General features: G+C 36.5%; 15 protein-coding genes, 3 long non-coding RNA genes and 2 pseudogenes across 36 annotated transcripts; 9 read left to right on the top strand and 11 right to left on the bottom strand.

The window, feature by feature from the left end:
• Positions 1-16,013: 16,013 nt before the first annotated feature.
• Positions 16,014-17,356, top strand: LOC104701402 (uncharacterized). Its single transcript, XM_010417080.3, has 2 exons — positions 16,014-16,521; positions 16,946-17,356. Exons 1-2 carry the CDS (start codon positions 16,201-16,203, stop codon positions 17,093-17,095), a joined length of 471 nt encoding a protein of 156 aa, XP_010415382.2. The 5' UTR covers positions 16,014-16,200; the 3' UTR covers positions 17,096-17,356.
• Positions 17,357-23,895: 6,539 nt separating this feature from the next.
• Positions 23,896-24,572, bottom strand: LOC104701399 (putative E3 ubiquitin-protein ligase XERICO). Its single transcript, XM_087458963.1, has one exon. The coding sequence runs from the start codon at positions 24,442-24,444 to the stop codon at positions 24,049-24,051; it is 396 nt and encodes a 131-aa protein (XP_087315089.1). The 5' UTR covers positions 24,445-24,572; the 3' UTR covers positions 23,896-24,048.
• Positions 24,573-24,906: 334 nt separating this feature from the next.
• LOC104701401 (uncharacterized) lies at positions 24,907-29,669 on the bottom strand. 3 transcript variants are annotated; one of them, XM_087458962.1, is made up of 15 exons: positions 29,571-29,669; positions 27,823-27,990; positions 27,618-27,729; positions 27,376-27,525; positions 26,876-26,980; positions 26,684-26,767; positions 26,497-26,612; positions 26,296-26,397; positions 26,092-26,205; positions 25,945-26,001; positions 25,777-25,843; positions 25,608-25,661; positions 25,430-25,504; positions 25,292-25,327; positions 24,907-25,183 (listed from the first exon to the last, which is right to left on the bottom strand). In XM_087458962.1, the coding sequence occupies exons 2-15, from the start codon at positions 27,840-27,842 to the stop codon at positions 25,061-25,063; spliced, it is 1,215 nt and encodes a 404-aa protein (XP_087315088.1). In that variant the 5' UTR covers positions 27,843-27,990; positions 29,571-29,669; the 3' UTR covers positions 24,907-25,060. The 3 variants fall into 3 exon arrangements, with proteins under 3 accessions (XP_087315088.1, XP_087315086.1, XP_087315087.1); XM_087458960.1 differs by lacking the exon at positions 29,571-29,669 and adding an exon at positions 28,692-29,408; XM_087458961.1 differs by lacking the exon at positions 29,571-29,669 and adding an exon at positions 28,564-28,690.
• Positions 29,670-30,131: 462 nt separating this feature from the next.
• Positions 30,132-33,216, bottom strand: LOC104701398 (chloroplast sensor kinase, chloroplastic). Of its 2 annotated transcripts, none has more exons than XR_015562163.1 (9): positions 32,639-33,209; positions 32,386-32,547; positions 31,998-32,306; positions 31,837-31,902; positions 31,668-31,736; positions 31,486-31,578; positions 31,147-31,352; positions 30,787-31,064; positions 30,132-30,666 (listed from the first exon to the last, which is right to left on the bottom strand). XR_015562163.1 is itself a non-coding variant. In XM_010417075.3 (9 exons), the coding sequence occupies exons 1-9, from the start codon at positions 33,068-33,070 to the stop codon at positions 30,421-30,423; spliced, it is 1,857 nt and encodes a 618-aa protein (XP_010415377.1). In that variant the 5' UTR covers positions 33,071-33,216; the 3' UTR covers positions 30,132-30,420. The 2 variants fall into 2 exon arrangements, 1 of the variants encoding a protein (XP_010415377.1); XM_010417075.3 differs by having other exon boundaries at positions 30,787-31,060; positions 32,639-33,216.
• Positions 33,217-33,490: 274 nt separating this feature from the next.
• Positions 33,491-38,516, bottom strand: LOC104704719 (beta-glucosidase 23-like; annotated as a pseudogene).
• Positions 38,517-40,566: 2,050 nt separating this feature from the next.
• LOC104701396 (alpha-L-fucosidase 3) lies at positions 40,567-42,326 on the top strand. The gene is made up of 3 exons (XM_010417073.3): positions 40,567-41,113; positions 41,194-41,573; positions 41,665-42,326. Exons 1-3 carry the CDS (start codon positions 40,870-40,872, stop codon positions 42,169-42,171), a joined length of 1,131 nt encoding a protein of 376 aa, XP_010415375.2. The 5' UTR covers positions 40,567-40,869; the 3' UTR covers positions 42,172-42,326.
• Positions 42,293-44,147, bottom strand: LOC104701395 (putative protein phosphatase 2C 14). The gene is made up of 4 exons (XM_010417072.3): positions 43,632-44,147; positions 43,370-43,543; positions 43,127-43,297; positions 42,293-43,014 (listed from the first exon to the last, which is right to left on the bottom strand). The coding sequence occupies exons 1-4, from the start codon at positions 43,962-43,964 to the stop codon at positions 42,427-42,429; spliced, it is 1,266 nt and encodes a 421-aa protein (XP_010415374.1). The 5' UTR covers positions 43,965-44,147; the 3' UTR covers positions 42,293-42,426.
• Positions 44,148-47,473: 3,326 nt separating this feature from the next.
• Positions 47,474-48,475, bottom strand: LOC104701394 (sufE-like protein 2, chloroplastic). The gene has a single exon (XM_010417071.3). The coding sequence runs from the start codon at positions 48,330-48,332 to the stop codon at positions 47,544-47,546; it is 789 nt and encodes a 262-aa protein (XP_010415373.2). The 5' UTR covers positions 48,333-48,475; the 3' UTR covers positions 47,474-47,543.
• Positions 48,476-72,155: 23,680 nt separating this feature from the next.
• On the top strand, positions 72,156-73,964 carry LOC147941497 (uncharacterized). The gene has a single exon (XM_087458539.1). It carries the CDS (start codon positions 72,156-72,158, stop codon positions 73,962-73,964), a length of 1,809 nt encoding a protein of 602 aa, XP_087314665.1.
• Positions 73,965-78,458: 4,494 nt separating this feature from the next.
• LOC147941496 (uncharacterized) lies at positions 78,459-79,281 on the top strand. The gene is made up of 2 exons (XR_015560780.1): positions 78,459-78,844; positions 79,049-79,281. It is a non-coding gene; the product is annotated as an uncharacterized LOC147941496 (long non-coding RNA).
• A 3,604-nt stretch (positions 79,282-82,885) lies between these two features.
• LOC104701392 (uncharacterized) lies at positions 82,886-86,581 on the bottom strand. The gene is made up of 4 exons (XM_010417069.2): positions 85,958-86,581; positions 84,060-85,848; positions 83,764-83,979; positions 82,886-83,575 (listed from the first exon to the last, which is right to left on the bottom strand). Exons 2-4 carry the CDS (start codon positions 84,300-84,302, stop codon positions 83,255-83,257), a joined length of 780 nt encoding a protein of 259 aa, XP_010415371.1. The 5' UTR covers positions 84,303-85,848; positions 85,958-86,581; the 3' UTR covers positions 82,886-83,254.
• A 2,105-nt stretch (positions 86,582-88,686) lies between these two features.
• LOC104704717 (GDSL esterase/lipase At5g03610 pseudogene) lies at positions 88,687-89,453 on the top strand (annotated as a pseudogene). Its single transcript, XR_015561994.1, has 2 exons — positions 88,687-89,047; positions 89,135-89,453. The product of XR_015561994.1 is annotated as a GDSL esterase/lipase At5g03610 pseudogene (transcript).
• A 3,264-nt stretch (positions 89,454-92,717) lies between these two features.
• LOC147941495 (uncharacterized) lies at positions 92,718-96,432 on the bottom strand. The gene is made up of 2 exons (XM_087458538.1): positions 92,848-96,432; positions 92,718-92,747 (listed from the first exon to the last, which is right to left on the bottom strand). The coding sequence occupies exons 1-2, from the start codon at positions 96,430-96,432 to the stop codon at positions 92,718-92,720; spliced, it is 3,615 nt and encodes a 1,204-aa protein (XP_087314664.1).
• A 235-nt stretch (positions 96,433-96,667) lies between these two features.
• LOC104701391 (E3 ubiquitin-protein ligase RGLG5) lies at positions 96,668-99,867 on the top strand. Of its 4 annotated transcripts, none has more exons than XM_010417067.3 (12): positions 96,668-96,872; positions 97,342-97,623; positions 97,719-97,803; positions 97,883-98,023; positions 98,114-98,227; positions 98,316-98,413; positions 98,533-98,612; positions 98,693-98,798; positions 98,901-99,028; positions 99,115-99,283; positions 99,367-99,429; positions 99,525-99,867. In XM_010417067.3, the coding sequence occupies exons 2-12, from the start codon at positions 97,384-97,386 to the stop codon at positions 99,603-99,605; spliced, it is 1,305 nt and encodes a 434-aa protein (XP_010415369.1). In that variant the 5' UTR covers positions 96,668-96,872; positions 97,342-97,383; the 3' UTR covers positions 99,606-99,867. The 4 variants fall into 4 exon arrangements, with proteins under 4 accessions (XP_010415369.1, XP_010415370.1, XP_019083231.1 ...); XM_010417068.3 differs by having other exon boundaries at positions 97,334-97,623; XM_019227686.2 differs by lacking the exon at positions 96,668-96,872 and adding an exon at positions 96,884-96,978 and having other exon boundaries at positions 97,334-97,623.
• A 149-nt stretch (positions 99,868-100,016) lies between these two features.
• Positions 100,017-103,056, bottom strand: LOC109125642 (uncharacterized). Of its 6 annotated transcripts, XR_015562158.1 has the most exons (5): positions 102,731-102,870; positions 102,272-102,535; positions 101,385-101,818; positions 100,604-101,211; positions 100,017-100,420 (listed from the first exon to the last, which is right to left on the bottom strand). It is a non-coding gene; the product is annotated as an uncharacterized LOC109125642 (long non-coding RNA). The 6 variants fall into 6 exon arrangements; XR_015562157.1 differs by lacking the exon at positions 100,017-100,420 and having other exon boundaries at positions 100,422-101,211; XR_015562160.1 differs by lacking the exon at positions 100,017-100,420 and having other exon boundaries at positions 100,422-101,211; positions 101,385-101,483.
• LOC104701390 (protein SIEVE ELEMENT OCCLUSION C) lies at positions 100,542-103,363 on the top strand. Of its 2 annotated transcripts, XM_087458954.1 has the most exons (7): positions 100,542-100,754; positions 100,826-100,924; positions 101,010-101,447; positions 101,585-101,726; positions 101,825-101,946; positions 102,058-102,540; positions 102,614-103,363. In XM_087458954.1, exons 1-7 carry the CDS (start codon positions 100,605-100,607, stop codon positions 103,178-103,180), a joined length of 2,001 nt encoding a protein of 666 aa, XP_087315080.1. In that variant the 5' UTR covers positions 100,542-100,604; the 3' UTR covers positions 103,181-103,363. The 2 variants fall into 2 exon arrangements, with proteins under 2 accessions (XP_087315080.1, XP_087315081.1); XM_087458955.1 differs by lacking the exon at positions 100,542-100,754 and having other exon boundaries at positions 100,888-100,924; positions 101,087-101,447.
• A 13,457-nt stretch (positions 103,364-116,820) lies between these two features.
• On the top strand, positions 116,821-118,162 carry LOC104701389 (uncharacterized). Its single transcript, XM_019227684.2, has 2 exons — positions 116,821-117,160; positions 117,897-118,162. The coding sequence occupies exons 1-2, from the start codon at positions 117,056-117,058 to the stop codon at positions 117,981-117,983; spliced, it is 192 nt and encodes a 63-aa protein (XP_019083229.1). The 5' UTR covers positions 116,821-117,055; the 3' UTR covers positions 117,984-118,162.
• Positions 118,163-118,317: 155 nt separating this feature from the next.
• Positions 118,318-121,937, bottom strand: LOC104701386 (uncharacterized). Its single transcript, XM_010417063.3, has 13 exons — positions 121,258-121,937; positions 120,832-120,929; positions 120,652-120,738; positions 120,446-120,575; positions 120,287-120,356; positions 120,024-120,208; positions 119,792-119,934; positions 119,516-119,707; positions 119,340-119,430; positions 119,098-119,266; positions 118,902-119,012; positions 118,723-118,819; positions 118,318-118,631 (listed from the first exon to the last, which is right to left on the bottom strand). The coding sequence occupies exons 1-13, from the start codon at positions 121,360-121,362 to the stop codon at positions 118,568-118,570; spliced, it is 1,542 nt and encodes a 513-aa protein (XP_010415365.2). The 5' UTR covers positions 121,363-121,937; the 3' UTR covers positions 118,318-118,567.
• Positions 121,938-125,576: 3,639 nt separating this feature from the next.
• Positions 125,577-128,117, bottom strand: LOC104701385 (protein terminal ear1 homolog). The gene is made up of 5 exons (XM_010417062.3): positions 127,402-128,117; positions 126,868-127,315; positions 126,481-126,603; positions 126,256-126,397; positions 125,577-126,164 (listed from the first exon to the last, which is right to left on the bottom strand). The coding sequence occupies exons 1-5, from the start codon at positions 127,985-127,987 to the stop codon at positions 125,895-125,897; spliced, it is 1,569 nt and encodes a 522-aa protein (XP_010415364.1). The 5' UTR covers positions 127,988-128,117; the 3' UTR covers positions 125,577-125,894.
• A 7,888-nt stretch (positions 128,118-136,005) lies between these two features.
• LOC104701384 (uncharacterized) lies at positions 136,006-137,435 on the top strand. 6 transcript variants are annotated; one of them, XR_015562154.1, is made up of 5 exons: positions 136,006-136,366; positions 136,524-136,662; positions 136,755-136,805; positions 136,947-136,988; positions 137,101-137,435. It is a non-coding gene; the product is annotated as an uncharacterized LOC104701384 (long non-coding RNA). The 6 variants fall into 6 exon arrangements; XR_015562155.1 differs by having other exon boundaries at positions 136,009-136,366; positions 136,969-136,988; XR_015562152.1 differs by having other exon boundaries at positions 136,009-136,366; positions 136,755-136,841; positions 136,969-136,988.
• The last annotated feature ends 3,549 nt before the right edge of the window (positions 137,436-140,984 follow it).

The raw sequence follows: 140,984 nt of genomic DNA, 5'->3' as shown, positions 1-140,984 counted from the left end.
GTGTGTGTTGGTCGATGCAACTCCAGTTGGTGTCGGTCGATGCATGGTTGGCGTCGGTCGATGCTGAGTCCTGCTTTGTTGTTGTTTGGTTATTGATTGTTGGTTGATGGTTAGAGATGTCTCTATTGCTTGTGTGTATAGCCTAGTAGATAGGAGGATTGCCTTACTGAGTGTTTATTAAATACTCATACATCACAATTTGTGTTTACGGTGAAGGTAAAAGCAAAGTGTAATCGTGGAATCAAGGCTATGCAGAGGAGGATGTTCTAGAGGCTTGATTGTTTGCTTTGTGTCTTTGTTAGGATGGTAGAGTGGATTTTAGCAGTCTAGAACGGATGTTAGGATTGCTGGTTTATAATTTATTTTAGGTTCTGGATTGTTATTGGAATGGTGTTATGTTATTTCCTTTAATGGTTATTGGATACTGGATTCATTATTTGTTATCCGTTGTTGTTATTGTATGGGGGTAGGTTGCTAGTGAGTATGGGATCACTAGATATTAGGATTAAAAAAAAAATACGGGTCGGGTTGTTTCACTTTTTTCATCTCCAGCTCAAACTCCTACATCATCCCAACAACCTAATCAAACTTAAGCTCATCTGAATTTAACGATACATCAATAGCAGGCCTGTGCGGCTGAAACTTGTCTGGCAATCTCCTGAGAAACTTCTTCACCAACTTCTTGTCTTTATAGCGGTTTCCCAATACTACAGCTTCTTGTACAATAGCACTCAGACGACTGCTGTAATCAGCAACAAACTCACTTTCCCCCATGGATACGTTCTCGAATTCTGAGGCCATATTTTCAAGTCTCGTTCGCTTAACATTGCTTGTTCCTTCGAAAATAACTTAAAGGATATCCCATGCCACTTTTGCTGACACAAAACCGTGTACTCTATTGAACTGGGTCATTGGTAGGGCATTGAAGATAATAGACAAAGCTTGTGAATTATGCTTTCTCCTCAACTGTCCATTTCTTCCTCGTTTTAGGTATCAATTATCCTTTGTCATATTTCTCTAATGGCTCTGTCCATCCATCCTCCACGGTGAACCAAACTTCCATGTCAATTCTCTGAATGGCCTGCTTGGCTGACACCTTCCAATGTCAATAGTGCTCTGAATCCAATTTCAACGGTTTTGGTAGCACAGCAAACCCTAGTTACTTCTCTATACCTTTGTCGCAAGATCTCACCTGTTGAAAAAATATTTAAACTTTATCAGGTGTCTGCTTTGATACCAATTGTTAAGGTATAGAGATTACCAACACAAGATTATGCTTGGAAATACGCCAAACAAATGCTTTTCTACTCAATCTTATTAATCAAATGTTAATGAATACAAGATCAAATCTAAGCACTATTCTCTCCTCTATCACAACCTTGTGTATATCTAAGAGAACCATCCAACACTCACGTTCGTAGCTTCTTAACTAGCTTTGAAGTTCTACAATCTCACCCCAATGATTTTAAAGTGTTAAAGACTTTCTGCGACTAACCATAGACAATTAATTCTAAACCTCTTAGAATCCTAACAATAATATCTTCGAGTATTTTTCTATATGGTAATAATTTGCTCCCCAAGGTCCTTTATTCCTTAAACGTAGAAACAAATATTCTCCATATCTTCCCGGCTTATTTCGACCCTATCTTCAAAGTCGAATCATCACAATTCCATGACACATCACCTTGTCCAATTTTGTTCTGACACGTCAGCTCTACTTCCTTGTCTGAACTCATAGGTCTATGGTCTGATGCAGAGTCCTGTTCCATCACAGCTATCTGTTCAACACAACGATCTGTTCCAGCAGCTGCATCTTCAACTTTAACTATTAGTGGACAACAATTCGTACGAATCTAACTTGGCAAGATGTCTACTCAGTGGACAATCAACTCAGTAGATAACAAATATCAGTGGCTGGGTAAATGTGTCAAGAAACTTATGCCATAAGTGCCAAATATGGTATTTTTAATAAAACATAAAACAATATGGCACTCTTGGAAAGTTTTACAAAATATGACATATCTCGCTAAAATCCTAATAAATAATACTCCCTTTGTTTCAAAATATAAGATGTTTTACAAAAGCACGCAGATTAAGAAGTGTTTACTTTTTAAAAGTCCAACCAATCAGAAACAATATTGCATAATACAAAATATCAACTTGATCTAAAAGTTGCATAGAAACTTGAAAACATCATATATTATGAAACGAAAAAATCTTCTCTAATACATCCTATATTATGAAACGGAGGGAGTACATCTATGAAAAATTTGGTGAAAAATAATGATTATAATTTTATTATTTTAGTAGAAATAAGCTATCAAATTTCCATTAATAGAATAAAGCCAAATTTTCTATTAATATGTATGTATATGTATAACTAGAGTTTGTACTCGCGCACACGCGAGATTTAATTTAAAATATTTTCTATTAATAGAAATTCTTGAGCTCAAATATAATCATTCAAACTTTTGAGTATAGATCTATATAAACATTAAACTTACTTTACTATGTGATATACAACATATATATTGTTGAAGATAATGTTTCTTTGTTATATCTATTTGCGCGGTATTTTAGTTTAAAATTTTTATTCATGAAAATCATTGAATATAAACATAATCATTTGAAGATTAAAAGAAAAATCTATATAAACGATATACTTATTTTACTAATCTATATATAACATATATTGTCTATTATCATTAAAAAATGACTTAAGAAACCTCACTGGAAGAGTAAACAATATTGCCGACAATCTTCTGACCTTTTATCCTTAGAAGAGTTCATTCCATATTCATATCCTATGAAAACATATTTTTAAGAGTTCTAATGTCGAATGTCGATCCTAATTATAGAGATAATTTAAACATATCGATATCCCACATTAAATCAAATAAACAAAGTTTTATTAACAGTTTTAGTGCTATGTCGCTACAACGGAGTTGTTCAGGTACATCACTTACCATAGTAGAATTTCCGATCAAGTCACGAATGCTTAGATGATGAAACGGTTAAACCCGCCAATGAATATTGGTTCACTAATCCAGGTTACATATATTTCTAAAACTTCATATGTTATTTTCAGATGTTAATTTTGTGATGCAGCCTCAGCTTCGTCTTCTCAAAAAAACATAGTGTAATTTAAATATGTTTTTCTGCCAATTTTTGGGTTAAAAACATTTAATAAAATTGATAATATCTCAAGCTTGTTTTATATATATATATATATATATATTTTTTTTTTATCATGTTATAAATTTGTAGCTCCAGTTGATAATATGCCTTCTTAGATATGCTACACAAATCACATGTTACTTTTTGTAACGACTTACATATAATTTTTTATATATTTTGTGATCATTGATTTTTTTTTTAGATGGATTATTTTTTCAATTTTTTTTTTCATTGTTTTCCCAAAAAAAATGTGACCCTTACCATATCTTCGTTTTAGATCAAAACTTTTAAGTTGAGTTAAGTAATTAATATTTTTTTTAACTGAAATTTAATAATAAGTATATGTAGTTTGTGTTTCTGAGAAACTAATGTTTCGCTTTAATTTTACTTTTTTGTTTAGATTTTTATAACTACAATTGTATATAAAAAAATTCTTCTACTATGCTATAAAATCTTACTTCCATTCTAAAACTCATTTACTCATTCTAAATTTTGGAATATGATCATTTTTTGTTAAAATTGAATAATAGCATTATTACTAAAACATAATATTATTTTTACTATTTATTTTTTTCATTTATTTTACTTAGTTTATTTTATATAGTTATTATTTAAATTATTTACTAAAATAAATTTATATTATTTTTTTACTATTTTACAATTAATTTTTTTTACCATTATTAATTATAAGTAATAAATATGCAATAAATAAATATTAAATTAGTATATTTTATGTAAAAAATATATATAATATTATTTAGGTGGATAATGATGTGGAGAAAAAAGAAAAGAAAAAAGTTAACTAGCTGCCACGTTTATATTGCGTAATTTTTTTTAACAATGTCTCAAACTAACAGGAAAATATTGAAACCTTTATGTGTAAAGTCTTCATAAAGTAAACGGACCGAAGCCTAAGGCCATCCGAAAAATTCTAAGTTTAGATAACTCTTCAAACTTTGCAAGCATTAGATTCCGTTTCCATCATTACGATTAAAAAGACCATTCCACAATAGAGATGGGACTTAGATTAAACGTATCCATTATTAAAGGAATCAAATTCAATCGAATAATAAACCAACACTAACCACTTTTCGTTTTTTCATGGGCATATATACCTTAACAAATATCCTCAAAACCCATTGGCCTACCTCTTCGAAACTTCCACGTTAAGTTGTTTTTCTTCCTACTTGTATAAAATTATACATCAAAAGACATGTGTGTCTTTATATTTAATGGTATAAGGAACATTGGCAAAACCTGAAATGATCTAAAGGAAGAAAAAGGAAGAAAAGGTATCGGATTCAGCCTAATCGTTGGTCTTAGATCCTTAACATATCTTATATCTAGTCCCTCTGATTATGCAATTAGATAAATTACCATCATCACGATTGAAGAGACCATTTTAGAACAGAAATGGGACTTTTATTAAACTTAACTACATGCCTTTTCCCATATGTTTCTTTAATCTTTACTAAAGAGTCGATCAAGACACAGCCATGCGATCGAAAAATCAACAATAACTCTCGTTTAACGTTGTCTCTTTGTTCATGAGCATATATATCTTAGAAACTATCCTCTAAACCCATTGACAGCAGCATATGTAGATGGAAGAACGATAAGATGTTGTATTCTTGTTGTAAGGTAGGTTATTGACCCATTACAAAACTGGATTGTGTTGGGGAAACAACGCACAGTTGCGCAGCGGAATAAAGTTTCACTCTAACTTATGTGAACCTGTGAGGAAAATATAATAAACTTGGTAGAGCGTAAAATAAATGAGACACAAAATTATATGTGGAAAACCTCCCCAATACGAGGAATAAAAACCACGGGACCGTAGTCCACTCAAAATTTCACTATCACCAATGTATTTGAGTACAACCACGTTCTCTCCAGCGCCGTAATGGATCTGGTGGTGGATCAATATCATCGTCATCCATGTCAAGGGATTCTTCATCCTCGTTGCGGACATTCCTACGTTCCAGGACTGGTCCATCATCAACCCTCGGCTGAGGTTGCTCCAAACAGCCTATCCTATCTCCAAGCCCTCTCAACTGCTCTGTGAGGGCTCTCATTATTTGCATCATGGCGTCTTGGGGTATTTCTGCGTTTTCTCCCATAGTGAGTGTCTAGAACAGATCTGCACTTAGACAAAAACAACATATGATCAACGTACCACGGAAATTGTAAAGGAAATCCCAAAAAAATATTTTTTTTTTACGATTGACAAGCAGTATTAGACAATAAAAGCAATGAAACAAAAGCTGAAAACGAAATAATAATAAAAAAAAAAATAATGTGAGATGAACTATTACAGCAAATAATACAGAGACTCAATCAAACGACTTAAGGAAACAAACTGCAATATTTTTTTTTTTTGATTTAAGGTTTGTAAATAAAACTAAACAAGCTAGAGACAAGGCTGTGACGAACTAATATATATATATATATATATATATATATATATATATATATATATATATATATATATATATATATATATATATTGGGTTAAATAAAACAAAAACTATAAATCAAATGAGAGTAAATGGAAGAGATAAACCTGGCAAGGGAACAGCATGAAGTGTGCTCTGATACCATATGATACAAGACTCGGTGGTGAGACTTGTATCGGATAGAGATGATGGCTTCACAAGCTGGCGGTCGCTTCTCTCTTGTGAAGGAAAGATGGTCGATGATGTAGATCTGACATGATGGTGGTCGCTTCTCTCGTGTGGGATCGGTAAAAGGGAAGTGTTGGCGGAGCAAAGTACACCACAGAGATGTGATTGGTGTCTGATATAGTACACGAACTTAGCCTTGTGGAATCTCACACACAAGACAAAGAACAAGCTTATTCTCTTACGAACACTTAAAGAGAAAAAGTAAAAAAATTCAGCGTTTTATTAATATCAAAGGTGAAAAATCGTACAACTGCTGCAGGGGGACTTTATAAGGGTCCTTCAGCTAGCCCTAAGGCCGAAAATAAATGCAAAATAATGCAACAAAGGAAATCAAATAAAATCAAACACAAAATCATTGTTTTTGGAAAGTAAATAAACTAATTAAAGAAAATACTAAAGTAGACTTGATCTCTCTTGATGAGCACGCCTTCTAGCCGTTGTTGGGGTTGGTGGAACCTGCAAGGATCAAAAATATTGAATATGACTTACATGGATGCGGTCTAGGCCCAATAGACGTTCTCTGAACCACTTCTTGTACTACTCGATGAACTACTTACTTCAGGGTTCTTGTCTTGTACTTGTTTGTTGGCTTGTTTATTGAAGTAGGGGTCTTCCTGGAGTTCCTCTAGAGTATCTTGATCAGTCTCTTGATGCTCGTCCATGTCTTCTATGTCTTGGTCTTGATCTTCACTATCTTGATCGCTTTCGGAGGTGTAGCTTGTATCACACGTCTCTTGCAGCTCCAATGTCTTCTCTTGGCTTCTTGGGGTTCCTTGACCTGCCAAAAGAGGTTTCATACCTGGGGAACTAGTTTCATCAAGGCTCATTTGTGTGAAGGCTTCAGCAAGCTCTTCCTCGGCAATGTGATCATATCTGTTCTGGCGGCATGATGGTGGTACAGACTAGTTGACGTCCTTCAGCTCTAGGGAGCTTACGATGTCTTGAACGGCTAGGTTAAACCTATTCCTTAGCTGTTTAGCCTTTGATCGTGTCATAAAGCCTTCTCGTACTTCTGATATAGGATGTGGTACAGGATCTGCTTCAATGGTATGGTTGGTAGGATCGATGTCCGCATCAGTTATACCGTGTAAGGGCACACAATTAAGATGCTCAAATTATAAATAATGTCAATGGCGTTTTTCTCCTCCTCACTAGAGTATTTGTTGCACTAGTGCTAAATAATGTCAATGGCGTTTAGAAGAGAGACATGCAACTTATATATTCAGCTATATATAAGCTCTTTCTAGTGAAAAAGAGGAAAAAATGATATATCCAATCAAGAGAGAAAGATCTAAGAAACTGGATCATCTCCAACTGAGAAGAAGGTCGAATTTTATCAACATTAGGCATGCACACTAGCTAGCAAGTGAGTGTCAGGACCACTTGAGTGTTTTAACCTATTTTCGTTCTCGTCTTCTGCTAGGTAGCAAGTACACGAGAATTAAAACGGTCACTACAAGAAAACATTGAAAAATTTTGACCAAAATTTCCGACTAACAAAGGAGTCATAAACTTTTTGTCTAATTTCAATAAAATAACATATAGTTGGAAATTGGTCAAAATAGTATTAAATTTCCGACCAAGACAGATTGGTCAGAAAATAGACGGAAAACGGCGTCGGAAACACATTAAAATAACCGGTTATTTGCAAAACCTATATTTGCTCACTTTATATTTATTAAGATTTGCTAGAATTATTAATGAACTAGCTGGATGGATTTTATGATATCTGCGCAGATAAGATTAACATACTGATTTTCAATATGAATAAATATAAATCGTGAGTGCCTTGTCTCCTTAGAGATACCCCTGAATTGTAATGATAATCGTGAGTTACATGTCCTGACTCATGATAAAAGATTAGACAATAGTTAGTGTAAGATGAGCTTTGACAACTTTAAGACCATCTGATCTGACCATTCATAAACAAGAGTCTCCATATCCCATAAGTTGACAACGTTATTTAGCGTTTGGGGAGTACAAGTAAACTTGGTCCACAATATTAGACCTAAACACTTTTAGTCGGGTCCAAAGAACAAAAAAAGATTTACATAATGCCTCGTACGTCCAGATATATCCAAAATCTATACTAATAAAAAGTATAAGCTATAAGCTCGTAAAAGCGTCCACAAAGGATTTAAAACCTCCAATTATGATTAGACATGTCACTAATTAACATTTTTTAAATCTCCAGAATTTATACATTTTTAAAGATTAAAAAAAAATATTAAAAAACCACCAACAGTAATTAGTCACCTCACTAATTAACAATTTTAAAGGCGTCCACCTAAGCTTTAAAACCACCAATAGTGATTAGCCACCTCACTAATTAACATTTTTAAAAATCTCCAGAATTTATATATTATTTAGATTGTTAAAGAAAAAGAAATATTAAAAAAACCACCAATAGTGATTAGCCACCTCACTAATTAACAATTTTAAAAATCTATACTAAATAAAAGTAGGAGTTATAAGCTCCTCAAGCCGTCCACATAGGATTTAAAACAACCTATCGGGATTCGACATATCACTAATTAACATTTTATACAATTTCCAGAATTTTCTATATTAAAAATTATTTTAAACAATCTATCATCATTTGACATGTCATTCATTAACAATTTTAAAATTTCTAGACTTTTTTAAAAAAAGGAAAATTTTAAATTTATGGAAATAAAAGAACTATGCACAATATCCCACATCGGCTAACAAATTTTTAGACAATGGTTCAAAACCAGTATAAATAAGATTAATATGCTTCCAACAACGAATGAGCAAGAAAGCTTGATTTATCAGGCGTCCAAGTTTAAAAGTTTTATTCGGTTTGATCCGGTTTTTTATTTGATCAAATTACAACTTTAAAAAGTTCAAAAAAAATATTATAATATTTAAAAATTTTAATATTGAAACTTTTAAAAGTTTTTAAATATTATACTTTTTAAAATTTTAAAAGTTTAAAATATTATAAATATTGAAACTTTTTAAAAGGTTCAAATTTTATATTTCGAAACCTTTTAAAAGTTTAAAATATTATAAATATTGATGTAAAACATAAATTATTTTATTTATCTACGTTTGTGCTTTTTATAGATGAGTTGATTCAAGTTTTGGGGTTTAACGAAGAAAGATGGATGACAAACACACATGTTTTATTAGATATACATAGGCATGACCAGGGTTACGGTTGTCACGGTAACGGTTTATTAACCATCTGTTATGGTTATAAATTTTGTTTAATCATAACCATAACCGTTTAATAAACGGTTAAACTGTTACGTTTAAATACGGTTCCAGTTCAAGCGGTTACGGTGATATAAGGTTACAGTTATTTGATAATATAATACGGTTGATATTTGTGACAACCCGTCCAGTGAACCCCACTAGCCTCCCGCTAGCTGCCCCAACGAACCGTCCGTGGACCCTGCTAGCCTCCCGCTAGCCGTCCCAACGGACCCCAAGATGGAGATCAATTGGTGACAGCTTGTCCTGTGGTAAGGTTGTTAAAGGGTGGGGACCAGGGTTCGAGGAACGCCTGCGCACCAATAACCTACTCGTGGATTTGGATATCCACAGTGATGGGTTAGGATCGATGCCCTGCAGGGCCAGCTTGGGGTCCGTTAGGACGGCTAGCGGAGGGCTAGCAGGGCCCACGAACGGTTCGTTGGGGCAGCTAGCGGGGCTAGTGGGGTCCACGAGACGGGTTGTAACATAAAAATGTCAATTGGTGAAAGCTTATCCTGTGGGAAGGTTGTTAAAGGGTGGGGACCAGGGTTCAAGGAACGCCTGGTGCACCAATAACCTACTGGTGGATTTGGATATCCACGGTGATGGGTTAGGATCGATACCCTGCAGGGCCAGCTTGGGGTCCGTTTGGGCGGCTAGCGGGGGGCTAGCAGGGTCCACGGACGGTCCGTTGGGGCAGCTAGCGGGGGGCTAGCAGGGTCCACGGACGGTCCGTTGGGGCAGCTAGCGGGGGGCTAGTGGGGTCCACAAGACGGGTTGTCACAATATTATTTGATGATATAATATAATTGATACTATTTATTTATAATTAATATGTTCTTATAGTGTACTCATATTTCTATATATCATATGATTCGGATTAAATAAATAATTATTAGTATATTTTATTATGTTTTTAAAATATTATAAATCAAGTAAGGATTTTGGTTTGAGAAGTTTCTAAACGTGTGGATCTAAAACCAAATAAGTATATGGATAAAATTATCAATAATTGGATGCATGTGTTGACTATGTTGGTCTTCTTGAATTTCCCAAATTTTATGAGAAAATAAATGATTTTGTTCTTGGAGTTTGATGAGTTAACAAGTTGTGTGGTAGTTTTAAAAAAAGGTTTTTCAGTGGAAGAATGTGAAGAAGTTGACGAGAAAGAAAAAGAAAAAGAGTATAACGAGGAACCAGACGGTAAAAGTAACGATCACAATTACCACAAATTTTGACAATGAAAATGACAAGAAAGAATATGAAGAATAAGAAAACATTGAATAAAAAAACACGAAAGCATTGGTGGTAGCGATCAATTAAATATGAAAACGAGTTAATTTCATGATTATAAAATTGTTTCGTTTTTATGGACGTCCAATTAATTTTATGATTCTTTTGATCAGATTTGAATTTTTAACCCAAGTGACTTTTATATTTTTAAAAGTAAAGTTTTCACAGATCAATTGTAATTTAAAAGTTTATATAAGCTAATATTTCATAATTGTTATCAATCATATATAATTTTTACCAGAATATATCAAATAGATCCACGTTACGCGTGGGTTCAAACTCTAGTATGAATGAAAAAATTTTAACTCAAACAAAATTAAAATGAACCCGTTATAAATATTGCTATGCTAGGTTTAGTTTCCAGTTTCATTACTATGCTTCCATAAATTATTCAGCCTATTCGGCATTGGAATTTTCCAAAGTGAATGGGACTGATCTATAATTGAAAAAAATAAAAGAACATTGGAATTAGAAAGATACATGTCTATTAAACTATCATATGTACCATTGATATTAGGAATAATCTCCAGAGAATTGTGTCCATATAACTTAAATGAACACTCGACTATACTACAAGAATTGTGTCCATATATAGAAACAACTGTAAAAATTATTAAATCACTTATCAATATCAAAGAAAATTAACGAAGTTACATACATATGTATATAACGATGAGACTATATAACATGTAACATGTTTAATGGTTGTTACTTGTTAGAGTATATGTGTAGTACATAGTACATACGCGCAATTAAGATGCTGAACTTATAGATAATTTCAATGCCTTACATCTTTCTCTCTGGAAGAATCGGGAGAGTCTAACTTTTTTAATGACGACGAGAGTATGTTTCTATTGTTTCAGAACGCATGATATAATTCATCTCATTGACCAGTCGGGTCATCATCTCTTACTCTGTTCTCGTCATTGGCTTCTCCTTAAGAAAAATTAGATTTCAGAAGACACCACGTGCATTATGCTACTGTCAAATTGTTGGGAAGAAGATCCTTGTGGTTCTGTCTTGGTGTAGAAGCGGAAGCTAAGTAACAAGGGTGAGACTGGGAGAGTACTCCTCTCAGTACTAAGCAAGGTAAAGCTCTTTGGCAATTTAAATTGCCTATTTTTTGGCTTTTATTGATTTTCTTATGCAAAAACTGAATACAAAAAATGAAGACGACTTCTTTTTTAAAGGAGATGCAAGGCTTATCCTAACAAGAGATAAGCATATGAAAACCTCGAACTAATCCTAAAGATAAGGACGTAGCCTTATCGTTAAACAAAACAAAGGCTAACGAGATAAACACCAAAACCGACGAAAGTAACAAACACGTAAAAAGCCCATGAAGTGTTTGTCACGCAAAGGACTACTTGTGCTACATCATATCTCCCCAGGTGGAAAAGGATTCACCCACGAAGCCGGATCATCATTGTCACCACGATAAGGAGAAAGATGCTTGATATTAAACACGTTATGCGTCCTCAGATGGTCAGGCAGCTTAACACGATAAGCGTTAGGATTAATGCGCTCCAGAACCTCAACAGGACCAATTTTACGTGACTTAAGTTTGTTATACTCATGTAACGGTAACCTGTCCTTAGTAAGGACCACCCACACAAGTTCGCCAAGTTCAAACAGAACTTCACGCCTCTTGACTTCAGCAGCAGCTTTATACTTGGCGACAGATTCTTCCAAATTAGCATGGGCTCGCGAATGCACCGCCTGCAACTCATCAAAAAAATCAACAGCCCCACCATGGTGTCGAGTCTTGTCAGGAGCGTGGTAAGGTCTAAAGGACCACGTGGAACCAAACCGTAGACCACACGAAACGGGCTAAAACCAAGACTGCGGTTGAGAGCGTAATTGTGAGCAAACTCCGCCTAGCACAGCTTGGCATCCTCTTTATATTATCTCCAACCAAACACCGCAAAAGACTTCCCAACGACCTATTGGTTACATCCGTTTGTCCGTCAGACTGGGGATGATAGGCCATGCTCAAGTTCAGACTTGCACCCAACAGTTTCCAAAGAGAACGCCAAAAATGGCTCAAGAACCGTGTATCATGGTCGAAGACAATAGAAGTCGGTAAACCATGAAGGCGATAAATCTCACGAAAATATAACACAGCGACGCTCACCGCATCCGTCGTCTTCTTGCATCGAACAAAGTGCGCCATCTTGGAAAAATGATCAACCACCACAAAGATAGAGTCATGACCACGCTGATTACGCGGACGACCGAGGACAAAATCTGTGCTCACATCTGTCCAAGGCTGCGTTGGAATAGTGAGTGGCAAATAAAGACCTGCATTGGAAGCCCTACCTTTAGCAAGTTGACAAGTACGACAACGCTCCACATCACACCGAAGAGACGGCCAAAAATAAGACGCAACAACCAACTGCAATGTTCTGTCACAGCCAACAAGTCCTTCATGATGTAGCTCACGAATGATTTGGAGCCGTAGACTACATTCAGACACACAAAGACGAGACCCCTTGAAGAGAAAACCATCGTGGAGGGTGAAGTCATGGTTGACGCCGTGAGACACTTTACGCAAAATACGACCAAAAAAAAGATCAGTCTCGTATAAGTCAGAAAAAGAAGCGAACCCACGGACAGACGCATCCATAGTCGTAAGAAGTCCATGACGACGACTGAGAGCATCAACCACTTTATTAGTCTTGCCAGATTGATGTTTGATGGAGAACGTGAATTTTTGCAAGAAAGCAACGCAAATAGCATGACGGGAAGAGACCTTGGCCTGACTGTCCAAATGGCGAAGTGCGTCATGGTCCGTAAAAATCACGAAGTCACGGTGGATGAGGTAGTGTCGCCAATGCTTGATGGCTTGCACCACCGCATAGAATTCCACATCATATGTACTGTAGCAACTACGAGCACTAGACAATTTCTCACTATAGTAGGCGATTGGCGTACCTCGCTGACTCAGGACAGCCCCACCACCAAACTTGGACTCGTCACAGTGGACTTCAAAAGCTACCCTCTTTCATACAATTAGAATGAGAGCCATAATTGTACTAAAAGATGTATAAACCGCCGGTAGAATGATGCTAACCCATGAAAGCTTCGGACCTCCGTCTAGGTTTTAGGAACAGGCCACGATCGAACTGCATCAATCTTAGAGGTATCCACAGCCAAACCCTTATCAGACACCACATACCCGAGGAAGAGAACCTCATGAACCCCGAACTGACATTTGTGTTTAGCCCCAAACAACTGCTCTTATCATAACACAAGGAGAACATCACGAAGGTGCTGACAATGCTCTGCCAAAGACGTACTAAAAATTAAGATTTCGTCGAAGTAAATGACGACAAACTTACCAATGAAAGGGCGAAGGGATTGGTTCATGATGCGCATAAACGTACTTGGTGCGTTAGACAATCGAAATGGCATGACTAGCCACTCAAACAACCCTTCTCGTGTTTTAAACGCATTCTTCCACTCATCACGTGACCGAATATGGATTTGATGATAACCGCTCTTCAAATATATCTTTGAAAACACTTTGGGGGTTCCAATTTGATCAACTAAATCGTCAAGACGGGGAATGGGGAATCGGTACCGTATCGTGATCTTGTAGAAGCGGAAGCTAAGTAACAAGGGTGAAAGTACTCCTCTCAGTGCTAAGAACTGAATACAAAGAATGAAGACGACTTTCTTTTTTAAAGGAGATGCAAGGCTTATCCTAACAAGAGATAAGCGTATGAAAACCTCGAACTAATCCTAAAGATAAGGACGCAGTCTTATCGTTAAACAGAACAAAGGCTAACGAGATAAACACCAAAACCGACGAAAATAACAAACACGTAAAAAGCTCATGAAGTGTTTGTCACACAAAGGCCTACTTGTGCTACATCATGTCTAAAGTGAGCATTGACAATTTGACATCTATAGTTCTCCTGACCTTCATAAGCGCGCAAGTGTTCTCCATATCGCGTAATGTTGGTTACTCGTAATGAAAGATTAGACAACTGTTAGTGTAAGTGAACTTTGATTTCTTTAATTAGTCCATCTCACCATTCATATATAAGCTGATAAGGAAGTGTGTATATTCTCCATACGGCTTAACGTGACCATATTGATATTACTCAATACTCATGTGACCCACGTTACAAGCTAGCGTTTTGGGAGTACACAAGTAGAAAATGACTTTGTCCATATGACTAGGATCTAAAAGTCTAAACACTTTTAATCCAAATATGAATGTCAATCTTAAACTCAAAACAAATTTAAAAAAAAAAAAAAAAAAACGATAAAACCCGTAATAAATACAACTAGCCTAGGTTAACTTCCCACTTTCATCATTGATCTGTTTCATCAATATCCAGCCACTTTTGGAATTGGAATTTCCCATGTGAATGGGATCAATCTTTAATGAAAAAGAAGAACGGAATTAGAGCAAAATGTCTATTCAACTTTCAGGATGGTGGTGATAGAAAAAGAGGATAAAATTCAGATCATACCATGATATTAATAATTAATCGCCAAATGGAATCATATCGAACACGAATTAAGATGAAAACTAGCCTACTATAACTACAATTACTGAAACACCTGAAATATTTTAATCACCTACTATTAATTATATCAAAGAGAACTAACACAAGTAGATATATATGAAGAAACATGCTTGATAAGTTTATATGTCTTCTTTGTAAAAACTGTCTCGAGTGAAGATATTGTTGTAATAAGGCTTAGTGTGTTCCTGAAAAGGTTGGACTTGGTACACCTAATCAAAAACCCGTAGTAAATAGAACGAGACTAGGTTTAATATCCAGTTTCGTATTACACTTCAATCAATTCAGTAAATTTGGAGAACATCCAAAAGAAAAAAAATGCCAAAGAAAGAAGAAAAAATAATTATAATTTCTCAACGGAATTGGACTGATCATGCATTAAAAAGAAGAAAAATACTTAGGTTCATCTTTGGAGTGAACGCTTGTATTCACCCGTTACTCTCTCAGCCAATCAGAATCTTTTATCTAATATTGCATTTAAAAAACTAAATCAAAATTAAATTAAAACACCAAAACACATTAATGAAATAAATTCTGTATATTTTTAATTAAGAAAAGTTTAATATTGGCTTGATTTAGATTTTACAATTAAACGAAGTTATATATCGGTTTGGGTTTATAAATGAGAATTAGGATTTAGATTTTACAATAAAAACGAAATTATATGTCAGTTTGGGTTACAAATGAAGTGATTAGAGTTTAGATTTTACAATTAAAAATTAAATTATATGGCAGTTTGGGTTTACAAATGAAGTCGTTAGGTTTTAGATTTTACAATTAGAATAAAATCATATGCCGGTTTGCGTTTACAAATGAGATGGTTAGAGTTTAGATTTTATAATTAAACAAAATGATATGTCAGTTTGGGTTTACAAATGAGCTGGTTAAAATTTAGATTTTACAATTAGAACAAAATTATATATCGATTTAAGTTTATAAAATAGCGGTTTGAATTTTTAATTTTACAATGATGTATACATATTTTATTTCCTTATTTTATAAAGGGGTGAATAAAGAGGTTTATCCTAAAAAGAAGAATGAAATAAGAACAAAACATGTCTTACCCAAAATATGGAATGATGGTGGAGGAAGATAAAAGAAATGAGAATAAGATTCATATCATATATAACATGATATATTACGAATAATTTACCAATAAGGAATCAAAGACTAATAAAACGAACACTTGACTTATACAAGACTTGTGCATTTATAAACACCTGAAAGAGTTTAATCACTTATCCATATCAAAGAAAAATTAACACAAGTATACATAAAAGAGCGAAATGCTTGACAGGGTTATCGGAGGGATTACCGGAGGAATTACCGGAGGGATTGGAGGGTTAGTCGGAGGGGTGAGGGACGGATACTACGAAAAGGATAAACGGAGAGGCCGCTACGGCTATGGCTTCGAGGAGCACAGGGAGGTTGTGTCTCGTGTGCAGACCGATGGAGGCTACTCTGATCGTCATGCCCGCTACAATCACCACAAGAGGCTTCCAGCTCACCACATGCTCCCAAAATCTAACGTGGAGGAGTTCTATGAGAGCAGACAGAGCCACCACACCACTGCGTTGCCGTACCAAAGCAACAATTACCACCACAACGTAAGCGACAATCTCTATGGTGTCATGATCTTACTAATCATGCTATGACGTTTTGTTATATATTTTTTTCCAAGCTGTCTATAACTATTTAAAATTCCTGAAATATTTAGTTAAATAAAACTATTGATTCTTGATTTTTATATACACACACACACATATATATATATATATATATATATATAAACCGTTTTAAAATCATAGGCAAAGGAAACAATGGTTTGTCATTTTGACCTTCGGGCCTTAGGATTTTAAAGCTAGTTTCTGGGGAAAAAAAAAAGATAAGTGTTTTTGTCTATACTAACAAAAATAGAAAAACTAACACAAATTTTTAATCTTACGAAGAGCCTTCAAGATTGTCATCCTTAACCATTATTATTATTATTATTATTATTATAATGTGGCTAGCTCAATGATCACTGTGTAGGGAAAAATGGGTAATGGATGGCAGGGGCAGCATGAAGATGCCTACAACGACGGGTACGGCGGGATGAAGCAGCAGAACAGGCTTATGGCTCCTCAGGTTCCAACACGCCAAGTGTACATGAATCCTATTCAAGACGGCCGCTACCACTAAATGCAACGACATGGATTAAGGGACTCTAGACTACACCAAAATACTCTGCCGGCTCATATAAAAATGTTAATGATTATTTATGTATCCTCAATAATAAACGTGTAAGATGTATGTGTGTGATTGACATGTTTCAGTATCGTACCAAAACAAATAAGGGACCTTTTAACAAAAAAAATTGTTCTCTTGTTTGATGACCCTGTGATTACCAAGGAGTGTTGTTGTTTGCTGCTTATGTTTAATTAATAAAAGTGATGTTTATTATACAGGGATGCATGATTCATCCAAACATGTATGATTTCATTGCAGCATAAGACTAAATCGAAGTGACCAAAAAAAAGAAGCATAAGACTAATTTCAAGCTTAATGAGATTCTTTTTCTGGCCTTGATCAAGAGGAAGAATCGTCAATAAAGTGAAATCACAAATCTAGTACCACTTGTTTAAGAGAGACTCTTCAAACTTTGCAAGCATTAGATGCGATTTCTATCATAACGATTGGAAAGAAAAAAGGACCATTCCACAACAAAGATAGACCTTTAAATTGAACTTATCCCCATATTTGCTAAAGTTACGGTCAAAACACGCAATGTGATCCACTATTAATTTAAAGCATCTAGTTCGGTCGAAAAACCAACAGGAACTCTCGTTTACCGACAGGAATAACCAACATATATGTGATCTACTTCTCTCTCCTTGGAGTTTACTTTAGTTGTATTTTGTATCCTTTATAATTTCATGTCTGTCGTTATTCCTGTGGTAGTTGGTAAAATGATTTTGTAATCAGTAGATTAGGTTGTAATCGTTCTGTTGGTAAATATAAAATCTTAACAAACAAAAAAAAAAACTCTCATTTACCGTTTTCAGTTTGTTCATGGGCATATATACCTTTGGCAACTATGCTCTAAAACCATCGGCCCATCCTCTTCAAGTTTCCATGTTAAGTTGTTTTTCCCCCTTCTTGTTGAATATTACTAAACTATATAAAGTTATACAACAATAGACATGTGCGTCTGCGTCTATCTATATAATTAGTGGCCCAAGCCTCCAAGGAACATTTGCCAAACCTGGAATAATCTAAAGGAAGAAAAGGTATCGGATTCAGCCTAATCCTTAAAGACTCTACTACAACACATGCATATATATATAGTCCCTCTGATGATTTCAAATGTATACGGAGCAACAAGAAGAGACCAAAAAATCTTAATTCCACAAGCAACAATGGTACTCGAGAGCTTCCTTCAGCATAAAGCTCATCATCATCATCACCATCGTCACCATCATAGGAACTCGATGGTTGAGAAACCGTATCATCAAGTTATGGAGTATGAAGACTTGAACCGTGACGTTATGACGGCGTCATCACATCATATGAGGAAGGTGAAGAGTGAGAGGATAGCAAGAGATGAGGATGTTGACAAAGAAGCAGAGAATTTCATCAATTTAAAGCACAAGAAATTCAGCAACTGTATATAATCTTGTTTCTTTCATGAAGCTTAGTAATTATTCGCTTAATATATGTGATTTGTGTAATAATTGTGACATCCTTGCGCAGCGTAACCTGTGATAAACCTTGTGTCTGTTGATTCCGGAGAATAGCCAAACAAAAGGGTTGTCAATTTGTTCGTTGATTCAAGAAATGACCGAACAAAAGACAGAAGACTTGTAGATCGTTGATTCAAAGAGAATAGCCGATAAACAAGAAAAGAGGTAAGCTTAAAGCTATGAAATATTATTCAATAAAAGATATCTTTCTCAATGAAACTTGAGAAGCTATTTATACAAACGAAACAAAGAAAACCTAGGTTAAAATAAAACCGACTTAGCGTAGCTCAAACGAAACGAAAGCCCACGTAAATAAAGTAGACAAAAGTCCAACAGAAAAGAAAAGGAAAAGAAGAAGAAGATGTGCTGCATCAGGTCCCTCTGGGTATGAAAAGATTCGTCTCTGAATCTGGATCGTCGTTGTCACCAAGGAACTTGGACAGGTACTTGACATTAAACACATTGGAAGTCTTCATGTGAGCGGGCAACTGAAGACGATAAGCATTGTCATTGATGCGCTCCAACACTTCCACAGGACCAATCTTTCGAGAACGCAGCTGGTTGTATTCATGAGATGGCATGCGATCCTTAGTTAAAACGACCCACACTTTGTCACCCGGTTGAAAAACCAACTCCCGCCGCTTGACATCAGCTTTGTCTTTGTAATGCTGGGCAGAAATGTCCAAGTGATCACGAGCATGTTGATGTGTAAGCTTCAAAGCATCCACGAAGTCAACTGCACGTCCATGCAAACGTCGAGGGTCAGGAACTGCTGCCAACTCCAACGGACCTCGGGGAAGCAAGCTGTAAACAATTTCAAAAGGACTAAAATCGGAGCTTCTGTTAGTCGCATGATTATGCGCAAACTCAACTTGACACAGACGAGTTTCCCACGTACGAATATTATCACCAACGAGGCAACACAACATATTACCCAAAGCACGATTAGTCACCTCCGTCTGACCATCCGTCTGTGGATGATACGTCGTACTCATGTCAAGACTCGTATGTAATAACTTCCATAGTGACCTCCAAAAATGACTCAAAAACCGTGTATCTCTATCGGAGACAATGGAAGTAGGCAACCCGTGCAAACGATAATTCTCTTGGAAAAAAAGTTGTACGACCCGAACCGCATCTGTCGTATGCTTACACGGCATAAAATGGGCCATTTTAGAAAAACGATCCACAACCACAAAAATGGAATCATTTCCTCGTTGAGTTTGGGGGAGACCCAAAATAAAATCCATACTCACGTCTGTCCAAGGTTGCGTAGGTACCGGTAATGGAAGATACAAACCCGCATTTGAGGTCGTTCCTTTAGCAAGCTGACAAGAACGACAACGTTCGACAAATCTCTCCAAATCACGCCTCAAAGTAGGCCAAAAGTAAGATGAAGAAACAAGCTACATCGTCCTATCGCGCCCAACATGACCCTCAGCATGTAACTCCGCTATCATCTTCAAACTTAAACTATAATCCGGAACACAAAGCTGCACACCACGAAAAAGAAACCCATCTGTGATGGTATAATCAGACCTAGAACCATTCTGCACCTCCGCCAAAATGGAACTAAAGAACGGATCAGAAGCATAAAGTTCTGAGAAGGAACCAAAACCTGGAACATTCACGTGCATCGTTGTCAACAAGGAATGGCGATGACTTAAGGCGTCAGCTACACGATTCAACTTCTATGCCTTATGTCGAATGGAAAAGGTAAATTGCTGCAAATAAGCTATCCAAGAGGCATGGCGAGACGAAACCTTGACATGGCTTTCAAGATGCTTGAGCGCATCATGGTCCGTAAATGAAACAAATTCTCAATGCACAAGATAATGTCTCCAATGTTTGATAGCCTGAACCACAGCATAAAACTCAACATCATAGGTACTATAGCGACTCCTTGCTCCTGATAATTTTTCACTAAAATAAGCCACTGGTCGAGACTGCTGACTTAAAACAGCGTTGATGCCTAATTTAGATGCATCACAGTGGAGTTCAAATGGCAACTCAAAATCCGGAAGAACTAAAACAGGAGCGGTAGTTAACTTGTGCTTCACGAGATCAAATGCCGCTTGTGCCTCACTGGTCCATAAGAACTTTCCTTCCTTCATACAATCGGTTAATGGTGCCATAATAGTGCTAAAATGAGGAATGAACCGGCGGTAAAACGATGCCAAGCCATGAAAACTATGCACCTCTGTCACCGACGTCGGAATAGGCCACGATTTAACCGCCTCCACCTTACTCATGTCCATTGACTAACCCTCAGAAGAAACCACATAGCCCAAAAATAGCATCGAGTGACTCCCAGCTCACACTTTTGTTTCGCCACATAAAACGTTTCTTGACGAAGAATCAACAAAACTTGATGAAGATGATCTTGATGTGAAGTAATAGAAGAGCTGAAGATCAAGATGTCATCAAAGTAGACAACCACAAACTTACCAATGAATGGTCGCAAAGCTTGATTCATCACACGCATAAAAGTACTAGGAGCATTAGACAGACCAAACGGCATTACCAACCACTCAAACAAACTTTCTCTCGTTTTAAACGCCGTTTTCCACTCATCTCCTGGCCGAATACGGATTTGATGGTAGCCACTCTTAAGATCAAGTTTGGAAAATATGGTTGCAGTCCCTATTTGATCCAATAAGTCATCCAACTTGGGAATAGGGAAACGATAGCGGACTGTAATCTTATTAATTGCCCGACTATCCACACACATCCTCCAAGAACCATCCTTTTTTGGAATGAGGAGAGCCAGCACCACACACGGACTCAAACTTTCTCGGACATGGCCTTTCGCAATGAGGTCTTCAACCTGGCGTCGCAACTCTTCATGCCCTTGCGGACTCATACGATAATGGGGGAGATTTGGAAAAGCGGCTCCCGGAACAAGATCTATTTGGTGCTGAATATCACAAAGAGGAGGAAGCCCTTCAGGTAACTCAGCCGGGAAAACATCGAAAACTCATGTAACAAGTCTACAACCCATGGTTCTATTGGTGAAGTAGAACTTAACAAGACACATGTTGTTAACAACACTACTCCAAAACCCGTCTCTTTAAATTCTGTCTCAAACGTTGTAGGAGAGCAAAACAACACCTTATCGCCATGTGACACGACCAACTCCTTCCCAATGCCTTCCTTATCTAACGTACTTGACAATGACGTCGTAGGCACATGATTCGGGATCAACACTATGCGCCTATTCTCAAAAACAAAACTATAAACATTAGTTTTTCCATTATGTGAGACATCACGATCATACTGCCACGAACGTCCTAAAATCAAATGTCCCACGTCCATAGACACAATGTCGCAATAAAATTTATCCTTATAATGCTTGCCAATGGATAATGACACCAACGAGCGATGAGAGATGCAGATATCCGTCCCTTTATTTAACCAAGTCAGTTTGTAAGGTACCGGAAAAACTTCTTGTTGTAAACCTAGCTTCTTCACCGCCTCCTCTGAAACAACATTACGGCTGCTGCCCGAGTCAATCACAAAGCGAAAAATCTTCCCCTTAACAGTACAGGTCGACTGAAAAATGTTGGTGCAAAGCCACGGTTCCTCACACACAACAGGAGCCAAACAAACTCGAGCCACCAGCATAGCTCCCGTGTCACCCGCACTACGCTCTTCTTCCTGCTCTAAACCCTCATCACCATGCTCGACACCATCCTCATCCCACACAACTTCGTCCATCAACAAACCCCTTCGAGTCTTTTGAGGACAAGCGGTCATGAGATGTCCCGGTTCTCCACACGTAAAACACCGCAACGCGTTAGGTCGTGTCAACCGTCGCACATTCGGAGCCTCAGGTGGTGCATTGCTTGTAGATGCAACCACAGGCTCCCCTTCCTTAAGGGATGGTTGATGCTTTCCCCCTTCCATATTTCCACCCCCAAAGCTGTGAGGTTAGTTGGCCGAATTCCAGACCGTATTGGCCTTGAACTGCTGTTCAAAAGCTACAGCCCTCCGGTGAGCCTTCGCAATAGTAGTAGGATCAAACTGATTCAGAGAGATCTGAATTTGAGATTTCAACCCGCAAATAAAACGAGAAACCAACTGGATTTCACCGTTAAAGATTTTATTCCTTGTGATCAAAAAGAAAAATTCATCTGTATACTCGTCGACCGAACGAGCACCCTGTCGCAAATTCTATAACCGGTTGTACATCGTACGTTCATAGTTCTGTGGGAGAAAAGTGTGTTTGAGGTGCTTTTGCAACTTATCCCACGACTCAATCCGTGCCTTGCCTTTACGAGACCTCGTCGACTTGAGCTGCGTCCACCATGACGTTGCTCTTCCCCGAAACTTGGTGGCTACCAGGGACGTGTTTGAACTCCATCACTTCATCTACAACGGTGAGCCAATCTAACAGCTCATCCCCACGAATGCTCCCATGGAATTCTGGTAACTCGAGTTTGAAACCCAATTCCCACCTGTTATCTTCACGCTCTCGATCCCTTGTTCCACCGTGATGTCTCTGTTTTTGTTTGCGATCACAAGCAAAAGGGTTCCCGAGACTACCATCTGAACTCTCATAGTCCTCGCCTTGTTGCTGAAGCTGGTTCTGCAGAACCGTCTCTGCCAATGCTTGCATGGACTGAACGATCTTTGCCTGAATGTTCTCTTGCATAGACAGTAAGGTGTGTCGAAGCTCAGCCCAGTCGTTGAAGGATTTCTCTTCACGTCCGTCTGGTTTTTTTGAGTGGCGTGTTGGGGCTATGACCAAAGAAGCGAACAAGTTGATGCAGATCGTCTTTAGCTCTGATACCAAAATTGGCGCGGCGTAACTTGTGATAAATTTTGTGTCTCTTGATTCCGGAAAATAGCCAAAAAAAGGTTGTTAATTTATTTGTTGATTCAAGTAATGACCAAACAAAAGACGGAAAACTTGTAGATCGTTGATTCAAAGAGAATAGCCGATAAACAAGAAAAGATATAAGTTTAAAGTTCTGAAATATTATTCAATAAAAGATATCTTTTTCAACGAAACTTGAGAAGCTATTTATACAAACGAAACAAAGAAAACCCTAGATTAAAATAAAACCGACTTAGCGTAGCTCAAACGGAACGTAAAGCCCACGTAAATAAAGTAGACAAAAGCCCAACAGAAAAGAAAAGGAAAAGAAGAAGAAGATGCGCTGCATCACATCCACTTTTATTTTGTATAACAAAACCGATGTTATATGATAGCAGTTGTGACTTGTGAGTATGAATTACATAAGATCAAGACACAGCTATTCAAAGCACTTTTATTTAAGTAAAATAAAAAACTCTTCCAAAATCCACGGAGTGGAACACAACAGAATCAGAGTTTCCCAAAATAGAAACTAGAAAAAAACATTAAAAAATGGTGAAAGCCATAAAAGGAAAGTAGAGTAAGATCCATAGCTAAAGGATGGATCTACAGAGAGGACATGTGGTGTGGTTATTACCAAACCATTTATCAAGACAAGCCGTGTGAAAGTAATGCTTGCAAGAAACTAACTCACTCACTTCCTCCTCCTCTTTAAACCCACATAGACACACACAACACTCCAAAGCTTCTCTCTCCTTCATGCTTCCTTTCACACAAAGAGTATCAAAGTGTGTGATTGAGATTCTATTTCTTTCTGAATCCTCATGATCTACGCCATCCTCTATGTTCCTTGCCTCATTGGTATCAGAGCTCACCACTTGAAGAACAGACCTTACCATGTTCTTCAAGATAGACACCGAAACAACTGTGTTCATCACTAGCATTGGCACTACTCCATCAGACGCCGTCGGGTAATGAGAAAGACCCATTCTTCTTCCTAAAGATACTTTCTTTCAGTTTCTTGAATCTTCCGGAGATGAATTTGAGATCTTTCAGGAGCTTTAAAATAAAGAGCAAATGAGGAAGTTTCTTTAATCCAGCCACTACTGTCTAATAATCCTCTGGCTTTTAACTATCGGTCTAAACGCGTGGCATGACGCGTAAGGTACGAGACCAACACATGATTGTGACTGTATCACGAAAGTCTCTGACACGTGGTTCTGAGGAAATGCTTTGTGGAAAGCTTCTCAAGTTCCTGTGCGTCAGGAAACCGACACGTGTGACTCCACTGATCCATGGAAACATAACACGCCACACCATCTTTGTAACACGGCTCTTTGCCACTCACTTCAGAATTTACTTGTAGATAAAGTAAAACTCACAATGCTTAACATAGTATACACATCACATGCCACTAGTTGCACTAGTGCTGGATGTTGATACACAAGTGCTTTACTGGATCAAAACATTCATCTTTTTGATTATTCGATGGAAGGTTGTGATGGGTATATCTACTACATAAACATATACAGACTCTATATGTAAATGTAAGACACTATGTGAACTGAATCTGTCAGCGTCTTGGCTACTTAAAAACTCTCCTATTTAAATGGCTGTTGTTGTTGAGTTGGAGGAGCCTTCTACTTGTAAGGATTTGAAATAATCCTTTTCTGCGCTAGCCATTCTACTCTGGAACATTGTCCATTCCTTTTTGCATCTATCCCTCACCTGAAAAACAAATGAACATTTTGAAGTCGCTTGTTGCACAAGTTATGCGTCTTCCTCAAAACAACGCAATTCTCAGCACAAGAGAGATAAAAAAAAAAGCTTTGTTACCCCTTGCCATGGTGCTTTCCCGTCCGTCGCTTCACCCTACAGAAAGCCAAAAAGAATCAGATTTTTGTGCGCAGAGGTTAAGGTCAAACAGATAACGAAGACGCAAAAATGGACATAGAGGAGTTCTATGGGGCTTACTTGGTTGCCAAGGGAAGGAAAAGATTGATGAACGACCCACTGAGAATCTACTACTCCTATCTTCTCATGTGCAGGCTGCGTTTCGGTGTAAATTTCGTCAATTAACAAACGATATATATAATTAAAGGAAAGTTTATTTTGCGTGACAAACAGCGAACTGAAAGTGTCCAACTCTTACCTCAACACATCTTCTGAGTGCAAAGTCAAGGCCCCAACCGTGAACCAAATCATTCTGTTAAACAGTTTAGGTAAGAAGGCATATAAGGGAGACTGACAAGAAGAGAGGTTTAAAGAAAGGGGAGAGAAGAGGAATGAAAAATGAGCAAACAGATGATGAAGTAAGGAACCTGGATCACGTGCCACACGCATCGCCAGGCGTCTCTAGAAAATACAGGAGCCATGATCTCGACAAATCTGCATTTGTCAATGACACAAAAGTTCGAGACTAGTTAGTTCCCCTGTTACAGGGAAAAAAAATTAATTCGTAACAGGTAGAAAGAAATTATTCTACATACGCAGCACATGGAGGGAGATGAGGATCTGAGCACCATCCAGGTCTTTCTTCTGTTATCCTGATAAGTTTCAAATCCCAGAATTTTGTAAAAATCATTATACATAAAACAAAACATGGCCAGAATCTGAGGGGTTTGTGTTCATCATACTTGTGGACTTCCATATCTCCTCTTCTCTTTGTCATCTGCCACGTTAACCCCTGGTTTGGTTCCAAACCAGGTTGGGAAATCTCCAGGCCATGTTTCTTCACCATCTTTATGTACCTGGGAAAAGGGTAATCAAGATGATCACCACATATCAAATATAAAACAAGAAAAAGGGAAAGAACCCATGAAAGGTTTAAAACAACTTACTCTTCTGCATTAAAATGCTCTACCCCAAGGTCTTCATCCCAGATGAATATATAATCATATCGTGCTACAATATCAGGGTGCAAAAACCTCTTTGCATACCACCTATCATATTTTCAGGTGCCAAGAGAGTCAATAGTCACAAACATCACCAAAATATTTTCTATCATAAAGAATAAAGAGAGGTTGATAAGCTGTTGATACCATTTAGTCTGCTTTCGAACGCTAATGTGTATAGCAGTCTTCGACCATTCAAACTCATCCCACTCGGTTACTTGGCCGTCATAATGAAACAGGACAATAGTGAAGTTTTCTGAAAACTGTTGAGAAGATGATAAATACTTTATGACGTGAAGTCAAAACATCAAATTAACAAAGGGAATGAACCAACCTTCTTGACACAAGCATCAATATTTGCTTTCTGATTAATACCCACTGTAAATGTTGCCAGGTATCTTGGTTCACTGGTCAAATCCTGAGGAAGAAAAGAAGGTATCAAAATTACATTACTTTTATATATCAAGTAATGCAGCTACAAAAAATGGTTTTGATGATATTAGAAATGAATGGTTCAATCACACACCTCCTGCGGTAACCCCCATAGTCTGCGCAAATAGAAGTCTGATTCAGCAGCAATCATACCCGGTGGCAACATTTCAGCACCACGAGGATTTGAAGGTACCCAAATCTGCAGCAAACTCAGAAATGAAACATGAAAACATGGACAGATACGAGAACATTAATCAAGAAAACACAATAATAAAAGGTTAACAAACACATGTTCCTTTCATATCTATCTTGATAGTTTCTTTCAAGTTTGGCAATGTGAAATCTAAATGACTAAACTATGTAAGTTATATGTTAAGTTGGTACTTGGTAGTCTCATGGTACAAAGCTAATCAGATGTAAGAATCCTCAAACATATATATCACTGGGGAGACCTAAAATTTTATGTGTTTCCTTCTTGCAGAAGAATTCTAGTTGCATATTGGAATATGAATGGGTAAGGGGTAGACCAAACTTGTAAAGCTACTGTAAAGTTCCAAAAACATTCGATAAATTTATTAAGGAGTAGAAGCGTGCCTTCGATTTGTCGATTGGACTGGATGAGCTGCTATCATTATCCTTTGATGATGACCAAGCTTTATGACTTTCTGGAGTTGCAATTGTCGAACCCTTTTCCTCTACATATGACAGATCGTTTGAAGGAAGAAAGTTTGTTGGGAGACTCACCTGAAAATATAAGACCAAGAACTTGTAAAGATGAACAAGAGAACAAATCTAATCAAACACAGAAATGGGAAGAGAAGGATTGATTCTACAACCTTGGTGATTGATAATGATGGAAATGATATTCCAATCAAAAAGCCAAAAGTTACTCCGAAAAATGCTGTTGCAATGATCTTCATCCCGTCATTTGATTTCCTACTAATAGAACTATAAGAACAAGAACGAAATGGCTAATAAGGTTCTCTGCACCTCTTGAAAGAGTGACCAAATTCGTCAAAAAGAGAGAGACAAGATCATGACCTGCGTGAAAATATTCCCATATCTCCTATAGTCTTCTGAATTGTACTTCAAGAAGAGGTTTGTCACCCACTGGGGTTTCTTTCTACTGTAGTAACTTCAAGACTCAAGGCTCCTCCTGACAGTAGAGAAGCCAGGAACCTTCTTTGTGTAACACCACGAGTCCGTTATCTAGAGAGAAAAAAAAGAGGCTTTTGAATAAGTTCCAATGCCAAGAAGAAGAAGACACAAGATGGGCAAACAGATTAGGACCACCATTTAAATGGAAAAACTGGTCATCATCCATCCACACTATCTAAATGTCAAAAAAGTAAGTCATTATCGTAGAACCTACAGCTGAATACAATATAGTGCTTCTAAACCCAACCAGGGGATAGAAAAGGCTTCAATACCAAACTATTGACCAGACTATATACACCCATAAGTCAAAAACAAACTAATTAGATCATGCCCTTAGAACAAGCAATGCGATAAACAAGCAACAAATCATGTGCTTCCCCTTTGACAAAAGCCCCTCAAAACTAGGAGCTATACAATCAAACCAATCACAGAACATGAATCACAAAAAACAGAACACTTCCCTTAGATTGCAAGACACACACAAAAACAAAAACAATTAAAGCCGAGATAAAGTCAGCTCTGTATCACATTTGAATAAGAGAACACAAACTTGAAATACCAAAAACTAATCAAAAGCAGACCAAGAATACTAAAAGAGCAATGAAACAGAAGCAAAATGGTTACCAAAATGACAAAATTCACCAATCGCTTACGCTAAAATTCCACAAAAAAAATCCCATATTTCATCGATAAAATAAACAGAATAATCCTACAAGAAATAAAAGGCGTCACATTTAAAACCCAAAACGAACCTGGGATTAATCAAAAAAGGCCAAGAACCAAGTTGAAGAACACGAGATAATCGCTTCTCAACGAAACCCAAAAACCCCCTCTTCGCAAAATTCGACACACACACACACACAAAACAAAACCAACAACAACAGCACACACCCCTGTGATCGCCTTCGTCTAGAGAACACCAAAAACGTGAGAGGAAGAGAATGATTAAGAAACGCGTTTTTTTTTTCTAATCTTTAAAATCCAAAATAAAGGAATGATTTTTATTGAAACCCTTTATCGAGGTATCTTGACTTTTCCCTTTTCAAGAAATTCAGAAGAAAAGTTTAGGTTTTGGTGACCAAATAGGGAATTTTCTGGGCGTGTATTTTAGGCTCAAAGCTGCTTCTTCCTACAATTTAATTTTCAAAAAGAGAAAGAAAAAAAAAAAAATTGATGCTGGGGTTTGTGTTCGAAATCACCAAAACGACACAGTATTTGTAAAAGTGTGGCACGATATGATTGGTTTAAAAACTTGAAATGCGCGTAAAAGTAAGGCACAACAACAACAAAATTAATATAGGACCCGCCCGACACGACACAACACGCATATCCGTGGACCGTACTTGGTCGACATATAATGATGCCAATCAAAATTTCACAATTATACTGTTTAGATATTTTTCAATTTTTATATGTTAAGAATCAAACAAATCTATCAAACTCACTTTTTTGAAATCTGTTAGTTTGTCATGTTCTTTGCTGCAATCTTTTTGTATAAGAAAACAAATAAAACAAGAACAAACCAAGAAAGTTTGCGTTTTGCAATATCTATCCGGAAATCACGCAAAGATAAGGAGATGGTGGTATAAGAAAAGCAACATAACCAAGATACATTGTTGTTTACTTGTTACCTTGAAATTGTATGAGTGAAGACGTTTTGGTTGATAACTGTAATGGCATTGCTATAAATGGAGAAATGTGGATAAATATAGAGAGGTTTGGTTGGAACTGTAATGGCATTGCTATATTTTGCGGGACTTAAATAAAATTCCAATGAAAAGTTTGACTATTATGTATGATGATGGGATAAATAGAGTTGCCAAACTATAATAAGGAAAGTACCAAACTGAAGAGTCCACTTTCTTTAATAGGAGAGGTCCCCCCACTTTGATTACTTGCTTTTCGTACATTATTATGTTATCATCAATTGAATTCGTGACATGTTTTAGCAAATGAAGTTCAAAAAAATTGTGACATTGATAAAAAAAAAAAAAAATGGTGGATGGATAAAATGATGCAGTAAAAAGAAGCCAATTGAAATTGGATAATAAGTCAAATGTAATATTACTTTTGGGAGTTCCTAGTAGTATTCAAAAGGCTTTTTGATTCACTGAAAAAGGTGATATGTTCACATCATACTCAAATACAAAACACAAGATAAACAATAAGAAGAGCCATTTTCACATTCAAGATTCATAAACTGCGTTTGGTATAATAGAGCTGGTTATAATAAGCAATCTGTTCAAGTCTATGTTACAAACTCTACCTATATTGGTTACATAAGAATATAGCTATATATTTACGTTACAAAGTCCAGCACCTATGTAGGACATGACTCTTTTGGGTTATGTACATATTATGTTGTTGTTTACATACTGATCAACAAATCACAAATTGACTATACATTGGCCTCACCACACATAGGTAAGCAAAATACACTGAGGCTAAAAGATTCACAGGGCAAAGAGAAGGAAACGACATCTACCCTTCTTTGGTTTCAGATACTGCTTCGGGGAAGGGAGGAAGCCAGATTTCTACACGAGTACCCCCAGCTCCTACGGCTGCATCAGAGCTGCGAGGGGATATAACCCTGAGCACGCATCCGTAACTCTCCAGGATCTCTCGGGCTACGGTTAAACCAGCCACAAAGTTCCATGTCATATTGTCTTCAACCATGTTTTCCGACAGGAGTTCTGCTCCAAATGGTGTTAGTGAATGCATTTGCGTCTGCATTGATGTAACCAATTTATGTTAAAAAGCAATATGATTCTCATATGAAACTGGTAAGAAGACCTCAAGCTTAAATACAGGTTAAAAGCAGCAGAATATAAGTTTGGTCTTGTTTACCATATAGCGCATATCAGGACCATCATCATCAATTACTACCAGACTACCACCAGCAGGAGCACTGGTCGACAAAATTTCAACTTTCCCCCCAACATGAGTGCGCAACAGAGCACCTTCAATGAGATTGCTCAGAGCCTGCCTTAAAGCCGGTTCTTCAACAGCAACTTGCAGGGAAGCTGAGTTTTCACCTAGCTCCACCACTCTTTGCTGAGTCAGGGCTAGTGGTCTCACAGTCTCGACCATATCTAAAAGCACATTAGAAATGTCGCATGGTCTTCCTGACATAAATGAAAGAGATAAGCTCCCCCTACACTTTGTTTTGTAGCAAAGACATTCAGTTAATGGCTCGGAAGCTTGTACCTTATGCTGTGTGTTTGTACAGGTGCTAGGGGCAGAGGTGGCATAGGCATTTCAGAATCATCTGATCCAGAACCCAGGGAAAGTCGTGTACTTGGGATTTGTGACCCATCAATGGGGTCCTTTTGTTCATACTTTGATCTCCTTGTTTCATTATGTGTTTTGTTTATCTTCTTCAGGGCTTCTTCGTTGTGGCGGACTATATTAGCCTGAAATAAAGCGATTTGTAAATATACACATCGAAAAAATCAAAAAATTCTCATGCTCAACACTTCTAAGACAGATTTATAAAGACAACTCAAAAAAGAAGTACCAAAAGGGACAAAGTAAGAGAAGGTGAACCTTTGTCAAGTGAACTGCATCCTGAAGTTCTTCAAGGGTATCTTTTATTTGATCACCTTGAACTATTAAGTCTTCAACAATATCATGTGAAACCTACAAATGTACAAAACCCCAAGTCAGTCTGATAATTACAAGAATCAGGGAGAATAACAATTCCAGCCACAAATGTTAACTGTAAGGACCTGACTTCTCTTCGTGTGAGTTGAAAGCATTTTACTTAAAGTCCTAATGGTAGAGAGCGGACCACGGATCTGCCAAAACACAATAAAGAAAATGCATGATATAATCTACAAGGAGACGACATTGACATATGATCTATGTGTGCTAAGTTAACAAGTGTGTGGCTTGTACCTGCTCCACTAACTTACTCATCCTCACATTGCTTTGCCAAGATGACTGTTGAAGTAACATTGTTTTCTACACATACCCACAAAAACAAAAGATCAATAAGGGTTAAAAAGAACCCAAACACACGCAATGTCATCAACAGAAGAGACAGGAATAAGAACAACCTGATCCATGACATACGCCATAGCGAGAGTTCGCGAAATATTAATGGCGTAAGATCTCTGCTCTGCAGTGAACACCTTAACCGATGGAACTTTAACTTTAGGTGATTTTGTATTAGTTGAAGCAGGCAAAGCATAAGCTTCCTCAGGAGAAGCAAAATGCTTTAAACCATGCGGTTTCTCCTCCTCCTCCTCTTCTTCAACCTTCTCCTCCTCGGCTTCTACAGGTAACTCAGCAACCAAGAAACCGACAACAAACGGGTGTTTCACCATAGGAAACACAGCAGCTCTATGTTTATTCACAAGTTCCACCTATCATCATCATACTATGTCAACAAAAAAAAAGGATAAGTGAACTCGAGTTTAAAGGCAGAGGAAGCAGAACACATACTTGTTGACTAGAAAGTGATGCTTCAGCAGCTCGTAGACCAGCAGGGATACCAAAGTTCCCAACTAAAATCACAACATCTCCAGCATTAACACTTGGGTAACATGTGACACGACGCAGCTCTAATCGATCCATTACATAGCTACCAGCTGGTCTTACATATATCTAAACCAAAAACAAAACAAGAAAAACCCCAACTTTAATTCAAGAACACTCTGTTTTGTTCAGGTAAAGAAAATGGAGAAAGAAGACGAACCGAGAGGACTGCGTTTGGATCCACGATTTGACGAAAGAGATCTAACTGCTCGAGACAAAGACGTTGGAAATCAGGACTTGGTAAGATAATCTTAGTCTTGAGATGGTCTTTCTCAATCATCTGTGTGAACTCTACAGGAGTAGTTGAAGCTCCACGAATCGCGGAAGCTATAGCGGAGGCAGAGGCCACCATGGTATCTCCTCCGGGTTCTGAATCTTCATTGGATACAGTGTGGTTCACGTAACGTAGACCGCGTGTGAATATAGAAGACGACGACGAGGATGAGGGTGAGGATGAGGATGAGGAGGAGGAAGATGCATTGAGTAGCTTGATCGAAGGATTAGAAGGTCTAGGGTTTGGAATACAATTGGAGAAGTGTAAATTAGGGTTGGATGAGAGAAGGGTCTGAGAAGCGATTGCAGAAAGAAGCATCACTACAGAACACGACAGTGGAGTTTTTACTTTGTGGCTGAGACTGAAACTCTCGCGAGGAAGACGATGCGGATGATATTATTACACACACAAATTAATTACCAATAAAACGGCCACGTTTATCAATCTGGAACAAAAACAAATATATGTTTTTTCTTTCCTTTTAAATATATGTTTAGATCCAATTTTTTTTGATAATTTTTTGAGTAATGTTTAGATCTAAATTTTTTAGATAATTTCTGAGTAATTTCCTTTATACAATTTTTTAAAATGCTCCTATAAATATTTTACGTATTTTCAATTATACTTTTTTTTTAATTTAATGTTAAATTATATTCAAAAAAAAATAAACATTTTACAATACAAAAGTCATGTTGTTTCTCAATACTGTTTTCTTAATATATTGTTAAAAAGATTGTGCTATGAGCTTAATATGACCTTGTCGCAAACCAAATCTGAATGGTGGTGTTCTCTTCGCTTTCGATAGTACTCAACCTGTTCCATACGTTTTTGTCTATTAGCTTAACCAGTTTCAATTATACCTTTTTCAAAAATGTTTATGGCCGTTTATAGTGGTTAGACACTTAGACTCTTAAATTATGTTTATAGAACCTTTTAAAACATTCTAAACTATGTAAAATCTCCAAAACGGTATAATTTCCAATCGTTTCCAAGTCCTTAAAAAGTGTTACAAGTGAAACCCTTAATAAAAATAGTGAACTATGATTATGAGATTACAATATTATAGTAGTTTTATTGGCTTATTTTTTTCTCTTTTATCACCAACCTTTTTCTTTTCCTGCTGACCAAAAGACAGAAATCGAACAAGGGTACAAGCCACAAGGACGAAGATACAAACATACGAAAGGAGGATCGCAAACCTTAGCAAACTTACACACAACAAAACTAAAGCAAAAACATACAAACAAACCAATATTTCGAAATGTTTGGTACCAATCAATATATATCATATTCAAACTTTCGACTCAAGTTGTTAAAGCTCTTGCTTAATTGTGGATGGATCAGTCTCTTGCTTGAGGAAACTCGTATACCACTTAGCAGAGTCTTTCTCGTGACGTGTCAAATTATTTTTGTAATCAATGTAATAAAGTCCGAATCTGTTTTTGTAACCATCTTGCCACTCAAAGTTATCTACCAACGACCATATAAAATATCCTGTAACGTTCACCCCATCCGTGCTGGATTTTTTTTTTTGTAGAGGAGTTTATGTTAGATCGATTAATTCGTTTTTAAATATATTGTTTTAGTAAGAAACTATATAAGAATGTACCAAATAGCTTCTTGGAGACTCAGTAAATGCCTTTGAAGATAATATTTTCTGTTATAATCAGCAGTTCCAACTTCAACAGTATCATTCTCCTTAAGTTCTTCTCCATATCCTATAAAATTATTCAAAATTAATTTACCAAATTAGTTCTAAATTTATATATATATGGAAATATATGTAAGTGTGTGTCTATGTATTAATCATAGTTTACCATTTTCAGCTATTATAATTTTTGGGTTATTGTATTTATCTTTGACATATTTCAGAAGGCTTCTATTAGAGCATCATTATTGGTAAAATTCTTCTCTGTTTCTCAAAAAAATATATATATATATATATTTTATTTTGTAACTAATAAAAAGCTGACAGATGTAGAATCAAGGTGAGAAACGTTTCTACCCGGAACATTTATTTATTTATTTATTTAGATACATTATACATAGAGTAAATGAAAGAGAACATTAATACCTTCACATACTTGAACTATGAACAAACATATATGTATACACCTTTTTGCATTGTCTGAAAACTTGAACGGCTTCTGCGTGAGACAAAAGCAAGTTGTGGCTGACGAGGTAAGCTTCATATCCAGACCGTCCGTCCTGACAAATTTTGTTGATATATTTAGAGCATCGTCCAGGAGCTTTTTTGCCTATGTCATAACCAGCACGGCTAAACACCCATGGTTCGTTGAAAGTGATCCAATGCTTAACTTTTCCACCGTATTCGTTAAACACAAATTCCGAATATTCCCTATTTTCCTGCAATTGTTGTATTCACATGTTATAAATTATGTGTAATGGTTGTAGAGAGTATATTAAGGTTATTCAAAAATTTTATTTCGCGACAAATATATAGCGATATTCAATTCATGTCTGTTTCGAAGGACAAAGAGACAGCAAATATTACAATCACCATCTTTTCTTAAGATCTATGTATTTTCTTATTCAAAGATAATGGTGATTAAATTTTAATGCAAATTTATATTTTTATGGCTAATACAGTAATACTATGGGAATAGTCATTTTTAAGGCTAACCACTACTTTTAGTGGACTAGCCATGTCAATAATTTCTAGGTAACTTACACTATATGTTTGCTTAAAATCCGTTGTACTCGTCTTCTAAGGGTCCGAATGGAAACGACAGATTTGGTAGTGCGGAACTAATAATTTGATAGTGCGGTACGGGTCAATTGTGGTACGTGCGGGAGAAAAGTATTTGCGGGACAAGTGTGGTTTATACAAAATAAGCGGTTCCAAAAAAAAGTTTGATTGGTGAAAAACAGTATTTGCGGTATTTAAAAATATGTGAATGGTAAAATAGATAAAAGCAGTGAGAATAATATTTATTAACATAGAAACTGAATTTATTGATCATTTAAATCAATATTTATAATTTGAAATCCATAAAATCATTTAAGAAACTGAATCTATAACATTTACATCATCACTATTAATTTAGAATCCATTAATTTATTTAATAAAGGTATTTTTGTATTAGACTATCTAACAACAAATACATTGTAAACAAATGTCATCTCATAGTGTTTTTCAAAAAATTGATTATATACATTTATAAATGAGAGAGGAGAGAGAAGTAGAGAGAAGAGGTAAAGAGATAATAAAAGATTTTTTTCCATTTTTTTGCATTAATAATTGTATATTTTTAATAATTGCACTGCTTTTAATATTTTAATAATTATATTACCTGCGTTTTTCACAAATCCGCTGGGTAATACCTGTGCTTCTTTGAAAAAGCGGTTCAGAGCATTATCCAAAAGATAAAACCGCAATCTCTCTTTTTTTTTTTTTTTTAAAACGCAAATTTAGTAAAATGTATTGATTGGTGTCAAAGTGCGGTATTGTAAAAAGAAGAACTGAAAACCGCTTTTTCATTGCTTCCAATCACTACCTAAGTCTTGTGGAGTGTCGCAGTGAAAAACAGTAACAAGAGGAGTTATGCCTAATATTAAAAAAAAAAAAAAAAAAAAAAACAAGAACTGTATGAGAAACTGAATAACAAACGATAAGTTATTCTTAGTTTTTTTTGCTAAACTGTAAATATCATTAGAATAGTAATGAAATGTTTGGCTCACACAAGATAGCCTATTGCTTTTGATTCCTTGGCAAAAAGAATAAAAACAAGGAAATCAACGTTGGGAAATCACAGAAAGTGAGATTTAGACTAGCCAGAACTCCATCAGACGATAGAACCGTTTTCGATGGCTCCTAGCATGAATGATATTCCTGATGTCCTTATGAAGCATCCGGAAGATAATAGACGGTGGGATTGCTTGATTGTTGTGGTTGAGGTTGTTCCTTTGTCTCCAGGTATTGTAGATGACGGCTTGAGCAACGAATTTACGAAGAAGGGAGGGAGAACGCGCGGAGGAGGCTCTGATCCAGGACAGCAGTTCGGACCAGGAAAGAAAGGCACTTCTGGAGGGATCAAGCTTTTGGAAGACTAGCCGCCAAATTTCCTGAGAGTAGTCGCAGGACAGGAACAGATGGTCTCAGGCTTCATCGAATGAAAAACAGAAAGAACAATCCGCCGCTTGCAGGAGGCCCCATTTAAATAGACGCTGCTTTGTAGGGAGCCTGTTGAGGTGACACAGCCACATGTTGAACGCATGCTTCGGAATGGATCCACGAAACCAAATCACATCATGCCAATTTGTTTCCTCAGCTTTAGGCCTGAGGGATTCCCAGGTTAGGGAGGAGGAAAAGTCCTTGCATTTTGTTGAGTCCACTACCCAGTTGAAGACATCGTCTTCCACTGACAATGCCGGGAGCTCAATAGTGGTCAGGTACGCATGGAGTTCCAGAGCAGCATCAGATCTCGGTGATGGTAAAGACCAGCCAGACAGGTTACACGCGTCCTTCATAGTTGACAATTTCCTTTCCTAAAACCGTATTCGAGTTTATGATTAAAAATATATTTACCATTTTTAAGGAGCTCATCGATGAGGTCATGATAGAACTTGACACCAACTTTGCTCACTCCCTTTTCTTTTCTTCCGTCTGTTTAGATTTTAACAATTCCAAAGTCAGTTACATTATTATAAATTGATGTGCCAATTTCAATTGTATATATTTTAAATATGGAAGCTATAGATTTTTTTTGGAAATGATAGATTCACAAGATAGATTTATTTTAAACTCACGAGGGAATATTCTTGGCCACGCAATAGAAAGTCTGAAAGCGTCAGAGTTCAATCGTTTCATTAATTGGATATCTTCCTGCAAGTATAATTCAGCATACATGCATGGGAATGAATGGAATAAATCAGCATAACAACAAAATTAGTAACCTATATCCCGTTGTACGTAGTGTTTAAAGATTAATTCAAGTTCAGCAACAATGATCTCTTTAACGCGTCATGACGGCGAGTGAACTTACTAAACTTCTTTTAAAACGATCCGATATGAGATTCAGGTCTCAGTTTTTTTTTTGGTTACCCAAACTCAAAAAGTGTACTGTATTTAAGCAACAAGCATATACCTTGTAACGATGGTAGAAATCAACGGCCACGGTACCGTCATCTCCGTTACATCTAGCTGAAAAGGGACTAAAATTAATTAGTTATGATGATCAGATACTATTCCCCAAAAGTTAAACGAGATATTATATCTTTGTTATACCCTGGCATAGAGATCTCTAGATCTATGAGAGGAAAAAACAAAAAAACAATACTCAAAGGGAGAGACACGCACCCGGATATTTCTTGCAGTATATATCCCACATGTTGGACCTCGACAACCTTCATCTACCGCACCTTCAACCTAATGCAAACAATTATATTTATCGATGACTTATTCCAAAACCTAAAAAGGTTCCAGCTTAAAATTAAGTCCGTTTTATTTCAATAACTTTTTTTTGTTTCTAGTAACAATTTCATAGTTGAAAGTTGAAACATTAGAATTCTTAAACCTATATTGTAGGGGTACTATTAACCAAATATTACTTATTGCATGCGTGAAAAAACATGTATGAACCTGGTATGCAGCAGTGGCGGTACCAAATAGAAAGCCTTTCGGAAAACTTTTTCGACTAAGAGTGTCGGTTTTTGGGCACACGGGGCCATCTGCTGTGGTTTGAGAGCCGCCGACGGTTAAGATCAGAAGCAGTCCCAAGAGAGGAAATTTTGGCAACCCCATTTTTTAGGTTGTTTTTGTAAGCTCAAAGGAAAAATATTTGGTATTTTAGTGAAGTGAAGCAAAGCTCTTTAAATAGTTAGTACCTCAAACTCAATGTGATCATTACTAATGAAATTGGGAATACATACATAAATGTGAACGGTCTCTTATTATTATTTTAATTACCATGCTAGTCAGTTAATTTATTCATTGAAGATTGCTAAAGGTATATTTTATATAATTATATATATCTTATATATGTTTTCTGCAAGGAAAATTGAGGTATCAAAAATCAAATATAACAAAGGTGTGTGTGACTGTATTATCTTAGTAATGTCTATGGTATAATAATATTATATTTCAAGTGCAAGATATAATAAGAATTAATATTGATTACGTACTCTACTTCATTTGACAAGCATATGATTATTATTATGTAAATCTTATTATCTTACTCTAGTGAAGAGAAAAAAATTGCATTATTTGCATATATATAAATACTTCCATTCATATTATATGTTTATGTATATCATACTATATAGTGTACAATGCTTTTTTAACATGTTAATACTTAATACACTGATTAGCATCTAAATTATCTAATAGACTTATTTAAATTTTAATGCTGACAAGTGGATATAGTGCTTTCGGATTTGCCCACGTGATTTAATCGCGGTTGGTGAAAATGAAATCACTGGCTTATTTAATTAGTATGAAAAGAGATTATTGACAGTTCCTTCTAGAATTATTATTATTTGTTTGAATTTTTCCACGTTTAGCTTTAGCTGATTTTATTTAATTTTAAAGTTAATAATTCGTTTTGTAATACTACAAATTAAAAAACGTCACTCTTATCACTTCTCCACCATTTTAAGCTAAAAATAATACTACTGGACTGGATAGTAAATTGTTTTGCCAATTTTTTTTGCTGATAAGAGTAACATTTAGAAAACGTTTCTTACATGATACAAATAAGTTCGTATATTTTAGGTGATAATAGTAATAAATCTCTTGTCGCTGGGTCTCCATATATACTTTAAAATTAAATAAAATCATATTATCAACAAACAGTTTCTGAAAAAAAAATCTGAAACATTTTGTTGTACTCCACTGTAGGAGGTTGTGTTGTCTTATACTAGTTTGGCAAAAAAAAAAAAGGTTGTGTTGTCTTATAAACAAAAAAAACTTTAACTAACGTTGCGTTGGGTTAGCATGGTTTAAGTGTACAAGTTGGATCCATGGGATTCCCAGTTCGAATTTTTTGATGGGAGGGATGTTTTATGCCATGTGATAAAGGTATTAGTAAAGGTTAGTCATGGACCATGAGAAGATTAAGGCTTAGTCCTGAACCCCTCCTACCAAGTTAAGACAAAAAAAAAGGTTCTGAAATTTTGAATTGTTTTCAAATATTGTAAAGTTCTAAAGGGTCAAACATAAAGTGCTCTTTCATAGAGGCAGTTAATTAGGCGTTAACTCAATTAAAAGTTAGTTTTATTTTCATGTAAGTTTATAATTTTTATAAAATTTTCTACATACAATCTATCATATAAAGTTTATTATTTAAAAATTTAAAAATTATTTGTTTATTTTGTAAAGAACTAATAAGTTAACTTTTCAAGATTTCGCATATGATTCTTGATGAACACTAGTACACTACGCCAATGCCTGCAAAATATCGTAGGCTTTCAACATATATTGCAAAGAAGGTAAATATCGTGGGTTGTTCGATTTACATTTGACCTTAAATTTATGAAATTTTTAAACTACAACTCTGCAACCCTGACATCGTAAATTCTAACAAACATTTTTAAGTTTCGGCGAATATAATGCGTCATGATAGTCGTGACATGGAAAGTAAATTCACAAGGACTCATGCATAAAGGATTTGAGAAAAAATGTGACAGAAGACAAAACATATTTAAAAGCCAAGATATATACAACACAAAAAGAAAACTTAAATACGAAAATGGAAAGCTACTATAATAAGAAACAAATCAGATGAAGGTAAATCCTCAAAAGAAAGAGATTAACAAATCTAAAACGATATACTAACAAATCCTCAAAAGAGATTAACAAAGATATATTGTATGAGTCAAGAGGTATTTTAGTAAACAAATCTAAAACAAATTTGAGATTAACCTAAAAAATATTTTTTCATTTCAGATTTTTCGTTTTGTTTTTGCCAACCTTCCTTTTTTTCTTTAGTGCCTTGGTGGGGGTAACGTTTCTCTTCTTTCTACAATACATTCGTACCATTTTTGTTTGTTTGTTTGCATCTCCTATATAAACCCTATATATTATTTTTATTTTTTTATCTTGAGGAATAAAACTAGTCCCGTGATTGAGTTAGATCTCTTCGTCCTCTGCTTTACCAATGACTCCAATCATATCTTCTTTGTTTACTCTCTCTTTGCTTTCTTCATTCCTCTCACTATCAACATCATCAACGCATGCGCAACAATGTCATTTTCCAGCAATCTTTAACTTTGGTGACTCTAACTCCGACACCGGTGGTCTCTCCGCCGCTTTTGGCCAAGCTGGTCCTCCTCACGGCTCTTCCTTCTTTGGCTCACCCGCCGGAAGATACTGTGACGGTCGCCTCGTCATTGATTTCATAGGTAAAACCAAACTCTTTTTCTATCTATTGACTATAGCGTTTTGCGTTTTATACTGATATGGCTTTTTTCTTGAAACATAGCGGAATGTCTTGGATTGCCATATCTAAGCGCGTTTCTAGACTCGGTTGGTTCAAACTTCAGCCACGGAGCTAACTTCGCTACTGCGGGGTCTCCCATTAGAGCTCTTAACTCCACTCTACGTCAAAGTGGATTCAGCCCATTCTCACTCGATGTTCAGTTTGTTCAGTTCTACAATTTTCACAACAGATCTCAAACTGTTCGTAGTCGTGGAGGGGTTTACAAGACCATGTTGCCTGAAGCAGACAGCTTCTCACAGGCTTTGTACACGTTTGACATGGGACAGAACGATCTTACTGCAGGTTACTTCGCTAATAAAACCGTGGAACAAGTTGAAACCGAAGTTCCTGAGATCATTAGTCAGTTCAAGAATGCTATCAAGGTTTGGTCTCTCTGTTTTTGTTCTCTGCTTTTGCTTAAAGGGTAAAATATAAAAATGTGTCGTTGACTTGTTGTTTTGTTTTTGGTGATAGAATATTTATGGACAAGGAGGGAGATACTTCTGGATCCACAACACAGGACCTATTGGTTGTTTAGCGTATGTTATCGAATGGTTTCCGGTTAAAGCATCAGACTTTGATGCACACGGATGTGTCTCTTCCTTGAACCACTTAGCTCAACAGTTCAATCACGCTTTGAAACAAGCAGTGATCGAGCTAAGAGCTTCATTAGCCGAAGCTGCCATCAGTTATGTAGATGTCTACTCTGTCAAGCATGAGTTGTTTCTTCACGCTCAGGGTCATGGGTTCAAGAGATCGTTGATGTCATGTTGTGGACATGGAGGGAAGTATAACTACAACAAGGGCATTGGTTGTGGGATGAAGAAGACTGTGAAAGGTAAAGAGATCTACATTGGAAAGCCGTGCTATGAGCCTGGTAAGGCTGTCGTGTGGGATGGTGTGCACTTCACACAGGCTGCTAACAAATTCATCTTCGATAAGATCGCGCCCGGGTTGAGCATGGCTTGCCACAGGCAGTGACAACAAGAAGAAACAAGCTTTTCTTCTTTTCTATGAGTTTGTTTTAATCCATTAGAAAGGAAACAAATCTAAGAAAACGATTTGGTTGTCAGTGATATGAACTTATATATTAAGAAAGCAATAAGAAATTTTTGGTGAGATTCATCATTTATCAACAAGAATCTACATAACCATTAAAAGTTGCCAAGGGATATGATACTATAGAGACAACTCAACAAGCATATATGCATGTAAAGAGTAAGTTGGTAAGAGTCTTCAGCATTTGTAGTGATCGAGATCTATGATCACCACTGTAACATCATCCATGTTACCTTTTTTCATAGCCAGGTTAGTGAGTTCTTTGCAAGCAGCCTTGGCCCAAGAAGACTCGGAGTCCATCTTCATTCGCCTGACCGGTGTGGTCCTCCGTAACTTTGAAAGTGGACTCCCGTTTTCACAGTGGGGTGAGGGTGGTTCATTCTCTGAGTTGTTGTAGCTACTTGGGGACTTTGCACATATTGGAGACAGAACTGGTGGTGAATCGACCAGCGAAACACGACGGAGTTTCGAAGATGGGCTCACATTGACATGGCCCTGCCCCAAGTTCTCCGCCTCACTTTCTGTAGGCGTCTTCCTCTGAGCTAGAACATGCAGCACGGTGTCAACCGCATCTTGGTTACTGACCACATCCCAAAGTCCATCAGAAGCTAAGACAAGAAACTCCATATCTTGCTCCAATTTGAGTATTCTTGTTTCAGGTTCAGCAATCACCCACTTCTTCAAGTTTGCATCTCCAATGCTTCTGGAAACAGCGAGTGTCCCATTAACTCTCCAAGCCCCTCGATGAAGATCAACATAACCTCCCTACATATCAAAAACATCAGGAGAAGTATCACAAAACAACTCTCATAAGTCTCAAGACTCTCAACACACAATTCTCAGCAAAAAGTTACCAACTTCTTCTTCACAACATTACCTGACTCTCAATTCTTAACTTTTCATCATCCCTTCCAGCTTTGTGATCAGCAGTAAGAGCCTCAGCAACACCTGCCCTGCACAAAACAGCTCTACAATCTCCCAAATTCGAGACAATCATCTCCTGATCTTGTATCAAAGCAGTAACACAGCAAGCACCACTCACAACACCCTGTGTAATTGCTACCAGTGAGTTACAAAGTAGATTGAGAAGGCAAATTCAAAGATCCTTCTTTTTTGTTACCTGTTCTAAGAAATCACGATCAGTCCTCAAGTAAGCAGCTTTAAAGGCTTCAACTTTCTCATCCTTCTCCTTACAGTTCTTCTTCATCATCTCAAGAACATGTTTGTGCAAATTCTCAGCCACAAATTCAGCAGCTTTCCCACCTCCATGACCATCATAAACTCCAAAGAAACCCTTCAAAATCAATCAATTAAACACACTCAAAGATTTCAAACCTAATCATATTCAATCAAGAGAAGGAATAAAGAAGAAGGAAAGATACCTTTTTGGAGTTACCAAGCAAACAAGGAACAACTCTGTGACTATCTTCCATAAACTTCTTCTTTCCCTTCCTGGAGACAAGACCAAAACCGTTACCACCAAGAGATACGGCGTCGTTTTGGTGAGCAAAGTCTCTGAATATGGAGTACTCAGTTCGAGCCGGTTTAATGTCAGGGATATCTAACTGGGTGGGTCTCTTCCTCCTCATAGTCAAAGGCAAGACCTTTGGGATCATCAACAAAGGGGAAGAAGAACACAAGGGTGATGATGTGTTAGCCATGGGAGAAGAAAGGTTTGTCTTTTTTTTCCCAGAGGCGAGTGTAGTAGTACTCATATCGTTGTCACAGAGCAACGGCTACGAGAACTGTGTGAGCGGAAAGAAAAGTCAATTGGGTTAAAGGTTTTATAGATGATGATGCTCTTTAGGGTTTTTTTTTGGCTCAGTCAAAATTGAAGAAAAGTTCAGATTTTTTCAAACGTTTAAATCGGAGAAAACTTTGGAAAAAGGTAAAATGTAACCGAAGAATTCAGTCGTACTTACATAAATTTTTTAGGATTTATGTCCTTTTTATTTGGTTCAATGTGTATCTTTAATTAATTAATGAAATATTAACAATAAAAACAAAAACAATATATTAGCTGGATTTTGCTTTATGTATGAGTGAGTTGTAATTTACTAATACGTGTATGCACATTTTATTACCTTAAATGATTTACTATATACAATGAATATGAGTATATATATATATATATATAGTGTATGTCTTTAACAAAGAAAAATATATACGTTTATGATTCTTTATAGTTTTTACAAAAAATTAGATGACATTCCATATAATGCAATTGTTGTAATAAAACTCATAAATTTAATTATATGAGGATATATATATATATATATATATTCATATTTTATTATATAAAGCTTGATGTCAAAGTTATTCATTAACACGTGTTAAATATATTGATTAGATATTGACACGTGTCAATTTTTTTTTTTTTATGTTTCTATTTTTAAAATTTTATGTTCCTAAATCAAAAAGGAAAACTAACAAAATCAATATATTTTCAATGTATGCTAATTATATTATATGTATGTTTTCAATAAAATTTGACATGTGTAAGCAAAAACTTAATTTATTAAACATGTATATTAATCAATAAATAATGAATAACAAAGTTAAAAAGAATAACATAAGTTATTTAACATAATTTAAGTCGGATATAAGTTGTATTTGTCTTTGTAATATAAATTTTTATTGTAATTAAGTACACAAAACCTTGAAAGAATAATGAACTTAAAAAAAAATCAATACATGATGAGTATTAGTATAGTTTTACATGTTTTAATTTAAAGATTTTAATGCATGTAGTAATACGAGAAACCTTAAGAATCAAAATAGAAAAAATGAGTTTGTAGGAATGAATTTTTGGTTAATTGATGAAAATTAACAAAAGTATTACTTATGAAATTATGACATATAGAAGAATAATATTTAGGATATTTTTGGATTTCCAAATTTTTGTGGATGTTAAATGATTCTTTTACTGATTATTTTTATTGTTAAATTTAAAATGCTAACTAATATACAATTATCTCATATGATGCTCATATTGTTTTTGTTATTAAAATTTTAACTTTAATTCATGAAAAAGTGAATTATGGTTTTACGATGAAATAGATAGTTAAATGTGATTACTAAACTGAATTTATAACGATGAAGTTTGTCAACAACTGTTTATTTTTCTGTTGTATTGTTGATCTCTCGTCTGTTGTATTTTTCGATAGTTTATAATACATACATCTATTTATGTAATAATTGTATTACAATAATTCTGTGTAATGTCTTTAAAATTTACGAAAATTTGGTTTGCCAATATATGATTTAATGTTATATAAGTTGCAACTTTATATTTAAACTTGAAATATAATCATTGCATTACATTATGTTATAATATATATGATATTATTAAAGATAACAATGTTCTATTATTTACTTAGTAAAGAAACATGTTTAAGCGTAAACAAAGACATCGGAAAAAATGATATTCTAAAGCATTATACATTAATTTGTCAATCTGACTTTTTGGTTCACTGAAATTATGCATTTAATCAAATATTATTAAAAATATATACATTGTTTGATAAATTAAAATAACTCATTTTGAGTTTTCATGGATTTAAAATTAATTTTCTTTTATATTGGTTTGATCTATTTTATCTAAAAACATATACAATATCAAATCATATATAACATGTAAAATCAAAGAAAACTCAGTTTTCAAACATTCAAATCCGAAAAAGCAAAATGAAAAGAATCTTCCAAACAGTTCAATATTCATTTACTGTTAGACTTAGAATTAGATTGTTGGGAGAGATGAAATTACTTTTAGAACCTTTATACTACATCCACATGTGCCCAATTAGTGCAAATGTGGTATATATATATATATATTATTTTTTGGCAAAGACAAATGTTGTCTATATAAGCATTGATATATATATATATATATATATATATATATATAACGCATAATAAGTATTTTGAAAAATAAATATACATTATCATAGCATATATATGACTTGGTGTCTAGGAATTTTTTTTATAACCTGATTTGAAATATATTTAATAATAGTAATTTTTATATATAATTTTTTTGGCAGGGTTGTTTGGGAAATCCTTTACTTAACGCTGATGGCGAACTAATTGGTGTTCTATACGCAAGCCTTATTTCACTTCAAAACAAACGAAACAAGAGTGTTGAACAACTTGGTTGGTTCGCGTTGGCAACTCCAATGGATTCTGTTGCCCGACTTCCGCTAGGTGTCTAGTATATTAAATAATTTCTATTGCCCAATTTTCATTTTCATTGGATACCATCAATTTTTTTTGCTTCTTCTATTAATTGGTTTAAACAACAAATACTGACATATATGGTCTTTTATTACAAAATCAAGTATACTAAATACAGTGTTCAAGAAAGCGGTTTAGGCAGCCGCCTAGGCGCCGTCTAGGCGCTAGGCGCTCAGCAGACGCCTAGATGACCGCCTAACCCGTTTAAAATTACATACATTTTATTTTAACATTTATATGTTGTTATAAACATTTATAAACATTTACATGTTGTTAATATAACTTAAATAAATATATTTTTCTTACCGTTGTTTATAATTTATAAATTTTTTATTTTTATAACATATATTTTAATATAATTATATATAATGTTTTATGTTGTAAACGCTTAAACCGCATAAAAATCGTTTAAACTCCGACTAAGCGTTCTGGGCGCTAGGCGTTGAGTCACCGCCCAGATACCGCCTAGCGCTTTCTTGAATACCGACTAAATAAGAGATTTTCTGATATCTTTTTATTTTTATTTTTTTCGATTAAAACACTTCTAACCCCCCCCCCCCCCCCCCACCCCCCCAAATCAGAAAAAGGTCTTAGAAGTTAATTAAAATGTTTTAATCAGGAAAATCAAAGTATAAATGATACTCTACGAGAAAATTTGACTCGTGATTGTGTCTCTTAACCATATCGATCGTGAGGCCCATCTATGGTCCCTCGTTCATTGCCGTCATTATATTCTAAACTCAGCTCAAGATGGTATCGGAAAGTGATACTTAAATGTAAGAAAAATTGAGTACCAAATATCATGGACGATTTAGCAACCCGATACAGGGTTGGTGTTGTTGACTTTATTTACCAATACGGACGATTCTGGTTAGCCGCCAACGACTAAAATTCTTCTTACATAATGAGACTTGTGTTAGCTAGAGTATTCTTATAAAATTTGTTGCTAACCTAAGGGTCTTTATACTCAAACTTTGATTTTGCAAAGAGAGACAGAACACAAACTTTGATTTATGTTTCCATAGGGCTTTTACAAAATTCAAATAAAACACCATACACATTCATATGGTGAAATCATAGTACAAGGGGAGCAACGAAATGGAGTAATCATGATGAACCTTTGAAGATTCCATGTAACTTCCATTAACGTATTTAAATAAGAGATCATGCTTATGATGATGCGGTGGTCTCTCTCCTCCTCGGTGCGCCACGTCAGCAGCAACTAGACTCATGGTCCGTTTCTGCATACTCATCAACACGTTTTGCCACGTGTTGACTCTTGACTGTTCCTTTCCGTGAACCCCGACGTTCATCTCCGACAAGTCCTCGCTTCTCAAGCCCATCACTTCCTCTGGTTTGGCACCATCGAGGATCCAGATCAGACAAGAACAGAACCCTTTCGAGATCTCCGAATCACTGTCTGCTTTAAACCTCATCCTCCCAAACTCATCCATCTTTATCTCCAACCAAACCTGAGTCGTACACCCCGTGACTCGGTTGGCCGAGACGCGTGCCGTGTCATCTAGTGGGGCTAGATCGGCCGCGTAGTTCAAGAGACGTTTCACTCGGTCGATCGGTTCGGTTAAGGACCGGAACTCTGATACGAGGATGCGAAGCTTGTCCGAGGTTTTTGTCCCCAAGGGAGCTTCAACCGTTGCGAAAGAAAGAGCGCTTGGTGCGTTCGGACTGGAACGGAGATTAACAGAATCTCGCATGCATCTAATGGATTTAGGACAAGATCTAGGGAGTTGGTAAGAGAATCTTGGGTTCTGGGAAGCACTTTTTGGTGGTCGGGAGGAAAATATCAAAGGAGGAGAAGCAAAGACCTTGAACGATGATGAAGTGTTCATGGTCCGTAACAAGGGCAATGAAGAAAAAAAAATAGGAGAAAGTAGAAGAAGACGAGAGAGAGAGAGATATTTAATGGCAATCAGAGAGGAGAGCTCTTTCAACGCGACAGAGAGGATGATGATTAGATAGATGTATAGAGCCTTCTATGACCCGCCAAAACTATTTGCATTAATTACATTTTGTTTTTTTTTTGTTAAAAGATTGTTAATGTTATTAGATTCCTATTGTATTGGAGACACATGAAATAAAATAAATTGTAAAAAAGTAAAAAAAATTTATTAGAATCAAAACTAATTAATATATTAAAAAAATAAAATTAACAGATAAGATTTTAAAAATCTAATCAAATAAGATCTATATAACTACAAATTTTATCAAAAAACATTTTCAGCACGAATCAAAATTTTTATTCATTAGATACAAATGTTTATTCACAGATTTTCAATAAACATTTTTACAATATAAAAATTTTAATATAAACAAACTGAATTTTTAATCATAAATTTTTATAAATAATATAATAATAAAATAATTTATTTCAATTTTTTATAAAAAAATGTTCAGCTCGCAGTTTTCCGTGGGTTAGTACCTAGTTGTATGTAAAATAGTAAATTATATTAAAAATTGAAGTTTATATAAACTTATAATATAAGAATGACTACGTATATTCTTAACAAAAATTTCTACTAATTTTGAGGTCTGTAAAAACATATTTTTGCCGTTTAAACATCTACAATTTTGAATAGAATCACAAGTTTAAATTAAAATTCGTTTTCTTTATATATTCAATTATAGTTTATCTTTACTTGCCTTCCGTTTTGTTTTTGGACTAATTGAGCGATTTAGATCTTAATCAACCAAATAAAGAATTTGGACGAAATTTCAAACTTATTCTAGGATTGAAAATTTTTTATGCTATTTTTGTCAACAAAAAAAAAATGGCACCCTAGTTATTTAAAGTTTAAAGACAAAATTAAATTAGCAATCATTGGACCATCGTGAATTAATTTACTAATTCGGAATTTGCCAAGTAACCCTCCTTTTAAGATCCTAAGCGAAAAGAAGAGGTTCAGTGCATGTATAATTTGATAGAATCTGGAAATAAATATCGGCAACACAATATCACTTAAATTTGGATTGGTATATATACCAATCCATATCTTTTTGCTATTTTAACTACCAATCATTACGTTGTATATTAACTTATCCAACGTACTTGGATAATTGAGTTGGAATTTTGAGTATTTGGTAAACTAGATACAATAAAATAATTATTTTCAATGTTATCGTATAACCTAGGTGTGTTGATGATACAAACATGACCAAGTCAAAATGGAGAAGTCGATTCAAAAGAGAAATAGGATATTCAAAACCATAATTACGATATGGTTTTTTGTTTATCATAATAAGAGGCTAAATAGAAAGAGATACGATGGACAAGGATTTGAGGTAGCCACAGCACTGACCAATCGATATTGGAGGATAGAGTGGCACGTGACTGACTCGCCTCTCGCTCTTCCAACAAACGTCTTCTCTATTAAAAATAAATTATCATTTTCGGGGAAGGCAAAAGCATATTCGATTCGACGACCTCTGATTCTTGAGGAGCCCATGATGTCGGAAAAAGACTTGAGATATCATATGGTTAAATAGTGTAAAATAGTTTTCATTTCGTCATAGCTTACGGCTACACTTGATTTGATTGTATTGGGACCAAACACCACGTTTTAAACTTGTTTTCTAATTTTCTATTCCATCAAATATCTTAACCAATTCGTTTCCTATTTACACTATTAAAAAAGTATAGATGTATTATTGGTAGATCACTCTTCTTCTTCTTTTTTTTTTTTTTTTTATCAATGGTAAATCACTTAAAATAATAGATAAACTAAGATGATTCCACCATTTTGTATATGCAACGTTCCAAATTATATTATTCACTGATCACTCGTAAACAATTTATACAATATGATATGTCTACATTTTGTCTGTTTTTAGCATATATTTATCAAACATTTAGCGAGGATAACTCGTTGTTTTGTATCATTTTTCTAGTCTTTTTTATACACTTTGCATGTTCAGGTAGTTCTTGCATCATCCTTGCATACATTGTGCATTTCAGAGTATTTCAGGTATTTAGGTGACGTTGGAAACACATCCGTTCGAGCTACTCCTCACGCCGTCGTTCGAGTCACCGTTCGAGCCGTAGATCGAGTCGCCGTTCGAGTCATCGTTCGAGTCACCGTTCGAGCCGTCGATCGAGTCGCCGTTCGAGCTGCCGTTCGAGTCACCGTTCGAGCCGTCGATCGAGTCGCCGTTCGAGCCACCCTTCAAGTCACGTTCGAGTCCGTCGTCCGAGCCATTCCTACTCATACCAATCGAGCCACTTGACGCACTCCGGACTCCGTTCGAGCCACGCACTCCAGACACAACCGTTCGAGCCATTCTCAAGTCGCCAATCGAGCCACTGGTTGCACACCGACCAATCGCGCATGTCAGGAAGGCGCTCCATCTTACACACTTCAGGAGATTCCCGAACCAATGCTCTATCTTGTCGTTTTAAGTTTTAGGGATTCACATGTTTTTACTATAAATACATTTTGTTAAGTCTTTGTCCAAGACATTTTATCTTTTATCTCGTATTGTTTTCCTTAAGGTTTTACCTAGCCACCATATACATTCTCAGACTTTGTAATCCGACATCTTGGAGTTTGTTGAGTATTTGCATTTGATTTCTTTTACAAGTTGTTCATCTCATTTTTATCTATCTAAGAATGCTTGTTTCAATCTTTCCTGGGTTTGCATCCTTGATGATGATTTTCGGATCTGAGTAGTGTGGTAGTTCTTGAGGATGGGATAGATTAGGTGGAGGATCTTAGGATGTAGAGTGTTTAAGCTTTGATTTGTATGATCCCTTCTGGACTAGAGTTAGAAATACTAGTTTCTCTCTGATCAATTGGAACTAGGTCTTAGACATTTCCACACCCAAAAGGTGTTTGATGAAATGTCTGACCAACTAGTGCTAGAGACTTACGTTCCTAGCCTAAGAAATTAGTTGTCTAGGATGTTTGTTGACGTGAATGAACTTGTTTTTCATGTCATGCTTGATCATGTTTCTCTAGCGAGAGCTAGGTTTGGAAGTGGTTGAGTTTGAGTAGCTTTTGTCAAGAGATTGGATTAGATAAGAAGTGATGTTCATTGTTTAGGGATAGTTTGCTTGTGGCATGTTAAACACTTTATAGACTAGGATACTCCACCGACATCAATTACCCCCATCCTTAGGACTTCTTTCTTTCTGTTTTTTATTGCATTTCTGAGACTGTTTCGATTCTTGTTGTTTAGTTCATGCTTAGACTCGTTTCTGTTTTCATTCATTTTCGCTTCTCGTCATGCATTTTCGTTTCTAGTTTTGTAACCCATTTCCGTTTTGTATTCTGATCATTTTAGGATTGTTAGAAAAACACTCTTTTTGAATTGTCTTAACTTGTGATTTCTTGATTGCATCTTGAGTGGTAGCATCATCCCATTTGGATTGACACCTTAAGTACTACAAAGCACAAGGTTAATTGAACCTGCTAGGATAGACACGCAAAAATCTTAGTATCAATTTGGCGCCGTTGCCATTTGGGATTCGTTTTGCTACATTTGGGATTTTAAGTTTTGCAAGATTAAGTTTTGTTACACTTATCATTCTTGCTATGTCCAAAATCAAGGTGGATACAACAAAGGTTACAACCAATACAAGGCAAACCCAAATTTGTCTTACAGAAGTAACAACGTCGCTAATCCGCAAGATCAGGTGTATCCTCCACAACAACAACAGCAAGGTCAACAAAAACCTTTCGTGCCTTACAATCAGGAATTCACGCCTAAGCAACAATTCCAGCGTGGTTATCAGGCTCCCTCAGGATCCCCACCAGGATTTCCATCTCCACAGGTTCCGCCTACACAAGCTCCTGACCAAGAAATGAAGCAAACGATGCAACAAATTCTTCAGAGTCAAGCTAACGGTTCTATGGATACTGTGAAGAAGTTTGCCGACCTTAGTCAGAGGATGAAATGTTCATACAATGATCTGAACGTCAAATTTGAAGCTCTGATTTCGACGATAAGATATATGGAAGGCCAATCCGCTTCTACTTCTGCACCAAAGCCTGGCCAATTCCCAGATAAGGCTGTTCAGAATCCCAAGGAATTCGCCAATGCCATTATGCTGAGAAGTGGGAAAACATTGCCTCCCAGGCAAGGAGTACCAGACGTCACTGAGGACAGTGAGGAATTAGATGGGGAGGATTTTGTTCAAGATGAAGCTCAGATCAAGGATCCAGTCGAAGCAGTCAAAGATCCAATCGAGCCAGTGAAGCAGTCCGAACCTGAAGCAGTTAAATAACCTGTTGTTTCTGATGAACTGAGCTTAAGAAGTATTCAATCTTGAAAATGAGTCTTATGCTAGTATTGAACCCCAAAGAAGATTGAACCCTAATATGAAAGAGGTAGTAAAGAAGAAAATCCTAAAACTGCTTGATGCTGGAGTTATCTATCCTATCTCTGATAGCACTTGGGTATCTCGAGTGCATTGTGTACCTAAGAAAGGAGGAATAACTGTAATCAAAAATGAAAAAAATGAGTTAATCCCAACTAGAATCATCATAGGACATAGGATGTGCATTGATTATAGAAAGTTGAATGCTGTATCTAGGAAGAATCATTTTCCTCTGCCTTTCATTGATCAAATGTTGGAGAGACTAGCTAGTCACCCTTATTACTGTTTCCTTGATGGGTATAGTGGATTCTTCCAAATCCCTATCCACCCAAATTATCAGGAAAAGACAACCTTTACTTGTCCCTATGGCACTTTTGCCAACAGACGCATGCCAATTGGTTTGTGCAATGCTTCTGCCACCTTTCAAAGGTGCATGACATTAATTTTCTTGGATTTGATTGAGGAGTCAGTGGAAGTATTTATGGACGACTTCTCTGTATACGGTTCCACTTTCTCCTCCTGTTTGTTAAATTTGTGCAGGGTATTGACGCGATGTGAAGAGACGAACCTGGTGCTTAACTGGGAGAAGTGCCACTTCATGGTTGAAAAAGGAATCGTACTGGGACACAAGATTTCTGAGAAAGGAATTGAGGTTGACAAAGCCAAAATTGAGGTCATGGTACAGCTTCAACCGCCTAAGACAGTGAAGGACATCAGAAGTTTTCTGGGTCATGTTGGGTTTTACAGGAGATTCATCAAAGACTTCTCAAAAATTGCAATACCATTAACACGGTTGTTGTGCAAGGAGGTTTAGTTCGAATTCCATGCAACATGTCTGGAAGCCTTCAACAAGATCAAGGAGGCATTGGTTTCAGCACCCATAGTACAAGCTCCGAATTGGGATCATCCGTTTGAGATTATGTGTGATGCTTCAGACTTCGCAGTTGGAGCAGTTCTGGGACAGAGAATTGACAAGAAAATTCATGTCATCTACTACGCCAGTTGCACCTTGGACGAGACTCAAGGAAGGTATGCAACCACAGAGAAGAAACTCCTAGAGTTGTGTTTGCATTCGAAAAATTCAGGAGTTACCTTGTGGGTTCGAAGGTCATAGTGTATACCGACCATACTGCTCTAAGACACATCTATTCGAAGAAGGATACCAAACCGAGACTGTTGAGATGGATTCTGCCACTTCAGGAGTTTGAAATGGAAATAATTGACAAGAAAGGCATAGAAAACGAAGTTTCAGATCATTTGCCTAGAATGAGGATTGAGGATGTTGTTCCAATAGATGATTCGATGCCTGCGGAACAACTTCTGGTCGCCTAGGTCTGTGAGCAGATGCATGACACAGGGTTGAAAACCTCAAAATCAATTGTATGGTGATCACTTCAGACACTGCACCATGGTATGCTGATTTCGTTAACTACAAGGTTCGTGGAGAAGTTCCTGATGACATGAATCCCTACAGGAAGAAAAAGTTTTTCAGGGAGGTCAACCACTACTTCTGGGATGAGCCCTATCTGTACAAAAGAGGTTCTGATGGTCTGTTCAAAAGATGCATCACAGAAGGGGAAGTGCAGGGAGTGCTTGAACACTGTGAAACGACCCGACCCGTTTTTTTTTTTAAAATAATAAATAATAATAATAATAAATAAATACTCTACAGCTAGTGATCTCATACCCACTAGCCACCTAACCACAAACACAATCAACAACGAAAATAACCAATATCAATATCCAATAGATAACCAATAATAATCCAATAACCAACATTAATTCCAATTCATAAACTAATGATCGAAACAACATAAATCAGAGAACCAGCAATCCTAAATAACATTCTAGAACTCAATTCTAGCAACCTTACAGAAGCCAGACAACCAAGCGAACCACTAGAACATCCTCCTCTTCATTGTCTTGATTCCACGATCACACTTTGCCTTTACCTGCATCACAAACACAAATTGCAATGCATGAGTATTTTATTAACACTCAGTAAGGCAATCCTCCCATCTACTGGGCTATACACACAAGCAATAGAGATACTCTAACCATCAAACAACAATCAACAAACAAACCAGACTTTGCATCGACCGACACAAGGCTTGCATCGACCGATACCAACAGGGGCAAGCATCGACCGACACAAGGTATGCATCGGTCGACACAAGGTTCACTTGCATCGACCGATGCTTCCACTTGCATCGATCGACGCATGCTTGACAATACGCGGAAACCCTAGTTGCATCGACCGACGCCTTCACATGGCATCGACTGATGCTCTTAGGTCAAGCCGCGCCGTCCTCACACTGCATCGACCGACGCACATAGTGCATCGACCGATGCACATGCCGAGCATCGTTTTTTCCCGAAGCTTCTCGCCGGATATCCGTTCCTGCAACCAAAAGAATCGATCCCAAGCCACAAGAAAGCTTCCTAACGCCTCATACAACATTCTAACAAGCCTAACAACACATAAACAAACAGATCAGAGAATCTCCAGCTTAGATAAGCCATGGTCATGCACTTACCTTTGACAAGAAGTTTCTGAACCTTCAGCAATCATGAACACGCTCCTAGGAAGCTCCTACAACGATCCCAGCTACAGATCTCTACAGGAAACGCCTCCAAACACCAGAAATCACCAAGAACGCTCCAGAACACTCAAGAACACTTTTTCTGCCTTCTTTTCTCTCAAAAACGGCTGAACTCGTCGAATGAGACAAAAACACGACTTAAGGGTTTTCCCTAACCCAAAACGCAGCGTTTAACTTAAACTCGTCCGCAGAAAACAACCGTGCATCGGTCGATTCGCGGGTGTTACAATTCTCCCCCACCAATATAGATTCGTCCTCGAATCTTGAACAACCATCAGCCAAGGACTCCCATGCAATCGTCTCCACGACCCGCACTCCTCCAACCGAAACTACGAAAGGTCACCTCTAGGCGATAGACTTACGCTCCAGGCATTATTTTCTCTCGACTTTTGGACTTTCCTCTACTCAGAGACCTAGATCTTGAGTTTTTATTGGCTCCTCATCAGACCTAAGTATGCATGCCATAATGTTGGCTCCTCATCGGGTCTAAACCCGCATGCCATAATACATAAGGAAAATTCCAATACTCGTCTCTCGGGTTGCCACCCTACAGTGCGCCCCCGGATTGTCATCCGAAGTTGATATACCAACCATACTCCCAAGCCACAAAGTCTCAGAATATGACAGTACTAGGAGAACCTAAGTTCCCCAAGAGTCGCGAGCAAACAATTATGAACACGTCTGAGTCCTATCCCTATCCAGGTTTCCTTCCCGTGGCTCACGTAAAACATCTCAATGTCCTACCAACCACATATCCCCTCCCTGGGATACCTCATGACCACATATGGATCATCTCACTGCCACAAAGGCCGCCACAAAGGCCAAACAAATATCCTAAACAGGACCGCCACCAAGGCCAAACAAATGTCCTAAACAGGACCGCCACCAAGGCCAAACAAATGTCCTAAACAGGACCGTCACAAAGACCATCTGTCGCGAAGGACCGCCAAAACAGGCACTCTGGCTAAACAGCCCGCCACGAAGGCCACACATCTGGCTAAACAGCCCGCCACAAAGGCCACACACCTGGCTAAACATCCCGCCACAAAAGCCACACATCTGGCTAAAAAACCCGCCAAAAAGGCCACACATCTGGTTAAACAGCCCGCCACAAAGTCCACACATCTGGCTAAACAGCCCGCCACAAAGACCAAATAATGTCTCAAAAGATTGCCACTAAGGCCACACAGTGACTAAAAAGTCCGCCACTAAGGCCACACAAGCCCCTCCACGGCTTCTTCCACTAAAATGGACAAATTTTAACTCACATAAAACTTTCCATTTTTAACACTTTCCACTTTTGGAAACTCCTAATTCAGGAAACTTTCCTCCAAAATCCCGCCTCATGGAAACTTTGTACCCCAAGCAACACCTCATCTTGTTACTTAGTCGCACAACCAACCACCCCAAGCGACCAAGTAAACAAGAGAGATGGGCTGGAATACTCCATTCCCGCTCCAGCCACGGATTACAAATGGAACCAGGCTAGACAAGCTCAAGTCGCAGCTTGCTTTTCATACCACTTCTTAAACCTTGCCTTCATCCTCGCCTCAGGCTCCCAAGTCTTCTCCTCGACACCATCATAGTCCCAAAGGACTCTCATCAAAGGAATCTTCTTCTACGAAGTTCCTTGATCCACCTCTCGAGAACCCTCACTGGTCTTGCCTCCAAAGTCATGTTAGGCTGAAGATCCTCAGGAATTTTAGCTAACAACTGATCATCCTCACGTAGACACTTCCTCAACATAGAAACATGGAAAACCTTATGGAATGCACGCATAACCTCAGGTAACTCCAGTCTATAAGACACTGGTCCAACACGCTCAATCACTCTGAACGGACCCATATACCTCGGATTCAACTTAGTCAATGACCTGTTCGGACCCCGCAACATGGCCATCTTGAAGTGCACTTTGTCTCCTACCTGAAACTCAAGATCTCTCCTCTTCCTATCGGCATAACTCCTCTGCCGATCCTGAGCCTCCTTCATGTTCAGCTTGAGAACCCGAATCTTCTCTGAGGTCTCCTGAACAAAATCTGCCCCGTAAATGCTCCTCTCCCCAACCTGAGTCCAGCATAACGGTGTACAACACGGTCTCCCGTACAAAGCCTCATAAGGAGCCATCTTAATACTTGCCTGGTAACTGTTGTTGTAAGCAAACTCTACGAAGCTCAAGTGATCTGCCCAATGACCTTCCAAATCCAACATACACATCCTCAGCAAATCCTCCAGCGTCTGGATCGTCCTCTCTGACTGTCCATTTGTCTGGGGATGATAAGCTGTACTCATATGCACCTTAGTGCCCATCTCTGCCTGAAACGCTCTCCAGAACACCGAAGTGAACTTAGAATCCCTATCAGACACAATGCTCGCTGGCACCCCATGCAACCTGACTATCGCCTTCACATATTTCTTAGCCAAGACCGCTGCTCCATCAGCCTTCTTAATGGCTAGAAAATGTGCCGACTTAGTCAACCGGTCTACAATGACCCAAATAGCATCAAACGTTCTGGACACTGGCAAACCTACCACGAAGTCCATAGTAATCATATCCCACTTCCACTCTGGAATGGGAAGACTCTTCAGTAACCCTCTTGGAACCTGATGCTCAGCCTTCACTAGCTGGCACACATCGCACCTCGCGACCCAACTAGCTACATCTTTCTTCATCCCGACCCAATGATAGTACCTCTTGAGGTCACGGTACATCTTAGTCGCTCCTGGATGAATAGAAAACTTGCTCCCATGAGCCTCTCTCAGGATCTCCTGCCTCAACTCCTCATCCTTGGGCACACAAACCCGACCGTGCACCAAGATAGTACCATTAACTGAGACCTGATACTCTGAATCCACATCCTTTGAGGCATTCACCAGCCCCAAGTCCTTCTTCTGAGCCAACCGCACCCTGCTCTGAAGATCTGTGTTATCAACCGCCTCCAAACCTAACTGTTCCTGAGACACAGCACACAAACTCAACGCACCGATCTCTCCTACCAGAGACTCCATCTCCTGCTCCTGAGCCATCTACCCTCTTCCGACTCAGAGCATCTGCAACCAAGTTAGCCTTATGAGGATGATAGGCTATCTCCAAATCATAGTCTGCCACAAGCTCCATCTACCGCCTCTGCCTCAAATTCAGCTCAGGCTGAGTAAATATATACTTCAGACTCTTATGATCTGTAAACACCTGTACCTTTGCACCATAAAGATAAGATCTCCAAATCTCCAGGGCAAAAACTACAACACCCATCTCCAAGTCATAAGTAGGGTAGTTGCCCTCATGCTTCCGCAACTGCCACGAAGCGTAGGCAATCACCTTCCCATGCTGCATCAACACACACATCCCAAACCAACTCTGGATGCATCTGTATAAACCACATAGGGTTCTCCCTGCTCAGGCAAAGCCAACACTGGCGCAGTAGTCAACATCTCCTTCAGGCTTGCAAAGCCTTCCGTGCCAACTTAGTCATAGGACGTGCTCTGCTCGCAAACCCTGCACGAACCTCCTGTAGTAACCTGCCAATCCCATAAAACTCCTGATCTCTGTGGCATTCTGCGGTCTAGGCCAATCTCTTATAGCTTAAATCTTCTCCGGATCTACAGAAACTCTATCTGCAGACACAATATGACCCAGAAAACCCATCTCACACTGCCAAAAACTGCACTTGCTCAACTTAGCAAACAATCTCTGCTCCCGTAGCTTCTCCATAACTGCCCTCAAATGCACTGCATGCTCCTCATGACTCTTAGAATAAACCAGGATATCATCGATGAAAATGATGACAGATACATCCAGGAACTCCTGAAACACACTGTTCATCAATCTCATAAACGCTGCTGATGCGTTAGTCAACCCGAAAGGCATCACCACAAACTCATAATGCCCATACCTCGTCCTGAATGCAGTCTTCCTCACATCTGCCTCATCTATTGGTATCTAATGATAACCCGACGCCAGATCTACCTTGGAGAACCAAGTAGCACCCCTCAACTGATCCAACAACTCATCGATCCTCAGAAGAGGCCACTTGTTCTTCACAGTGACCCGGTTCAAACCCCTGTAATCAATACACAACCGGAAACTCCCATCCTTCTTCTTGACAAACAACACTGGTGCTCCCCACGGTGATACACTAGGACGGATGAATCCCTTACTCAACAAATCCTCTAGCTGCTTCTTCAGCTCTACCATCTCTGCTGGAGCCATTCTGTAAGGAGCATTGGATAACGACATCGTCCCTGGTTCCAGTTCAATCTTAAAAGGATCAGACCGAGATGGTGGTAACCCCTGCAACGACTGGAACACATCCTCAAACTCCTCCACAACTGGGATACCACTAACCGTAGACTTCCCCACTGACTCTGGCATAGATATGATAACCAAATAACCCTCACGGCCCTTCTTGATCATCTTCCCAGCATGGATGGCCGAAATCACGAGACTCCCCGAAGTCGGTCTAATACCCTGAAAAACCAACTTCCCTCCTGGAAGCCCAAACTCCACTCTACCCCGATAGCAATCCAAATGCACCATGTGCCGATGCAACCAATCCATCCCGAGAATCACATCATACAACTCCACTGGACTAATAAGCAAATCTGCTGGCCACGACTCTCATGCGATCTGAATATCAATTCCTCTGGCTCGTCCAATAACCCTCAGGAACTTGCCTCCTGCAACTCTGACAACTCTTGTACGGTCCCCGGGATCCCCTCTGATTCCCGCGCTCTCGGCACACTCCGGAGTAATGAAGCTATGAAAAGCTCCAGAATCAAACATAACATGGGACTTAAACCCGCCCACCAACATGGTCCCTACACAAACCTCATGTGTTGAGAACCTAACACTTTGTCACAGGAAAACATAAAATCTGAACTTACTAAGAATTCACAAAGACAAAGTACCAGAAATTATACCTGTGAACACCCCAGCACTGGTTCCACCAGTCTCTGTAGTCGTGTAAACTCGTGGCGCCTTCTCAATCCGTACCACTTGCTTCCCTCCAGGCTGCACCTGCTGCAACGCTGCCACTGCCACTGGTGCAACTTGGGACACATGGGCCTGATATGCCCTAGCTCTCTGTAGTGATAGCATACACGAGCCGCTGTCGTCGGAGCACTCCTCTTGGGACAGCTAGCAATCTTTTGATCTTTGCTTCCAACCGGAAGCAACTCGCACCACTCGGCCTCTGCGTAGCCTCCCACCTCCTCTTGGTTCCCTGCGCAGGCCTACTGCCCCTACTCGAACCACCCTGCTGCTGAGCCCTACTAGGCTGATCAGCTGGACTAACCGCCACTGACTGTGCCTAGATATCCTCCTCAATCCCTGCTGCAGTCTCAACCAGCTCTGTATGCGTAGCAGAACTCTGCCCTCCACAGTGAACCCTCAAATCATCACGTAGGGCCCTCAAAAACCTCCTGATCTGAGCCTCCTCAGACTCCATAGCCCGACCCCCATAACATAGAAGTCGACTGAACTCCAAGTCCAGCTCCCGCACTGACCGCGTCCCTTGAGACAACTGAAGGAACTGCACCTCCAACCGGTCCAATGCCTCTCTCGGAAAGTACTTGCGGCTGAACTCCCCCACGAAATCAACCCAAGTCATCTCCCGCTGCACTCTCCTAGCAGCCACTGATCTCCACCCCAACTCAGCATCACCAATCAAATGGTGGACCGCTATGTCCACCCAGAACTCCTCAGGACATCTCAGAGTATGGAAGTTACGAGACCCTTCATCTCCTTGAGCATGGACAAATAACGAATATGCCCGCCCACATCTGCAGCCACTGGCTGTCGCTCTTCCGCCACTACTGGTGGCACCACCTGAGCCTGAGCCGGTGCCACCGCCGGCAACCGCTTTAACAACTCTACTAACAAGCCCGCAAGATCAACACCAGGGACTATAACGCTAGGATTCTCACACCCGGAACCCTAGCATCACCGGCCACGGGACCATCAACACTGCCCCCTCCGGCCACACTCAAAGAATCCCCCTGGACATCCTGCGACTCGCCAACACCCTCAGCTGTCACACTCTAGTCCTCGGTCTCACTAACCACTGGGACTCTACCCCTACCACGACCACGTCCTCGTTCACGACCACGACTACGAACAGCAACAACATCCTCTCTAACCATCTGCACTACCATGAACATAAGGCTAAGCACGCAATAATACATAACACTAAAACATATACTCACCGTGGAATCACACTGTAGGTTCGAAGAGGATGTTCTAGGGACTCCATGCCACACACAATTGACTAACTCACATAATCAATCAAGACATGCAATCCCAAACATCACAACATAAACCTAGTGAACCCAAACCTAGAACCGTAAAGGCTCTGATACCAAACTGAAACGACCCGACCCGTTTCTTTTTTTTTAAATAATAAATAATAATAATAAATAAATAAATACTCTACAGCTAATGGTCCCATACCCACAAGCCAACGAACCACAAACACAATCAATAACGGAAATAACCAATATCAATATCCAATAGATAACCAATAATAATCGAATGACCAACATTAATTCCAATTCATAAACTAATGATCCAAACAACATCAACGAGAGAACCAGCAATCCTAAACAACATTCTAGGACTCAACTCTAGAAACCTAACAGAAGCCAGAAAACCAAGCGAACCACTAAAACATCCTCCTCTTCATTGCCTTGATTCCACGATCACACTTTGCCTTTACCTGCATCACAAACAAAAATTGCAATGCATGAGTATTTTTATAAACAATCAGTAAAGCAATTCTCCCATCTACTGGGCTATACACACAAGCAATAGAGATACTCTAACCATCAAGCAACAATCAACAAACAAAACAGACTCTGCATCGACCGACACAAGGCTTGCATCGACTGATACCAACAGGGGCAAGCATCGACCGACACAAGATATGCATCGGTCGACACAAGGTTCACTTGCATCGACCGATGCTTCCACTTGCATCGATCGACGCATGCTCGACAATACGCGGAAACCTTAGTTGCATCGACCGACGCCTTCACATGGCATTGACTGATGCTCCTAGGTCAAGCCGCGCCGTCCTCGCACTGCATCGACCGACGCACATAGTGCATCGACCGATGCACATGCCGAGCATCGTTTTTCCCTGAAGCTTCTCGCCGGATCTCCGTTCCTGCGACCACAAGAATCGATCCCAAGCCACAAGAAAGCATCCTAACGCCTCATACAACCTTCTAACAAGCCTAACAACACATAAACAAACAGATTAGAGAATATCCAGCTTAGATAAGTCATGGTCATGCACTTACCTTTGCCAAGAAGTTTCTGAACCTTAAACAATCATGAACACGCTCCTAGGAAGCTCCTACAACGATCCCAGCTACAGATCTCTACAGGAAACGCCTCCAAACACTAGAAATCACCAAAAACGCTCAAGAACACTCAAGAACACTTTTTCTGCCTTTTTCTCTCAAAAACGGCTGAACTCGTCGAATGAGACAAAAACACGACTTAAGGGTTTTCCCTAACCCAAAACGCAGCGTTTAACTTAAACTCGTCCGCAGAAAACAACCTTGCATCGACCGATGCACAACCTGCATCGACCGATGCAATCCCTAAACCGAGATTTCGGTTCGCGGGTGTTACACACTATCACGGTTCCACCAATGGAGGTCACTTCGCCACATTCAAGACAGCTCAGAAGGTTCTTCAAGCGGGCCTCTGGTGGCCAACCTTGTTCAAGGACGCTCACAGTTTCATCACTAAGTGTGATGCTTGTCAGAGGATGGGCAACATAACAAGGAGGAACGATATGCCCCAGAATCCGATCCTTTAAGTGGAGATATTTGATGTTTGGGGTATAGACTTCATGGGACCTTTCAACTCTCCATCAAATGGTAATGTCGATATTCTGGTGGCAGTTGATTATGTTTCTAAGTGGGTCGAAGCCATTGCCAGTCCTACCAATGATCACAAGGTTGTTCTGAAGCTGTTTAAAAGCATAATATTTTCAAGGTAAGAGATACCCAGAGCAGTGATCAGTGATGGTGGAACTCACTTCGTCAACAAGGTGTTTGAGAGTATGCTGACAGGTTGAAGTTTCAAACAAACAAATCAAGGGTATTCTGTCAAGAATTGTTGGCGTTTCAAAGACAGACTGGTCTGTCAAGTTATACGAGACTCTCTGGGCATACAGAACAGCGTTTAAGACGCCAATAGAAAGAACACCATTTCAGTTGGTCTATGGTAAAGCATGTCACCTCCCTGTTGAGGTTGAGTACAAGGCGCTCTGGCTATCAAGTTGCTGAACTTGGATATTGACACAGCTCAGGCTAAGAGAACTCTTGACATCCATGAGTTGGAAGAAATAAGATTTGATGCTTATGAGAGTTCCAAGATCTACAAGGAAAGGACAAATAATTTTCATGACAAGAAGATTATTGTGAAGGAGCTCAAGGCTGGAGATCAAGTTTTGCTTTTTAACTCCAAACTTAAGTTATTTCCTGGAAAGTTTAAGTCAAGGTGGTCTGAACCTTTTGAAGTCAAGGAAGTTCTCCCATTCGGAGCCACCACTCTTCTGAACAAGGATGGTAGTGAATTCACTGTAAATGGTCAGAGAGTCAAGAAATATTTAGCTGATCATGTCCGACAAGAGGGGTTTTCTGTACTCCTCTATGAACCCCCCAAAGCATAAAAATCTGAAAAGTCAAGCTAAGGACTTTAAACAAGCTCACTTAGGAGGAAGTCTCAAAGGTATCAATGTAAATATTTTTAGGATCCTTGTGTTTTTAATTTTAGTTTTTGGTTTTTTAGTGTGCAGGAATCTACAGAAGGGAATTTAAGCAACAAAAAAAAATGCGGTTAAAAGAGTGAGTTTAGAGTGAAGTCGAGTACTGAGTTTTACAGAAGAGAAGAAAAGTTACAGAGGAAAGTCAGAGTCAAAGAGAGACTGTTGGTCATGTGGGAATAGAAAATATATATATATATATATATATATCTAGAGAGGAATCTTCACAGTTGGGTGACCCCATTCTCCTTTTCTCTCACCCACCCACGACTTTCTCCTCTCACCCACGTGAATTGCTCTCTCCCATCAACTCACCCCTTCCTCTCTTGTTCCCTCTCATGTAACACAACAACTTTGTGTCATCTCATCTTACCACCATCACTCATTCTTCACTTTTCACCTCCCTACAAAACCATCACTCTATCATCTCTCCTTTCTCACCAATAATTCCCCACTCTCGCCGATAAAACTCCATTATCTCTTTTCCCTACTTGCTCGATTTAAAGAAGCTGACCAGAGGAACCCATCCTCTCAATCTTCTCCACTCGCCGTCTCTGCACATCACGTCAAGGTGGGGACGTGACTGTCAACCGAGAGCCACCGCACACCCACCTTGTTCGAGCCACGCTCCAAACTCGTCACCACAGCAATCCGGTCAAGCCAATCCCGTCGAGACCACCGGATCCGCCTAGCACTCGATCTCGTTCGACCCACGGTCGTCTCCCCACCGATCAAGCCGTCCGCAAAGCACCACCATTCTCACCGTCTGCACACGCACTCTCGTCACGACCCCCACTCGACCGACAGTGAAGCTCCCGCTCGAGTCACCAAGCTACGACTCAACCTGAGCAACTCAACTACCACCATCTTACGTGACTCCACCACCGGCATCACAGTGTCACTCGATCCGTTTCAACACTACCTTCTCAACTACCCCATTTGAGCTGTGCACCGTTGTCTATTGTCGAGCCAATCTCCGTTGTCACTCTCGAGCCGAACTCGCAACCTCAATCGAGCTGATTCCGTTACTCACTTGATCCAGCTTGTTTGAGCCATCACGCGTCCACTCGACCACCGGACACTCTCGCTCGAGCCACTCTTGTCACTCTCGCTCGAGCCATCTCTCCAACCGTCCATCGAGCCATTTCAGCTGAACTTCACTCAACCTAATCTCCCACTCGAACCTGTGCGACTCGATCCGGCACTTCTCGAGCCAGTCTCCTCCGCCTCCATCGAGATCCACCATGTTGTTGCATCGAGCCACATCCGTTTCAAATCGCCGTCCGAATCGAGCTGACATTACTTCTCTCGATCGAGCAAACGTTTGTGCACCACTCGAGCCGGCGTTTCTCTCTCGCTCGAGCCAACCACCGAATAGTCACGATCGACACAATCTCACTCGATTCACCTTTGATACCGACCCCGACATGCTACTCGACCGATTCATCCTCACTTTGAATTTTCGAGTTTTTACTCTCATAATTGCTATTGTTACTTGTTCACTAACGTATGGTTGTGTGGGTGGAGAACGCTCATCACCGGAGTCCATGGCAAAGCGTTTCGTGAAAATGAAAAACATGGTTGACGAGGTTGTTGGGGGATCGGAACAGGCAGCAGGGTCAAGCAGACTAGACAAACCGCTCTCTAAGAGCAAGAGTCGCGGGAAGAGACCGACACGAGCTTCAAACTAAAGAGACAAAGGTAGTCATTAATAACAGGAAGAACCTGCGTTGCGTTCAGAACATGCGCCCATGAAATCTGTACGACGGAAAGCATCTGGGACGAAGATGACTCCCAAGGAGTACTACGAGCTGTTACAACAGTTGGAGTTCAGTGGAACAAGATATTCACATGCTGAGACGATGGAGCAACTAGGGATTGCGTAGGATGTTCAGTATCTATTTAGGCGGTGCCATCTGGAGAGAATTATGAACACCTCCAAGAATGGATACAGAGAGGAGATAATTCAGTTTCTTTCTACTATGGAGATGCACTTACATTACCTTCCGCGTTCACGGCCAGTTCTACATTACATTCCGGACCATCGAAGAGATATTCGGTTTTCCCAGCGGAACAGGAACTATGCTGCAGTTTGATAGGAATGAGGTATCCGCACTCTGGGCAACGATCGGAAGCGCGCCAACATTTACTTCGTCGAAAAAAAAGGCGATGAACCTGAGAAGCCCAGTATTGCGTTACTTCCAGAAGGCGGTCGCAAATGCATTTTATGCCAAGGATATTAATGGATACATTACGTACGGCGAGCTTGAGATGATCGATCTGGCGCTAAAGGGACTCTCGTTCACTGCCATGGATTTCACCGCGCTGCAAGGTGACATGTCCAACACTTCCGTCTCGCTCTACCTTCTCAACTACATAATGTCATACAAGACTTGGGTCTCTAGACTCAACAACAACCGCACTCCTGGAGTAATGTACATGGGCGGCGTAGTGACTTGGTTTTTTGAGGCTGCAGGTGTTCCCCTACAATTTGAGCCGTACCCACCACGCTGGATAGATATAAACAACTTGCGGCAGCTACGCACTTTGGACTAGAGATTGAGGAATGGACGATTGCTATACAAGTTTGTGCATCCTGCGGTCGGTCCCTCGAGATTACTCCTCCCTTGCGTCGAGTTGACTTCAATCTTGAGGGGTGAGCATATCGAGTTCATCCCTCCCACAGACACCCTATACAATTCTAAAGCAGAGGAGCAACGTGTCGACGTCGCGGAAGCAGGAGCCGATCCGATGGAGGAAGACGCAGTTGAGTACCGTCCTGAGCAGTTCCACTCTGAGGAGTACTCAGAACCAAGAATGGCCAAAGGGGTTAGGCAGCTCATGAACGCCTCAACAAGTTTCAGCGATGGGGGAAGGCAAAAGGCAAGGCGCTCAGTAGCTTCACTAAGACCTTCACGAACTTCATGCGGAAGTTCAGCTGCTCGACATCCACCACCGCCATCCCTAGGTCTGTCCCCGAGGACACTAGACCCACGCAGGATCGTGCTTCCGCGAGCCTCGAGCGAACTCACGAACGAACACCTTCTCCAGTCCATTCTCCAGCTCGCCAATCTTCCTATGTATCCCGACAGCGTCAGCCTACACCCGTCCCTTCACGCCACTCGTCACATGAATCTAGGGAGAGAAGGAGACAAGGTCGCGTTGTTCCCGAGCCTCTTCAAGTCGTCGATCAGCGCGTCGTTCTGTAGCTCAAGCAGAACAAGAGGTTGAGCAGCGAGATGAAGCTCAGGGTGATTATCAGGGCATGAAGGAGGTTGAGCAGCAGGTCGAACATCAAGGCGATTATCCGCCTACCGAGGTGGTTGTGCTAGTAGCGGACCATGGTGAGTCCAGAGTCGACGACATGCAGTGCGATGAGCAGCCGAACACTTATCAGAACACGCAAGCGGTTGAGCAGCAAGTCGACCAACCAGCTGAGGTCACTCCCGTGGATCCCGAATACGGTGAAGGACAGAGTCAGTATCACGCACCAACTCCCTGGGCGAGCTCCGACTCCTTCTTCCTTTGTATATACCATTTCATTCCTACATTGTTTCTGTTGTGAATCTTAAATCCTCCTGCAAATTTTTCTTACACAGAAGACTGTGTAATTTAAGTTTGGGGGAGGATTTGAGATGATGTATATGATGTTGTGTTTTGTGATTCTTATTTCAATTTTTTGCATCACATCTTATTTGAGTTTGCATCCATCTGTTTGCATAGAAAAACCCAAAAAAAAAAATTGGAAAAAAAAAAATTGAAAACTTTCACAAAAACAGACTGTTCATGTAGTTTGCACTTGCATATTAGGATTGAGTCTAGTGTTATTCATATAGGGTTGTTGCATTTAGCATAGGGGGTTGATGATGATTGTAACCTTGGTAGCATGCTGAATTCAATAGGATAGGATCAAGACCCTTGTTATTAGTTCTTTGATGCTTGTTGATTGAACTTGAAATGTAAGACTGAACCAGGTTTTGAATTCTCGAAATTGCATTCTAGTCTTGATTGAAGTATGTTTTGAATTGACGTCATTCCCTATCTATCGGAACCTAATCCTGACTTGTAATTATCTTGTTATGCATTGAAGTTGAACTCATGGATACCATATACATACTTGGATTGTCTTTCCCATTTTTACCACCCTTGTCAATCCAAGTAGCTAATTTCCATTTTTGGAACAGTTCCTCGCACCCTTAACCAACTGTTCTTTCAAGCCAATTGTATTCTTGAGTGTCAGGCCTTTTCCGAGTTGAGCTTGTTAGAAAGTGTTAGGTTCTAACCCCACAAGAGTAGGATCCTGTGTAGTTCTAGTTCGCGTTCTCCGGACTAGTGGGATTAGGTGATAACTCGATTTTGGGTATTGGGTATGGATTTGTGCAGAAAAGTAAAGGGTAGAAAGTCTTAAGGAGGAGGATGTGTTTTCAAAGTTTACAAGTCTAGTAAAGGATTTGGGTTGAGCAAAGTAAAAAGAGTAATTGATTCAGGGCATGAAATAAAATGCTTAAGATGTCTAGAGTCCTTAGAAGAAAAGAAAATGAACCATAGTGATAATAAATATTTCCCAATCCGCTAGAATGAAAAGAAATGAACTCCTCCTAAGACTAAGTGTAAAGAGTTTGAGATGATGTTGCTGACGAAGGGTAGAGATAGGAACAACTTCTGGGTTAGAATGTTGGGGCTGAGTTTTCTTGTGGACCTTTGGGTAGACAGGACACTGCTCTTGTATGTATCAATTGGTTTCAACCTTTAGCCTTCTTTTAAGCTCAACACTTTTTCGTGAGAGAGCCTTGTTCTGTATTGATAAAACCACTTCCTCCTTGAACTTTCACCCTAGCCAAATGAGTTCGATGACATTGTTTAGCTTGATTCACGGTTCTCTGTTAATGAATGTTAAAGAGAGTGATTGATAGGATTGCATGTGTAGATTAAAGATCAGAATCGTTTTGATTAAGTTAAGAAATAAAGTTCTTTCACTATGCATCATAGAACTAAAAACAAGGACCTTGATTCTAACTATTTTATTCAGTATGTTTTTGGTTCTGAGACCCCATCTTCACACATCTCTTCCATACTTTGTTATTGATCGTTTGCTTGAGGGCAAGCAAAGATTAAGTTTGGGGGAGTTGATATGTCTATATTTTGTCTGTCCTTAGCATATATTTATCATGCATTTAGTGAGGATAACTGGTTGTTTTGTATCACTTTTCTAGTCTTTTTTATACACTTTGCATGTCTAGGTAGTTCTTGCATCATCCTTGCATACATTGTGCATTTCGGAGTATTTCAGGTATCTAGGTGACGTTGGAAACGCATCCGTTCGAGCCACTCCTCACGCCGTCGTTCGAGTCGCCATTCAAGTCACCGTTCGAGCTGTCAATCGAGTCGCCGTTCGAGTCACCGTACGAGCCGTCAATCGAGTCGTCGTTCGAGTCACCGTTCGAGTCACCATTCGAGCCGTCGATCGAGTCGTCGTTCGAGCCACCCTTCAATTCATGTTCGAGTCCGTCGTCCAAGCCATTCCTACTCACACCAATTGAGCCACTTGACGCACTCCAGACTCCGTTCTTCGAGCCATTCTCAAGTCGCCAATCGAGCCACTGGTTGCACACCGACCAATCGCGCATGTCAGGAAGGCGCTCCATCTTACACACTTCAGGAGATTCCCGAACCGACGCTCTATCTTGTCGTTTTAAGTTTTAAGGATTCACATGTTTTTACTATGAATACATTTTGTTAAGTCTTTGTCCAAGACATCTTATCTTTTATCTCATATTGTTTTCCTTAAGGTTTTACCTAGCCACTATATACATTCTCAGACTTTGTAATCCGACATCTTGGAGTTTGTTGAGTATTTGCATCCTTGATGATGATTTTCGGATATGAGTAGTGTGGTAGTTCTTGAGGATGGGATAGATTAGGTGGAGGATCTTAGGATGTAGAGTGTTTAAGCTTTGATTTGTATGATCCCTTCTGGACTAGAGTTAGAAATACTAGTTTCTCTCTGATCAATCGGAACTAGGTCTTAGACATTTCCACACCCAAAAGGTGTTTGATGAAATGTCTGACCAACTAGTGCCAGAGACTTACGTTCCTAGCCTAAGAGATTAGTTGTCTAGGATGTTTGTTGACGTGAATGAACTTGTTTTTCATGCCATGCTTGATCATGTTTCTCTAGCGAGAGCTAGGTTTGGAAGTGGTTGAGTTTGAGTAGCTTTAGTCAAGAGATTAGATTAGATAAGAAGTGATGTTCATTGTTTAGGGATAGTTTGCTTGTGGCATGTTAAACACTTTATAGACTAGGATACTCCACCGACATCAATTACCCCCATCCTTAGGACTTCTTTCTTTCTGATTTTTATTGCATTTCTGAGACTGTTTCGATTCTTGTTGTTTAGTTCATGCTTAGACTCATTTCTGTTTTCATTCATTTTCGCTTCTCGTCATGCATTTTCGTTTCTAGTTTTGTAACCCATTTCCGTTTTGTATTATGATCATTTTAGGATTGTTAGAAAAACACTCTTTTTTAATTGGCTTAATTTGTGATTTCTTGATTGCATCTTGAGTAGTAGCATCATCCCATTTGGATTGACATCTTAAGTACTACAACGCATAAGGTTAATTGAATCTGTTAGGATAGACACGCAAAAATCTTAGTATCACGATGTAAAAAAAAGTTGCTTGCGGTTAATGAATCGTTACAAAAGAGTGAAACCATATCGGTAATGTATTGCTTAATCACAAAACGAAGATGAAATGGAGTTGGTCTCATATAGGCATATTATATGAGCTAGTTTATCCTTCACATTTTCTTGGCATGAAATCTATTGAGAATCAGACAAATTCGCCAAATTGTGGAGTATATTGTCATAATTAAACGTATTTATATTTTTAAATGTTTTAACCTTTGGATATTTAGTGAAATTAATTAAGTGGAAGCAAAATTACAAGCCTAAGCCTAGATCTAAAACTACTTAGCAGAACCTTCTGTTATATTCTGTTTCCTTTTGATTTGTCTTGCTAGTTCGAAGTCTTAAGTTTCTAAAGTTGACAATTTTTTTTTAATAAAGTTTAATGCATAATCCTTATCAAAATAGAAGAAACATTGTAAGAAACAAAGAAAATATATTTTACAAAAAAAAAAGACAGAGAAAATAAATTGCTCATCAAAGTTTATGCAGTTTGTTCATGTTTTGGGCCTCAGACCATGTATTGAAGTCTATCGAAAGCCTTATTAATCACAATTAGATTGCACACTTGTCCATCCAATGAAAAGAAAGAGACAATGCTTGTTAAGCTCAATAAAAGAAACATATATTATTGAGTATCATGAAAAAACAGAAGAGCTAGGTGACGGTTGATGGACAAGTTGGCAATCTTTCTTATTTCCTTTATGCAGTCGACATTGCAAGGGGAGGTGATGGATGCTTTCTTCATGTTCTCCACATAGTTGACAATTTGGTTAAACTACAAGCTTCCTCTTGAATTCCTTTGTTGCAACGCGGAGAATCATGAAGAATGCTCGACCAATCTGTAAACATTTTGGTAAACATTATGGTATGGAGAATTTGAATGGCTTTGAAACAATGATAACCTAAATATGTCTTCAAATCCTAAGTAACTGTATATTAATATTAAAGGTTCCTGGTATGAAAATGTTGTTGTTGTAAGCTTGTAGTACAAGCATCTAAGAGATAAGGCCTTGTGTGTTTAGGAGAATCTAAATATACATGAGATAAGGTCAATTATATTTAGGAGGATCTAAATTATATTTTGGGAGTTATCCAATTGGGTTTTGGTTTTGTGTTTTCTCTATAAAAGGAGGTGCTAGCTTGTGGCACAACTTAGGAATTTTAGAGCTTAACGTTTTGAGTATTTTCCTTAAGATTAATAAGAGAGTTATTCTTATTAAGCACTTGTGTTATATTTTCGGTTTCTACACGTGGTATCAGAGCTTAATCAATGGCAGGAGAAGACGTAAAAGCTTTGATGGAAGGAGGAGGAGAAGACAAAAGCTTGACGACAAGTCAAGAAGAAAAGACAAGTTCATCATCAACCTCAGGATCGTTACCAACGACAGATGGAGGATCTTCCTCCATAAAGTGTCCTATGTTGAACTCGAGCAACTACACCGTATGGTCGATGAAGATGAGGATCCTACTCAGAGTTCACAAATCATGGGACCTGATCGAAAAAGGAAACATTGATGAGACGAAGAACGATCTGGCAATCACTCTAATCATACAATCTATCCCTGAAGCTCTTACTCTCCAGGTTGGAGCTTTAGAGACTGCTAAAGAAATATGGGAAGCTATAAGATCAAGACATATAGGAGCGGACATGGTTAAAGAGGCAAGACTTCAAACTTTGATGGCTGAGTTCGACCGGTTGAAGATGAAAAAAACTGAGAGGATTGATGAATTTGTTGAGAAACTGTCTGCAATTTCACCAAAATCAGCATCTTTGGGTAACGAGCTAGCAGAACCTATGATCGTCAAGAAATTCCTGTCAAGTCTTCCTCGTATAAAGTTCATTCATATTATGGCTTCTCTCGAGCAGGTACTTGACTTGAATAAGACAAGTTTTGAAAACATCGTAGGTCGGCTTAAGGCTTATGAAGAGAGAATTGGTGAAGAAGAGTTAGAACAGGATGATGATCAAGGCAAGCTCATGTTTGCTAATTCAAATTCTTTTGGAAGCTATAGAGGTCGGGGACGAGGAGGTCCCTCTTCCAGAGGAAGAGGAGGACGCAGCAGGTTTAGCTTCCAACAAAAGGACAAAGATAAAGAACAGGACTTGTCACATATCACCTGTTTTCGGTGTGATAAACAAGGTCACTATGCCTCGGACTGCCCTGATAGGTTACTCAAACTGCAGGAGATAGTTGAGAAAAAGGACGAGGAGACACACATTACTGATGAGCTGATGATGAACGAAGTAGTGTATCTTCAAGAAGATAAAGTGAAACCAATCAGTTTTGAGACTAGTACTGACAACACTAATATATGGTACTTGGATAATGGAGCAAGTAACCAAATGAGTGGTGTTAAAAGTTTCTTTTATGATCTGTGTGAGGAAGTGACAGGTAAGGTGAGATTTGGAGATGATTCTCGGGTTGATATCAAGGGAAAAGGCTCCCTACGGTTCGTATTTGAGAATGGTGAGAAGAAAATGTTGCACAATGTCTACTACATACCGGATTTGAAAAGTAACATTGTGAGTCTAGGCCAAGCCATGAAAGCAGGGTGTGAGATACGGATGAAAGAAGACAAGTTAATACTCTATGACAAGTTTGGTAAACTACTTGTCACGACAGGGAGGTCCAAGAATCGTTTATACAAAGTTCTGTTGGAAGTAGAGAACATTAAGTGTCTGCAACTAGTCTCTACAAACCAATCCTCTACTTGGCATGCGAGACTGGAGCATGTCAATACTGATACGATGAAGCTGATGATTGACAAAGATTTGGTAACTGGCATACCTAACATCAAAGTAGAAAGACAAACATGTGTGTCATGTTTGCTTGGAAAACAAACCAGGGATCCATTCCCACGTGCGACATCCTACAGAGCTACACATCCTCTCGGATTGATATATGGTGATATCTGTGGACCGATCACACCTGCAACACCAGCCCATAAAATATATGTTTTCGTGACTGTAGATGACTACTCGCGTTATATGTGGACGGTTCTTATGAGAGAAAAAAGTGAACACTTGATAAGTTCAAGAAGTTTAAAGCGATTGTTGAGCAAGAAACGAAGTGTGTGATCAAAACACTCAGAACTGATAGAGGAGGGGAGTTTACCTCAGCTGACTTCTACTCTTATTGTGAGAAGAATGGAATCATGAGACAGTTGACAGCTCCATATTCTCCTCAACAAAACGGGGTCGTTGAAAGGAGAAACAGAACACTCATGGAAATGTCGAGAAGCATCTTAAAACATATGGAGTTGCCAAATTATTTGTGGGGTGAAGCTGTGAGGCACTCGACGTATTTGATTAACAAAATTGTAACCAGGTCTCTTGTAGAGAAGACTCCTTACGAGATGCTGAGAGGAACGAAACCAAATCCTGATCACCTCAGGACGTTTGGTTGTATCGCATTCGCAAGATCAGAAGCAGTGGGAAGGAAAAAATTGGATGATAGGTCGAGAGTCTTAGTGCACCTGGGAACTGAGCCTGGCTCAAAAGCCTATCGTTTGCTCGATCCATCGAGTAACCGTATTGTTTTGAGTCGAGATGTCCGTTTTGATGAAAACAAATGATGGAGCTGGAAAAGGATCGAAACAGAGGAACTTGGTAGTTCTCTGAGTTTTTCTAGCTCATCAGGTTCTTTTGGGAACAGGGGTGTTCGACTGATCGAGCACGCAACAGAAGAAGAGGATGGTAACCCGAGAATTCCAGAAACAGAGTCTGACAATGTTCTTGGTGAACAAGAGGATACTGGTGAAGAAGATAATGATGGTAATGAGGAACAGCAGCAGTCATCGGTGAATAGACCTGCTAGACTTCGAGCAAAACCAAAGTATCTGGATGATTATGTCACTGAGGATGAAGAGCTGGAGCGTCTTTTGCTGTCTATTAACGAAGAACCCTGGGATTTCAATGAAGCGTCTAAGTCAGAAGTATGGATAATGGCGTGTGAAGATGAACTTGCATCAATTGAGAAGAACAGAACTTGGAGTCTAGTTGATTTACCATCTGGTGTTAAGCCGATTGGTTTGAAGTGGGTGTTCAAGATAAAAAGAAACTCAGATGGAAGCATAAACAAGTACAAGGCTAGATTGGTAGCAAAAGGATATGTTCAAAGGTATGGGATTGACTATGATGAGGTTTTTGCACCTGTAGCTCGCATGGAGACAATTAGATTCATCATAAGTCACTCAGCTTCATACGGTTGGGAGATACACCATTTGGATGTTAAGACAGCCTTTCTGAACGGTGAGCTGAAGGAGGAAGTGTTTGTTGGACAACCAGATGGTTTTGTGGTCAAGGGAAGTGAGAGGAAAGTATACAAGTTGCATAAGGCTCTCTATGGCTTAAAGCAAGCTCCTAGAGCATGGAATGCAAAGCTGCATATGACTCTCACAGAAATGAAGTTTCAAAATGGAGATGGAGAGCTTCTTATAGTGGTTGTTTATGTAGATGATTTGCTTGTTACAGGCTCCTCTCAGTCTGCAATTTGTGAGTTTAAACAGAAGATGTCTGCTAAATTTGAGATGAGTGATCTCGGATTACTCATATACTATCTTGGGATTGAGGTGAAACAGTTGGAAACGGGATTGTCCTGAAACAAGAGAGGTATGCGCTTAGAATCTTGGAAGAGACTGGGATGAGTGAATGCAATTCTACACAAGTTCTGATGGATATGAACTTAAAGCTGTCTAAGTCACAAGGTGAGAAAGCCGTTGCAGGACTCGAGTATCGCAAAAGCATAGGATGTCTTCGATACCTGCTGCACACACGACCGGATCTTGCTTACAATGTTCGAATTTTAAGCAAGTACATGCGGGAGCCTAAAGAGTCGCATGGAGCAAGTTTGAAGCAGGTTCTCAGGTACCTTCGAGGGACATGTTCTTTTGGTCTATTCTACGAACGTACGAACAAGGCGTGCTTTGTAGGTTACAGTGATAGCTCTTACAGTGTGGACTTGGACGATGGTAAAAGTACCACATGGCATATGTTTTACTTTGGTGATTCACTAATTACTTGGTGTTCACAAAAACAAGAGATTGTAGCTCTATCTTCTTGTGAGGCAGAGTTTATGGCCGCTACTGAAGCTGCCAAACAAGCGATATGGCTGCAGGAACTCCTTGAAGAAGTAACCGGTGAGAAGAGTGAGAGGGTGATTATCCGGGTTGACAACAGGTCAACGATTGCACTGACCAAGAACCCGATGTTCCACGGTCGTAGCAAGCACATCCACACTCGTTTTCACTTTATTCGTGAGTGTGTCGAAAAAGAGCTGGTGAGTGTTGAGCATGTTCCTAGGAGTGAGCAGAAGGCTGATATTCTGACTAAGGTCCTTGGGAGAATGAAGTTTAAAGAGATGAGAACTCTAATGGGAGTGATTGATGTGAGTGAGGATGGTCACAAGCTTAGGAGGGAGAATGTTGTTGTAAGCTTGTAGTACAAGCATCTAAGAGATAAGGCCTTGTGTGTTTAAGAGAATCTAAATATACATAAGATAAGGTCAATTATATTTAGGAGGATCTAAATTATATTTTGGAAGTTATCCAATTAGGTTTTGGTTATGTGTTTTCTCTATAAAAGGAGGTGTTAGCTTGTGGCAAAACTTAGGAGTTTTAGAGCTTAAGATTTTGAATATTTTCTTTAAAATTAATAAGAGAGTTATTCTTATTAAGCACTTGTATTATATTTTCGGTTTCTACAAATGTCACATGACTTTTAAGTTGGCCATATTAGCAGCTCCATATCTTGTGTGAGTCTTGATGAATAAGTTGGTTGTCAGTGACCACATCCGTTCTATACTTTTATTTGTTTTTCATTCCAAACTAGCTATTTTGTCCCTTGGAAAATTAATTATTACTTTGTATTAATATGCTTATCCAAAAATGGTTAGAATGTCCATTTCTGCTTTTATGGAGTCTAGCTAGGATAATTTTTAGCTTCATAGGCTTTTGTTTTTTGATAAACAAATATAAAATTTTATTTAGCTTTATATACTTTTGCTAGTAGAGATTATAGATTTCGCAGTAGTCTCCAACTTCGTTTGGCCACAAGAGCTACATTAAAGCCTATGGGAAGATTTATTCCAGGATCTCCTTATAATTTTTAGATTTTGTCATAACCCAAAGTCCAAGAGAGATTTTGTTTATCCCTTTCATCAAAGCAAACCACCAAAAATTATGAGTTGCAGTTTTTTTTTAAAAAAAAAGAAAGAAAAAGTGAGTTGTAGTTGTGATTTGTTAAATGATATATAAGGGCAATAAAACAAGACATACAATAAGATGGGCAATAAAACAGTAACTACTGTTTTGTTTAGTATTTTCTTTCATGTTAGAGATGAGTACCTTTTCCTTATAAACTCAAGCAAACCTAATTTTTTTCCAAACAACCTACTGTGCAATTTTTCATAAGGTTCTATACGCTATTTTATAATATTTTACGAAGTATTTATAGGTGTTTATCAGAGGCAGGTGTAGCCGTGTAGGCTTTAAAAAGAGTATGCCACGTATCCCACACTAAATTTATAATTTTTGTTTATGTACACTTTTACATGGTGTATTTTTCCTTTCATTATTTATTTATTCTATAAATAGTTTACCAAAAATTATGTACATTTTCTTCTAATTTTGTGTTTTTTGTCGGCATGCTTTATTGAAATGTTAATTAACTATAATTTTTTTTACATATCCATATAATAATTAGATCATGTATTAAAACAACTTTATAAAGATAAATATATTGTGTCCCATACAAAATATTTTTCTAGCTCCACAACTAATATTTATAAGATATTTATATATTTATAAAATATTACACACATACACAAAAGATACACACGTTTTGGTTTAGATCCCAGATTTGTATTGACATCTTTGATAAGGTTTGAGAGAAAGAGCATGTTTGAAAGTGGTATTGGAAAATGAGTATTTTTCAAACTCTCTTTTTATTTCAATACATAAATAAAAATAAGTATTAACGTCAAAGATTTTTCTTTTTACAGAAATACATTATAGATATATCAGCAAAGTTAAGTAATAAAAGGCCTCTTAAATAACTATGTTTGGATTATAAACATAAATATTTGTTCAAATAATACACAAAGTAAAGGGCTGCCGAAAAACACACTAAATAAATGCATTTTTTGAGCTTATAATTTTCTTTTAGTATAATATTTAGATTAATGGGCTAAAAGCCAAAAACTCTAGCTTTGAGAAAGCTTGTTACGACTCTTTTTCTCATGCTTTATTCATTGTAACCCCTTTCTCAAGAAAAGAAGAGTTATATACTAATCTTCTCCAATAATACTATTTTTTATCATACCATTATTAAAAAAAATTCTTTTAATAGAAATTGGTCTCCAGAAAAAAAGGAAAAAATGTAGGAGTCTCAGGCTAAATTATACTCCATAGTTTCTAACACCTAGATTGTCGACTAATCAGTTCATAGAGTTTAATGAATTTAGAAAATTTTCTAAAATTTTAAAATCAAATGGATTTGAAAATCATACAAATGAGACTCTAAGGTCAAACATCAAAATAATCTTTATGGTAAAACATAAGGAATAATTACAGAATATGGACTTTATTCTAGAATTCTTATTGAATCAGGTCATTCTGTCCGGACTTAGGGAAGTAGGTATTTTAATTCAATTGAAATAACGAAACTGTCCCTATTTCACATAATCTTAAAATCTCTCTTCATCTCTTCTTTCTGTTTCTCGATGCCGTGAACCAGTTTTTTTTTTTTTCAGATTTTCAATTCTACGCTTCGACAGCTGCATCTTCCCGACCGCTAGCCATGGTTAAAAAAAACCTTTTTCTGAATCTTTGTCGGCTATAAAGCTTTAGAATCTCAGGCTGTTGGATCCCGTCGCAGATCTGAACTCCAGTGATGAAAAGCTTCATCCGGCAAAAGAGATCTCGTGTTTTCCCACAACGATTCGTCCTCTTTGACTTCCAGTTACCTACTAATTTTATTCATGATTTTTTTTTTTTGACAATTTTTATTCATGATTTGTTAATCATAAAATTTGTAGATAAATTGAAAGTTTTAGTTCAATTTGTGTTTATAATTGAAGCCCTTGGGTTCTCTATACATTATCCCCTTAGAATTTAGTTTTCTTCATACGAAACATAATTTATTAAATTCATTGAATTTGTCAGATTTCTAAGATGATGTTGGTGTGTTTCGTGATGGTGTGTTAGTCGAGAGAAGAAGCAAGAAAGAGATACAGAGCAGAAGGGTAAAATTGTAAAAAAATGCTTTTTCTCGAGAGTTCGGGCAATCGTCCCCAAACTCAAATTTTTGTTAGAACAAAGCCTTTTTCTGTAAATATCCTAAAATATAAATATATCATATAAAAATAAAAATAAAAAATAAATCTTTAAGCTCTCAATTTAACTCTCTGTATATTTATGGTTTGTTTCTTTCTACTGATTGGCATGTTATCTCTGTTGGTCTTGAGTTGTAATATTTCATCATTGTTGTCATCAATTGGTTTGTTTAGATTGATAATAAGAATTATTAGGTTCTGCGGGATACTTTTTATAACTATATGTGAGGTTTTTATCTCTGCTGGTTTAATTATATGTGAGGTTTTTTATTATAGATGATAAAGACATTTTTGCCCGTGTGCTGTGTACCGGGAGACTACACTATATAAATTATATTTTGGAAAATAAAAAAATGCTTACGTTTTCTTCATTTGTATCTCTTTTGTTCTTTTTATTGTAATAGCTTCTCTACGTAGACACATGCATTTTGGAAAATAAAACATGCTTAGATATTCTTTTATTGTTAATCATTTTTTTTAAAAACATGGTGTGACTAAGAATTTCAACCTCTCTAATTTTAAGTAATATACATTTTTAAATCCAATATGAAATCACATCTATGCCTAAGTTTTTGACATTGAGTAAATGATGATTTTAACTAGCTAGTATTTATATATCACAGACTTATTAACACATAGTTTTGATTGTTTCTTTTTGAAATGATCAAATAAAAAAGTGTTAGTCTTAGATTTTAAAGACTTCATCATTATTGTCATCAATTTGATTTTTTTTAGATTAATATTATTATTATTATTATTATTTCCAATATTACTATTTTTTGTATTTTTATTAACATACATGATAAAGTCATGTTAGCTATGTTTCGTGTCGAGAGACTACAGTACTACAATCCTTTGTCTCTCTTTTGCTCTTTTTTATTGAAAAGGTTTCTTTACGTAGACACATGCATTTTGGAAAATAAATGCTTATTTATTCTTTTGTGCAAATTTATTCAAAATAACGTGTGTGAGTGTGACTAAAGATTCAAACGTCTCTATTCTTGAGTAAAATATATTTTCAAATCAATTCAAATCTAATATAATGTAAAATCAAAGTTAAGTCCAGATTTTCGATATTGAATAAATGATTATTTAAACTAGTATTTATAATTAATATAACCAGTGACACATAATTTTGATATTTTTTTTTAAATATGATTCAATAAATATCATAACCATCATTGTGTTAACTATTTTGCTTGTTGATACATAATAGTTTGTGAACTATCAGTGAACAAATTTAGTTTTGACTACCGACACATGGATTTTGTATAAGAATTTTATTTTATTTCAATTTTATTTAATACATATATGTAGGTTGGTAGAATCATTTTTGCGATTTTATAATCTTGACAGCGTTAATCACTTGTTTATTGTTATTTTATTAATAACTAAATTTTGGACCATTCCTTTTTTGACATATAAAAAAGTGATGTGAATCATTAGGATTTATTTTTTAATAATAAATAATTTTTTAGCTTTAGTTATATTAAACTTGAAAAAGAATCTGATATGGTAAAGTTTATAAATGGGATTGTAATTAATAAAAAAGAGATACCAAACCACAATATTTTGGGCACCAGAATGGAACCGAATACAATTATATACCCAAAAATATTAGTTATTTTATACCAAATAATACAAAAGTACCAAATAACCAAATTACCCGCATCACCGAAACAAAACTAAATGAACCGAACTGTAATAACAAAAAAAAATATCCAAAAATATCAAAAAAGTATTTAAAATTTCAAAAATATCCAAAATACGCAATGTACCCAAAAAATTTTGGTTTATAATACAACGAACCAACATATTTGGAACATAATCTAATCCAAACCAAAATTCTAAAATAATTTAATGGATACTAAACTCTATACCGAAATACCCAAAAATACCGAACTAAACCGAACCAAATTCCTAAATTCCCATGACTAGTGAGAACCCTAAATGACTGCCATTGTATTTTTGATTTATTAAAACCAATGTCAGTGTGTTTGTTTGTTTAAAAAAAATATTAGAAATTTGATGCAATCAATTTAGAATCTGAAACGTTGACTCAATTTAGCTAAGATATTGTATTAGATGTTGCGTAAAACAATGAAAATGAAAAAGTCATGTATGGAAATGCATCTGAAAATAAGCACAAAAACGAATGATAAATTTAAATTACAACAGCGATTTTTAAACTGTTATATTGTTTTTATATAAATCAGCCAAAACTTGAGAGTTAATTTCATTAAAATCCCATTATAAATAAGTGCACACTCTCAGTTCTATAAGTTCCATTCTTATACTCATCTCCTCAACAATATTCCCTCTTTAATAAAAAAAAAGAAAAAAACGTGTGTTCTGAAATGGATTCCATTCTCTAAGTTCCATTCTTATATTCTCTCCGTTTCATAATATAAGATGTTTAGAGAAATATTTTTGTTTCATAATATAGGATGTTTCCAACTTCCTATGCAACTTTTAGATTAAATTTATATTTTATATTATGCAGACTTGTTTATGATTGGTTAAACTTTTTAAAAGTAACTATTTCTTAATACGCGTGTTTTCACTAAAACATCCTATATTTTGAAACGGAGGGAGTACTCATCTCCTCAACAATATTCTCTCTTTAATAGAAGAAAGAAAAAAACGTGTGTTCTGAAATGGATTCCATGCTAAAACTCTTCGTCTACTACTATTACCGGTCTTGTTCTCTTATCTCCTCTTTGGTAATTCACAATTATCTTGCATACTTTCATTAATTAGTATGGATTCCCTAAAATTCATATGCATATTTTTAGAAGTTACAATTTGTTCTTTATCCATTTATTTTGGCAGGAGACATCAGACATCAGTGGAGTTGAAAGTTCAAACAAGCTTCCTCATCATCAGCAGTTGCAAGGTCCAACGAAGCTGTTCGTGTTTGGAGATTCTTACGTCGATACCGAGAACATTAAGATGCATGAAGCTCCCTCATGGGAAGTCCCTTCACTAGTAAAAACGAGGCATATAGTTACGAAAAAATTTGGAAGAATTACATGATTTCCGTAGCAAGTAATTATTTGTTACAGTTTTGTGTCTAATTAAATTAGTAACTATTTGGGTGTAGCAAAATTTTCGATCATCACTAAGTGTAACAATTTGCTACAAATTAGCAACTATCATAAATGTGGCAAATTGCTACTATTTGTGACCTACTAATGTAGCTATTTGTTACATAAATCGTGTTTTAAAAATGTAACAATTTGCTACAAGAACCCACATAAAACTTGTGGTATATTTGACACAGTTAGCTACATTGGTACTTGTCGTACACTTGTTACTAATTGCAACGCTACACTTGTGGCTTCTTAATGACAATTTGTAACGTCTCCGCCGTAACAGAGTTGTTTCTAGTAGCTACGAAAATTTGTAAGATATAAGCTTCTATTAGCTACAATGTATCTTGTCTTAGATTTTCTACAAGTACTAAATGCTTGGTCGTAACAATATAGCAACAATTAGTGTCGTAAAATAGGGTGAGTAATAGGGACAAAATGTTACGAAGAAAGGACGAAAACATTAACATCTTTCAATGCTTGAAAACCCAGAATTTGCTACAACTTTCAGTATAAAATTAAAAGTGAAATAATATCCTGGGAAATGGTTGCCTTGTGGATGAAGTTTGGAAAAGTAGGGCCAAACAAAAGCTCCGATTCATACATAAGCTCCCATTCAAACATTCAGACAAAAGACAGAGCTTTTGAACATTCATACATAACAAAAAACAGAGTTTTTAACAAAGAACAGAGTTATACAAAAAACAGAGTTTTTAACAAAAAACAGAGTTTTTAACAAAAAACAGAGTTTTTAACAAAAAAACAGAGTTTTTAACAAAAAAACAGAGTTATACATAACAAAAAACAGAGTTTTAATTAGAGCAAGGGAGTAGAGAAAGGTGGGAGAACATAGTTCTTTAGAAGAGTGCACCGCCGACAAGCTCCTCATCGTCATTGTCTTCTTGCTCATGAGTAGCATCAGGGACATTGGTGGGATGATTGTACTAGACGTCATCAGCCATTTCCGAAGGGTCAGTCGGAGGATCAAGATTGGCATCTCGGTTCTCCATGTTGTTGCCTTGAGTTGGGCTGGTCACCGACGCACCAGTTGCAGAAGTTGGCTGAGTCGAGGGGAAAGTGCTTGCAGACCCTTCTGGCATATATTGTTTCATAAACTCAACCACAGATGCCAGTGTCTCTTGAAGAGAAGTCAGTTGGCGTTCAAGAGAGATTCTTGAAACTGCACCAGCTGAGCTTTCTCCACGCTCACGTATGTAGTTTTGGCCCCCGAGACCAAAGATCCTCCCATTCTGAGAAGGTACCACCTAGATAATATAGTATTGTTAGGATATATGTGTACATAAACATCAATGTGATCGAAACTAGTTAATAACATCACTGCAATCGAAACTAGTTACTAACATATCTTCCATGAACTACTTAATAAGTGTTAGGCCGAAGTGTTAACTGCAGACAACAAAAGTAGTAAATTATAATCTGAGATTGATGTTACCTTATAGAACAGCTCATCCTCATCAAGTCGAGTCAAACCTGTGCCATCAGAATCTCCTTGTGAGGCGCCATCCGAGGTTTGAGATAATGCATCAATCTCTCTTTGTATCTCTTCTTCTATCGACTTGGCCTTATCATTCACATATGTCCCATCAGCTTTGCGGTGAGTCTCTCTCAGATTACGAAGCATGGAAGGCTCAATCCCTTCTTTGCGTCGCTACAAATTAAAGGAACTGGTTAAACTGCTACATTATAACTTCGATCTATAATTATTGCGGAAAACTTAAAAAAAATTACAATTAACTCTCGGAGCTGGTCGTACGAACGTGAACCAGAAGTGTGAGCATGAGGACCAAACCCATCACGGCAAGACAAATGGTTATCCGATGCTATCTTGCTCCTTTTTCGAGCTGCGTCAGTGCCCCAATACTCTACCATTAACTCCCATATGTCCCCACTGATCCATTCTGGCTTATTGCCAGAAACTTTGGCCTTTGAGATCATGTCTCTAAGGCGTCCAGCAAGAACATGATACCACATATGGTACACTTCTCCGCCATATGCATCATCCCAGTAGAAACTTTGCTGCAAAAGTAGACAAGGATGTTAAGTAGATCTTTCCGTGAATTTAGCATATCTTTTGTCTTTCCTGCCACATTTAGCAATGTGTTAATTATGTTATCAAAAAAGTTCTTCTCGATATGCATAACATCAAGACAATGGCAAAGAAGATGTGTCCTCTAGTATGGCAGCTCCCAAAAAATACTATGCTTATGCCAATGATGTGTTTCGCCATATCCTTCGATCTTGGAGTTTACATGACAGTTGCCACCACATTCGACTGTTTTCTTCAATCCATAAATGTCTTCCAACTGATCATTTAAGATTTCGTCCCCCGAGCGAATATATGGAGCTGACTTCAAGACAACCTTATTCTTTCGAAAAGATCTTCTATTTTGACGAAACCCATGAGCTCCTGGCAAAAACCTCCGATGACAATCAAACCAACTTGATTTGCGACCATGCTTTAACTGAAAAGCATTTGTGTCCTCCATACAATACGGACACGATAATCTTCCATGAGTAGTCCATCCAGATAACATCCCCAATGCCGAAAAATCACTTATCGTCCACATTAACACTGATTTGAGATTTAAATTCTGCTTCACAGAAACATCAAATGCTTCTACGCCAAATTCCCATAGTTCCTGCAATTCTTCAATCAACGGTCTCAAGAATATATCCAAACTCCATTTTGGATGATTTCGCCATGGTACTAAAATGCTAAGATATAGATATTCTCTTTTCATGCACATATCTGGCGGGAGATTATATGGAGTTAGAATAATAGGTCACAGCGAATAATTACCACCGGCTGAACCGAATGGGTTAAATCCATCTGTACAAAGTCCTAGTTAAACATTCCTACTATTAGATGCAAACTCAGGATAAAGCTCCTGAAAATGTTTCCACGCCTTACCATCTGAAGGATGTTCCATCTTACCATCATGGCATGTGTGTTTAGCATGCCAACTCATATATGCTGCTGTTTTCTCAGATAAATACAATCTTTTTAATCTATAAGCTAATGGTAGATAAAACATCCTCTTGTATGGAGTACGTTTTCTAGTAGAGGAATCCTTTCTAGACGTCTTATGTGGTTTGTACCTTGGATGCTCACAAAATTTGCATACGATTAAATTTTCATCAGGGTCACCCCAATAAATCATGCAATTATTTTGACATATATCAATTCTATGGTAAGGCATACTCAATGTACGCATCAACTTCTCTGTTTCATAATAGCTTTCGGAAGCAACATTACCTTTAGGTAAAATATTATGAATCAAGTGTGACACATCATCAACACAAGTTTCAGCTAGATTGTGGGTCGTCTTAATGTGCATCACATCAGCAGCTAAGGAGAATTTTGACAACCCTTCCACGCAATTATCATAAAGAGGTTCACTTGCCATGTTTAAACGGTTGAAAAAACTTGCAGCCTCCAAGTTTAGGGAGTTCCCAAGCATTATCATGTCCAACTGGTTCACCAGATTGTTCACCACTTTCGGTGAAATGGCCATCACTAATACAAATAAAACAAATAATTATATTATTACTTGGTTGGTAAATATATATATATATATAATCATTATTTTAAAGACATAATAATTAACTTATTTAAAATTAAATACCTTGTTTGTGACTCATACATGTCTCCCATGTATGCATTAGAATTCCATTCCGTCTCCACTGTTTGATATGTATTGTAATCAAAATTTTCATTGCGAGCTTCATATTGGTATTGAGGCTGGAACGTTTCTCCATGTGTCGTCCAAACATAGTAGTTGGGTTGAAAACCTTTGATATATAAATGTTTGTGCACAATGTTTGTGCGAAGAAGCTCACTGTGAGTATGGACACCAAATTCTCCCCCCCCCCCCCCCTCATATAAGCGCTGAGAAGCAAAATTTAAAAATCTTTCCAACCCAACTTCATATTCTGCAGATACTTTCGGCTGATATGGATCCATACGCCTATACATCCATCTTCGTTCAACTTCAATATTATTATTTGAAGTAGACATCACAACAAGAACACCAAAATATTTTTATTGAAATTTGAAAATTCAACCTAGAAAATTTGGATATGGAAGTTTATGTGGAGGGAAAGAAGTAAAATGAAAGAGTATATAAGAGAGAAAGTGTTTGGGAGTATAAAAGAGATCATGCATTTGTGATTTCTTAGAAGAAGCAAAGCAACACTTATATAATTCAGAAATCAAACCAACTTGCAAATGATCGGTGCGAGTTGGAAATGAATGGTGATGGCTCTAGTAAAGGATAAGACAGTCCACTACACTGTCGCAAAAAAAAACAATATCTCATGCCCACTATTACTCACAATACGGTTCGACACTATGGCCACTACTATTAGCTACAGTTTACCTTGTCGCGTTATTGCTACAATTAATTTTGTAGATATTATTTGCTACAAATCAAAAACGACAAAATTAGTGTTTTTTGTTACAACAAAATTTGTAGATAAACAATTTCATTTTTTATAATAATATTAAACTACAATTTGTTAGGCTTAGTCAAGTGCTACTAAATGTTTTGTCTCCTATTTTGTAGTAAATTAGCTACAAATTTAAGTTGTATCTGTTTGTAATTGTCTTTAGACGAAAACTCACAAACTTGTCACAAAATAAACTATCTAAAAATTGGTGACTAATTAGTAACTACGTGTAGCCAATATTTGTTATAAATGGCTTTGTAGCAGTTTTCCGTAACAATATGCCTGGTATTTATTAGTGCTTATGGCATCACATTCCCACGCAAACCCTCCGGCCATTTTTCAGATGGCCGTTTCTAAAACATTATGAATGAGTTCACCATAAACTTGATGGAGACTATAAATTTAGTGAGGAATCCACTTCAACCTCTTAGTGAGGGACATTGTGAAAGATCACCATTTATACATTTGAAGCCCTGTTTTAGAAATCGCTAGGCGCTAGTCGGGCGATCGGAGTGGGCCTAGCGCCTAGCAAAAAATTCATAGATTAAACGGAATTAATCGGGGACTAGTTTTAGGGTTATTCTATTAAATTAATAATAAAATACAAATATATAGTATTAAATATATGAATAATTCTGTTTATGTTAAAATAAAATATAAAACTATAGTATTGTCTTTAAAATTACGGTAAACACATAAAAACATAATTTTAAAAGAAAATTTTATGTTTTTCATTAAAATTTTGTACATTAGTTATTGTAAAACATCATAAACTCGTAATTCAAATGTCTAAATAACAAAAATATATATATCTGAATTATATTTGACTTCAAAAATAATCGGTATATACAAAATTAAGCGGAAAATAATCGGAGTAGACATGTTATAATCAAAGACGAACATAATTGAATAATCGAAGCTAGGCGGGGATTAGTCATTAATCGAGGCAGAGAGGATAGACCTAGCGATTTTACGGGGCGTAATCAGTGCTAGGCGGGGATTTTTAAAACAGGGATTTGAATTATAAAATTGAAGTTGCCAATTAAGTTAGTCGTAGAAAAATTGTTATATTGTCATATTAATTTAATGAATTTAACATATTCTATCTGCGTTAAACATCTATCTGTATGTTATGTAATAGCCAACCCAACTTCAAATCGCAGATACATGTACATACTTACATGTTAAAATAAAATTTACTTAAAATTTATTTCCTTAATTACAAATATAAAATAAACTGCTTGTTGACATTGCTTAATTATTTGTTTCGAAACACATGTTTATAAAAATATAATTGTGTTGGTGGTTGGGTGCAGCCAAACTGTTGGGGTTTAAATCCCCAATTCCTTACCTCTGGAAAGATTATGCGGGACATGAACGGTTAGAGTACGGAATGAATTTTGCATATGGCGGAACCGAAGTCTTCGAGACTATAAATTCAAATCTCAACATGACCTATCAGATCAGTCTTTTCGAAAAGCTTATCGGCAATGTCTACTCCCCATAACTTACATTGCCGGAAATGGCACAAAACCTGTAAGTTTTTCTTTGTATATACACTTCTTTTGTTACGCAAAAATATAATTTAATATGATAGTAACAAAGTTCAATATATAAATATCTTTTAAATTGTATTATTTTTCAAAATCATAATCATATAAATATGATCATTAGCTATCATAATTTTATATATTGAGATATCAAATAATTTTACCTTATAATTTTTTTTAAACAAATTATTATCTATATAAAACAAAACTTTAAAGCAAAAAACATAGATTTTAGGAAATGGAGAAAGTGTGTATTCGGTCTAAACATTTTATGACTAACTTGCATAGTTCTAGAAATCAGATTTCGACATTTAGTTAGCTCTTAGTCTTAGACTACTCATTCCAGTCAGGCCAATATGCCTTATATGAATATATATGAGAAAGAGAGTTTACTTGATCCTTTATTGCAGGGCTTTATAGCATACATGAAGCAAGTCATCAATCAAGCCGAGGTGAATTTAAGGCGAATCCATGCATTGGGAGTGAAAAAGATAGCAATACCATTATTGCATCCACTAGGGTGCCTCCCCGTTGTCTCGAAAGGCTCATCTTTCGCTGATTGCAAAAAACTTGTAAACTTGGCGGTGATCATTCACAACAACTTATTGCAGACAGTAGTGGCTAAGCTTAACAAGGAAACCGAGCATTCAACTTTCATGGTTATTGATTACTACAACGCCTTCTTGACCGTCTTGAAGAATAAAGGAGAGACTCCAGGTAAAGAAGAGTACTAAAACAACATCATTATACATATAAAACCCATATTTTCAAGACTTTTTGTGTGATTGGTTTATGGAAATGTAGGGATTACGAGGTTTGAAACTCCGTTGAAAGAGTGTTGCGGAGGCGTTTGTGGTGTTGTGGACGAGAAAGGTGTGAAGAATTATACCTTATGCGATGATCCTACATCTACTTTCTTCTGGGATGGACTTCACCCTATTCAAGAAGGATGGAAATCGGTTTACGCGGTATTAGGCAAAAACCTAACCGCAACTCTGATTAAAGCGTAAATCCAGTACTTATTGTGATCGAGAAACCTAAATGTGTTCTTATGTAATTCAGTGTGTTTTCTTGTGTTGTAGTTGTTATCTCTCCGTGTTTTGAGTATAACTTCTTTTGTTTGTGCTGGCTAGGGCTTTGTGTAAATGCGGATGAGGTGCAAATAATAAAGTGCAGAAAGTAAATAACACAAGAGCTTTGTTAACGAGGTTCGGTTTTTCCTACTCCCTGGGACCATGTCCAGATTTCGATTTCACTAGAACAAGAAAGCAAATACAACCTATTCGCAAACGCGTAAATCAAGCACAACCCTCTTAATTCACCGCTCCGTTCTATAACATGAAATCTTAAGGATAAATCTCTATCCTTAACTAAACTCACACCAAGCCTAGATTTAAACCAAGATAACCTAACCTTGGGCTAAACTTCCCCCGAACCTAGACTTCAGATCTCCAAGTCTCTGGAGCAACCTTCACACAAACGCCACACCGACGAACAAAGAAGCTTGAACAACACAAGCACCAAACCGCGAAACTAAGCCGCACACAATGAGCAAGCTATCTAGGATTATTATCTTTATCTCTTAGCTCTCTTGCCTCTCTAGGACCTGCCCAACACCTCCTTATATATCCATCAAGACTTCCTAATCACAATAGGAGAAGATTTTCAAATTTCATAAGAAAAAGTCTTTTTCCTTTTTGCTATTTTCCTTTTCCTTGTAAAACTCCAATTTAATTAACCAAAGAAATAGTAGTTTTCCTCTTCAATTCATCCTCAAACCGTCCTTCAATATTGCCTTCTCAAACCTTCTAGAAACTTCTCAGGCACATAAAACAACAACAATCCTGTATCACGTCTTGAATCACAGACACATTAGTTCAGACAAACCAATACATCTTCACTTTGTGCCTCAATCTGTGTGTATTGTGTGTGTTAATTAAGAATAAAAAAGTGTAAACCTTAAGAAAATAAGAAGATAGAAATAAAACTCTCTTTTGTATTACACTCTATTTCTACTTAACGCTTTATATTTATACTACTTAGGGAAGGATATCAGATCATTAAATTTTGTGTTCACTGCTCTTACAATTAATGCATGTGAATCACATACATGTTGGATGTGTTCAATTAAAAAAAAAAAGAGCTTTAAAAGGATTCTTAAGGTAGGTAATACAGTCATTATGGACATCATTTTATTATTCAGAAACAATCGTCATGAAGGTACTTTCTCCAACCTACTACTTCTCCATATACATCATTTTATTATTCAGAAACTATATAATATATGATTCTCGGGCAAGATTTTTGAAAAAAAAAAAAAAAAAAGATTTAACTATTGGGTTATACGTTCTTTTATATCCCGTATTGTTGGAAAGAGTTGAGTAATACTAATATCTTAAAGTAGTTTCGTCACAGCTTACGACTAAACATGAGTGTACCAACCAAAACCAAATTGTTTACTTGTTTTCTATTCCGTTAATTTATCTTAAACATTTGGTTTCATATATTTATCTCAAACATTTATTGGTTAAATCACCAAAATTACTAAATAGACTAGAGAGGGGTATTAAACTTGTATTTTAGAAGATTATAGAGTATTCTTAAAATTACTTGTTCTTCAATTGATGATTTTTAAAAAAATTTTAAAATCCTATGTTATTCAACTTAGATTTATGTAAAATCATTTAAAATAATATACAATCCCTTGTTATTCAATCAAGATTCATAAAACTTACTTGAAATCTAGTGTTATTCAAAATATCACAACCTTTTCAAAAACTGGTACTTTGAATAATTCTAGGAGATTTTGGTTTGTTTTTTAGTTGAATACTCTCCCTCAGAATCATACCCTTTAAGGTAGAATTTTACAGAATTTTAGAAGAACAAAAAAAAACTGTATTTTCTGGGAAATCACAACTGAAGCAGGTCTCACCTCTTCACGTCCTCTAGCTCTTCCCCACTCCTTCGCTCCAATCCCACCACCAGCGAATTTGATTGCTTCTGCTCTCGTTTCAGATATTCAAGTTTTTAAGAGGGGAGTATTCATGAATCGGTCTGTGTATTGGCTGGCAGGTGAATCTTGTTGAATGGCTAAAGATGATGGTTGGAACAAGAAGAGCTGAAGAAGTCGTGGATCCAAGACTTGAACCTAGACCTAGTAAAAGTGCTCTAAAACGTGCACTTTTGGTTTCCCTTTGATGTGTTGATCCTGAAGCTTTGGCTGCAGCTTCACAAATATTTAGGCATAGAATTTTCGTTTTTTGTGTGGTAAAATATTTTAAAATCACCCAAAGTTTACAAATAAAATTTCATAGAATCTCATAAAATCACATTTCATTTTATTTGATTTTTAAATAAAAAAACTCTAAAAGACAATCAAATCTTGTAAAACTCTTCTAAATCTTTCAAAATTCTAAAATATTAAAATGCTACCAAATCCTTAAAATAGCAAGTTGAATACCCCCTCTTAAAAGATTCTATTCTGTATATGAAAAATCCCAAATAAAAGAATTAATTACTCATTAATCATTACACAAAATCATAATTTTCGGCTTTATCAAATCCCCACAGAAGATCGTAAGTTCTTAATCATATCGATAAAATGTTTTTAAGCACTTTTTCTTCTTTGTTGTAACTTGTAACATGCTTCATGCCTATTAGTGAGTAGTCGACTAAGACCATATATAGGCTTAATAAGTTAATTAGGATGATCGGAGCGTAATGTTTAGTATCATATATACAAGTTTTCTTCCATTTTAAATGTTATTTCATGAATCAAGACATCATGTAATTTTATTTAGACTTGCATTTCTTAGATGATAATATAATCACACCTACATATATTTAAATACTCAAAAATATTTTGATTAATAAATAAATTGAATATGAAAATTTGTATTTTAATTTTAATAATGTATATTTAAAAAAAAATTGGTGATGAGATGTCACTCTAGAAGAAGAGAGTTATCACTCTAGAAGAAGAGAGTTTATTTTTCTTTAAATTCATCAATTAAATAAAAAGAGAAATTTAAGATAATAAATTGTGTTGACCATATATTTAAAGCTAACTAATAAATAGAAAGTTCAAAAGATTAGAAAAACATTTTTCTTAAGAAAATTGGTATTGAGGTGGACACTATAGATGGAGATACATAGCTCAATTTGGTATTATATATTTTGATGTTTTCAATTAAAAAAAAAAAATCTAAAATAATTAATTGAAATAACCATATTTTAAAATTAAAATTAACTAATTATAAAACTTAAGAGAAAAAATACTTAAAAAATTTGCGATGATAAGACTTCTCTATAATGAAGACAAAGATAACACTAAAAATTCCAAATCCAAGGACCAATATACAAATATACAATATTTGTATTGGTCAAGCTAATAAAACGACAAAATCTGTATATTTTTCTGAAATAGATAACGTATATAAATGTCACAATTGTTCTTTTTTTTTTTTGACAACAATAGAATCAACTCAAACGAGCCAATTTGGAGGAAAAGAGTTTACAAACAACACATGCTGCGGTGACAATCGCGCTTGGCGTGCCACAGAATCCGCTTTGACATTCGCATTACGTGGAACTAGAGGTAGAGAGAAGGAAGAGAACTCCGCTTGATCTATCTTGATGTCGTCGAGGTAGGGTGTGAAAGCCGGCCATTCATGAGTAGAAGACACCATCTTTACCAAATCAGAACAGTCCGTATAAAAAACCACGTCCCGATAATCATGTCCAATCATGCAACGCATCGCCCAAATGAGAGCTTCTACTTCAGCATGGAGTGGAGACAAACTTCTACGGAAATTGGTAGCTCCCATATCTGACCTCGAATCTTCAATGGAAGAACAAAACCAACCTGCACCTGCAAGAGCATCTGTCGCTTTCCAAGAGCCATCAACAAAACACCGATATCCTGTAAAAGAGGTAGGAAGGAAAGGGATGGGCCCCCTTTGTCTAGTAGAGGGGACAAGTGGAGAAAGGGGTTGATCCTCATCCTCCACCTCCACCTGAGCCTGTAACCAGACATTTGCCTCCCCCTCCGCCAACCGAACTACATCCATTGGATTTTCCATCACACTCTCAAAAACATGAGCATTCCGCGCTTTCCAAATATACCACATAAGCCACGGGAACGCGGCTACCTGAGAGGCCGGATTAGAAGAACCTAAAAAATGGTCTACATTAGCATAAATGGACTCCGTCGGGAAGGAGCCAGGACCTACAGGAACCTGGGCTAATGCCCACGCCTGCCGAGCCGGTGGGCAACTGAAAATAGCATGATTAATTGTTTCCTCGTCAGCCCCACACCGTACACACGCGGGGTCACAGGGAATACCCCTCCGCCGCAGGTTCGCCAAAACCGAAATACATCCTGACAAAACCTGCCACATAAAATGCTTAATTTTTGGTGGACAAGAGACATCCCAAACAGCAGCCAACAGAGGAGTTATCTCTGGGCCCACTCGAGGGACCATCGTAAGCTGTGGAGCAAAACGACGTTCCACTTCATAACCAGATTTAACAGCATACTTCCCTGATTTCGTATAATGCCAACCCATGGAATCGTCTAGACGACGACTTCCTAAAGGAATAGCCCCTATCAGATCAACATCTTCCGGGGCAAAAAACTCCTTAAGTCTATCCATACGCCAAGTATTAGTGTGACAATCAATTAAATGAGAGATTTTAAGAGAAGGATCCTTATGGGGACCCTTGCTGAATGCTGGTCTTGGGGATTGAGCCGGTACCCAGGGATCCGTCCATATGGAAATAGACTCCCCCGAACTGACCCGTATAATAAGGCCTTTATTAACCAAAGATCTAGCAGAAGTAATACTTCTCCACCCGTAAGATGGAGAGTAAGAGCGTAGCGGATCCATAGGGTTGGAATTGCGATAATACCTGCCCTTGAAAACCCGAGCAAACAATGTATCCGGGGCCTCAATCAGCCTCCACAATTGTTTTGCCAGCAATGCCGTATTGAAGGCATCAACGTTCCTGAAACCCAAACCCCCCAACTGCTTACTGAAGCAGAGTTTATCCCAAGCTAACCAGTGCAACCCCCCAGACTGTTCTGAGGTACTCCACCAAAAATTTGCCACTGCACTCGTAAGTTTTGACGTTATTGTTTTCGGAATCCGGAAACAAGACATCACAAAAGTGGGAACCGCCGTGGCAATGGACTTGATCATCACCTCTTTTCCCCCTTTGGAGAGAAGTTTCGCCGACCAACCCGTCGTGCGTCCCTGAAGGCGGTCCCGAACAAAAGAGAATACTTTTGTCTTGGACCCTCCCAGACTCTCCGGTAGCCCGAGGTAAGATCCCATCCCACCCAAATTCGAAATCCCCAAAACCCCCTGCATCTCTGACCGCACAGTGTCATCCACCTTATAACCAAATTGAACCGAAGATTTGGCAAAATTTATTTGCTGACCCGATATAGCCTCATACTGGTTTAAAATACCCAAAATAACCTCACATTGAGCCTTTTCCGCTTTGCAGAAAAAAAGACTATCATCCGCAAAAAGCAGATGCGTGATTGGCGGACACTTGTTTGCTACCTTAATCCCTGTTATTTGTTTTTCCCGTTCCGCCCACTTAATATTAGCAACTAAGACCTCCGTGCACAAAATAAACAGATAAGGAGACAAAGGGTCTTCCTGCCGTAAACCCCGTTCGGGAACAATCCTACCATTAGGTTGGCCATTTAAAAGAACCTTATATTCTACAGAAGTGACACAAAACATAATCCGAGAAATCCAGATCTCCCCAAAGCCCATCTTCCGTAACAAAGCCTCAATAAAACCCCATTCAACCCTATCATACGCCTTACTCATATCCGTTTTGATCGCCATAAATTTTCCTTTACACGATGGATTTGTTCGTAGACCATGGAACATCTCATGGGCGATGAGAATGTTATCCGAAATCAATCGTCCTGGGACAAAAGCAGATTGTGTTTCCGAGATAAGCTCAGGTAACACTCCTTTTAACCGTTGACACAAAATTTTTGAAATAAGCTTATACCCCACGTTACACAAGCTAATGGGCCGCATTTCCGCCATCCGGGTTGGCTTAGCCACCTTCGGAATTAAGCAAATATGCGTCCTATTCAGACTTTTATCAAAAACACCCTCTTCAAAAAACCGATTTACCATAGCCACAAGATCCTCTTTGACCACTCTCCAAGCCTTCTGGAAAAACAATGCTGTCATTCCATCCGGTCCCGGGGCCTTATCCGGAGACATCAGGAATAAGGCCTTACGGACCTCCGCCTTACGGACCTCCGCCTCCGTTGCTGGAGCTGTTAAACGTTCATTTACGTCCTCCGTTATTACCCTCTTCACCTCACTTAAAGCATCTTCAAAATTAGACGGATTAATAGGAGTAAACAAGTCCTCAAAATACGAGACCGCCACCGTGCAAATATTATCATCCTTAGTTGACCAAACATTATTCCTGTCATAAAGCCCAGTGATCCTGTTACGAGCCCGTCGCTGCTTTGTTTGAGCTTGAAAATACTTCGTATTTTTACCCCCCACCCGCATCCATCTATTACGACTTTTTTGATACCAATAAATCTCCTCATCATTATAGGCGTCCCGCAGACGCATGGTTAAATCAGTGATAACCCCCGAAGAAACCGCATCATCCGCTTGGGCCACTGCCAACTGGCGTTTGAGATCCTCAATAATGTCTCGCCCAAACGGGACCTGCTCCTTGCGCCAATGAGATATAGCTCGTCGGCAATTCACAATTTTGTCCACAACTGATGTCGGATCCTCATGATGGCCCCCATTCCAGCCCTGTGAAATAGACTCCATCAGACCCGCCTTACCAATCCACCGACGATCGAACATAAAGGTTCGTTTCCCACGCGATCTCTTGGCACCTATATTGGCAATAAGCGGGGCATGATCCGAAGCAATCCTTGGCAAATATTCTGTAACCGTGTCCGGAAACAAATCATGCCAGTCCTCATTACCCAAAGCCCTATCCAAACGACAACGGATTGGTTTTTTATCCCACCAACCCCTCCACGACAACCAATCTCCGAGATATGAAAATTCCAAAAAACCACAGTCCCGAATCATTCCATTAAAGGAAAGAAATGAAGAAGCATGACGAAGTTTACCCCCTCGCTTCTCGTGATTTCCTGTTAATTCATTGAGATCCCCAATAATAAACCAAGGAGTCGACCGAGTTGAGCTTATTCTCAATAACCGTTCCCATACTAAATCCCGATTTTTAGGGACAGGATCCCCATAAATAAAAGTAAGGTGAATTACTCGCCCGTTATAGACAGCCTCAACATCAATTATACGATTTGACTCAAATAAAATTGACACATCAAAAACATCTTTATTATAAAAGAGAGCCAACCCTCCACTACAACCAATAGGTTCCACAGTTGAGCACAATTGTTCTTATTATTATAAATTGTCACAATTGTTCTTATTATTATAAATTCATATACATTGAAAATTCTCTACTTCACAAGAGAGATCCCATTTGAGCAGTTTCGATTGTGCAGGTAACGTCTCTGTCTCTTCTACGTTTAAGTTTAGTTTAGTACTCCAATGAAAAAGTTTCGATCTTTGAATGAGTCAACTCGTGTACTGTAACTCCCCTTGTTTCCTGTAATCTTCTGAAATTGGGTCTTCTTCTTTAATTTATCATTTCTCGCCGGAAAAATCTCTCAATAGAGTTTCCTTGTATTTAACGGCGATGTGTTTATTAGTCCCCTCTTGAAAGCGACTGTGTCTGACTATTATTATATTAGTTTTAATTATGTAACAACAAAAAATGTGAAATTTACTGAGTCAAACATGTTTAAACAATGTGAAAGGTGAAGACTTTGATGATAAAAATCCAAACTTTGGGATCTGTTTCAAAGTCAATAAGCTCTCTCCTATTTATATGGGTGTTACTGTGTTGTATTGGTACTTTGTTGTTGTTTGGGTTTAATCTGAAGTATTTGACTTATGCTTGAAGTGTTGCAGGCGATTGTGTTGTTCATCTTGTTCTGGGTTTGGTTGTCTTGGATGGGAGGAAGTAGTTCGAAAGAGCCGACTAGAGGAGGAACTGATCGGAGGTATGAACGTAGTGTGTCTGGGAGCTCGTCTGCTTGGGGGGATTATGGAGACCAGAACAGCTCTTATCACACACCAAACCATCCATCTGCCTCTCCTGTCTCTTCCTCCTACAATTCCGGGAGACGAACTCCCAAGACTCTTGAGAGGAAGTATTCACGGATTGCTGATAACTACCGTTCAATTGATGAGGTTTGTATCACTGAATCCATCATTTTGTTTTTGTTTTTGTTTATCTCTTATTGTTGTTGTGTTGTTGGTTTGTGAATCTCTTCTCTTATATACAGGTTACCGCTGCTCTTTCACATGCCGGTTTGGAGTCCTCGAATCTGATTGTTGGTATTGATGTCACCAAGAGCAACGAATGGACAGGTTAGAGAAGTTATTATCTCAATGTTTTTAGTCTAGGTTGCTTTGGTCTCTGGTAGCTTACTCAGGTGATTTGATTCAGGGGCGAGATCATTTGGTAGGAAGAGCCTGCATTACATTGGAACAACCCCAAACCCTTACCAGCAAGCTATTTCCATCATCGGGAAGACTTTATCAGTTTTCGATGAGGATAATTTGATCCCCTGCTATGGATTTGGAGATGGTAATAACCGTAAAGAACCAGTCTTTTTTTCTTGTATAACTGTTGTTTAAGTCTGTGATTAGAGATGTTGAGATTGGCTTGTTTGTGCAGCTACTACCCATGATCAAGATGTCTTCAGTTTCAATCCAAATGATACATTTTGTAACGGATTTGAAGAAGTCCTTACGTGTTATAGAGAGATCGTTCCCCAGCTTCACCTCTCAGGTAGATTGAGATGAATTAGCCCTTTTATTCTGCCTGTCTTCTGAATCTTGCTCTACTTTTACCTTATATTTTGCCGGTTCTTTAACAGGTCCGACATCTTTTGCACCCATCATTGAAAGGGCCATGACAATTGTGGAAGAAAGTGGCGGCCAGTACCATGTTCTTCTCATTATCGCTGATGGTCAGGTAAAGTTTGGAACCATTTTTGTCTGGAGAAAGTTCTTGCATATGTACCTATATGTGTTTAGTTTTATCTTCATTCTCAGATATTTGTATAGTTACCTCTGGAGCTTTTATTCTGACAGGTGACAAGAAGTGTTGATACAGAGAACGGTGGATTCAGTCCACAAGAGCAGCGCACTATTGATGCTATTGTAAGAGCAAGGTAATAATAATATACTTTTTCTTTGCGGACAATCCAATTTCAAACCGCATCTTTCTCATATGTGATGGTTTCCATTGCAGTGAATATCCTTTGTCAATAGTTCTTGTTGGTGTTGGAGATGGTCCCTGGGACACCATGAGACAGTTTGATGACAACATCCCTGCTCGTACCTTTGACAATTTCCAGGTAACAATACCAACAAGCTTCTTCAATAGTGTAAGATATTTCCTGTCTCGTCCTGGCAGTTTAACAGGTTTTTTAGTTTCTTCATCATTTGAATCATTTCAGTTTGTGAATTTCACGGATATTATGTCAAAGAACATTGATCCAGCAAGAAAAGAGGCAGAATTTGCGCTCTCCGCCTTGATGGAGATCCCGTCTCAGTATAAAGCCACCCTTGAGCTAGGCTTACTCGGGTAAGTCAGTTCAGATACATTACTGCAGCATTTGTGAACTGATCTCAATAAATCACCAAGGTTTGTTCCTTGTTTCGAATTCGCAGACAAAGAACTGGACATAGTCCAAACAGGATTGCGCTTGCACCACCAACATATGCTACTCAAGCTATGCGCAACAGCCCAAGAACTTCCAGATCAACCAGTTTTAACAGACCATATGATGATAGTGGTATTTCCTCTGCAACACCTTCAACTGCTCGTAATGAGGGCCAGGTATGATTATACAAAGAAAGATAAAACTATGTATTGATCAATCTTTTTTCCTGCTATTCACATCTTTTTGGTTGGATTAACAGCAACAGGTTTGCCCCGTATGTCTAATGAGTCCAAAGAACATGGCTTTCAACTGTGGTCATCAGGTGCATTTCCACTCCTGAGTTACCTACCTCCTAAGGATCGCACATGAAACCAAATCATTTAACTGTCCGTTGTTTTTCTTATTTTGCTCTATCAGACTTGCTCAGAATGTGGGAAAGACCTCACTGTTTGCCCCATTTGCCGGAGCTCAATCTCCGTTCGTATCAAGCTTTATTAAGATAACTCTCTCAAGAACTGAAGGAACACCGCAGGTGATCTGAGATCTTTCACAGCCAACATTCACCAATGGTGGTGGAGATACTACCGGTGTCCCAACATTTGTGTTTACTTTGAGTGGAACAACCGTTGAATGATTTTTTCGATCAATCACGGCTCCTTTCAAAGTTATATTGTAGATAATCTGTTTGTGAGTTTTGCAATCTCATTGCACATGAAAATCAGACTGCTGATTCTCGCGTAAATAAAGTATTATCTTCCTTGCTCTGCTGTTACAAATTTTTACTGAAGATTTTAAAATCTTGAATGGTCCCATGAGTTCTGTACACATGTCTCAAACAACAGTATATACCTTTCTTGTCCGAAACCTCTTAGTCTTCAACACAGGAGCCCAAAGTGGTCCTGTTTTCACTGCCATAATTGACATCTTATGGATCGTATCAATTCTCTGTCGCTAAAAGATCCATAAATGATGTAACTGTCAACGAAAAAATGGCTAAAGGGACAAGAACTATTACATAGGTTTTTGTCAAAGTTATACCTTTGTACTGTTCATACTATCAGAAGATGTGATATACTTTTCTTGGTCTTCGTCCCCAGTACTGAACAAGATTGGAACTCAAGTCTTAATCAAAGATACCCCAAACTGAGTCTGCTATTCTTACTCTTCTTTTCAGGTTTACACTTATGGTTAGGTTAAGCGGTCCGGTTATCCTCTCCATCCATTCGTTTATTCGGTGAACCAGAGTAACTCTAGTGTTTGCCCTTCATCACGAAAAGTGTTACCACAGTGATAAGACGTGAAGATATTCAAATCTGAAAAAAAAAGATAAAGCCATGTTTAAAGTCTTTGAATAAGATTCCAGTCAGATTGCTCAACAATCTTCAGTTTCAGGGACCCTACTACTATTTTTATCACGCAAACCAAGAGACACACATCCTTTTGTGGTAAGTAAATACAATTCAAAGTACAGTTTTTCAACACAACAGCCATATTACCATGAATTTCCTAAGCGACATCTCTGCTCTGAATGAAGACATCATAGTTGAGCAGCTACTTCGTAGCCATGATCCAGATGGTCGCTGGCTTGATTCCGAAATGCTGCTTCAGGAAGTGGAAACCATCTTGAGTTTTGTTCTTCAAAATGATGTGAGCTCTCAGTCCAATTCTTTAAAGACTTGTCTTGATTCTTGCCAATAATTGTGCCGCTAAACTTTCAGGTTCCTAGACCGCTTATGACAGAGAATTGTATCACCAACGTTCAAGTTTTTGACTCGAAGGAAACACTACCATATGCTATCTCCAGAATCTCTGTTCAGGTAAAAAGATCATCCTTTCTTCTCAAAACAACCCTCCCTGGAAAATTCCTTGGAGCCGCAAATCATGAAACTCTTGCGATTGCAGATGCTTTGTCCTTGCATGGGGGAAAATAAGATCCAGACAAGAACAATGGCTTTGTTTGATCTTCTGAAAGAATACAGATGGGATGCAAAAGCTGTATTAGTACTTGGAGTCCTTGCTGCAACATTTGGAGGACTATTGCTACCAGTTCATCTAGCCTTCTGTGATCCCGTCGCAGCATCAATTGCAACACTCAACCAGTTGCCTGTTGAGAGAACCAAGTTCAGACCATGGTTAGAATCTCTGAGGTTGCTCGTTAAAGCAATGGTGGATGTAAGCAAATGCATAATTAAATTCGAAAGACTACCAATTAAACAAGTGCAGCTAGACAACAACATTGTGGGGAAAACCTTGTCTAATGTCTATTTAGCTACTTACCGGGTTGTCAAAAGTGCACTTGCATGCCTGCAGCAAATCCCTTATTTCAAGCAAACCCAGCAGGTCCATTATTTATTTTTCCACCCTTCTTCTATCTTCCTTCCAAAAAAAAAACAAATGGAAGAGCAGCAGAGAAATTGTTTTTAGCATATTAGCAGTCAACATCAAGTTTTCTCATGGCTAGGAATTCTCTGAAATAGGCAACAGAAACAAGGAAAGCAGCACAGGAACTTTCAACGGAGTCAAGAAGAGCAGTAGGGGAACTTTCTAGTTTGGGATATCAATTACTCAGCCTCCATACCCGCCTCAGCAAGCAGATAGAAGATTGCAGCACACAAATAGGTAACTTTCAAATGTTCTGATGTTAATTCCCAAAAGCAGAGCTTCTATTTAAAGCAAAACTCATCTCTGATGTTGCTTCTCCGTTGTTATGTCTAAAGAGGAAGAAATCAATCAAAAGCTTAGAAACATTAACACAGGCACTCATCAAGACAACCAAGACGTACTCCACCTACTTTTTTCTCTACAAGATGATTTACCACTTCAACAATACTCCAGACAAGTACAAAGAACTATCCTTTTTCTTTTTCCATGTTCTCCTTTCTTTCTTTCTTTTTCATGTCTCTTCTTTTACTTTACATAAAGAAGAAAATTCTTTATCATCCAATGACAGATAGCTATAACAGAGCTGAAAGAAAAGGTAATACTGCTGCTACTATCACAGCCACCAGTAGAACCACTTTTCTTCCTGCTTCAACAGTTATACGATCATCCATCCAACACCAACACAGAACAAAACTACGAAATCATATGGGTTCCGATACCATCCTACCAAAAATGGACAGACGAAGAGAAAGAAATCTTCGATTTCTACTCCAATTCCTTACCATGGATATCAGTAAGGCAACCATGGTTAATGAGCTCCACAATAGTCAACTTTTTCAAACGAGAATGGCATTACGGCAACGACGAAGCAATGGTGGTGGTGATGGATACTAACGGGGAGTTTGTGAACATGAATGCCATGGATATGGTGTTGATATGGGGTGTTCAAGCATATCCATTCTCAGTAACTAGAGAAGATGAGCTTTGGGAAGAACATGGATGGTCTATGCAGCTCTTGCTTGATGGCATTCACCCTGCATTTGAAACTTGGGTACACATTTCTCTAAGTATCAATCATTTCAACTTCTTATGATCAGAATTGTGACGAGACTCTAACGATTCAGGTGAAACAAGGAAGAGAGATTTGCATATTCGGAAGCGAGAACTTGGATTGGGTTGATGAGTTTGTGTCACTAGCAAGAAAGATTCAAAATCTAGGGTTCCAATTAGAACTTGTTTACCTGAGCAACGAGCGAACCAAAGCCATGGAAGAGAGCTCAATCTTGTTCAGTCCTACAGTACAACAACTCTTCTGGCTAAGATTAGAAAGCATCGAACGATCAAAAGTCAAGCGAATCGAATCGTCGAAACGACCTGATCGTGTTTTCGAAGAAGTTACGAAACTTCTCGACTTCGATTACGGTGAACACAAGGGTTGGGGGATCATCGGAAAGGGATCAGAAGCGGTGACTGTTGACGGAGAGAAGCTGACGGAGAGGATGAGGAAGATTGTGCGGTGGGGTGAGTACGCTAAGGGATTGGGTTTTACGGAGGCGATTGAAATCGCGGCGGAGAAGCCGTGTGAACTGAGTCACACGGTGGTTGTTCCGTTTGAAGAAGCGTTGACGGTGAGAGTTGTCACGTGCGAGAAATGTAAGCGGCCAATGAAGAAGTTTGTTGCGTATCAGTAACTCACAGCCCCGTCACTTTAACAATTACGCCCAGAAAATAATATGGTTTTAACTTTTTTCTTCTATATTGCTTCATTCCAGTAAAAATGTGAAATGGTGAACAAAAAGAGAGGCAAATGTGATATTTTCGGATAAAGGAGGTTGATTTGGAGATAATAATAAAGTAAAGAGAATGTTATAAAATTTACGGAATAGTATAGTTCTACTACAGTATATAATTAAAAAGTAAATGAAAAATTATAATTTGTACTTAATTATCATTAAAATTATTTCGTATTAGGGATGGACAAAAAAACCGAAATCCAAAAAACCGAACCGAACCAAACCGAAATAAATAGTTTGGTTTGGTTATGGTTAAGTCTAAAAATCTGTTTGGTTTTTATTTTAATTAACCATTTGTAAATTGGAAATACTATACTTTTGATACCTTGCTATGATTTTGATAATTTGTAATAAAAAAAAGGAAAAAATCAGTTGATATCATGATTTAAGTCTCTTCATTATTTAAATGTTAAATAATTCTTAATATATTATATAAGTAATGTATTGAAAAATAAAAGAAAAACAATTAAAAAAGCAACTATAATAAATATATCTTAACTGAAGAATATTTCATTCTAGATAGTTAGCACATGGAAATATATAGATAGCTATACATTTTATAATATTTTATATTTCATTTACTTAGTTTCATATTCTAAATTCAATCCATTTTGGCTACATGATAAAATGTTCAAATCCGTGAATCATATAAATTTGGTAATATCCTAAAAATAAAACAAAACATGTATTGAAGCGGTCATGTTTAGAAATCTCGATTTAACTTTTTGATTTATTTTTTAGATATATATATTATATTAAATAAAATATAATATTTGTGATTTCTTAGATTTTAATAAAATGTCTTTGCGTCGATGTGCAGTGCAAACAAATATTTAATAAATTAGATATAATATTTTCTATTTTAACAATATAAGCAATGTTGTATGTTAGTTTTAAAATATGTATGTTATTATTAAACGATTTAGGGATGCATATATTTTATCTTAGTTTTATAAATAAAATTAAGTTTTATAATTGTTCTAAATAGTTTATTATTGTTTCTTAAGATTTTTGAAACAATAAATGAAATCTGTTAAAATAATTTCAAAAATATTGAGCTATACAAAAATAAATCGGTTTATAAGATTTTTTCTTGTTCTAAAATATTGTTGAAAGATATTTATAATATATTTACATATCAATCCCTGAATCGGTACTTATTGAAAAACCAAGATTTTTTTTATTTTATAAGATTTTTGAGTTGAAAAATAAAAAGAAAAGAATTAATAAACACTAAAAAATAACTATATTAATATTTACATGAATTTGTTTTCTTTTAATAACTATATTAATAAAAAATCTATTTGCTGGTTACAACAAATTAATATTAAGAATCTGTTATTATATTTTGTATTAAAATACAGTCGCATTTTGTGTAATATACCACATAGGAGTAGGGTTATTTGTTTAGAAAATTGCTTTAAATAATATAGTAGAGATTATATAAATAGATGTATGTATCATAAACTGAGAAAAATACAACAGACAGAAGATTGGCGATACAGCAGAAAAATAAACAGTTGTTGACACTTAAGCATGTTTATTTACCAAATAATAAAACCTTATTATTTTTCTAATATCACAATTAGAACCTAATGCCATGATTATATAAGTTCAAAATCTAAACTTGCAACTTATATAATATGAAGTCATACATTGTCATAATATGTATTATTATATATATATATATATATATATATATATATCCTCATATAATTAAATTTATGAGTTTTATTACAACAACTGCATTATATGGAATGTTAGCTAGTTTTTTGTAAAAACTATGAAGAATCATAAACATATATAGTTTTCTTTGTTAAAGACATACACTATATATAGTCATATTCATTGTATATAGTAAATCATTTAAGGTAATACAATGTGTTAACTACACATATACACATATTAGTAAATTACAACACATCCATATAAAGCAAAATCCAGCTATTATATTGTTTTTGTTTTTTTTGTTAATATTTCATTACTTAATTAAAGATATACATTGAACGAAATAAAGAACAGAAATCCTAAAAAATTTATGTAAGTACGACTGAATTCTTCGGTTACATTTTTCCCTTTTCAAAGTTTTCTCCGATTTAAACGTTTGAAAAATCTGAACTTTTCAAAGCCAAACTAGATACCTGCTATAACCGACAGCTGAATAATCTATTTTTCCGTCAAACTTTTTCAAAGCCTATAGGTCTTAACACAAGCTTAGAAATCAATAAGAGAATATATATGTGTATATATAATATATGTTGAACACATAATAAGTCATTTGCACAAAAATAAGACATATTACCACAATATATGATTTGATTTTATATAAGTTGCAACTTTATATTTAAACTTAAAATATAATCATTGCATTTCATTATGTTATAATATATATGATATTATTAAAGATAATAATGTTCTATTATTTACTTAGTAAAGAAACATGTTTAAGCATCAACAAAGACACCGAAAAAAATGATCTTCTAAAGAATTATACATTAATTCGCCAATCTGACTTTTTAGTTCATTGAAATTATGCATTTAATCAATATTATTAAAAATATATACATTGTTTGATAAATTAAAATAACTCATTTTGAGTTTTCATGAATCTAATTTTTTTTTTCATATTAGTTTGATCTATTTTATCTAAAAACATATATAATATCAAATCATATATAACACGTAAAATCAAAGAAAGCTCAGTTTTCAAACATTCAAATCGGAAAAAGCAAAATGAAAAGAATACCCCAAACAGTTCAATATTTATTTACTGTTAAACTTAGAATTAGATTGTTGGAAGAGATGGAGTCACTTTTGGAACAAATCATATGTGCCCAATTAGTGCAAGTGTGGTCTATATATATATATATATATATATTTTTTTTTTTGGCAAAGACAAGTGTGGTCTATATAAGTAGTGATATATATATATATATCTTATAATTATATATATAACGCATACTAAGTATTTTGAAAAATAAATATACATTATCATAGCATATATATGACTTGGTGTTATATAAGTTATAAACTTAGTATTGAACTTAAAATATAATGTAAAATTATGTTCAAACTGTGATAGTACTCAAAAAATCTAATGTACAATTTGGTAAAAACCGTGTTTAAACGTCAATGAAGATACCGAAAAAGAAGTTGTCGAGACATTATACATTAATTTGTCAATCTAGTTTTTCTATTTACTGAAATTATGTGTTTAGTCAAATATTATTTTGCTAAGTAAAATAACTATTTTTTTTAGTTTGTCATCCTTACTGATATGATTTTTTTTTGGCAACATCATATATGTATGATATTCTACCTAAAAACCTATATATATATATATATATATATATACATATAGATAATTTCTTGAAATCTTTTATTCCATTCAGTGTGTGAAACAAAATGGATGAGACATATTTCTTGAAATTACTTTTAATACTTAAAACTTGAAAATTATCCAGATATGTATATAGTAATATTAGAGTGAAAATGTCATTTTGATACATAAAACTAAAAAAAATTCACGAAAATTGTATTTGCAAGATATATCTATACATACATTTTTGAAGTACATTTTGGGTTCTACCCTTATATTTGTACTTATTTAAAAACTTATTTACAAAGTTAATCTCTAAAAAATTTCCAAAAATAGCATTACTTCATATTTTGTTTTCTAAAAATATTACATACCATTCCAACTAAAAAAAATACAGCATAATCAATATGAAAACATAAACTATGATATATTACCTTCTATTGTGTATTGAATATATTCTATTTCTGAATCCTTTGCAAACAAAAAGAGGAAACGTGACATATGTCTCTGGAGGATGACATACTAAGTCTATGACACATAAGAAACGTGATAGACTACTTTGGTTCCTAAGATAAATAAAATTCTCGAAAAGAAAAAGGAGCAAATTAAAAAGAGGATTATACTCTCAAAAGAGGAGTAAATGAACTCTTAAAGAGGAGTAAATAGACTATTTAAGAAGAGCTAATAGACTCCCAGAGAGGAGCACATAGACTCCTCAAGAGGAGTAGAGAAACCGATTGATATGGTTAATATCGAAATCAGGTACCTGAATAAAAATCATTTATATAATGATTAAAGAGATCTTAATTAACCATGTTATTACGGAAAATATGGAACCAAAGACATACATGTCGACAATAAAATTGTATAGCGCAATGTGATTAATGAGGATCATAAATCTTTGCTTTGTGAGCATATAAAGATATATATTGGCCAATAAAAGAGGTAGTCAAGTCTATATAAACTCGTATAATAGACGAGTAATTTTTGGACTAGTGGTCCAAGCATCAAAAGGGTATAATGATATATAACAAAATGGTCTGTCGCGCCATGTTTTGTTAAAGTACCCTATATCAATCAAAATTGATGTTATACTATGACTTGAAATACATCTCATGGGATGCTTGAAGAGCTTATCCTGAAAAATATATGATATCATAATTATGTTCTCGAGAATTCATAACAGTGATGATTTTTGAACATCATCAAAAACTCTTGAAGAGTTATTTGGAAAAAAAGATCTTGGAAAGACAAAAATGTCTCCAGATATTCTAAACTAAACATCTATCAAAATAGATGTTATACTAATCACTTCTAAAGGAAGTCAAATATATATATATATATATATAGTCATATAAGATCATATATAAATGTTGACGAGCATTTATATATTTTATGAATTATGCATAGCATTTTCTACTAATCTTTCTGCAGCATATAACTCATTCTCTATGAGTAGATTTTGAGTATGAGTTAAAACATATCTTCTATTGCAAAGGTATGATTAACTTGGGCTTAATATATTTTGGAACCCCCAAGTTTAGTTTAGTTGGTTTTGTAGATGGAAGATTTATATCGGATCAGTACAAAGATATATCGCAAAACAACGACTTCGAGACATTTCAGTGATAGACTTTGGTCGTTGCTCGTTCAAGTCATGCCAAAATAATTGTGCTTCATATGCCATATCGAGAATCCTTAATGGCTCATATGATGCCCGAACGTCAACAAATAGTTATCTACCTAAGATTGGAGCCTCATAACATGTTGGCGAAGAACTTCGAACTGAGGGTTCGATCAGCATCAACTAGTTAATGTTTGTTGAGACCCATTAGCAAGAAGCAACCGAAAGGCAACAACAAGAAAAAGAAAGCTAGCCAAGAGCGACAAAACAAGACATATTCCTCTCTTACACTCAAGATTTCGAGAAGAATATGGAAGTTGATAGCCAGTCCATCAACTCAAGTAACAATGTAGCAGAGTTATTTACAAAGGTGCTTCTGACTTCCTCATTCAGAATACATCTTCAGAGATCAAAATTCATCTTTTGAAGATGATACTTCCAGGGGGAGAATATGATGATTCGTGTGGCTACACTCTTTTTCCCTTATCATGGTTTTTATCCCACTGGGGTTTTCCATGACAAGGTTTTTAACGAGGCAGCAAATAACACGCAAAATATCGATCTCAAAGAAGAATGTCAATGGTGAAGGTCTATCTCTCTTCAGAAGAATGAAGAAAATGATCGATATGGATCATCTACGAAAGATATGAAGAAAAGTAGACTCGTTTGTTCAAAGCAAAGAATGATCGATATGAGTCATCTATGAAACCTATAAAGAGAAAAAGACTCGTCTTTTCCAGGGAGGAGATTGTGTCAATGTATTATTTTTCCCTGGTATTTATCCTATATAGTTTTTCTATGATGTAGTTTTTAATAAAGCAGTACACAATAAATAAATGGTGATGGATAATCAAGGAAAATGTTATAAACTGGATAATAACACATGTGATTATCCATCACATTACTTCAACTCTAAGTAATTTTAATCTTATCTATATTTACCTTAGTCCCCAAGTTACTTGTACATTGTATGTACTTTAGCTTAGTCACCCAGTTATTGTACTATATATATATGTGGTCGATGAAGACAAGAAGTAATAACACAAGAAGAAGAGAAGAATTTCTTACCTCTCGTCTCTCTCATTCACACACATATACATATGTAAAATAATAATATTATATATATTTTCGTTATGTTTTATAACAATATGAAATAAGTGTGATTTACTACTATTCAATTTAGTTTCATTGCGTTTTAAAATCATAAAATAGTATTTATTTTTGCAATTAGAATAAACTCAATTGATAAGTTTGAAAGTGTGAGAACTTTATGATCTGAACAACGAATATAGATTTCTTCAAACTCTTCTTTTGATTAATAGAAAATCTGTTTACAAGTTTGTTCTAAACAATTTTCTATTCTCTCTAACTCTCTCTCTCTCAAGTTCTCTCTAAGTTCTTAACTCTCTTTTTCTTAAAGACTAAAACTTAGTAGCTAGATAATCTCTCTTGTTTGTGTCAAAGCTTCACCAAGCCTCAGCACCCCTATTTATAGAACTAGGCATTGACTATACAATAAGCAAACTACCTATTCTATTCCTAATAGGAATTTGGACAATTTTCTTTTTCTTTATGGATTAGGAAATTATTCTTTTTCTTCATGTTTACATTCCTATTGTAAACATGAAACTCCTTGATCTTCTAGATGCTTCTAGCACTTTCATGAATCCTACTGCTTGTGAATCCATTCGATACTCTGTTCCCATACAAGTACTCTGTTCTTCTTAAGTTTTGTTCAAACCTTGCATTTTCAATCTCCCCCTTTTTAACTTTGTGCTTCTCAAGCATTTGTTCACTAGCTTGTCCAAAAAACATCCTCAAGATTTTAAAGACTTACGATCAAAACCTTAATGTTAAAACAAGATCTTACATCCATAACCGAGTCAAACTCAAGTTCATCACCCAAAACACAACAAGTTTGTAGACAAGAGTAGACAAGAAAACAAAATGCTATTACTCCCCCAGAATTGTAGCTCCCCCAGAATTCATAGCTCCTCTTGACAAACTTCTCCCAGAATTATTACTCCCCCAGAATTCATAGCTCCTCTTGACAAACTTCTCCCCCTGCCTGAGAACACAAAATTTAAAAACAAACCTCAAAGCATCTTTGACAAGGGATGGTTCTGAATAAGCCTGTGAACTACATCAGTTAATCGCTGGAGTGCCTGAGCCGTATCAACCAATGCTCCATATGACATCACCTCATTTTCTTGACCAATCTGTGGCACTCGAATGCTACCCAACTGAATTACCTTGGAGTGTGAAGAAGATCCCTCATCCATTTGTCTTCGAACTGGCATAGGGTCTTCATTCTCAAGAAGCAATTTGTGCTTAACCGCATAAGCACGCCCAGTTCTAACATCTTTAGTGTAAAATTCAACAGCTACTTCTTCTTCTGCATCTGACCACTCAAGCGGACCTTCTTGAAACTTAAGTGTTTCAAAAATTGTTCTGGGAAATATTACACACCGAGTAGCATCGTTCCAACTCATATCCATAATTTGATCATAAATAAGTTGTCCTAGATCAAACCGAATTCCTCAAACAATCTTATACACAACTTGAGCACGTTTGACTGAAGCATGATTCCTATGAACAGAAGAAACCCAATTATAACCCGCCAACATTACAAGAGCAGCAACTTCTCTAGGTAAATCCTTAACTTTTAATTGACTCCAAGGCAACTTGTCTCAGCCACTTAGAACTTTCTGCAAGTTCATCTCTACTCAGCATATCTACAGTTGCATTGGCTTTCTTCTCATCATGAGACAATGATTCAAGATTAAACGCCTCATTAATAGCCCTAGGAGAAAACTCATACCAATGACCTCTAACAAACACTTGAATTCAATTCCTAGCTTCCTCTTTTGGCAGATTAGCATAAAACTCACAAACCACCTCTTTGACATACACAGACAGATCTTGTACCGAGCTATGCAACTCTAGATCCATAATCTTACTGATAATCCCTAATTCATCATGTTGAGAAAAATTCAGTTGTCTTTCTTCTGTAAACTTCCGAGAAAAGAACTCTGAGTACCTTGCTTGAGCAGCTTCAGACACAAAAACATTAGGCTGAAAACGAGTTCTAGCATGACCATTCTTGCTACTAAAATTTTCAGACTTCAATCGTTTAGACTTGGAACTAGATCCTTTCGCATAACCACCTTGTTTCCTTTTCCTTTGTTTCTTCGAATTTTGCTTGATTTGTTCTTGAACAGAAATTTCTTCGAAATCAAAATCCTCAGAGTCAAAGGCTATTTCCTTGCCCTTAAACTTTTCTTCCTCATTGATAGAATCTTCTTCTTCAAATTCGCCTACTTCTTGTGTCTTTTGATTAGTTGCTGAAACTCCATCACTCATCGATTGCGTTTGATCTTCTTCAGCATCACTCGATTCATCAATCAGCTGAGGTCGATTTGCATCACCATCATTCCGAGTCACACAAAGATTTCTTCTTCCTCACACCAACCCACTTCGATTTGTTTTCACCATCCTCCTCTCCGATCCCCTTTTTTTTTTTCTTTTTCGATATGTCACACTTCCTGCATAATCTGCATCACAGTATCCAACTAAACCTTTATTTGATCCTTTAGAATACCAAATCCCAAGATCAACAGTCCCTTTCACATACTTCAAATCCGTTTAACAGCTTCAAGATGTGATTCTTTTGGGTTCGACTGATATCTAGCACACATACCCACACTGAAACACAAATCAAGTCTACTTGCAGTAAGATATAGTAAACTACCTATCATTTCTCTGTACTGCTTGACATCCACATCCTTACCATCAATATCCTTTGACAGTTTTAATGAAGTGCTCATAGGTATTTTGGCTTCTTTACATTTATCCATCTGAAACTTCTTAAGAAGTTTTCTAGCATAAGTACTTTGTGAAATAAAGATTCCCTGATCAGATTGAGTAATTTGTAATCCAAAAAAATATTTAAGCTCGCCAACCAAACTCATCTCAAATTCTTGAGTCATACTACTCACAAACCGATCCACCAAGTCCTTAGAGGTACTTCCAAAAATAATGTCATCAACATAAATTTGCACCATCATGATATCATCATCTTGTTCTAAAATAAACAAGGTCTTGTCTACACTTCCTCTGATATAGCTCTTCTCCATAAGAAAACTAGTTAACCTTTCATACCAAGCTCTTGGAGCTTGCTTCAATCCATAAAGGGCTTTCTTTAATTTGTACACATATTCAGGTCTAACTGAATCTTCAAACCCTTTAGGTTGTTCAACATATACTTCTTCTTGCAAAATCCCATTCAAAAATGCACTTTTGACATCCATCTGATATACCTTGAAATTCAGAATACAAGCCACTCCCAAAAACAATCTTATTGACTCAAGTCTAGCTACTGGAGCAAAGGTTTCTTCAAAGTCCACTCCCTCAATCTGCGTGTATCCTTGTGCTACCAACCTAGCCTTATTACGAACCACAACTCCACTCTCATCGATCTTGTTCTTGAAAATCCATTTACTTCCAATGATATTCAGATCAATTGGTCTACGAACCAGCTCTCAAACATCATTACGCTCAAACTGTTCTGGTTCTTCTTCCATAGCAATAATCCAAAAATCATCTTGAACTGCTTCAATATGATTCTTTGGTTCAATCATTGACACAAAACACTCATAGAAAACTGTTTCTAGAATCGTAAAGTGACTTGTCATCTTCTTAAAATCAATTTTAACCCCTCTAGTCTTCATCTTCTTGTCCAAATCTCCAATAACATCAGAGATTGAATGATTCTTATGTACTTGCTGGAGTTCTTCTGGTTTTGGAACAAGTGCAGAACTGTTTGATTCAGAATGATCATCTTGTGTTTCACTAATACTTGCTGATTCTGCATCACTGTCTGAATCATCATCATCTCGTATAGCCACAGACTGATCATCAAAAACGACATTGACTGATTTCATAATAAGACCTGTACGTCTGTTGTATACTCTAAATGTTGTACTACTTTCAGCATAACCAAGAAACATGCCTTCATCACTTCTAAAATCAAATTTACCAAGATAGTCCTTGTCATTTAGAATATAACACTTGCAACCAAAAACATGAAAGTAGCTCAGATTTGGTGTCTTGCCTTTCCACAATTCATAAGGTGTTTTTGTCGTATCTTTTCGTACATAGACTCTGTTCACAATGTAACATGCGGTGTTTAATGCTTCAGCCCAAAATTTCTTCGGAACCTGATTTCCATGGATCATTACTCTTGCCATTTCCTGAAGAGTTCTATTTTTCCTTTCTACTACTTCGTTCTGTTGTGGAGTTCTTGGTGCCGAGAATTGATGTGTAATTCCATGTTGTTCATGAAATTTTTTCATAGCCTCATTTTGAAATTCTCCACCATGATCACTTCGTATTTTCTTGATTCCACCTCGTTCATTAAGCAATTGCAATGCCAAAATCTTGAAACTATCTACAGTATCTGACTTCTCACGGATAAACAGAAACCATGTGTATCTGGAATAATCATCAACTAGCACAAACACATACTTCTTTCCTACTAAGCTTTCGACCTGCATTGGTCCCATCAAATCCATGTGAATCAGGTCTAGAACTGACTTTGATTGAACATCAGGAACCTTTTTGTGTTGAATTTTAACTTGTTTTCCCTGGTTACAAGGTCCACACACCATGTTCTCTTCTCCTTTAAGCTTGGGTACTCCTCAAATAATTTCTTTGTTCACAAGAGTTGTAAGGTTTCTTATATTCATATGACCAAATCGTTGATGCCAGAGATCTATACTTCCCTGAGCATTGTACCATTTAATTGCATTTTTCTCCCACATGTAGCAATTGTTTCCTGATCTCACACCATACAACTTGACATTACCTGATTCATCCAGTGCTTTGCAATCCATTTTTGTGAATAAAACTGATAATCCTTCATCACATAATTGACTAATACTTATCAAATTAGCGCGTAATCCTTGGACTAGATAGACATTCACGAGTTGTGGAAGATCAGCATCACGTGTTGTACCTTTGCCTTGTATGAAACCATGACTCCCATCTCCAAATGTTATTGTGCCTCCTTTCAATTTCTTAATATTCTGTAGGTTGCTCTTGGTTCCAGTCATGTGTCTAGAACATCCACTATCAAAGAACCAAGGTTCAGAATCTTCTTGTTCTTCGGTAATCATAGCCATGTTGCATCCAAATCCAAATCCAGAAGCCACCGTTGATCCTGACTGATATAGATCCGCTTTCTTCATCCAAATCTGTCTCCTCACTCCATTCCACATAAATCTTCCTTGATGCCTCAAGTTATAAACCTTAGCCCAAAATTTGTAGCAATACCATTTATAGTGCCCAATTTTTCCACAAAAATAGCAGCTAAAAGGCTTATTGGAGGCAGTTATAGATACTTCATTCTCAGCATTATGTGTTTCAGCGGATACAAACTTGGTTATCTTTGGTTTAGCCTCTCTGTTTTCTGTAAAACCTAATCCTTTATGAGTTTTCTCAGTTCTCCCATAGCTCAAAATCTTGTCAAGTTGCTTTGTGCCTGCAAACATATGAATCTTCCTATGCTGCTGATCTAATTCATATTGTAATTCTGAAGATTTCTTCTTTTCTTTACACAACTCTTCTTCAAGCTTATCTGCTTTTGCAGACAGCACCAACTTTTCTTTCATTAGATCCAACGAGTCTAAGCAATCTTTTTCTCATCTACCAACTCATTCTGTAGAGCTATCACAAGTGCTTCAAGACGAAGTTTCTCCTTTATCAACCCTTGATTTTCTTTTCCTAGAGCGATAAGTGTCTCTCGTACTTCTTTATAATTTTGTACAATATCAAGAACCTCTTCACTGCTGCTATCATTATCTGAGTCATCTTCAATACTAATCATAGATTTCTCATTCCTACCCTTAGAATTACCCAAACAATCATCATGTGTATGTCCAGTACCCTTGCAGATTGTACATTTAGCATCACGTAGTCTGATCGTGGGACATTCACGGATAAAATGTCCAAATCCCTTACACTCATGACACTACATATCGGCTTTTTTATCTTCACCAGTTCTTTTAAACGAACTATTCTTCTTTTGACCTTGTCCTTGTTCTATCCTCCTTAACGCTCGATCAAATCTTCTCACAAGCAGACTCATAGTATTTTCTTCTCCTTGATCAGTTACGTCTTTGCTAACAGCTAGTGCTATCCCTTTTGGTTTCTTAATTCCATTAAGTTCCATCTCATGTGCTTGGAGCATTCCAACTACTTCACCATAGCTGAGACTGTCTAAGTCATGAGACACAGCTAAAGCTGTCTTGTACCCCATGAATCTTGAAGGAAGACACCTTAAAAACTTTTTGACTAACTTATGATCCGTATAAGTTTTTCCAAGTGTTAAGGCTTCTTGTGCTAGAGCACTTAACTTTGAACTAAAGTCTGAAATTGATTCATGTTCCTCCATCCTTAGATTCTCGATTCTGGAAGCCAACATGTCTTTTCTCGAGCTTTGTACTTTTGTAGTACCTTCGTAATGAATCTGGAGAATATCCCATGCCTCCTTAGCAGTTTCACATCCCTGAATTAATTTGAATTGTTTCCTCCCAACACTGCAATGAATAGCGCTTAAGGCTCGTGAATTATACTTAGATCTCTTTTGTTCTTCGTCGGTCCAGTCGGCCTCGGGTTTGGGTATACGCTTGCCTGATTCATCCTTGATCATCGGTTCTTCCCACTTTTTGAGAACAGTCTTCCAAGCAAGACGATCTATACCTCCTATTATAGATTTGATCCTCGACTTCCAAAATCCATAGTTTCCATCGTCCAAGACAACTTTATTGTTGTTGATCAGATCTCCGTAGCTCTCCATCTTGTGCGCAGAATCTCACATGTAGTATTCTGAACAAGTGTTGCTCTGATACCAATTGAAAGTGTGAGAACTTTATGATCTAAACAACGAATATAGATTTCTTCAAACTCTTTTTTTGATTAATAGAAAATCTGTTTACAAGTTTGTTCTAAACAATTTTCTATTCTCTCTAACTCTCTCTCTCAAGCTCTCTCTCTCAAGCTCTCTCTAAAACTTAGTAACTAGATAATCTCTCTTGTTTGTGCCAAAGCTTCACCAAGCCTCAGCACCCCTATTTATAGAACTAGGCATTGGCTATACAATAATCAAACTACCTATTCTATTCCTAATAGGAATTTGGACAATTTTCTTTTTCTTTATGGATTAAGAAATTATTTTTTTTCTTCATGTTTACATTCCTATTGTAAACATGAAACTCCTTGATCTTCTAGATACTTCTAGCACTTTCATGAATCCTTCTGCTTGTGAATCCATTCGATACTCTGTTCTTCTTAAGTTTTGTTCAAACCTTGCATTTTTAAAGTTATCACGAATCCAAATTTGGAAATGAGTTCAAACCGCTCTTTTAACATAGAGATTTCTAATTCCTCAAAACAATCTAGGATTTAAATCGTTACATTGATACAATTAATCTAGTAGTCTAGTAATAATGTTTAAATTATAAAAACCGGTTTTCAAAAAAGTCACAATTCTAGATCCGTATATAGGTAAGGCACGATCCGGATCCGGTTATCCTTGATTTTCCAGGACAAAGACACGTGGCATTTACTCGAGACAAATCCAATCTGGAATTGTAAACACACACTTAGTTGTGTGTATCTTTCCGCACTAGATCTCTACCCCGTACCACCACCACCATCATCATCATCCCCCGATCTGCGACCCTTCTCTGTTCTGAGAAACGACGACGAGAAGAAGAAGAAGAAGAAGAAACTTATACGGCGAAAGAATATTTAGCAGACGACTACAACAATGGTGAAGGTTTTGACCTATTTTGGCATGACATTGGCAGCTTTCGCCTTTTGGCAATCCATGGACAAAGTTCATGTTTGGATCGCTCTTCATCAAGACGAGAAGGTTTTTTTCGATTCTCTCTCCTTCTCTCTCTCTCTCTCTCTGTGAAATCTGAAAACCTTTTTGGATTCGCTTGCATGAAATCTTTTCCATTTTGAGCTCTTATGTGACACCGAATTTAGGAATTTAGGTCAAACCCTAGACTGATGTGTGTTTCTCGATTTTTAAGAAATGGGTTATTTTGTGTTCGTTTCTCATTTTGTTGGAGATACAAAGTACAAAATAGCCATGGAGTAATTGGTTTTTGTTCAGTGTGTTAGTGTTCTTCACTATCTGCAATTGTTGTTATAGCGTTACCATGATTAGCCCTTTCTATGACTCAAATGCTTAGATTATGGAATGTTGGATTATAGAAGCTTCAAGCTTTACTTGCACAGATTGTGATAAGGGATAAGAAACAGCTCACCGATATGTTCTCCTCTCTAGCCAAACATTAGTAGTTGTTTTCGGAAGCGTTACCATGATTAGATTATGAAATCTTGGGTCATGGAGATGAACAGTTTCATTTGGCCTAGGGGTTTCGTTAGACGCCTTGTTAAGATGTCATGATTTTAGAAGCTAAGCTAAGCCTAACTTTTGTTTGATATGATTGATTCAATTCGTGATTGTTTTTGCTGTCAAAGCACAAAGTAGAGACTGTGATTAGGGAAATGAAAAAAACAGCTCACTGATATGTTTTCTTCTTGGAATTAAGTAGTAAGTAGTAGTGATAGGATAATAAAACCGTAATTATGTGCAGCAAGAAAGATTGGAGAAGGAAGCGGAGGTAAGGCGGGTCAGGGCAGAGCTGCTGCGGAAAGCTAGAGAGGAGGATCCTCTTGCCTGATCAATTCAGTTCACTTCTTCCTGCACATTTTTTCTTTTTACTGTTATGGACCGAAATTGAGTTTGCATAAAATGACATTACCATATATGCTTTTGAATGTGGTGGGATGATGATGAATAATGGCGTTTTTTCTTGTTCTTCTCAACTAATGAAATACTTCAAATGGGGAAGTATCAGCATTTTGTTCTGGTTTTTGTTTTCCTCTAACTTGTGTACTGTAACTATGTGTCATGGATTCATGTTCATGTACAAGTCAAGCAGATTTCAGATGCCTGATGACAGCCAAGTTTGAGCTTGGTAACAACTAGTAATTACTAATTAGTAAGAATGTGAATCATAAAACAAGCATATCACCCTCCATCAGTTTGCATTAGAGCAAAAAACTAGACCAGTTACAATTCATCGATACCAATGTAACTGAACGGAACCAGAGGAGACAAAAAAAGAAAAATCAAAAGAGAGAATAGGAAATGAGTTAATGGCCTATTCTCATACTCCACTTTTCTTATACAATAGAAAGAAAAAATAAAGTTTCAAGGTTGTTCAGAAATGCTGAGCTTTGAGTTGGGACTTGGTGCTGATTCTTATGCACCCGCATTGGCATTCTTTTCCTCATTTGCGCTCTTCTGTGCTTGCATCAGTTTCCTCCTACATAACAGAAGCAAACAACAAAAAATCTTCATTTTAACAGTACAAAATCGGAATATTATGCTCTTGCCTCATTATGAGAATGACTTACCTCTTGTAAGAGATATAGTTCTCTATCTCTGGTTTCTGCTCAGGCTTAAAAGCTAACCATTTTTCATTTGGACATAAACCATCAAATGTTCCTAGATCTGTGCATCAATAAGATTGAGATTAAATTACTAAACAAATTTGCATAACAAACATAAACTAAGAGTTTAGTAAAGGTCGAACCTTGAAGCAAAATATTTGGTTCTTCTTCATAGCACTTCAGTTTCCAGAGAACAACACCATTTTCTTCCAACATGATTGGTTCAGTTCTACGTGCATCACATATAAGCATTGCTGCAAATAGATTTCATCATGTTAAAGAAACAAAAAATCTACTTGAAGATTTGTTAGACAATTAACAAAAAGGGTTTAGACTTACTTCCAGATGTCATGCCCTTTGCCTCCACCATTTCTTCATGAGCCTTTTTAGCTTCATCTCTAATTTGAGACATAATTAAGTTATGCTCTTCAATGGACAAAGGAGCTCTGTTTTTCTCCATAATGGATTTGGCAACATCATCTTGCGTCTTCAGTTTGAACTGCTTCTCCTATAAGACAAAACGAGCTTTTAAGCAGAAAGAGTTTAAAATTTAAACCAGCTTTTGCAGATTTACAAAATACCTTTTCCTTTGCAGCTGCAGCCCTTTGTTTAGCTTCTTTGTCCTTTGCTTTCCACTCTGCACTCTGGTTGTTAATGCAATTCCTCATTGCGCTGGAAAATATTCACAAATACGTTAACTCATAACGAAGCATAAGCTACAAGAAAAGTTGATATTGGCATATAAAGATTCACATACAATGTGCTAAGTGATTCATCACATAAGAAATTGAGAAGCTTGAGCCTTCTTGATGCATCCATCTTCTCGTACTCAGCAATACCCGCTACAAAAGTTTCAGGTGGGAACTCATCACTCGAAACTTCTGACTGCAATAGGATCTCTCCAATAGCAGTGAACCAACTGCTGTCAGTCGCACTGAGAGACAAAGACCTGCAATCAATTCAAATGCATCAGAAACAGAAGCAGAAAACAAACATATGTGTACTTTTGAGCACAGTTGAAAATGACTCATACATCTCTCTATCCTGTGATATTAAATCCAACAATTGGATCATCATCGGGATAATAGAAGAGTATTGTTGTCTCCTTGTGTTACGACCACATAAGAACAGTTCACGGACAACAGTTTCAGCTTGTCCTTCCTTCAAATCAAGAGCCTATTAGGAAATTCACAATGAAACAGATTATGAGTAAACAACTATAGAACATAAGTTAGTAATGAAGCAATAGAGATCAATTACCATACCTTTCCAAAGGCTGAGCAAAACTCAAAAAGCTGGAATACATTTCCCGCTTCTTCAGTTGGTATTAAAATGCCTGACACAGAAGTCAAGCTTATACCCTGGGGAAGTTGAGCCTCAAATTGTATCTCCTCCTCTTCCAGTGCTTTATTGCTCTTGCCTATCACTTTCTTCTTCTCCTTGGTAATATCTGTTTCATAACCGTAAAAATCAGTAGCCTCTCCTTTTTATAAGACAAGTAGACAACTTCCAAAACACAAATTCTCACCAGCTCCTTTAAAATCTTTCTCAAGTACAGAATCACTGTTGTCACTACTGTCTTCCATAGAAGCAAAATCCTGCAGAAACCATATTAATCAAGTACACATAATAAAATTTGGAAGCTAAAGATCACAAAAACCAAAATTTGTGTCATTGTATACAGTACCAGTTTTGGCTTCTTCTGATAAGCAAAGTTATCAGGCCCCTCAGCTTCAAGAAGCTCAGAGACTGAAGCTAATCCACTGGCTTTAGCTTTGTGTGTCAATATCCCAGTGGGATTTAGCCCTCGTTTCTTCCTGTAAAATCCTCACAACCATTTTTAAAAAGCTCTCTTTTAATTCAAAAGCTCAATCTCAAAGACATGTAATTTACCTGCAAAAACTGCAATTGCAGATGCCTCTGCACTGAGGACATATCCAACCTTCCAGCTTTGCTACTTCTTCTGCACTCTCACCATACCTATGATTCAATATCAAAAAACACACACATAATAAGAACACATAACCTCAGGAACATCTGATGATACAAGAAAACATAAAATACAAAACAAACCTGTTTATTAAACACTTATGACAAAAATTAATGGTACATTGCTTGTCCTTCTTCATGCCCTTGCACGACGCAACAAAGTCCATCGTCTTCTGTCGACACTGCAAACAAAACAAGCCAACATTTGAATCTTAAAAAAAAAAGAAACTTTAATATCATATACTTAACAAGATCAAGTCTTTAGCCACAACAAACAAAACCAAGTCTTTCGCCACAACAAACAAACTCAATTCTAAAACGAGAAACAAACTCAAGTCTTTAACCACAGCAAACAAACCCAAGTCTAAAGCCTCAAACAAAACCAAGTCTTTAGCCAACAAAATCAAATCTTTAACCATAAAGGAAAAAAAAAAATCAAGTCTTTAGAATAACCAACGAAAAACACACAAAATTTGAGAGAAATCGTAGAGTTGGTCTTGCTGTTTTCACCTGGTGACAGGTTTTGCCATTACTTGAATCATAGATCCTTCCTCCGATGACTCGTACACCGGGATTGGTGGTGCGCCTCGATTGTTTCTCACCCTTGATAGCCATAACAACGGGGAAAGTAAAGGTGAAAAAGGTTCGAAATTTGAGGAACAATTGAGAGTCTGAATAACAAAATCGATGCAGAAGAAGGATTTGAAAAAAAACCAAAGAAGCTCAATCTGGAGAGCAATGGAGCAACTATACGAAAATTTGGGAAATTGGAATAGAGAAGATGAGAAAACCAAAAGTTAAGGAGTGGTGTGGGAATCTGAAAGGGTTTTTTCCCTCTTCTTTAATTGGGCTAAAATTTCAAATAGAGGGAAAAACATATATTTAAGAGGTAGAAGAAACGAAAATGGACTGTTTTAGGGTGTGAATAGTAACAGGCATGGACAAACAAATTCGTTTCCAGATTTGATCCACAAATGGCTACGGTCCAATTCTATTTATCTGTAAAAGCGGTTTGTAGTTGATGTGCTGCAGTTTTATCTCTGATTTCTTTGGACTATACCGCTGTGAATAATGTTTGATGAATAATAAATAAAAGACAGTCTAATTCCTAGATGGATTTGTCTGCCCCAATCGTTGCAGCCATTCATACCCTAATATTATTTTTCTTCGGTTTGTTGGATTTCAATCTCTTTTAGAATCTCCATCATCTCTGTTTTTTGTATACATGTTATTTTCTTTTGTAACACGCTACTTTCTCAACATTACACGTGATAGCAGAAGATCTCTCTTTAACATGTTGTTTTCTTGTATTATATATTATTTATTTATGAAGAGTACATGTGATTTCTTTCAAAAACATAAATTTTAATGTTAAAAAACACATTATTTCTTCAAATGATATACTTTTTCAGTATGATATGAATTTTTTAATTAAATGCTATGTTTTTCATGAGTAACAATAAGTTGTTGTATTTTTGTATATTGTTCGAGGGCAGTTTCGATTCTTTCCCTCTCTAAAAAAATTAGTTACCTATATTTTCTGGTACATGGTCACAAGTAACACGTGATAGCATAAGATCTCTTTCTTTAACACGTTGTTTTCTTGTATTACACGTTATATATTTATTAAAATTACATGTAATTTCTTCCGAAAACATCTTTTAATGTTAAAAACAAATTGTTTCTCCAAATGATATGCCTTTTTCAGTATGATATGATTTTTTTATTAAATATTATTTTTTACAAATAACAATAAGATGTTGTATCTTTGTATTTTGTTTGAAGGCAGTTTTGATTTTTTCCCTCTCTCAAAAAAATTAGTTACCTATATTTTCTGACACATGGTCATTTTCTTAATTTTGTTTGAATCTATAGTTATCTACTAATATTGCCCCTTAATTTATGATGATTATTTTTTGTTTCATTCGTAAGCGTTAAAATATGTTCAATGTTTACAAGGAGTTGTCATAGTATATGAAAAATGAATCTACATGATGTTATTCTTTAAAATTAGAGTAATTCTCACAAATACCACCTAAACAAGTTGTCTTTAAATTTAGTACATCATCTGTAAAGTTCCATCCGGAACCTACAAGGCGCAACAAAAAAAAATTAAAAAGGTGACCGTGAGGAGAGAGAGATATTTCGTGTCTTGCAGTAGACAAACTAAGACACTCATAGACTTTCTTTTACTTCTCTCTTGCTTATTTGTCACCATTTCATTGCTCAATTTTAAAACAAAAATAATTAATTAAATTAAATAATAGTATTATATTAAAATATTAATAAAATTAATATAGTATCTCAATTTTGAAGGGTTAATAGATGGTGATGCCCTTAGTCTTCCAATCTATGCTTGGAATTGAGAAATAAACAAAAAAAACATCACTTTTCATCGATACACAGAAAACAATTTGTAAGAATCAAAACGCGTGAGTTCGCCCTAGCCGCTCTCTGGCACAAATCCTGACATCTCTTCCCTTGGCGGCGTCGGTTCCGATCGGCATCGCTGGGCCACTGATCTTTCATCTTTGTCTCTTCTCCTCTCTTCAAAGCTTGTTCTGGTCCTCTTTTAGTCCCTTCGAAGTTTCTCTGAGATCCACAATTCCGACCTTGGTCAAGCGTCAGCTTCAGGCCCCCTTCTCCCTCCCTTCCTGCCGTACCTCCATGGTCGTTGCAATCCCAGCCGTACCTCCATGGTCGTTGAGTCTCTGCTCTTGGTTAGTACATCTCGAGTATCACATACCGATTCTCCTTTCCTGCAGTTTTAAGGATTATCAATACCCAATCACATACACATCATAGGTTCGAACCCAGCTCTTTTATCATGACTGTTATTTGATGATTCGCGAACCAACTCCTAGAACATATATTCAAGTCGCATCTCATCGGTTCACTAGTAAAAGCTTGAAGAGGAATGGCATTATGATCCTGTCTCTACGGAGCGGTGATTACCATATCCTCTTCAACTTTACAGCTCTGTTTCTTCTAAACCCCAAATCCTTACAAGCAACCTTCTGCAACATCCATTGTATTATCTATGCAAGAAACGATTTGGAGAAGAACAACATAAGGTGTGTTTCAAACCCAATTCTTATTAAGTCCAGGTCTGATCCAAATTATTGTTTGCCAAACCTTAGTACATGGTGGGATCAAGATTACAAACTCTTTGGCCGAAGACTCCATCTGAGTTGTAATTCACCATCAATGCTATGGTTTTGCTCTAAGCTTTTGAAAACCCTGGCAATAGTAATCTTTATGTCAATGGTTTGCGATCCTCAAAGCTTGAATGTTTATGGTATGTGTGTAACCCCCCATCTTCGTTCGCCTAAAGGGTATAAGCTCAGATGTGCTGAATTTTTCAAATATAGAACCGATTACAAGCTTTGTGTGGAATTCCTTAGCCTCCATGGCCGATGGTTTCATGTGAGGGAGGACCCACCTGCTATTTTACGGTTTTGCATCTATCATTTGTGTCTCCCGATTGTAGCTTCACCTAGTGTCATGAGTTGTGAGCCTACAAGTATGAAGAAACCTGAGTTCTTATTTTTGAACTTTTTCATGGTGGTGAAGAACCTAACCCTTGTCTCCCCGATGGAGCACTCTCTAAAAGCTTAGTCGCATATCTTGCGCATGGCGTGTATGGTCACCTGTTGATCAAGGAATTCGCGAAGCCCGTCATGGTCGAATCCGCTATGGTACCAACAGATTTTTCAAACTTTGCACCTTTGAAAAACTCATGAAACCAGTATCTTTATTTTCCGTATTGTTCTTTAACCTTTGATTGTATGAATTCCCCTCTCTTGAGATTTTAAATTAACTCAACTTCTTTTGAACAAAAAAAACATCAACTATTGTACTCATTACTCAATATTAATCAATTATATTTTATCATATTTAATGCAGAACTACAAATATTAATATATTAATGTATTAAATTTCTCCTTTTTCACTTGATAATAATGATTTGATGGTTAGGTTTTTACTTTTTTTATAACTTCGAAATTTGGAGTTTTGGCTCGCACGTATCTGTGTGTTGGGCTACTAGAACATGTAAATTGATTATTATTTTCGCATGAAATTTCAAACCTACCAAGTGAAGTTCATTTTTGAAATACGATCACTAGGATACGACCTCTTTGATAATTACCTCATTTTTGCTGTAGTAGTAATTAAATATCTGAACTGTGCAACAAAATAAATCTTCTTACGTAGCTTATACATATTTAATTATATATTTTTCCGATATGACTGTAAAAACGTAATGAGTCGAAGGCATTATATATATATATATATTGGAGAACGCTAACTCTTTAAAAAGAGTGGATAAAAATGACAAGCAAATTTCAGAATTAAGAAGTGTTGTGAAAATCGTGAAGCAAAACTGGTAAGGATTATGAAATTGTAAGTACGAGTACTTGTTTGAAATTTAAATCATTCCCAAGAATCTGTAAAAGTCAACATGCACTAACTAATTAAAATTGAACAAGCAACCCAAATTTAAAAAAAAAATGATTAAAACCTATAATAGTGCTAGCTAGTGATTAGAGATTTCATAGCATAATAGTCATTAAAATTGCAGTGTAATTTTTGTTTCCAAGTACTATAGTAAAGTAACAAGAAAGGCTAAAAAAAGCTTTAGATGACAGTACGTGTCTTTGATGTATGTATCATTTATCAATATCAATGTGCATATAATTAATTACATTCTATTTACAAAAAATATTATGCATTTACAAATTAGATGTTAAACTATATGATTAAACTGGTTAACCATAGTAATTAAGACATGGTAACAATAAAACAAAATGCAACACCCTACAAAACAAAGTGAACGTACAACCATAATATTTTGAGGACAAAAGGTTCCTACACATTTGTGATCTGTACAACGTTAATTTTGTTTTCTAATACAAAAGAAAAAGTTGCCAAACATTTCAATACAAACCAAAAGATGTTTTGGTTTACACATCCAAACAAAAAACCTAAAAACAAAAGATGAAGAGAGAGAGAGAGGACGAAGAACATGATGATGATAAGACATTGGACACAGAGCTACACATATAGATCGCCGCCTAAAAGCCGAAACCATCATTAAATTTTCATCTACTGTTTGTTCCCGTATTTTTTTCGCCCCTTACGTCATCTCAAACGCCGCCGCTTTCGATTCTCTCACCAAGACAACAACAACCATCACTTCCTACCATCGTCCTATTGTCGGACACAAACCCGTCTCGTCCTGAGTTATTATTATTACAGCTCTCTTCATCAGCCGAAGAGTCAACAATGACCATAGGCTCTGTCAGCAATCCCCCGTCACGTGGCGGAGAGAATAGAACCGGCATGTACTTGTTATGCTCCATCTCTACTCCTGGTAGTCTTGCGTTCTTGAAATGTTCCTTTAACGACTCAAGACCCTTTTTTTTTAACACAAAAACAAAACAGCTTATATAAAACCAGAGATCAAAGATTGAACCTTTATTGTTTTTTTTTTTTTTAAATTAATACCTGGATTCGAGCATAAGTGACCTCACAGATCTTTCTAGTGTTGAAAACTCCCCAATGTTGATTGTGAAAGGTCTTGTAAAGTCTCCACACTGCTTCTGGTGATGTCATGTTCACAAACCCATATCCCACATTGCATTTGTTGCTAAACACAAAACACCAAAACTTAATTATTAACCACTAATTTACTCTTTAGTCAAACCAAAGTGGCAGAAGAAAACACATTACCTGAAATCAATAGGGAGGTAGACAAAGTCATAAGAAGACATAGGAGTTTTGTTCCCTTCTTTGATTACCTTTTGGTTACAGTCGTTACAATGTGTGTCCAACATTTTCAAAAACAGCCTCTGACTGTAAATGGAAACAATACTATAAAATTGACTAGTCGATATTTGTTAATCTCCTAGGCACCAGAACATATACAAAAATAGTAACATATGAAATACAAATGAGCTTCTCATTTACTAATATCCATTGGGTCCTGCTGACTTTTTGTCAACCCCAATAAGAAGAAAAAAGTATTTCCTCGTTTTAGAACAATATCATCAAGCACATGCCTATCACCATCACAAGTTTTAATGAAAAAGATGCATGCTTATTTTTTTTTTGACTTACGTGTACTTGTTTGGGATGTTCTTGATCATCACGGTGGTTCGTCTGTCTCTGGACTCGCCGGCGGCGATAGCGTTTTCCCTTATCATGAAACGAGGATCAGCAAAACTCTTCTTCATATGCTTCCTTTGCTTCTTCTTCTTCTTCTTCTTGTTATTGTTCCTCTGCTTTTGCTCGTACATTTGGTTACTATAGATCATCATCGGTGGTGGCGGCGGTGGATGATAGTGGTTGTGGTTGTTATCAAAGGTGAAGTTTTTATGGAAGCGTGAAGCGAGGAAGAGCTTTTTAGTTAAACCACCGGGACGGCTAAACTGGATAAACATTGGTTTACCGGAGATAAGTTTACCGTCCATCTCACGGAGAGCTTTTGCGGCGTCTCTAACGTCAAAGAACTCAACAAATCTCTGTTCTCTCTTGTACGGTGTCTCTCTCACTTGCTTCACTTCTCCTACAATGTGATTTTGTACAAAATCGACATAAAGTTTGAAACTTTACATTAAAAAAGTTGTGGTTTTTTTTGTTAAAAACGTTTACCATAAGCTTGAAAAATGTGACGGAGGGTAGTGGAAGAGACGGTGGGTTCCAAGTTCATAACCACGAGCGTGCCTTGATTGTTTCCATCGGGAACAGCATTGAGTTGAGGAAACACGAAATGAGCCCAAACCGGTTGATTATAGACTAGTCCACGCGCCGCCGTGAAGTGGAGTTGATGTTGCATGTGACGGTAACGTATCTCATTGAAAGCTATCTGCGAGGTTCTCAGGTTGTAGAAATGGACGGTCACGATTCCTTCGTCTGCTCTCTCCATTTGGACACCACGAACTTCCCCGAACAGTCCCATGTCTTGTCTTATAGATGACTCGGTGACGTTGCCAGGGACTGGTAATAGCATCACGGCTCTGGTTGGCGCTACTGAAGTTGGTGGAAGAAGATGAGGAGGAGGGAGATGGAAAAAAGAAGGGTAAGACGGCGGCGGCGGCGGAGGAGGAGGAAGAGGGAAGTAGATTCTTGTCGGAATAAAGAAAGGGAATGGGTTTGGGTTTAGGATTGTCGCCGGTAAGAACTCCGGAGCTGTTGGGTTAAGGTTTGTTGGGTGACTGAAGGGTCCGGTGACTGACATGGTTTGGTTTGAAGGGAGAGAGAGGTTGTTTTGCCGGTGACCGGTGATGATGATGACTATTGGACGTTTGATCTTCTTCTGCTTCAGTAATCGTACTATTTCGTCTCTGTCTCTCTCTGCTAGCGCTTTATTTGGTGCAGAGGGGAGGGAGAGAGAGCTAAAAAGTGGAATTTTTGGGTTTTGTTTTTATTATGCAGAGTTTTGTAATTATTACTTTCCCAATTTTGAGTTTTATTTTTTACTAGTTTTTACCAACGCAACAAGTCGAGGTTCTTTAATCTGATGGTGATACTCACTAGTCCGTGAAATTTTACAGTTTTACCCTTGGGGAGGATTTCAAATTCATTACAGTGGACTGATTTGATGACCAGTAGATAAAGCGGTTAAGGATTTTATTTTCCGGTTAAGAAGAAATAGTATAAGAGAAAAATGAATAAAAATGGTATAAGATGGCCTTCTTCATACATGATATGATAATAATAGTATGCATGTCGATATTTAGATATCCAAACAGAAAATTAGAATACCTAATTTTTCACTAATTTGGATAAATATCATTATTTTTTTGTTATGGGTATCGCATACAAATCTATTTTCAATTAAATATTTAGTAAAAAATTATTCTACTATTCTATTAGATTAAATTAATTTTTTATAAACGGATAATTATTTTTAAAATTTTTTTGAGACGGATACAAAACCAACAAAACCATTCTGAAATAGTCAAATTTAAATATGGTGATTCCATCAAAGATAACAATTTACCAATGCAATTCATGAATTATGTATTTTTTAGTAGATATTTGTCTAATGTGACTGTTAGCATATATCTGATATTTTCAACAATATATATTACTACAAATTGATATTTTTAAAAAGCTATGGTGGATATTAAGTAATATTCGCTCTGTTTCTCGTAGATTGTTGTTTTAATAGTTTCATACATATTAAAAAAAAAAATTTATGTCTAAACTAATTTATAATTATTTTACGGTTGAAAGAGAAAATATAAACCAATAAATAAGAGAGGATTGGTGGGAATGGGTGGAAGCACGTAGATGTGATGAAGAGGAAGAAGGTGGTTCTAAAGGAACAGCTTCTAGAGAAACTGAGACTCAGGTGAACAAAAAAACAATCAAAGAAAAAGGCTGGTTTAGGCCTCTTTTGGACTGGTTTAAATGCAATGTTGCTACTTCTTGGTCAAGAAGAAACAACTTATCAGGTTGTGCTTGGATCCTGAGAAATCATCATGGTGTGGTGATGCTTCATAGCAGAAGATCTTTTGGAAGGATTTTCTCTAAGCCGAAAGCTCAGTTAAAAGGTTTGTTGTGGGTGATAGAAAGCATGACAAGTCACAAGATGGAGAAAGTGATTTTTGGTTTGCAGGAAGAGTTCTTAGTAGGTGTGATTTCAAGACCCCCTGCGTGGCCTTCTTTTAGATACCAATCTATGGAGGCTAGGTTCAAGTTAAAGACTTTTAAAGACTGGAAAGTGCTTTTGGACAGAGTCGGCCACGAGTACAAGCGAGCCAAGCTGGTGCTTGCGGCCGACAAAATATATAAACAAATTTCGGCCCCAAAATATTTGTGATGTTTTGTAGTCCAGTAGTAGTGTTTGTTATGAGAGAAATACTTTTCTGTCTACCACCGGGTTCGAGACTTCATGCAGTCAAATTTTCATTATTTTTTCTTTTTAGCTGTTTTTTATTCTAAAAGTTATTCTTATAAAATGACCTTTTTTTTAATGTGGCTTGTAGCCTACTAAAGTGTAGCGCCGGCTCTGCTTTTGGAAAACTCTTTTGCAAACAGAGGAGCAGCTTTGGTAGCTCAAAGCGTCACCACTGATGGTAGGACGCAACGTACGTACGGTTGGGCATCCTGGTTGGTTGGATGGGTTTTTAACGAAGAAAGGGTAGAATCCTCTATTAGACCGTAGTTTTTTGGAAACTGTCGTTGATCCGATAAGTTTCATTTTTTGTGTATAGGCCTATACATAAGGGTATAAGGTCGCAGTATAGGTTAAAGTAAGATAAGGGATATATGTATCCTTATATGCTTGTTTGTATGTTACCATCAAGTTTATTCCAATATAATTCCAGTTGACAAAAAAAAATACACCAGTAAATAATATGTCATTTTGAATAAAGCATAAAGTAAAAAAATCATTTGAGGTTTTTAATCTAGAAAATCAATCTTTTAGGAATACAATTTCTTTCCAAAACATACAATTTATTAGCAAGAGAGAGAGTATGTCACTACAAAAAATAATGTATATATTGTATCACGAAAGTGATATGTTCCAATGCAATATGTGTTACTGTTGTTTCTTTGACTCATTAATCATTAAACTATTACTCTCTAATACTATCTATATACAAAAAAAATAAACATATTTGTTATTTGATAAATTTAAAATTACTATAGAATTATACATTAGAGTTTATAAATAGAACACAATTTCCGATTAATTGGGTATCATGATCCATGTATCATTTGTTCATATGTAGAACTTGTATTTGGGTGCGAATAGCTCGTATGTGTTCCCCATTTTCACCGCAAAAGTTCATGGGCCGATTTGTCGTGTCTCTCCATCTCAAAAGCTAACTATCTACTAAATAATATGCCTATAGCTAGGTTTTCTAAGTAATGTGTATATATATAGATAATTTCGTATTGTTTATGTTCCAATAGAAGTATAGTGCTCTTGTAAAAACTACATCCCTAATTACATTTACGTTTTCTGTTTCATAGATTTGTATAAGATTTCATCAATTTCCTATTATTTTGAGATATATAATGAAAAAACTTTTTTTATTCGACGAGATTATAAATGAAGTCTTCAGACGGAGACTTAAGGAAGTATAGTTTAAAATAAATTCTATGTATTTTACTTAATTATATACTAGATATTAACCCACATTTAAACCATGGGCGAACATTTTATTTGAATTAAATTTGAAATAGTTTTTTTGTTATTTTGTTATTTATTATTAGCAATTCATCCACCCTAGTTACAATGAGATTATTGCTGTAGAAATTATTGCCAAAAAAATCTGTAGAAATCTTAGTTGTTTAACCGAATAGATATTTCTGAATAGCTTACTAGATTTTAGCTTACGGTATACCACGGGCCTATATATTTTTAAATTATTTTAATTATTTAAAATTTATTTTGTGAGATTTTTTTTAGTTGGTCATTTGACTACGAAATACAAATTTGACTACGAAATACAAATTTGCGCAATCTGTAGATTATTATCATATATGGTAATGGATATCTTTGTGTGGTAAGTATATACACTTATAATAAAATATTATGGATTGTAAATATATATTAAAATCTATATAACATTAGTAAATAATTTCATAGTACTAAAAATTTTTCAATTTTTAATTTAAAATTTTATGTCTGAAGATATTTATTTGACCATGTTGATTGGGATAATTCTATTTTTTTAATAATTTATATTACTACTATTGAATATGTTATTTTTTGTTAATTTTGTTGAAATCAAAAATAGAAATAGGTTTGTGGAATATGTTTTGTTTTTTTATTTAAATTGGTTATTGGATTTGTTGACCATTTTAATTTTTTTGTATGGGTATTAAATCGGTTGATGCCCATTGGGTATTAAATCAGTCGAGGCCCATCACTAATTATAAAGCCCAATCGCGTCAGATATTTAGAGAAGGAAAGTGAAAAACATTATTGTTGGTCTTTTTTTTCGATTTTCAGAAACGATTCATATCCACTACAACAAAATAATTTTATTAAGGAAAATATTTAGTCACAATAAAAAGAATTTAGTCGCAATATAAACATTGTTATGAATTTGTGACGATTTTTGAATGGTTACAATACAATCGTCACAAATTTTTATTTGTAATAAAAAAGTCACAAGAGTTGCAACGAATATATTATTAACCATTTTGTAATTAATAATTACGACACAAAAAAGTAACAAAACTGTCTCAATTACAGATTAACAAAACGTCTTTAAATCGTCACAATTCGTGTTTAAAATAATGTTTTAATTATGTATCTTATAATTATGCAACTATAGTCTCAAATGGCCACAAATGATAATTAAAAATTTGTCGCAAAATTTTAACAAATACTCAAAAATCATGATATTTTGTGACTATCATAATGTCCAATCTTATCATTAGAAGTTAGTTTCAAATAGTCACAAGTTATTACTAAAAAATTCATTGCATATGATAAAAATTATAACTAAAAAATTAATCTCAAAAGAATATTCTTTTCTAAATTTATGATCATACAAATTTTTTGTAATCATAAATATTAGATATACATTATAAGCTATCTTTATTCTTACAAAGAAAATAAATCACAAATTCGACTAGATACGGGAAAACGAGCTATTTCTCCCCGAGAACTATATCATATCTAGCTAGATGGAGCCGGAACTATGACCTCGATCTATGTCTCTGAAAACGAACTTTGAAATCTATTTCTCCCCAAATCAAAAGTTGGAAATCTAAATCTCCATATAACTGGATTACATTGGCTTAAGCTTTAACTCCAAAACTAAACCATGTAAACCAATAATAAACCAAAATAAATCGAAATCTATTTCTCCCTAAATCAAAATCAAAAATTCTTCTTCATTCCCCTTCGTCTTCCTCCTCCTAATCCAGCAAACTCACACAACAAACAAACTATTTCAATTTTTCCTAAATCTCAGATTACCAAACTTGTATAATCCGCTCCAGAAATGACAGAAAAACTCAAAGTTTCATCATTCTCTAAACAACAACAACAAGAACAACAAAAATCAAAACTTTAGCAAAACCCCATATCACACTTATTTATTCAACGGAGAGTAATTCAAGAGACCACAAATTAAAAGTGAAAAATCAATAACACCCAAGCCATTATAAAGTAAATCGAAAACAACGAAGGAGAGAGAGAGAGTAGTGAAGTAAGAAATTGGGGAATTGTAAGTAAATCTCTACACACGAGTCTCGAGAGAGTGATGCTTCAACCACCGAAGCTCATCTTCCGAACTCCTCCTCTTCTTCCTCTTGTGATAAAAACAATCTCTATCCTTCAATCGATGTGAACGATCTTGTCAATGATATCTTCCCGGATCTCACCGTCTCCGATACTGCTTCAGCTCCTCCTCTCACGACGGAGGAAGTGATTCTCACAATCCACAGCACGATTCTCCACCTAATCAACAAATCATACAGCGTGGAGCTCGCTTACGGCGATCTTGAAATTCTCCGTCCTGCTCAGGTCGCGGTTTTTGCTCGCGTCGGTGATGAGATACAATGACCGTTGCCCACCGTTAAAGTCGACGAGTCCCATTACTTCCTCTTGCTCTGACCCGTTAATGGATCCAGGTCGTCGGATTATTCGACGACGAAGCAAAGAATGATATGATGAACTACAAATTAATTGGGATTGTGTTGATTTGTCCAAAAAAACGGGGATTGTGTTCTAAATCTGGGTTTATTGGGTTTGTGCTCTAACCGGATTAAAATCTGGGTTTTTTTGGTTTAAATTTTTTAATAATCGGTTAAATAAATATCAAACCCGATGGAACTCATGTATGTGGATAAATAGATATTAAATTATTAATTTGAGGAGATTTAGATTTAGAACTTTTGATTTGGGGAGAAATAGATTTCAAACTTTGTTTTCGTAGACATATAGATCGAGATCATAGTTCCGGCTCCATCTACCTAGATATGATAGTTCTCGGGGAGAAATAGCTCGTTTTTCCAACTAGATACACATATTCTACCATAACTTTTCATATGCTCAAATTGTAATACCCTAATGTTACTAACAGTCTTGCAGTTGTAATACTCTAGGGGTCGAATCCACAGAGACTCTAGATCACACAATAGACTTATTAATCTTTTAATTATGCTAAATCAAAATATTAATTTAAAAACAATGCAGAAACAGAATTAAAAAGTGTTGTAAATTCAGGACTTAAAAAACGCTAGACCTAGGGAAAATTCTCAGGAATTTATGAAATATTAAATCAATCAATAAATTAGGATTCAAGCAATTAAGATAAGATCTAGAACTCTAAACTCTTCTGTAAAATAAATCAGTTCTCACTGCAAATATTATCTAAATTTAAAACCAGAAAATCCAAATCTCTTTGAAAAATTCTAGGTAATAAATCAGCTTTAAAAACAAGTTTAGATTGTTCACAAAATCACTAAATCAAATCGGGAAAAATGTCATAAAATTCCTCAACTTACCAAAATTGTTGGAAAAAGCATGAACTTTACATATGGTAAAATAAATACTTAACTTTTATTGACTTTTTGAATAAATCGCAAATTTTTGTTGACTCTGCCAAAATAAGACACTTTGACAAATCAACCAACGGACTAATTTAACGGGTTAAGCCAATGTTAACAGATTCAATTAAAACTTCAAAACGACGTCGTTTTGCTTAGAAAAAAAAACATATATGAGATTTGAACCCGATCGAACTCATCACCTTTGAGAGACAACAACAAGTTAGTAAACCACTACACTAGAATACTTTATGGTTGTTTGCTACACAAACAAATATACTTCAAGTCGCTTTACTAGTGTAGTGCTATAACAAACCAATTTAAAGTGTTTATAGTTTCTAACTTTAATATCAAGTTTCAATATTTTAAAAATATTTCAAAATAAATTATTTAAAGTTAATTATATTATATAAAATATAAAATTCAACAAAAAGTATGAAAATGAATTTAAATATTCAACTTTTGATCCGTTACACAGTAATTTTTTTACTTCAATAGATATTATTTTTAAAGAATAATATTAATAAAAATTGAATATTTTATAGATTGAATCATTTATATTTGTTTTTCAAAATTTCAACTTATGGTATATCCGAAAATAAAACTATTTTTTTAATTATAATAAATAATATAATAATTTATTTGTTTCACAAAATAGACTCATATATAAAAATGAGAGGTGAAGTATAATAATAATTAACAAATTAATATGTTAAGTTAGATATCAAAAGATTTTATTTGATGAATAATTTAATATAAAAAATTAATATGGTAAGTTAGATGATATATCAAATGATTCTTTAAAATATTCTCTTTAAGATTTTTGGAAACAATAAATCCAGACTATACAAATAATATAAAACTTAATTTATACCTATTTGTAACCAACTTATTAAAATTATATAATCTACAAAAAAATGTTCTGTACTTCCATTTTATTATATAGGGGATTATCTGGAAATAGAAAATAGAACAACAAAAGACAATTAAACAACAAAAGTAAATCATCTAAAAATAATACTCTGTTTTTTATTCAGGAAAAAAAAGATCACTCTGAAAATTTTGATTTTTGTGATTTACTTTTCACATATTTAGACTCCAGCATGTATATGAGTCACTTTTTAAAATGAGACAATTGCATTTTTTGTACCTTTATTTGCATTTGAATGAAAACGTAGACCCCATATTCGATATTTGAGAAACGTAACCACTAAGGGTACTTAAATTACAGTTGACTCCCTTACGACCAAACAAAAAATAGAAGCCAAAATGACAGATGTAACCCGAGGAAGTTTGCAATAGATTTCTTTACGGTGGATTTTAAATTGACGCCAAATGGAAGACATAAAAATATGTCTACTCCTTAATTATAGTTTAAATTTTAATTAAAAAAATTATAAAAAATAATTTGGTAAACCTATTAACCAAATAATAACCACATAGACTTCCTCCATTTAAATAAAATAAATTTACATATAAACTAGTCAAATTAAGGGAGGAAAGACGGATTAGGTTAAAATTATTTGATTTAGGGTTTGCTTAAGTAGACTTCTCTGTAGACTATTGGTGGTTGACTTTGTAATGCCATCAACTATTAATATTATATTATTTTAATTTTACCGACAATTTAACCAAATCGATAGTTGAACCTAACCGAATGCATACTGATTCCTTAATTTTAACCTAACCGGATAATTTAACCATATATATAGTTTTCTGCAAGTCAAACCTAGTTTTTTTATGTGATCTCTCAGCCACCGCAGTCTGAGCAGACATTAATATCACAAAAAAGAGTAAAAGACTAAAATCTGGGATCTGATTCGACCTAATTTTCTTTTCATTTTCTCTCTAATGTTCAACATTCTTATTCCCTTTTGTTTTCTCTTTGGATTTGTGTTCTTCCTCTCTTTTCTCTCTTCAAATATATCAGCCACTCTCGCTCCCTTCTCTCATCAACACCAATCTTTGTTAGAACCTTAAACTCTCGCATATGTTGTCTCGTGAATCTCACAGTCATGGGACAAAACTTCGCCGCAGAGAAAGGAATTCCCCAAATTCGAAACCATACTTCTCCTCCGAAGAAATCCTCAAGGTACTGAAATAGATCTGTCTTAGCTTGAAACGACACCGTCGAGGCGAGCACCCTCATGTTCCTCTGTTTCTTCTTCGTCTTCTTACTCCGATTCCTCCCGATCGGTGCATTTCTTTTAACTGTCATTTATTTTGTTTTTGTTGGTGTTCTTTGAAAGGGATTTGAGAAACCAATATCGTTTAGGTTACTGGCGGCTAAAGTAATGGATCTGGAGAAAGCAGGTATGATGTATTTTATCTCAAGCGGATATGACGATCCTTGTTAGATGTTCGTCCTTAGAAGGATACTCAAAAAGGGTAATAAATAGATCCATTATCTTGTTTTATTGTAATATATTTTTGTTAACTGATTGTGGTGTCGGATAATTTCTTTGTCTTCTAATTCTCAGAATAGTTGAAGCATTATAATGGCGACGGGAGAGCAAACAAGTCTCTGAGAGGTATGTACTCAATCGTTGCCAAACCTTCTTAAAAAGGTAACAACATAATCTGGTTCTAATGATTTGATCGATGAATTTGCTTTTTTTTTTTTAAAGTTGTTGTTGTTGTTGTTGGTTTTGATTACAACTACAATTTTTAAGGTTTCATTATTTTGTGAATCAGATCAAAGAAGGAGATCAAAGGTAGAGACCATATGTGTACAACTAATTCCATTGAATGACACCATTCCTTCACTTATGTCTGATTTTGGTGTTATTATTTGTTCCTTGTGTTGCTTTTACTTTGTAACCCTAGTACGACGTCTTCAGATCTGGAAGTGATGACAACGAAGGAATCTCCATTGAAGATCAATACGCCGCCGATAAGCCTCCAAGGTCCAATCGAACCAGGCTTGAACCAAAATTTGAACAATTAGAGAAGTAAACGGGGTTTAGTTAGCTGGTAAACCGTTATGACTTTTGTTTAGGCAGACGGAGTAAGAGGGGGAATCTTAACGCTTTTGTTTTTGCGGGGTTGTTTTGTAAACTTTAAGTTTTATTTGGGGGTTGGGGCATAATATGTAAATACGGTTTAACAATTTATTTTCTCAGTTTATCGCATTAATTATGAAGTCTTTATCTCTCTCTTAACTTATGTTTTTCATAAACCACATCGATTTGAGTTTTTAACTCGGAAAGACCAAACAAAGCAATAACAAATATTTTTTAATTTCTCTGTTAAATGATAAATTCGATGAATATTTTTTAATGAAAATTCTGACCAAAAAGTATGATGTGCTTGCCATGTTTGGAGATTGCTCCAAAAGATTTTTGTATGTTTAAAAATAGTTTTTGCCAGAATAATAACCTAAAGATGATTAATGATTAACTAGTAACTACATAAATAGAAATTGTAATTACTGTTTGGGGGAGAAGTTCATAAATAGAAATTGTAATTACTGTTTGGGGGAGAAGTTCCTACTTCAATTATTAGAGTTACTTTTTTTTTCTTAATAATGAGTTTGTAATTTAGATTAAGTTATACCTACAACTTAATGCATATCATATCATTTTATGTAAATTTAGATTATTAATGCTTCTTTCATGTGTTTGTGTTATTTTGTTGCAGGTTGAAGCTGGTTACATAATGATATCAAAGAAGTTTCAAGGTCTAACAGTATGGAAAATTCACAAGTTTAAATACAAAAGTTGTTTGAACTTATTTTTAATTATGTATTTTTACTTTATAATATAAATATTTTGTATTCATGTTTCATATAAATATAATAATTTTTTTTATATAAAATTATGGCAGGTTTCTCTTTTAATTTGTCAAATTATCTAAAAACTGAAAAAAAATCCTAGAAATTTGTAATTTCAATAAAATTTAGTGTAACAATTAATAACTAAGAATACACTTCATTGTAGTATTGTAGACTGAAATCATTCACGGTTGTGTAATTCTTAGAAAATTTCTATATCACTTCATTTCATACTTATAGAATTCTACATTCTTTGAAGAAGTCTTTTAGATAAGTCTTCAGCATAATCATTACAAATATTAAATTGATTTGATTGATTTGCAGACGGTTTAGTTACCAGTGCAGAAGTCTGCCAGAGAAGTTGTCGACATAATCATTACAAAGTTAAAATTGATTTGACGTTAGTTGGTAAAGAAGTCTGCCAGAGAAGTCGGTTTTTTTATATTTTTCTGGTACTGTTTCAAATAAACCGGAATTGGTTTTCTAAAACCGAGATTATTTTTCTTGTCATCAATACAGACTTCACACAGAACTCCAACACGTTGACTTCCAAATTAAGTCTAAGTTAATGACCTAACTGCCTAAGAAAACCAAAAACTTGATTTCTCCATATGTATAATATATAATCATTTCAAAAACATACAGAGGCAAGTACATAACATATATCAAAGAATACAACAAGAAAATCTTAAAAATTATTCACCAATTTGCAATAAATTGGTTTTCAAATTACGACGACTTCATGTTGATGTCAACATTTTAGACATAAAAAAGCCTCTACGCAGAGACTTTAACTCGAAGTCTATTTTGTGTGGTCTATTTTTGCAATTACAATTTAATAAAGCAGACACCGGACGAAGTCTACTAGGATAGTTGACTTCTTTTGTTGTCTTTCTTTGTTAATTTTTTGGTCAGTTTTGCAATTAAAAACATAGAACATAGTAGACTTCTTAGGAAGTTTCAACAAGTTAGCTTCGATTACAGTCAACTCTAGTTATTTTTGCAATTGACCAAACCATTGACTTGGTAGTAGACTTCTAGCTGACAAGTAGACTTCATCTATCCGTCAACTAGAAAAAGTAAACTTCGTTGTGGTTAGTTTTGCAATTGACCAAGTTTGACTTTCGCAATGTAGACTACGTACGAAGTCTCCAGGAATGTTGACTTCGTTTGCAGTCTGCCGTAGACTTCTTTTGCAGTCAACTAATTAATTTTATATCAATAATATTACAGTCATTGTTTTTATATTTTGGTCAAATCCAAAAAATAGCCACTATAGAAGTTTACTATTTTATTATCGGAAGAAGACTTCGTCCGGCAGTCATAACTAAAAAGTCAAGAATTTGGTCAATTGCAAAAATACACCTTAGTAGACTGCAAACAAAGTATCCAATAGAACGCTGGAGGGACAACTCCAGCTCAGGCAGAGCTAACCATATTTTTTTGTTTTCAAATGAATTTAAGGAGACTGAAATTTCAGTCTACGGGCTCGAAACTCGATAAATTTTTTATTGCAAAATTGACCACATAGTAGACTTTACATGATTTTATGACGGTTAGACTAACAAATGAAGTCTAATTTCGCAAAAAAAAAATCAAGGAAAATCACGAAATCTACCAGAAAATAATCTTATCAGTGGTTGTTTCGCAATGTCAAGCACCGAGGACGTCGTCTTTAGTCACCACAGAAGAAACCCAGCACCAATTGAATCACTATCTAAGAATCATGACATATAACAAGATGAATGCACTTGCAAACTTTCTTGGATTAAAATGGAGAGTAGATGGAAGAAAATGAAGTTCTGATAGCATTGGGTGTTATTTAAGCTTACAAATTCAGGTTTTTGAAGCTTTAAGAGTTTCAAATTTGTTTGTTCATGATTGTTGAAAAATTGATGGCGGTGGCAAAACCGTAAATAAAAGAAGAAGATTAGGATATAGATGTAATAAACATTTTCGCAAGAAATTCAAATAAATTAGAAATAATGGCATTTTTGTGAATACAATGATTACATAAAGATTTAATTGGGAAAAAGTGGCAAATGTTGGAGAAAGCAAAAGATGTAGTCAGTTTTGCAATTGACTCAAGTTAGGGGTCTAGTTTTGCAAGCACCCCTTTTTTTTATTGAAGGCATGATAACTAAAGTAATACCAACCCAATCAGTATCAATTGCGTCGATGGTGCTCATTAGTTTGACTTTCCCGACCTGAAAACATAAATATACCACATAAATGTCAGTGCAATGTTTGAATCAAGTGATCGAGAATAAAATTTACTATTGACTTGTAAACATATATTCAGACCTCAACTGAATCGATAAGTAATACAATGGTTTTCCTTGGATATTGAGTAGTGTCTTCTGATTAAATAGATTCACGAAAAGCGAGAGATAGAGTGTCGTCTAGAAGGCTGAATGATATCAGAACCAAAATGTTATTGGTAAATTTGGTTGTCGATGTGTTTGGTTGTGGATCTATGTTGGTGAGGCTGTGTTTATATAGTTCATAAATGGGTATTGTTATGATCGCGGATCTAATGTATAGATTATAGAATATTAGGGAACCGAGTTGTTTGGGAAGTTTTGATTTTTTAGTTAGGATTGAGAATATTACGTTCCACAAATATCGTATGATTGATGAATTTTGGAGTTTGGAGATTGATATCAAAGTAACACTAATTGATTACGATTGATTGATAGTTTTTTAAAAAAAAATTTGCAGGAAATTAGGCATGCAGTCGAAGGTAGTTAAGGAAGGTTGTAATGGTTTCAATAACTGGATCAACTTAATGATTTTGATATTGTTTGTTTCGATTTTGTGGTTTAAAAATATATTAATTACAATGGCATGGAGTGTAAATATTTCCCAACTCCAAGCCTTCTTTGCCAAAATTGCTGTGAAAATGTTAATATAGATTATTAATAAACTAATTTTTTTA

This window comes from Camelina sativa, chromosome 7 (assembly GCF_030686135.1).
Source record: "Camelina sativa cultivar CO46 ecotype springtype chromosome 7, ASM3068613v1".
Classification (NCBI taxonomy): Eukaryota; Viridiplantae; Streptophyta; class Magnoliopsida; order Brassicales; family Brassicaceae; genus Camelina; species Camelina sativa.
Note: the sequence above shows the minus strand (reverse complement) of the source record. Positions and strands in the feature narration are given on the sequence as shown.

What these genes read in the sequence shown, in the direction of transcription:
- LOC104701386 (XM_010417063.3), bottom strand. Translation starts at nt 121,362, where the DNA reads ATGGCTATCAAGGGTGAGAAACAATCGAGGCGCACCACCAATCCCGGT. An exon ending in ATCAGAAGAAGCCAAAACTG is followed by an intron (nt 120,357 to 120,445) that starts GTACTGTATACA and finishes TGGTTTCTGCAG; the next exon opens with GATTTTGCTTCTATGGAAGA. An exon ending in AACTATATCTCTTACAAGAG is followed by an intron (nt 118,632 to 118,722) that starts GTAAGTCATTCT and finishes TCTGTTATGTAG; the next exon opens with GAGGAAACTGATGCAAGCAC.
- LOC104701395 (XM_010417072.3), bottom strand. Translation starts at nt 43,964, where the DNA reads ATGAGTACTACTACACTCGCCTCTGGGAAAAAAAAGACAAACCTTTCT. An exon ending in TGCTTGGTAACTCCAAAAAG is followed by an intron (nt 43,544 to 43,631) that starts GTATCTTTCCTT and finishes TTGATTTTGAAG; the next exon opens with GGTTTCTTTGGAGTTTATGA. An exon ending in AGTTAAGAATTGAGAGTCAG is followed by an intron (nt 43,015 to 43,126) that starts GTAATGTTGTGA and finishes TTTGATATGTAG; the next exon opens with GGAGGTTATGTTGATCTTCA.
- LOC104701392 (XM_010417069.2), bottom strand. Translation starts at nt 84,302, where the DNA reads ATGTGGTATCATGTTCTTGCTGGACGCCTTAGAGACATGATCTCAAAG. An exon ending in ACCAGCTCCGAGAGTTAATT is followed by an intron (nt 83,980 to 84,059) that starts GTAATTTTTTTT and finishes TTTAATTTGTAG; the next exon opens with CGACGCAAAGAAGGGATTGA. An exon ending in AGGATGAGCTGTTCTATAAG is followed by an intron (nt 83,576 to 83,763) that starts GTAACATCAATC and finishes TATATTATCTAG; the next exon opens with GTGGTACCTTCTCAGAATGG.
- LOC104701402 (XM_010417080.3), top strand. Translation starts at nt 16,201, where the DNA reads ATGCTTGACAGGGTTATCGGAGGGATTACCGGAGGAATTACCGGAGGG. An exon ending in GCAACAATTACCACCACAAC is followed by an intron (nt 16,522 to 16,945) that starts GTAAGCGACAAT and finishes ATCACTGTGTAG; the next exon opens with GGAAAAATGGGTAATGGATG.
- LOC147941497 (XM_087458539.1), top strand. Translation starts at nt 72,156, where the DNA reads ATGGCAGGAGAAGACGTAAAAGCTTTGATGGAAGGAGGAGGAGAAGAC.
- LOC104701398 (XM_010417075.3), bottom strand. Translation starts at nt 33,070, where the DNA reads ATGCTTCTTTCTGCAATCGCTTCTCAGACCCTTCTCTCATCCAACCCT. An exon ending in ATCCAAACGCAGTCCTCTCG is followed by an intron (nt 32,548 to 32,638) that starts GTTCGTCTTCTT and finishes TTTTTGGTTTAG; the next exon opens with ATATATGTAAGACCAGCTGG. An exon ending in CTCACACGAAGAGAAGTCAG is followed by an intron (nt 31,579 to 31,667) that starts GTCCTTACAGTT and finishes GTACATTTGTAG; the next exon opens with GTTTCACATGATATTGTTGA.
- LOC104701394 (XM_010417071.3), bottom strand. Translation starts at nt 48,332, where the DNA reads ATGAACACTTCATCATCGTTCAAGGTCTTTGCTTCTCCTCCTTTGATA.
- LOC104701399 (XM_087458963.1), bottom strand. Translation starts at nt 24,444, where the DNA reads ATGGGTCTTTCTCATTACCCGACGGCGTCTGATGGAGTAGTGCCAATG.
- LOC104701385 (XM_010417062.3), bottom strand. Translation starts at nt 127,987, where the DNA reads ATGTCAGTCACCGGACCCTTCAGTCACCCAACAAACCTTAACCCAACA. An exon ending in TCACATTTTTCAAGCTTATG is followed by an intron (nt 127,316 to 127,401) that starts GTAAACGTTTTT and finishes ATCACATTGTAG; the next exon opens with GAGAAGTGAAGCAAGTGAGA. An exon ending in AACATCCCAAACAAGTACAC is followed by an intron (nt 126,604 to 126,867) that starts GTAAGTCAAAAA and finishes TTCCATTTACAG; the next exon opens with TCAGAGGCTGTTTTTGAAAA.
- LOC104701390 (XM_087458954.1), top strand. Translation starts at nt 100,605, where the DNA reads ATGAATTTCCTAAGCGACATCTCTGCTCTGAATGAAGACATCATAGTT. An exon ending in TCTCCAGAATCTCTGTTCAG is followed by an intron (nt 100,925 to 101,009) that starts GTAAAAAGATCA and finishes TTGCGATTGCAG; the next exon opens with ATGCTTTGTCCTTGCATGGG. An exon ending in ACCCTGCATTTGAAACTTGG is followed by an intron (nt 102,541 to 102,613) that starts GTACACATTTCT and finishes CTAACGATTCAG; the next exon opens with GTGAAACAAGGAAGAGAGAT.
- LOC104701396 (XM_010417073.3), top strand. Translation starts at nt 40,870, where the DNA reads ATGACTCCAATCATATCTTCTTTGTTTACTCTCTCTTTGCTTTCTTCA. An exon ending in CCTCGTCATTGATTTCATAG is followed by an intron (nt 41,114 to 41,193) that starts GTAAAACCAAAC and finishes CTTGAAACATAG; the next exon opens with CGGAATGTCTTGGATTGCCA. An exon ending in AGTTCAAGAATGCTATCAAG is followed by an intron (nt 41,574 to 41,664) that starts GTTTGGTCTCTC and finishes TTTTGGTGATAG; the next exon opens with AATATTTATGGACAAGGAGG.
- LOC147941495 (XM_087458538.1), bottom strand. Translation starts at nt 96,432, where the DNA reads ATGATTCGGGACTGTGGTTTTTTGGAATTTTCATATCTCGGAGATTGG. An exon ending in CACCGCAGCATGTGTTGTTT is followed by an intron (nt 92,748 to 92,847) that starts GTAAACTCTTTT and finishes TATCTATTTCAG; the next exon opens with AAAAATATACAGATTTTGTC.
- LOC104701389 (XM_019227684.2), top strand. Translation starts at nt 117,056, where the DNA reads ATGGTGAAGGTTTTGACCTATTTTGGCATGACATTGGCAGCTTTCGCC. An exon ending in CTCTTCATCAAGACGAGAAG is followed by an intron (nt 117,161 to 117,896) that starts GTTTTTTTCGAT and finishes AATTATGTGCAG; the next exon opens with CAAGAAAGATTGGAGAAGGA.
- LOC104701391 (XM_010417065.3), top strand. Translation starts at nt 97,324, where the DNA reads ATGCTTGAAGTGTTGCAGGCGATTGTGTTGTTCATCTTGTTCTGGGTT. An exon ending in CTGCTATGGATTTGGAGATG is followed by an intron (nt 98,024 to 98,113) that starts GTAATAACCGTA and finishes TTGTTTGTGCAG; the next exon opens with CTACTACCCATGATCAAGAT. An exon ending in GATGCTATTGTAAGAGCAAG is followed by an intron (nt 98,613 to 98,692) that starts GTAATAATAATA and finishes TTTCCATTGCAG; the next exon opens with TGAATATCCTTTGTCAATAG.
- LOC104701401 (XM_087458962.1), bottom strand. Translation starts at nt 27,842, where the DNA reads ATGGGAATATTTTCACGCAG. An exon ending in GTCCAATCGACAAATCGAAG is followed by an intron (nt 26,981 to 27,375) that starts GCACGCTTCTAC and finishes AGTTTGCTGCAG; the next exon opens with ATTTGGGTACCTTCAAATCC. An exon ending in GCGTGTGGCACGTGATCCAG is followed by an intron (nt 25,662 to 25,776) that starts GTTCCTTACTTC and finishes ACTGTTTAACAG; the next exon opens with AATGATTTGGTTCACGGTTG.